At 51.8% G+C, this 139,029-nt stretch overlaps 3 protein-coding genes across 6 annotated transcripts in view; 2 read left to right on the top strand and 1 right to left on the bottom strand.

The window, feature by feature from the left end:
- The window catches only part of BRD3 (bromodomain containing 3), a 28,208-nt gene extending 1,319 nt beyond the window's left edge, over positions 1 to 26,889 (top strand). Inside the window, exons 2-12 of one of the 2 annotated variants that reach the window (XM_034067384.1) lie at positions 7,883 to 8,199; positions 9,453 to 9,590; positions 10,545 to 10,692; positions 12,688 to 12,902; positions 14,538 to 14,906; positions 17,047 to 17,175; positions 17,565 to 17,756; positions 18,545 to 18,780; positions 19,283 to 19,575; positions 21,372 to 21,500; positions 21,864 to 26,889. In XM_034067384.1, the coding sequence (XP_033923275.1) occupies positions 7,999 to 8,199; positions 9,453 to 9,590; positions 10,545 to 10,692; positions 12,688 to 12,902; positions 14,538 to 14,906; positions 17,047 to 17,175; positions 17,565 to 17,756; positions 18,545 to 18,780; positions 19,283 to 19,575; positions 21,372 to 21,500; positions 21,864 to 21,979 (2,166 nt within the window). In that variant the 5' untranslated portion in view covers positions 7,883 to 7,998 and the 3' untranslated portion in view covers positions 21,980 to 26,889. Of the gene's footprint in view, positions 1 to 7,882; positions 8,200 to 9,452; positions 9,591 to 10,544; positions 10,693 to 12,687; positions 12,903 to 14,534; positions 14,907 to 17,046; positions 17,176 to 17,564; positions 17,757 to 18,544; positions 18,781 to 19,282; positions 19,576 to 21,371; positions 21,501 to 21,863 lie in introns of both variants that reach the window. The other variant, XM_034067383.1, reaches the window with a different exon arrangement.
- Positions 26,890 to 30,086: 3,197 nt separating this feature from the next.
- Positions 30,087 to 30,888, bottom strand: BRD3OS (BRD3 opposite strand). The gene has a single exon (XM_031052574.2). It carries the CDS (start codon positions 30,593 to 30,595, stop codon positions 30,326 to 30,328), a length of 270 nt encoding a protein of 89 aa, XP_030908434.1. The 5' UTR covers positions 30,596 to 30,888; the 3' UTR covers positions 30,087 to 30,325.
- Positions 30,889 to 33,982: 3,094 nt separating this feature from the next.
- VAV2 (vav guanine nucleotide exchange factor 2) lies at positions 33,983 to 136,692 on the top strand. 3 transcript variants are annotated; one of them, XM_034067416.1, is made up of 28 exons: positions 33,983 to 34,144; positions 34,642 to 34,986; positions 59,174 to 59,290; positions 94,467 to 94,525; positions 104,767 to 104,835; positions 112,727 to 112,829; positions 113,655 to 113,753; positions 115,163 to 115,231; positions 115,788 to 115,888; positions 118,647 to 118,746; positions 119,966 to 120,061; positions 120,610 to 120,678; positions 123,142 to 123,228; positions 124,486 to 124,571; positions 124,818 to 124,950; positions 126,082 to 126,191; positions 126,712 to 126,813; positions 126,917 to 127,005; positions 127,429 to 127,445; positions 127,651 to 127,672; positions 128,806 to 128,933; positions 129,121 to 129,195; positions 129,718 to 129,770; positions 130,561 to 130,677; positions 130,779 to 130,866; positions 130,957 to 131,080; positions 133,932 to 134,086; positions 134,681 to 136,692. In XM_034067416.1, the coding sequence occupies exons 2-28, from the start codon at positions 34,783 to 34,785 to the stop codon at positions 134,726 to 134,728; spliced, it is 2,520 nt and encodes an 839-aa protein (XP_033923307.1). In that variant the 5' UTR covers positions 33,983 to 34,144; positions 34,642 to 34,782; the 3' UTR covers positions 134,729 to 136,692. The 3 variants fall into 3 exon arrangements, with proteins under 3 accessions (XP_033923307.1, XP_030899047.2, XP_033923308.1); XM_034067417.1 differs by lacking the exon at positions 33,983 to 34,144 and adding an exon at positions 131,830 to 131,916; XM_031043187.2 differs by lacking the exon at positions 33,983 to 34,144 and having other exon boundaries at positions 34,551 to 34,986.
- Positions 136,693 to 139,029: the final 2,337 nt, after the last annotated feature.

The following is a 139,029-nucleotide window of genomic DNA, read 5'->3' as shown; positions in this document are numbered from 1 at the left end:
CGGAGCTGAGCGGGGTCAGTGCGCGGGGCGCTGCTGCGGGAGGTGCGTCCTACAGAACCGGCTTTGACAGCGTGGAGTGGTGTTCTGTGCGGGTCGGGCTCGGTGACAGCTCTGCCGTGTGGATGTACCTCTGTGCTGATGCCGTCGGCAGTCAAACGTTACTAAAATAAACTTCTTTGGATAAACAAAGACAATGGCTTCACTAATACTTGGAACTTGTATGTATGTGTTTACATCTCTAAACTCCCGATGTTGGTAAATCTGAGCAGAGCACACCTGCTGTCCCTTGGTGGGGGAAAAGTGTTTATCTAAATATGCTGGTCAGTGTTTCCAACGTGTTCGGTGTATGTGAGAGTGCTCAGGAGTTGTCTCTAAATTAAACTGGAAGTTTAGCCTTAAAGCTGATGCTCTTGAACTGACAGAGTGATAACTCTGATAGTGGAGAGGGGTTGGTGACTGGAGGGGTGAGGAGTGCAGAACAGATACACATCAGTCAACGCAAACAGAAGCCCCCAACACTGCCTTTAAGCACACCCTGATGTGTGCTGTGCCCGGGTGCTGTCACTGGGGTCTGGGCTGCTGCTGTTAGCACAGGAGTTTGGGGAGCTTTTAATGATACCCTGGGAGGCTCCTGCCGAAACAGGAACTCCTGACCTCAAATTCTTCCTTTCTGGAAAGAATAAATGCTAAAATTGTGTGTTCCTTAGGCCCCCACTGGTTAAAAATACTCATGCCTGGATTTGGTGTTTCAAGTCAATACTTAATGAAAGGCTGGGCAGAGGCTAAGAGTCTTATTCAACATTCAGCATTAGCTTGTTTGCAGTTTTGTCTTTCTCTGCCCATGCAGTGCTCTGCACTCAGATGGTACCAGCTGCAGTGAAGGTGTTTCAGTGACCTGTGCATGCAGGGCTTAAATGAAGAAGGAATACATGTGTGGTGTGAAGTGTCTGAGGTGTGTTCTCAGAACTGACTTCGGAGTGTTAGTTCTATTGTCTTCAAATACAAACTAGGCTCCATTGCTTCTGGAATGAAACCTGTCATTTTAAGCACAGAGGGGCACTCAACAACTCTTAGTTCTTGTCACTTTAAAAGTACTCTGGAGAACAGCATAATGTGGAGTCTGATGCTGCAGGTCAGTAAGCGGCTCCTTGCTGCTTCCAGAGAGGCTCCTTCTGTCACTGTTGTGTAGCTGGTTGTTTCTCTGCACTGCTGTAACTGCTCTGGGTGCAACGACTTAAATCACAGTCCTTAATAATCTTGCTAAATAACTCTTTCCTGAGTTAAGAACCGTGTGTTGAGAACTGTATCCTTCAGTCATCTCCTGACCCGGTGGGTTGTCAGACAGCGGTTCTGGGTGCCCACAAACCGTGTCTGCAGGCTGGGACCTGGCAGCCCGGAGGGTGTCCCTGCCTGGGCTGAGGCAGTCGCACAGGTAGAGCAGCCTGTCCTGCTGCGGGGGGGGCACATCTCTAACTGGGGTAAGTTCTGTTGAGTGGTTACTGCTTCACCTGGGGCATGTGCAGTGAGCTGTGGGCATCACCAGATCCCTGCTGCACTCTGAGAGCCTCACTCCTCCTCCCTGGAGTAACTGAGGAGTGTGATCACTGTTGTCGGCAGCTCAGAGCCCGGTCCCTGGGCAGCAGGCAGTGCTCTGGTGAGCTCTCACCTTTCAAAGCCTTCATTACTTTTACCAAATATATTACTCTGTCTGCTTTGAGCTGTTGGTGCTCTCGGCCAGAGCTGCACCTTGCTACATAAATGAACAAGGAGCCTTTTGCATCTCGGTGTTGGTGATTGTTTCGCTTTAATCCTGGTTGCTCCTTGTTTGCTAATTTGTAGAACTCAATAATCTGCAGTGGGTCTCCCATGACGTGTTTGGAGGGTTTTCATTCTGGATGTTGGTTTTGTTTTGTTTGAAGTTGCCACATTGTTCTGCAGTAACAGCCCAGAACATCACTGTAAGGGGTAGAGCTGTGGGAACTGGGAAGGAGCCCTTGTGCGCTGTGCTGCTCAGTGAGCTGTTGGGATGCTCAGGATGTATGTGTGCATCCCAAGCCTTTCACTGCAGTGTCTTACTGTGACATTGCTGTGGTTTTGTCAATCACTGGTGCTTGGTGGAGGTGAACAACTTTTTGGAGCACACTCTTTAACCCACTTGTTGCTGAAGCCAACATTGGGAGGGTTTAAATTCTGGAGCCTTTGCATGGGCAAGTTGTGGTGCTGTAGCTGTGAACCTGGGGCATGGTGTAAACCAGCGTCAGCTCATCTGCTCCTCCTGCACTTGTAATGCTTTCTGTCCTAAACCCAAGCTGTTCTTTTTCAGAATAGTAACTTTATTCATTTAAATACACAAAAATAAAATAGAAGGTGTTGCAGCACAAGTGTGCAAGGGGGGTACTGATGGAGGACAGCGGTTTCTGTGGTGATCACTCGTGGCTCTGCTCTGGAGGGTGGGATGCTGTTTTAACGTATGGGTCTGTGTCTGTCTTCTCTGTCCATGTGTTTGAGTTGCTGCACCTGAAGTAACATCTGTAGCACTTGTAAATGGTATCAGTAATGCTGATACATGCCTGTGCAGGGCAGGTGATGTGAGGGGGTTTGCAGTGCAGGTTATTAGGTCACAGAGCAGAAGACAGTCCTTTAAGTAGGTAATACATAGGGATTGGATGCTGTTTGCGGGGCTGTGCTTTATGCTTTCATACCTGTTTTCATTGTTGCACATAGCCTTTTAGATTCAGTTGGAAGTGGAATTGGGCTGTACTGAAGCTCCCTCCCTACCAGGTGTCATGAAAGACCTTGGGGTGCTGTGGTCTGGGCAGAGGGGTAAAGCAGGATTAGCTTTGCTGTTTCTTCAGATGGCAAATAGCATTGTACCTGGTACAGACCAGGTGAGGTTGTTCAGAAACCCAGGTTATGGTATTCGGCCACCTTGTCAGTTCTGCTACTCTGTAGCTGCCCTCTTGGGTAATTCTTTGCAGGTAGAGCAGGAGCTTGGCTGTGCTCTGCCAGCAGGGAAGTACTTGAGCTCATGTGCTTCTGCTTTTGGTTTTTCTTCAGTGTTTTCTGTCCAGTAATCTCTTTTGGAAATCAGAGTGCAGAAAAAGAATAATGGCAAAGTCCGTTGTGGAAAGACTGTGTCATTTATTCACTATATACATGCAGAACCAGACTGAATGAGTTTGAGTGTTTTTCTTGCACTGTAAAAGTGCACAGAGCACCATATGCTGATTAAAAAGGGGAAAGGCAGACTCTTTTCCAGAACACAAATGTTTGACTGTGCAGATCACATCCTTTAGAAAGCAGAAAAAGGGCCCTGCAAGGGTGTAGATGTACAATGATCCCATCGGGAGCGCTGGAGCGGGTGTTGCCATACTCTGCTCAATGGGTGTACCTGGCTGCTGCTCATGTGCACGTATCCTCTGAAACCTGGGTCTGAGCCAGGGAATGGGGGTTGGTTTGGGATTGGTTCTGGTTTGCTGTAAATAATTGAACTGACACAAGGTTTGCTGACCTGAAACCAGCAGCAGCCATTCCTGGAGTCCCGGCATGGAGCAGCAACAGCGTCATCTGCTCTGCAAGCCGTGCCTTGGAGATGGTGGGCTGGGAAGTAGTAGACAGAGGAACTGGGGGACAGAGCCTGGAGGGAGGTGGGTTCCAGTACTGACCCAAGCTGTGGTTTTCAGCTTTTCTCTTTATGACCATTCCATCTTGCCAGCTTGGCCCTCTTTCCTGGCCTGGCATGGAGGATGCTAATAAAGTGTGACTGTGGTTCAAGCCTAACTGAGCAAATGGATCTGTAGTTCTGATTGGTCTTGGAGCACAGATTTGAATGCACAAGCAAGGATGAGCAGAAGTGGAACAGCAGATCCTGTCCGCTGGGGAAGTTTAAAGTGATAATCATGCCAGAAACATTGGGAGGTGGAATAACCAAGGCAGTGTCCAGCAGACAGCACTTCTGCCAGGGCTGGGTGCAAAACTGGCTGGTCTGAAGAAGTTGTGACTGAGTCTGTGGTCTCTTCCTTTGCCTATCACCAAGGTTTGAATTTGGGATCACCAAATTTTCCCCCCTCCTTGGCCAACTCCCATATAAACATGGAGATCCCTCTCCTTGACTAGGCTGTGATTTCTTTCTGTGGTGGTTTAGGAATGTGATGGAAGAGCTCAGGATCTCCACGCTCTTGCACATCCTGTGCTTGTACAATGGAACTTCTCAAGCTAGGACCACGTTCTGCAGCAGTCCTGCAGTGAGGGATGTCCCTTCAGAGCTGGGCAGCATCGACTAGATCAGCATCATAGCCATTGTCACTGCAGCAGTGGGATCGTTCTGAACACTCTCCAGCCTCAGATGTCCAACACTTGATCTCATTTTGTCTCTTCCATACAGACAGCCAGAGAAAGGGTTGACCCAGGTAAAGGGACCAGAAAGTGTGAAGAGCTTAAGTTTTTTCTGGCTTTTCCTAAACCTGCCTTAGAAAGAGGTTTATCTGCATTGATCAACTGGTGGTATCTTATAGGTGATGGTCTGCGGATCCCTGTGAGCTGAGGTGCTGAGCCACAGACTGTGCAGCTCATCAAGAGGGGAAGGTTGCTCAGCACTCTGCAGGATGGGGTTTGAAGTGGTTACTGAATCACAGAAGACTGAGCTGTGTCTGTGTCGTGGTTTATACCATACTTCCCATGTGCCTTCAGCCACGTTCCTGCCTCCCCTAGCTCCCCATCCTGCTCCTGACAGTCTGGGACCTTTTATGTATGGTGTGTGGCCATGTGCCAGCACCTTCCCAGTGCTTCCTTCTTGCCTGAAGCCCAAGGCTGCAGGGCTTCTGCACATGGGTGCTTGGGCACTGCAGTAACCCCTGCAAGTGCTAGATATTGCCAAATAAACAAGCACTGAGCGTGTTGCAGTGCACTAGATAAGAGAGCGCATGCTCTGAGGCAGGTTCACCCTCTGCCATCCTCTGCCTGCTGTCTGCCTTCTCTCTGGCTTCCCCTGATGGTGAGGTGCTGTGGGCTCAGCCGTGTGGGTCACTGGGGTAACTTCAGTGCATTCCACCTTTCCCCTCTAGGAAGAAATGGCACGAGCAGCCTCTGCCCAGGAGTGTGCTTATCCCAAACACCCTCCTTTCTGTGCCAAGAAGTGAAGGTTCAAACAGCCCAACACTTCTTTGCCTCCCCCATTGCCATAAAGTTGTGACTGGTGAGAGGCACATCCCAGTGTTTCCCTGGGAGCCCCTGCCTGTGCCCTCCATGTGGTTTGCCTGCCCCGGCTGTTGATGTCCAAGTCACCAGCTGCTCAGTACGCTCTGAACCCTGCTCGTAGGTGTTTACTTCCAGGGCTGCAGCTGAGTGTGTGCTCACTACAGTCACCCCGTTAATCCCCTGGTACTCCTGGAGCCTTTCTGCAGTGCTCAATTCTCAGTCCAGTCCTTGCTGCAGTCAGGTCTCAAAGCTGAGACTGCTCCAGTCAGGACCCCAGCACAGCGTAAAGCTCTTTCACCACTCACACTTCCCTTTTCCTGCAGCCGTGTTAACAAAACTGCAATGTAACGGCTGTTACAGTCAGGATGAAGTGACTTTTGAGTACCCCTGAGCTTGAAGGCACAATGTGAGACGTCTTAAAGCAGCACAATTCACAGGGAGCCCTGAGCGTGTGTCAGAACTGGAGGCTCTTGAAATTACCAGTTCGTGCTGGCTGCTTGTGCTGTTTAGGAACCTACAGCTCCTTCCTGAGGAAGCACCTCCTGTAAGAGCCAAGGAGAGATGGAGAGTGGGAAGCCCATCTGCATAATCTGATGAGCATTAAACTAACCAAGGCAAAAGCCAAGGAACTGACTTAATCTTCTGTGATCTTTTCCCCTCCCTCATGCAGAGGTAAGTTAAGGACACCTCTCCCAGGCTCAGGATGTTACTGGGGCTGTGCTCACAATAACGTGTGCAGAGCAGATCTGTGTGAAATCAACAGTCTGGGAGGCAGCAAGGGCAGAGCTGCAGTGTGCCACATGGGCACTCACCAGCCAAGTTCCCACTTGCTGCAGTGAAGCCAAGTGCAAGTGCTTCTCCCCCAAGGCTTGAGGTGGTGACAGTGCCTACAGTGTGTGCATGCAGGGCAGTACTGGCTGACAGAGCAACTCATCTGTCCTCAAGTCGTGGTCTCAAATCACAGATCCGTGAGTCTGAGGAGCTGGCATGGAACTGGTAGGCAGGGAGAGCTGCCCGGGGTCTGTCCCTGTCTGGGGCTGTGGAGGGAGGGAAGGCAGAGCAGGAGGAGCTCCTCCTGCGAGGAGCCTGTGCAGGGATGCAGCAGTGGGAAGGTGCCTGCTCCATCCCTGCTGGCTCCCTGTGTGCTGCATGGCTGCTGGCTCCATCCTGCTGCCACCAAGTGGGGCTCAGGGCTCACCACCGTGGGGTGAAGTGTGGGTTATGAGCACCAGCTCTGTGAGGTAGGAACAGGATCTTGCTTTGTGTCTGTAGTGCCAAGTACCGAGGGGCTGTGGTCTCTGCACAGCCCCCATGCGCTACTGTAACGTAAATAATAATGTGCAGATAAAGCTGAGGTCAAGGAACATCTCTTAAACTCAATAATTTTCCCTGATGGGAAGATTTATGTCGCTGTTTCTGGGCTGGAGTTGTGCCAGGCTTTGGTCAGTGTCCAAGTAACTGCACAGCAATACCATAGCAATGGGAACAGAGTAGCTGGGCTCATGTGCTAACTTGATGCTTGCTAGCATCAGGAGCCCAGCCTGCCCCGCAGGAGCAGCCCCAGGCAGGAGCTGCTGTTCAGTGCCATAGGGAGCAGCCCGTTGGTGAGCAGCGGATCCCTGGCACAGCACATGGCTCCCGGTGCTCCGGAGCTGCCGGGTCCCTCCTGCACATGGAGTTATCCGTGCGCTCGGCCCGCACCAAGTGTCTGCCCTCCCTGATCCTCGTCGAGGCCGTGACAGACCCCACAGCTCTGCTGGGCTCCATGCTGAGGGTGCAGCTCAGCGCAGAAGGGCAGACTGAGGCTCTGGAGAAGCAAGGTTTATGTGGGAGTTTGGGCTTTGCTTTTAATTGTCCTCCCAGACTGGGGTGAGTCAGAACTGCACAGTGTGGAAGCAGTGTACACTCCTCATGTGGGACAGGAAGAGGCTGTACTTGAAACTGTGTTATCAGAAGTGCACATGTGCAAGTGATGTGTGTACCAGGGCTGGCTTTGGCAGCCTTTGCTTCAGGCTTGTTCAGTACCTGTTCAGTGATGTCCTGGATCACAGCTGGGCTCCATTATAGTTCAGATGATTACGGATACCAGTGCTATTCCTGTAGATGAAGTGCTTAGCCTACAACTGTGTGTTTGGATTCTACCTGTAGTTACAGGCAGTCTGTATAAGCTGCCTGGGTTTGCCTGTGAGTCCACTCAAGTGCCATGTTGGATGTGATGGGCAGTCAGGATGTCTGATGGTTGTGCCTCTTGCTTTCCTCATGTCATACATCAGGGCTCACAACTCGGGCAGAGACAATGCAGTGAGGTTTACATGGAGCTGCAAGCTGTGGGTTTGCTAGCTTGGATCAGCCTGTTCATGGGTGTCCCCATTACATCCTAACTGTATTCCTTAACTGTATTTTTCTGCTACCTCATGTGTTTTCTTTGCACAAAAATGCTCTTTGAGCCAAATAACTGATCCTGTGAAGCTTACTAGTTCTGTGCAGGCTTTGAATTTGGAAATTGCTGTTCCACTGTGTCTTGGGTCTTGAACTGTGTCCATCGTCAGTATGGTGTGTTACAGGGAACAAAGCAGATGGAGTAAAGAGCCTGAGTTCAAATACTGTCAACAGCACAAGTGTCTTAACATGCCTGTTTCAAGTGAGTATCTGTACTTACACATTGTCCTCTTCTCGTTTGATCTAGGCTGTATGGTTGGACCCTGGCAATGGGATGTCAGTCCCATGCAGGGAGCATAAAGGAAGAAGGAAGGTTTCCCGGTTGCTGCGGCTGTGACAGCGCGTGAGGACCAGCGCAGGAAGATGTCTGTGGTGACGGCAGCGGTCCCGGCTCCGCAGGGCCCTGTCAACCCACCGCCTCCCGAGGTCACTAACCCCAACAAGCCCGGCAGGAAGACCAACCAGCTGCAATATATGCAAAATGTGGTGGTGAAGACCTTGTGGAAGCATCAGTTTGCTTGGCCTTTCTACCAACCTGTTGATGCAATTAAACTGAATTTGCCGGTACGTGTCTGTCATCTCCTGCTTGGCATCCTGCTCTTGGGCAGCTTTCTGCTGGAGGGAGCAGTCTTCTGGTTAGGCTGGATTTGAGCATCCCTCAGATGTTCTGAGATTCACTGAGTTAGAAGCTCTTTCAGAGCTGGAGAGGTGCAGGTCTCTGAAAGAGAAAACTGCTTCACTTAAACACAGGCAGCAGCACCCCTATACACCCTCCTGTCAGCTGAGCCCAGCAGCCCACTGCACACTCACTCTGGCTGCTTTGAGTGAAAGGGTTTTGTGGGATCTGGGGAGCATGTTCTGGGATGTAAGGTCAGGAGAGCTTCAGTTACAAGTTATAATCCAAACGTGTGGACTGGACCAGGAGTCTTGACCTGTGTGATGCTGTTGCTGGGTGCTATTTAAAGTGCTAACAGAAAGAGTAAAACACTTCACGCTTGTAGAGCACCTCTTTAAGTCTGTGCTCATTTGTGTCTTCTCTTTCTGGAGTCAGTTTCTCAGTGAGGCATTTTGAAGGTGTTTTAGGGAAGGTTACCAGTCAGTTGGAAGAACAGTTTTCCATGTGTGACCTGAGTGTGCACCAGCCCAGCAGCCGGCAGGATCACCTCTCCTGCCCTGACATGCCTTGCCTGGAAATACCAGTGCCTCAAATCCTGCTCAAGGGCAGGGCTCAGTGGACGGTGGCTGTACGTGTGCTGCCTTTCTCTAGCATGAGAAGATGACAGAGCCCAGCCTGGATCACCTCAGGCCAATCACAGCATCTGTGTGTGCTTGAGACCAGCCCAGAGAGAAACTGGGTTAACACATGGAAGCCTTTTAAGTGCTAAAATGCCCTTAAAAGAGAGACTGAAACTTAGCACAGTCTGAAGCGACATCATCCACCTCCTAAGGGCGGTCACAGCACTAACAGCTTCCAGGCAGAGCTGCTCAGGACATGTGTTTTCCTCACACGTTACTCCTAGTGCCTCCTCAGTCCAGCTGTCCTCACTAAAAGCAGGTAACAACCAGGTAGCCATTTGTATGTGCTTGAGCATGTACTAGGGGAGACTGGTGCTTCATAGTCAAATTCATAATAATGACAGCTTAAAAAGCTACAAATTAGGAAATGGAAGCAGAGGTGATATTTTCAGCGTGCACTAAACCTTGGGGATGTGTTTTTGGGGAGGAGGGATGAGGAGAAACCTGGGGCTGTAGAGGGAGGTGTGAGCAACACTCTGTATCAGGAGCTATAAATAGCATCCTTCCTGCTTCTCCAACAGGATTATCACAAGATCATAAAAAACCCCATGGACATGGGGACGATCAAGAAGCGCCTGGAACACAACTACTACTGGAGTGCCAGTGAATGTATGCAGGATTTCAACACCATGTTTACAAACTGTTACATTTACAACAAGGTAAAGAGCCCAGACAAGCCTTTAACTGGGGCACTGCCTAGAAAAGACCCACCTACGACTGTTGGAGTGTGGGTTTTGAGCAGGGCTGGCTCCACTGTGCATTTGCAAGGGTTTGAAATGCCACTAATTGCAAGCACATTACTTGAATGCACAAAGCTGTCTTTGTGCTGTGTCTTTCTTCCCCCAGACCAGTTAAAAGGGCAAACGTGCCTTTCAGTTCTAGGTAGGCTTCTGTTCTGGGGTTATGTAGCAAGTGCTTACTGATTTTAGTTTCAGTTAGGAGCTCTTCAAGATGAGCTATGGTTTATGCAGTGCTTTGCAGATGCTTTGCCATGTCAGTGCTATGTGTTACACTGGCTGTCTACCAATAACTAGTATCTTAGCAGCAGTTCAGGAAGTGTAACTCTCTTCTCTGCCTGTGTCTTGTCTGTACTTGTGCCCCTTCAGACGGGTTGCTGTTTGGGGTTTGGCTTGCTTGCTGTTTTGTTAGGCTGTTAAAAGCCACTGCTCTTTGTGTTTGTATTTTCTGCAGTGGTTTGTCATTGCTGACCTATGCTGAGAACAAACTGAAATAAACAAATTCATTAGCTTGAGCCACAGTGTGAGTGTTCACACTCCTGTCCTGACCTTGCTGGCAGCAGGGGGACAGCTCATCAGTTCCAGTTTGCAGCTCCTTGCTGTGGCAGAGGATGCTGGTTAACTGGCTCCTGCAAGTCCTGATAACTCTCTGGATGCAGTGTTCTTAGAGGCTGTAATTACTGCATGCTAGGCCAGAATAGAAGAGCAGGAGGGCAGCATGCAAGGAGGGAGAGGAGCTGGTCTCTTTATTGTCATAGCTGGGATAACATGATTTATTTGGAGGGCAGTTCCTTGGGGATTTCAAAGCCTGATCTTGAACCTCAGTACTTCTCGTAAGTGGATGATACAACATGGGCTGTGTTCTTCTTTCTGCAGCCCACAGATGACATCGTCCTCATGGCCCAAGCCCTGGAGAAGATCTTCCTGCAGAAAGTTGCTCAGATGCCTCAGGAGGAGGTTGAGTTGTTACCCCCAGTCCCTAAAGGCAAAGGTCGCAAGCCATCAGCGGGCACACAGGGTGCAGGTACTGACCCAGTGCAGTGACATTGACCCTTACGAACCTGAGCCACCTTCCAGCTGCCTGGTTTGCAGGTGGGGAAGGGGCATGGAAGGAGCCCGTGATCTGATGGTTAAAGTAGTGGTTTACCCAGTCTTCCAGGGCTTGATGTCTTAAAGCCACTCTGCATTTGTCATACAAACACCTTCCCGTCCGTCACCTGCCCATCTACACAGAGCTTGTATGCAAAGAATAAACCGAGGCAAGAAGAGGCAAGGTAGTTAAACATGCTGGTCTGCCATAAGTGACAGACTGTGATGTAGAATGCCTGTATAGACCTGGGTTTATACAGCACACCCCAGGTCCTGGGAGAAGCCTGACACAGCAGAAACTCGTACTCCAATCTTGCTCATCCCTGAACCTCGTGTGATGCATTTCTTTTGTGCACATGGTTGCAACATAGAATCAAGTTTGATCAGCAGAAGGGAGGGATTTATTAATCCACTGCAAAAGACTGTAGACCATTGCATATCAGTAGGAACTAAGTTTAGTTCAGCTTACCTGGAGTTGTTTTTAAATGGATTTGGGACTAAACTGTCTGTAAGCACAATAAAACCATTCATACAGGAGTTTAAGTGGGCTGGATTAAACTGTTGTAACTTCTTTTCTGTAAACAAGGTCTGATTGTTGCTCTGGGAAAGTTGAATGTTCGTCTTTACTTTCCCAAATCTCAGGTGCCAAATGGAGCTACAACTTCATCCAAGCTCAGAGAAATCTGTCTTTTCAGCATCCTTTGTTAAAAGCTGCTATAAAACCATAGAGGAGTATTGTTACTTTGGTTATTAGTTATTACATTTGTCCCCCTTAACTTTACACTAAAGGCAGTTCTTAAACAGTGCAAGTGTGTCCTGGGTTCAGCAGCAGCAGTTGTTTTTCAGTAGCTGGTGCAGTGCTGTGTTTTTGACTTTCAGCCTGAGAACAGTACTGATAACACTGATGTTTTCAGTTCTTGCTCAGTGATGTTTACTCTGACCAAGGCCTTTCTGAGGCTCATGCGCTGCCAGGGAGGAGGGGAAGTCTGGAGGAAGCAGAGACAGGACACCTGACCTGAACTAGCCAAAGGGGTATCCCATCCCACAGCATGTCATGCCCAGTATATAAACTGGGGGGCAGTTACCTGGAAGGCCCAGATTGCTGCTTGGGGCGGGCTGGGTATCAGTCAGTGTGTGGTGAGCAGTTGTATTCTCTTCCCTTGTTATTTCCCTTATCATTACTATTGGTGGTAGCAGCAGTGGTTTTGTGTTATAGCTTAGTTCTTATCTCAACCCTTGGGAGTTGTGTTCTTTTGATTCTCTTCCCCATCCCTCTGGGAGCGGGGGGGAGGAAAAAGGGGGGAGTGAGCGAGCGGCTGCATGGTTCTGAGTTACCGGCTGGACTTAAACCACAACAAAGTCTAAGGTAAGAGACTGGCCTCGCTATCGGAAGGCTTAAGCTCTACTCTCAGCTCTGTTCCTTTTGTTGTGTAACTTGTGGCAAATCTGAAGTGGTTTGGCCTCTTGGGTATTTAGGTGGTAACAGGGGAGTGGCTGTTGCCATTTGTCATGCACAGATTGAGGCCTGTATGGGACAGCAGCTGTCCAAAACAGCCATCTCCCTATGGAATGGAGCTCTCCTTGAGCTCCTGCTGTTCTGCTGAGAGCCGTGAGAGGGATGAAGATTGTCCCAGGGCAACACACACCCCATGTGCAAAGCTTGAAGTATTTTGCTTGCATGTGGCTGGCCTAAGGCTCATGGTATGAGCACCTGGGTCAGTGATTTCATATGTTCTTGTTGACCCCTGGGTAACAGCATCAAGCAAATTGCACAGTGTCCTTTGTGCTCTCCTGATGACCCTGGCCTGGGAGCTTTTTGCCAAGCCTGTGACTGAACAGTCCGGTGGGACCAGGTTCACTCTGTCCCCATGTCTTGCCGGCACCTGTGCCCATCAGTGCATTGCAGTGTGTTTTCCTTTGTTGTTGAAAGGAGCTCCGCAAGCCGTGGCCATGTCCTCCGTGTCCCCGCCGGCCCCGTTCCAGAACGTTCCTCCAGCTGCATCTCAGATGCCCGTCATTGCTGCCACCCCCGTGCCAACCATCACCGCTAACGTCCCGCCTGTCACTGCCCCTCCTGCCGCTGCCCCCCCTCCGCCTGCTGCTCCGATAATGCCCGTGGTGCCCCCGACGCCACCGGTGGTCAAGGTAAATGCAGAACTCGACCCCTGTCCCTTCCGAAGGCAATGGCTGCTGAAGCAGGGCTTTGTCTCCATCCCCTCACTGCTGGTACGTGTGATCCTCCACGCTTCACTCCTTGCCTCCCCAGCCATCATTGTCCCTTTGGGGTGTGCTCACACAAGTGCTGCCTCTCGAGTTTGAGAGAGGTTTGCCCAGTTCTGCCTCACCCGGCTGGGGTTATGTCAAGCGTAGCTGCTCCAGATGGGTTACAATCTCTCATCTGACCATAGCCTCGGCCAGTGCTGATGCTCCGTGAACCAGAGGCTCTTGGGGGCTCCCCTCTTCGGCACCATATAGCCCAAAGCATCTCTTCCCAATGTAACTGAGGCCCTGATTTTGCCAGGACTATTCCTTTAAGGTTTGCAGCTCCAGCACTAGGACTGTTCCTCTCTGCCATCAACCAGTTCAAGATGAGCCTGTCACTCCAGTTGGAGGAGACTGATGTTGCCTGCAGGTTTTGGGTGCATTAGTTCTGTCTTCCTTACTGAGTAATCTAGGAGTTGTCATTGGTGGTTTGCTATTTACTGTGTTAATTTATGGGTAAAGGAGAATGTTGCTCTGAATGGAATTTTCCTTGCAAGCTGTGTATTCCTTTAAAAAGACGAAAGCATAGCTCAGGATAGCTGGGGTTTTCTAACCTGGGGGATTAACTGCACCACTACTGGTGTTCTCTACTGTGGGGTTGTGTGGACCAGGAGACCACAGAATTGTTTTGCTCATTTAACCTCTTTGTTTAGGCATTACTGGAGAAATTTAAGTCAGATCTTGCAGCTGAGCTGTGCTTCCTGAAGCTTGTCTCATGCTTCAGTTTCTGTCCAAATAACTTGCTTCTGAGAATCGGTTTAATTTTAAAACTCAAGCATGAACCCAGGAGTTCACCAGAGACACAAAACTAATCCTGCTGGGATTTACTTCGGGTTTCCCTCAAGAACTTTTCCTCCCTTTCTGTCTCCAGAGAAATAAATCCTTCCTAGGAGCACAAGGGGGAGCTGACTGCACAGTCACGGCTTGAATGCCTGTGAATTTGCTTCTTCTCTTGCCCATAACAAGCAGTGTACCTTAGCACAGCTCCTACATGCCAGGGAGTGAGGGCTCATGGGTCTTTGGTGATTAATATGCCTTGGTTCAGAACGTAGAGCCTGATCCTGCCACTGGGGACTTAGACATGTGCTTAAGTTTCTGACACTTACTAAGTCCCAGTGTATCAGCTGAGCTGCAGTAATCAACTGGGCACATGCCTTTCTATTGGCAAACAGGAGGTAAGAGTCCTGGGTTTGTATCTCAGCAACCCATAGAGCTAACACGTTTTGCATCGTGTTTGGGGTTGGGTTAGAGAGGTGCAAATGGCTGGTTATTGTGGCTCAGGTGGTGTGTGTCAGTCACTGATGTGTATTGAAGGCCCTGCTCCCATCTGTCCCAGCGCAATCATGGTACCCTGTTGCAGGGCAGGCAGGTCCCGGATGCAGATGAGCTGGCGCAGCCGCAGAGCTGGGCCCTGTTCATGCCATGTGCCCTGTTCATGCCGTGTGCCCTGTTCATGCCGTGTGCCCTGTTCATGCCATGTGCCCTGTTCATGCCATGTGTCTGTGTCTGTTTCAGAAGAAGGGCGTGAAGCGGAAAGCAGACACCACCACCCCCACCACCTCGGCCATCACTGCCAGCCGCAGCGAGTCACCCACAGCCCTTGCTGACCCCAAGCAGGCCAAGATCATCGCGCGCCGGGAGAGCGGCGGCCGCCCCATCAAGCCACCAAAGAAGGACCTTGAGGATGGGGAAGTGCCCCAGCACGCTGGGAAGAAGGGCAAACTCTCTGAGCACCTCAAGTACTGTGACAGCATCCTCAAGGAGATGCTCTCAAAGAAGCACGCAGCCTACGCATGGCCCTTTTACAAGCCTGTCGATGCGGAGGCCTTGGAGTTACATGACTATCATGATATTATCAAACACCCCATGGATCTCAGTACTGTTAAAGTACGTCCACATTTACCACCTCTTTTGCAGGGTGTTACAGCCCTCTGGTTGCAGAGGACTGGCTGCTTCTGGGGGAGGGGGAAGGGACACCTTTTCTTCTGCCCTGCAAAGCAGACCATACGATGGCATCTCCTCTTTGTGGATAGCCCAGCTGCTTAAACATGTGTCCTTGGGATTGTGTTGCACCCTGAGAAGAAGAGGTGCAGTGTTTCATAGGATTCAATTGATAGTATCCCGTTTCCAGAAGCTGCTGCTGCCTACTTGTTTGGCATGTGTGGTCCAGATAGGCTTACACTGAGCAATTCCAACCACAATGTGATGATCACCTGGTACTTGGGGAGGGGAGGAGATAATGTGATGCTTGTGTGGTTCACGCTTGGCTCTTCAAGAGCCTAGCTTAGTGTGGCCCAGTACTCAGGGTGGTTTTCCCAGTAGATTGGGAGGTTTTCTGAATCCCTTCTAAATACCCATGGAGCAAAGCCTTGTTTTTGTAGTTCCCATCTTCTGTTTGTGGGCCATTGGAATTGGTGTTGGCGGAGGTGAGACTCTTCCACATGCAGGAGGCGAAGGTGTTACTGCTGGCTTTGGCCAGCGTGCCAGGAGTGTTCTGCTGCCAGTGGAGCCAATGCCCAGGTGACAAAAGGGCAGCTGTGTTTGTGATTCCTTTCATGTTCCTTGACAAATCCTCCATGGAACCTGGAGTGTGTCAGGTGCTGATGTACCGTTGCCATTCAGCCATGATGCTGTGCGCATTCTTACCACAACTGTGATCATTTTAAGAGTGTTTTAGTTGCATTACTTAGTGGTGAGAGACTAGCTGTCATAGTCTTTGCATTGAGGATTAGGCCAGGAGTTACCAGGGTCTGAGTTCTAATTCCTGTTCTCATGCTGTGGTCCTGGGCAAGTTTCCCCACAGTTCTGTGCTGTAGTTTTCCCAGTCATAAAATGGAGATGATACTTAACCTACCTCACAGGGCTGTTGTGAGGACAGATATCTGGAGGGCACGAAGTACTACTTATTGATGGGGTTTGTACAGAAAAGACAACTTCTGAGCTGGCAAAAGCATTGTAAGCAAGCTCTGGTGGAGCTGAGGCCATTTTCCTCCTGAGCTCCTGGTGCAGAATGTGCAGAATCCTTGACTTGCAATGTAGCTTTGTTAAAAGCCTGCAGCAGTTTCCTGGCAGGAGAAGAGGGCAAGACAAAGGGTGAGTTTTGCTGCAGGCAAGAAGAGGGAGCCTCAAACACAGTGCTAAAAGCAGGAGAAAGGGCTAGGCTGAACATGGTAGTCTGCGAAGCTGGAGCACTGGTCCCTGGCTCTAATGTTCTGCTGATAGAGGAAGGTTCCAGTGTTTGCTTGGGTAAGTTTTTCTATTTTCTCTTGCTCTTGAGCGTGGATGAGGAAGGGAGAAGCTCCCCTCAGTTCTGGTTCTGTGGTGTGCTCACCATCCTGCTCGTTCTGCCTGTGCAGTACTGAAGGCCTGTTAATCCTTGTACATTGCTTTAATTGATGCTGTCAAGGTCTCGCTTTACTCTGTGTTGGTGTTACTGCTCTTCACCAGTTCAGAGGTCCATCCACATGGCTTGGATCACAGGCTGATGGGTAACTTCAGCTGGTCAGGAAGTCCCCTTCCTGCTCAGAGCAGGAGCACTTACCCTGATCTGCTCCCTTTCAGGGCTCGACACCTTCTCAGCTTCCTTTCCATAGCAGTAATTGGTGCTAAGGTTCTACACCTGATAGTAATAGAGGCATAAAATCACTGAAGGAATGCTCTCTAAACCCCACTCATTCAGTCCCAAACTGCAAGAGGAATGGGCAAAAGTGAGAGCTGGAAAATATGAGAAAGGAAGAAGGTGCACATCCCTGTCTGCTGATGTTTATCCCCGCTACACTGGGAAGTAGCATTATGAATGGGCTCCTAAAGGGTGAAGTCTGTATCCATTCTTTATCAGCTGGACTTTAAAATCAAGAGTAGCTCTTGCAGTTCAACTGTAAATGTCAACTGCTGTTCTCTTAGACAAAAGTGATTTCTGAGGGTGTTCTGAGCTGTCTCCAAGGTGCACATGTCCTCCATGTGGCTGTTACAAATCCTTTTGCTTATAGCTTTTTCTCCCCTTTCCCTTTGGCTTGTTTGTTTGCAGAAAAAGATGGACAGTCGGGAATACCAGGATGCACAAGGGTTTGCAGCAGACATTCGGTTAATGTTCTCTAATTGTTACAAGTACAACCCTCCAGACCACGAGGTGGTAGCGATGGCCAGGAAGCTCCAGGTAAAGGTGTTGGTAAATGCATCCTCCAGAGTATGTTTAGTTCAGCTGCAAGGTATGGATTCAGAGATCCAAGCGTGGATCTGCCCTTAGTACCATAAAGGGTTGGTGATTCCTCCAGCCCTTGGAAAGAGCCATGTTCTCTGCTGCAGAATTGTTGTGCTCTTCACATGACATTGCCCAACACCATGTTCTGCTCCTAAATTGCTGCTGTATAAAGTAATGAGGGAATTTTCCTGGGCTTACAGGAGCCATCAGTACATTACTGTTGTACAGCAGCTTGTATGGGGCAGTAAGACCCTGACCCATGGTGGGTGCTGGTGTGTTTAAGAGGCCAGAGGGGAAGTCTGTGGCTGAGGCTCCTTTGATCACCAGTCTCCCCCTTTTTGTAGGACGTCTTTGAGATGCGGTTCGCAAAGATGCCCGATGAGCCTGCGGAGGCTCCCCCCCCACCTCCCCCAGCAGCACCAGTGGTGAGCAAGAGCACAGAGAGCAGCCACAGCAGCGAGGAGAGCTCTTCGGACTCGGACAGCTCAGACTCGGAGGAGGAGCGAGCGACGCGGCTGGCGGAGCTGCAGGAGCAGGTACTGCTGTGGCTGTGATGGTGCCTGTGCAGCACCGAGGCCATAGCAGGGGAAGGGGCAGACTGTGCTGCAGCAGAGCAATCTCCCCTTCTGGCAGCCAAAGGGGAAAGGCTCAGCAGTGAAGTGCATGGCTGATGTGGTGCTCCTGGTCTGTGAGAGCCATTCTCAGCACTGACGGTCTGTGTTTCCTTCTGGGATCCTGGAGTGTGAATGAAGGAGTGCACAATACTTGGGACTTAGGAAAAACAGAGAAACCCATTTTGTATGAGAGCTCAGGCATAAGGAAATCCAATCACAAGCTTCCTGTAGGTATTGTCCCCTGTACCTGGGCTGTAGAAGTGAGCTGTTCTGGCTGTTGTAGTTGCAAATACTTAAGCCACGGCCTTTCTTATTATGCAGATACACAGTCCCAGATGCTGCAGCGCTCATGTGTGCTCCCATAATACAACAGAACATTAGTAAAGTAGCTTATCTGGTGTCTCAAAGCAAGCTAGTAGGAGTGCCAGGAAGTGAAGCAGGATTCCAGAGGCCAAGTTGTCAGCACTCTCAGTGGAGCTATTAAGCTTAATTTTCATTTGCCCCTATGCACCAAGAATGACGTATTCATTTGAGTCAGCTTTGTGCACTTGCACTGCGTTTCTAAGAGACTTTCAAATAGAGCAAAGCTCCTGAGTTCAGTCACTAGACTGCTCCATCACTGACTTTGTGCTATACTTACATGTAGGGATGTGGAGGCATTGGTTACCTTGCTGTGAAGTCTGATTGCCTTTGTCCCTGCTCTCCTCCAGCTGAAGGCCGTCCATGAGCAGCTGGCTGCATTGTCACAGGCACCAGTGAACAAACCAAAGAAAAAGAAAGAGAAGAAGGAGAAAGAGAAGAAAAAGAAAGATAAAGAGAAGGAAAAAGAAAAGCACAAAGTGAAAGCTGAGGAGGAGAAGAAACCCAAGGTGGCTCAGCCACCAAAGCAAGCCCCACAGAAGAAGGCCCCAGCTAAGAAAGCAAACAGCACAACCATGGCTGGCAGGTGAGTGCCTTCCTGTCCTGAGGGGAATGCCAGGAGCCTCCAGCCCAGTTCCCCCACCGAGCTCCTGGAGAAGCTCACTTGTCATTGCAGTTAATTTGCTGTTGAATAGTGTCCCCATTCTGAGACAACCCCAGGGAGTCTTCAGGTTAGAGCTGGCAGTGGAACCGTCATACCTGCACTGTCCTGCTCTCAGTCCCCTCTGATCACTCTGGGATAAGGTTTTGCTTTTTGCCTTTTGCACACCCAACAAGAACATGTCACTTCATGGCTGCCCTGCTGCCACATGGGCTTGTTGTGCATCACAGGGCTCAAGTATAATGGGGTAGGTAGAACAGCTGATCCCAGATTTGTGACTTCTTCAGAAGTTGTGCTGCTGCTCAAGGCATCTGCTTGGCAGCTCCAAACCAAGAGCACTGGGGTGTTTGTCACTAGGAGGGCAGAGAAAAATGAGTTTATTGTTTCTGTATACCCATGAATGTTTCCATGCTTGCCACCCCCTCAGGCAGCCCAAGAAAGGAGGCAAACAGGCATCTGCAACCTACGATTCAGATGAGGAGGAGGAAGGTCTGCCCATGACCTATGATGAGAAACGACAGCTCAGCCTGGACATCAACCGTCTGCCTGGAGAGAAGCTGGGCAGAGTGGTGCACATCATCCAGTCCCGGGAGCCTTCCCTCAGAGACTCCAATCCTGATGAGATAGAAATAGATTTTGAGACATTGAAGCCCACGACTCTCCGGGAGCTGGAGCGATATGTGAAGTCTTGTTTACAGAAAAAACAGAGGAAACCATTTTGTAAGTTATCTCCTGGGCACTTGTCCTCCATCAGCCCTGGAGACAGGGCATGTGTGTTGGGATGCTGTTATCCAGCTGCGGGGTATGAGCTGACAGGGGTTTTGAGATCTTTTCTCCCAAGAGAAGTGCAGAAACTTTCTATTCCTTCTGTTCTTTCTTCCCATGGAGTCACACTGGGGAGACCCGGAGGACTCTTGTGTTCCTCTACAAGACCTGTGATGGGTTTATTACTTACCTAGAATCTAGAAGGTGCTCTACAGATTTCAGTCTCATTCTGTTAGGTATAATGTGCACACATCTGTGAGGATCAGTTTCTCATCCTGAATAGTTTAGCATCTAATTAGGAAGGAAACAAAAAGCATGGTTGGGATCCAAAACAGAAGGGAAAAAATGACTTGCACATTGTTATGTGGGAAACCTATGGATTCTGGGTTTGAGTTGTGTGTTCACCCCAAAACTGCTCTTCCTACATGGCCTGATCACAGTATTACCCTCAGTCTCTATCAGATCAAGATTAATGTCAGTGTGCTGCCGAGTGTCTGGTTTGGTGTGGGACAGACCTTTCTCTGTGCCTCATTCACAGAGTGAATTGTGGAGGCCCCCTGGGAGTTTAGCTCCAGCTGAATAGCAATAGGATCACTTACCTGAAGTGGTTCTGGCCCTGTCCATCTGCTTGTTGGTTAAGAAGGAGTTGTCCTGTTAAGAGTATAACCCTATAGCTCCTCACAGCTCTTGCAGAGCACCTCCATTTCTTCATCGCAGGATTTTCAGGTAGGCTTCAGCAAAGCTCAGGCTTTGACCCTTCTTTTTGCTTTTCAATACACCGCTTTGAGTTTTATTTTTCACCTGAGTTGGACTAGCTCAAGAAGAGAGCTTCCAGAGGGGATAGGAACAAGAAGCATCCTTTTGTTTTGGAACCAAAGCATAGAGTGATGCAGACAACTGAGACGTCTGCTCCTCTGCACATGCTGGGCTGGTGTTCCTGGCCCCAGCGGGCTCCTATGCTGTCTGTCACCACGGTTGGAGTCTGGGGATGCACCCTCTTAGGACTTTGCTTTCCAGGTTTCTTGTTTTATCATTGCTTTAAACCAGCACACAGAAATGTAGGTGCTTCCTTGCTGCATCAGGCAAGTTATCTGGCCCCTGTCTTGTGCTTCTGACGCTGCCCAAAGCCTGTGTTCAGTTACTCCTTCTTTAGAGGAATGTTTGTTCTGCTCAGAAGTTTGAGTATTGCTGGTACTTCTCACCATTGCCATCCCGACTGGTGCAGCTGCATTCCTGTTCTCTGCCAGCCTTTGCCTCTGTTGGGTTTTCTTTTGTCCTTTCTGTTTTATATCTAAAGTAACAAAAATCACGGTAGATTCTTGCATGAAGTATCAAGTTATAATGAGAAGTGCTTAACTTCTGATAACCTTTAATGGGACACTTTATTTTACAGGGCAGAAACCCCATGTAACAATTCTGTAATTACAAATGTGTAACTATTGACCATTTAACTGGCTGGTAAGTAACCTGGAACTTCAGGGTTATTACATGGGTATTTCTATCTTCTAAAACACTTTTTGGAAGATCCCTCTGAGAAAACGCATGTTATAGGATGATGGTGATTGGATGATCTAGACAACCTCACAAGTTGTCCTCTATCTGGGATGTGTAGCTGCTGTGTGGTCCCCTGATCTTTACCAGTGTCACTGCAAAGTGGCTGCACAGATTTACATGCCCTGTAAAATAGTGATGTCCAATCTCTTTCACCTGCAGTTGTGCAATTTCAGAGCTTGTGCATCCTTCCTCCCCAGCTGCAGGTGGCAAAAAGCAAGCAGCAAAGTCAAAGGAAGAGTTAGCTCAGGAAAAGAAGAAAGAACTAGAAAAACGGTTACAGGATGTCAGTGGGCAGCTAAACAACAACAAGAAGCCTGCAAAGAAAGGTAAAGGCTTCAGCTTTACTATGCTACCGATGCCTCAACACTTGTGTATGTAATAGACTTCTTCACTGAGGCAGAACTGCTGCTGCCTTGCAGCCTGGGGCCTCTTTCTGTGGCAGTTACTCAGCTGGTCAGTGAGTAACTGCTGAGCACTCGGCTGTTGTGTGGGGGCTGCTTTGGTCCCTGTCCAGGAGGTGGCTCCCTGGTGGTCAATGTAAGGCCTCTTGGAGGCAGATTCACCCTTCAGAGGGACAAGGCTGTGGGCACAGATCCCCAGGCACAGTGAAGCTGTGAACAAAGCCATGGAGGGCCAGGGCTCTGTTCCAGCTCCTTGCAGGTAACCTCATCTCTGCCTTCCCCCCACAGAGAAATCCGGCTCAGCTCCCTTGGGGGGCCCTTCCCGGCTCAGCAGCAGCAGCTCCTCCGAGTCTGGGAGCAGCAGCTCCAGCGGCTCCAGCTCAGACAGCAGCGATTCGGAATGAGTCATGGACACTTACCACCCAGCACCCGAACCGGACATCCCCTTCACCGATGCTCTGCAGTGCTCTTCCCCTGATGCACTGCTCTTGCTCCACGGTGTCAGGTTTTTTTTGTCCCCTGTCATTCTCTGACTTTATTTTTTAATTCAGTGTTATAAAAGGAATCTTCCATTTTTTGGGGGCACTCTTAATAGGTCAAAGATCCTTGTGTGTGTGTGTGTGTGTGTGTGTGTGTGACCAGACTTCATGACAAATAGTTCCCTTTGCATAAAGTCTATGATGCGTTTTAACTGAGGAAGGTTGGTTGAAGTGAACCCTGAACTTTCAGCAGGAGAAGACTAGGAAGTTGTGTGAGGCTTGCAGCCCCCTCCTGCCCCTGCCTTCTCCCTACAATGTTCTCTCTTCAGGAGCTGCTGGGCTCATACAAGGGAAAAACAGAAGCTCTTTTCCTAAAGAGATCTCTGTACAATGGTACTGTATCTGGGAGACGTTAGCTTTTCAGCTAGGTGATGTATTTGTTACTTAGCACTAGTATTCTTAATCTCGCAGTCTCCAGTGTGATGAGAATGTCAGATTCTATCATCTTTTTACATAAAAAGAAACAAAAAAGTCATGTACTCTGGGTTGCTGACATGCGTTTGGGGTTTCTTAATCATGGTAGAGGCATAGGCACCTCTTCAGGAAGGTATTTAAGCATGAACTGTAAGCACATGAGCAATACAAGTAGCTGCATTTTTTTTGTTCTTCCACTTGAGGTTTCCTTTCCTCGGGGGTGTGTTGGGAAGGTGGGAGCAAGGGATGCTCCGGGTTCTTGGAAGTGTTATTTTCCACATGCAATAGATGATTTCCAGGGAACGGGCACCCTCGAGGAAAGGTTTCAGTTAATTGAAACCAGCTTCTGGCTGGAAGTGTTCAGCTGGACCTCGGGTGATTCCTGCAGTGAGCACAGAGTCATGTGCTTGTTACCAGACACAGGCTCAAGGGTTTTCTCCATGACGGGCACCTCAGTCTGTGCTTAAAATAAAGGAGCACTTGAGCCCCAGCTGAGGCTGAGCTGGCAGGGAACTGGAGAAGGACACTGCGTGTGCTGGGGCTTGGGGGCTTTGCTCCTCTCCTTGGTTCAGCAGTGAGCTCCGGGGAGGGAGTGCTGTGTGTGTTGTGCAGGGCGCAGGGGTCGGGCACTGGAATGCTTACCTCAAGAATAGAGGGGAGGAAGGAAAGAAGAAGAGATACCAACAACGTTTTGAGTCTGGCCGGGTGTTCTGGCCCGCACTGCTGCAGCACAGCCCCTTTCCACTGCCCCTCATTTCATGTATATACAAGTCTTTTATTTATTAAACCTCTGGTTGTTTAAAAGGAAATAAATAACAAACACAAAGCTGCATCCTGTAAGCAGCAGAAGGGCAAATATCGGAAGTGATTGGAACCAGGTTTAAAACCAAGCAACCAGCAATAAAGCACAGAAACATCTGAGGCTTCATGTAAATACATGGCACTTGATACTCACAGGTGCTGTGGGCCAGCCTGTGTCTGGTGCTGTCATGTTTGTGTTTGGGTTTTGATTTGTTCAATCTCTTCTTTCTCTTTTTACCCCTTTTTTGCTGTTTTGTACAGATTTTGGAGCCATACAGGTAGATGCAGTTTGTTGATAGAGTGCTGTTGTTTTCTCATTAATGTTCCAGGAATCTTTTCCTTGCTCTTGTTTTAATTTCTGTTTGTAGACCATGGGTTTTTTCTCCTGTAGTCCAGCCTTAGGAAAGCACCACTCCTATAACTGTAATAATTTGTAATCTGAGGGGCAGGAACTTCCTACAAATTCTGGACCTTTTATTGTAAAGAGAAGTGTACAGAGTTTAACAGCATTATGCCTTTTCCCAGCCCCAGCCCCAGCGCTGCCTCTCTGCTGTTGGGGTCACAGCCTGTGGCTTGCCAGAGGCCCTGGGGTGCAGATTGCATCAGCTTGTATTTTTCACATCGGCGAGTGGCCCTGGAAGCCCCCCAACCCCAGCCCAGGCTCCCCAGTGCACCCACAACCCAGAGATGCTGTGCTGGGATGTGTGGTGTCCGGGCCATGGCCCTTTGCTGGGAAGCGCAGGACCAGACTGTTACTAACCCTGCATGGTTTGCACTTCTAACAGCATCTGTATCAGCTGCCGGTCACTTACTGCCCATCAGCTGAGGTTTCATCAGCTGGACACTGCAGTGTCTTTACCAGTGTCTGTCAGGTCAGTGTTCCAGGGTGCTCAGTGTGTGTCTGGCACAGCTGATGTGCCTCTGTCTGTGTCTGATCCATGTCCTGGCAATAACACGTTTGCTGTAGAAAGAGTCCCTGTGTTTTGGCTGGGGCTGAGCAAGAAGCTGTGTTGCTGTGAGGTACTGAGCTCCTCCTGGGAGTCTCTGGGCACCTTTGGCTTGTTTTGCAGTGTCCAGGGTGCTTGGCTTGGTAGCAGGAGGCTCTCGAGTCTTTGCAGATGATTTCCCATAGCATTTGGATTTGGATGAAGTGGGGAATTCTGATTCTTACTGAAATGAATGTTTTTTCTTTGCTATAACAATGGAGTTATTTAGTTCCTGTATTTTAAATTCTGCCCTCAAAAAATCTTCCCCTCACCAGATCCTTAGTAATACATTTTCAGGATTTCCTCCGAGGAAATGTGCTATCCACCTAATGAAGAGCTTGGGGGGTTAATGGGTTGGCTTTCATCTGTCTTTCTCCTATTGTCTGAGACTTGCATTAGCAAAACCAACTAGTGTTTTAATTAAGGTAATTGCAGCCACTTCAGTACCTTGGCAATTGGATACACAAGCTCTCAGCTTTCCCTGCTTGAAACCTGTCCTTGAGCACAGTGCCTGGAGCCATGCTGCTGCTGTGCTGTGGTGGTCACTGCTGTGGGGAGAACAAAGCCCAGGCAGTGCCGTAGGCAGCACCAGCTGCCATCACCAGCATCACCACCACCATGCAAAGCCCAGGGAGTGGCTCTGCAGAGTGCCACCATCGCTGCTCCAGACTGACTGCACCAGGGACACAACTTCCTCTGTCCCACTGCAATCCATGGGAAGGTTGGAGCCGAAGGGTTGGGAACCAAGCACAAAGTGATGGCAAGGGCCCCGCAGCGCTGCAGGAGGATCCCATTGCACTTGGCAAACCTGTCCTAGCTTGGAGCTTTGCACAGAGAACAAGCAATGAGAGCCACTGAGGAGGGTGAAGAACAACCTGCGCATCTCATAGACCCGCTGCAGCTTGAGCTTCCAGTTAGTGGGAAACTGCGTGTTTTCATGGCAAGTAAGGTGTTCCCTACGGAACAGCAATTCACAGGAGGAATCCCTGTTGCCATGACCTTCATTTCAGGAAAGAAGTTGGTGACTCCCCATTTCCAGATGTTGTTCTTACACTCTTTATTTTCGTGTTGTTTGTAGTGCTGGTTCTCTCCTGCCATGTCAGTAGTGGTGCCCCTTGTACCTGCAGAGCAGAGTGTCTCCAGGAAAGAAGAGCTGTTTTCAGTCCATAGTAAGTAGCAGCTGCCCTTAATGAGTTGGAAATGAAACCATAGAGCATTTCTTTAACTGAGTTTGTGTTGCATGACCTGGCAGTGCAGGTGTCATGAGGACTTTAAACGATCAAACATGAAATGTTTGAAAATAACAGGGTTTTTTTTAAACTTAATAAAGAAAATTGAATTTTTTATGGCAGAATTTTGCTTGAAGGAGCAAAGTTTCACTTTGTTTTCCAGGGGAAGCTCCACTGAAATCAGTCTGATTTCAGGTATATGCATACACACAAGTAGTTCTATTGAAACTGCTTTATCTGAGAAACTCCTGTTCTGACCAGACCTGTTAGGAACCAGCATCCCTGCACCTTGAAGGCTCTGTAGACTCCATCTGATCATAAGCTCAGCCTGTTTCTCGCTGCTCAGCTGTGGGCTACAGAGGGCAGTGGGAGCTACTCAAGGGATCTGTTGGGTACAGCAGCTTCCTGCGAACCAGATGTCTACAAAAGCATTTCCTTTTGTATCAATGTGATTTTAAACTTTCCTACCGACAGGGTTTGTAACTGTGGAGCCGACACTTGAGGACTGTGTAACCTGTGTGTGTGATAGTGCACGCATACCCGAGCGAGTCTGCGTGTACGTGTGCACATTAGTTCCCCTGTGAGGTCTCTTTCCATGTTCTCCATGTGGTAGAAGCAGACTGCAGCCACCTAACCTAGCTCTTTCTGTTTTGGGGACTTTCGGACCAGTTTTTAGGTTTTTCCTTGTTTTGAAAGGAATGATGTTTTTTACAGTTGGGGTTGGAGCCGGGGAAGGGATCGGGCATGACACAAACCCCACAACTTCTGTTGTAATCCTGGGTTTTAAAGAGACCTGCTCTGACACGGAGCGGTTCCCTGGGCTGACTGGGCAGGCTCTGTGCTGCTGGGGGTGGATTCATCCCATTGCAGCATCCTCTTGCTTGTGAGCAACCAGATGCTTTTTTAACAACTGGTATTTGCAGCTCTTTGTAACTCGTTTTTAGAACTAACCAAACCACCAGCACAGGATTTGGCACAGCCACTGGGAACTGCCCTGATCCTGACAGAACCAACGCGGACACATCTGTTGGTGTATTTTTGGGGTTTTGTTTTTTTAATATTTAAAAGAATGTTACTTTTCTGTATGATGTGCATGCGAGTTTACCGTAACTCTTTTTCTTAAGCCTTTTTAGTGCCATTTCTAGTATATTCCTGTAAATGTCAGTTACTGAGGAGAAATGAGTCAATGTAAGTAGTTTTAGCTTGTTCATTGCAAATTGCTGGCCTCAAACACGACAGAACTTAAAAGGAAGAGTTAGAAAGTAATCTGTGATGTTCCTGGTGATCACGGACCCTGGTCCTGGGCATTCCGTTTCTTTTCATAATAAAAAGAGAAATTGTTTTGTGTGTGCAGTTTGATCCTGCGTTTTCCCCTCTCCCTTTCCCTTTCCTTATCTCCTTGTGCTTGCTTCAGCTGCAAACCTGTAGGGCTTTGCTGGAGCAATCAGTGACATTGCTAGAAGACAGACAGGAGTATAGGAAGAGTCCCAGTGCTGTGAGCCTTAAACTAATGTGGAGTTGTCAGGTCCAGCTGTAGGTGCAGTGGCACACAGATGCTCTAAATCCACCCTTGTGCTGGTGAGGGACGCACTCTGCTGCTTTAATGAACCAGCAGAGCCAAGGAAGGACTTTTACTCTTCCTACAGATTGTGTGGAATTGCATTTGAGTGATGGAAGTTCAGCTGAGGAGATGGAAATCCTAACTCAGGTTTATGTCCCAGCACTGGCAACAGCACCAGCTCCTCCAGCCGGGGCTGGGCAGTGGGTGATGAGGATGGGGAGGGCATCACTGGGACAGGGGCACCCAGAGGTGCTGCCCACAGGCATGGCCCAGTATTAACAGTGCTGCATGGTGGCCAAGTTTTGTTTTGGTCACCTGGGAGGATTCAGGTTGGGTTTGCTGTTGGGTTTCTTTGCATGCCTAATGGTTTATTTATAAGGTAAGGGTTACAACAGCCAAGTTTACCCAGGGTTAATCTTTCTCTAACATTGTTGCTGCTCACTGCACTTAAAAGTCACAAGCTAAGGTTTTGGCAAACCTGTTTTGCTTTGCTGTTGGTGTAGCTGTGTTGTGTGGTGGTGTATTAATGATACCCCACAGGCCATCCCCCTGTTGCCCCACAGGAGGAGGTTTTCTTTGGTATTTACTAGCACATTAGTGCTAGGTGCATCAGTGTCTCTTCCTGCAGCCTTGGAGGAGGTTGAGGACAAGCACACTGATAGCAATATAGATCATTCATTGTGCATATGATGCTCAGATGTGTCTTTGTCTGGGTCAAGTACAATGCACTGTTGAGGCCTGACCCCAGGCTCTTGGGCTTGGGAACCTGGAGCAGGCTTCTCTGCATGGGCTTCACTTCATGGGTGACTGGAGTGGGAGGGGACCCCCAGCCCCACCAGTAACTGGGGCAGCTGGGAGCTGGGAGCTGCTGCTCTGCTGCCTTTCCCTCTGTGGGCTGAAGGGTGCTCGTGGCTGTGACCCTCAGTGTGCCCATGTGCTGAACACCCAGGAGAGAACTGGCTACTCATGATGCTGCATTCAAATCACTTTAATGCTCTTTACCAAAGAGGCTACAACAGCGTTTCAACAAGTGCATCAACACAACAGCACTGCTTACAGCAGCCACTGCACAACCTGCTGTGACTAACGCCATGGATGTGGAGATGAAACACAGTCACGTTCACAGCGGGAGGAAGAGCAAGTCCTACTTCCTGCACTGTCCCATCCAGCCCCAGTCCTGAAGAAATGTATGCACATACCTAGGATTTTCTTGAGTATTCCAGTTAACACTCTTCAAGTAACTGAGTCTTGGGTTACCAGCCACGTTAACAAAAAGAGCCAGATTTGACCCAAAGTAATCAACTCTTACTGAAATGAAACAGCAAAACAAGTTGTGGGCTTTTTCCTATGAGAGAAGTGAAGGAAATGACTTTGGACCGTGCTGCTCCTGAGGTTCCAGGGCTCTCCCGCACTGCTGAACCCCCCTCTCCTGTGCTCTGGGTCCCTTCACCTCCCCAGGGCTCAGTCCAGCCCATGGGTGTCAGTGGCACCAGGCACTGGGTGGCTGCAGAGCCCAGGCATTGCTCTGCTCCACAGAACACCCAGCACCAGCCCCTGCAGCTCTCCCCATCCTGCTGCTTCCATCAGCCCCATTGAATGGGGTTTTCCCAGTTGAAAAGTTCACCAAAGCACTTCCCAGCCAGAGCCGGTGCTGGTGGGATCATGGGCGTGATGGGAGCACAGGGAGGTCTGGTTTTATGAGCACACGTGTAAGGTACCAACACATGCATAAACAGTGCTAAGAACCCTAAAAGAGCTGCCTCTGGTTTGCAGTGCATCCACGTGCTGTGGCTTAGGGCCGGGTACCCCAGACCTCCACCACCTCATGTTAGAGCAGGTAAGTTCTGTGCAGCCCTGTGTGTGCACTGTAGAGATCCTTCTTCCCCTTATATTAAATAAATAAATAAATAAAGTGCTCAAACAAAATGCAGAAGAGGTTTTAGGTCAATAGAACAATGCCTGTGCCTGATCGTGGGCAGGAAATAACCCGGACTGAAGCCAACATCAAATGCTGATTGCCCGAAGTGAAGCCTGTGCCCAGCTGCTGCTGGGCTGGGCCACAGGGCTGTGGGAGGGTGTGAAGGGAGGATGGGGTTAGCCCAGTGTTACCCTTCAGTGCTGAACCCCGGTGTCATCAGCACCCAGGAAGTGGCATTGCTCTGGTCTCAATGAGATGGAGGTGCTGGGGTGGGTTCCTCAGTGTGATCTTGCCTTGAGCAAGCTGGGGATTGGGCTCTAACAGAGGCAGCCTGGGAGCAGCCTCTCCTCCTGCTGACACGGTTTAAACTCCAGTCCCAGTCCGAACCGATCTCTCTGGAGCTGCTGCGTGCACCAATGCTGCGTGCACCAATGCTCTGTGCACCAATGCTCCGTGCACCAATGCTCCCTGCAGCTCCTGCAGCTGTGCCCAGGGCAGGAGCACTGCAGGAGGTTCCATGTGTCCCTTGCAGCACATGGGTGGGTTTACAATGGCTTTCTCCCTGCTGCTTCCTGTGCCCATCCCTCCCTTTCAGGTGCCCGCTCAGTGGCTGGTGCCCAAGCAGGGGCTGGGGGGGCTGTGGGAAGGAGCAGTCCCAAAGTCCCATCTGATCCCCAACCGTGGTTCCAGGGAGGCCCTTTTGGATGAAACTCCAGTGCAGCTTCTCCTGATGGGGCTCTGGAGGCGCAGATGGAACCCTCAGCACATCGTTTCCCTCCTCCCCTCAATAAATCACCTCGTTCCTGGGTGCACGAGACCACTTCAGGCTGTAACTCCAGGGAGGCAGCGCACACTGAACAAGTGATGGCCACGTAGGTGTGCGAATCCACCTCCCTATAATCCTGGCATTGATGGAAGTGGATCCTTGCCTGCCTCTCCCGCCAGCCCCTGCAGAGCTCTGGCAATCCATATGGACTAGCGATGGAAGTGCTGGCTGGGGATGGCTCCCAGATGACCGCAGGTGCTCCTCACTGTACCCAAGCCACTTACACACAGACCACGGTCCAACACGAACCATGCCACGATGCCAGGGCGCAGACATGGGCTCGTGAGCTCCGGTTGAGGCTGGGGTTGTTACACACACTTCACAACGTGCAGAATGATGCTACAACAGCGACAACAAACACAAACCTCAGACAGTTCCTGGCCTGGGCGCTGTGTCTGCCCTGCATGGGTCTGCCCTGTGGGTGCTGCAGCCCCATCCCTCCAGCCCCAGGCCAGCCTGGCAGCTCTCCAGAGCCATCACATGATAGCACAGAACTTGGACTGCCCCGTGTCCCGGGGCACATCCAGCTTGTTCTTGTCCCGCACCAGGATGGCTTCGTTGCCGTACTGGGAGTACCACATGCTCCGGCTCCGGCTCAGGTACGTGTTGGGGGGTGCTGACTCCAGCTTCTGCTGCTGCTGCTGCCAGATGAGCATGGAGGTGTCCCGGTACCGCAGCCGGGCATAGCCCTCGGACAAGGCTTTCTCCGGCAGCGGCACCCTCCCGTTCATCACCGCCTCAGTCATTGCTCAGGAATGGCTCCGGAGGGCGCAGCTCCCGCCCGGCAGCTCCAGAATACACCTGCTGGGTCAGTCCAGGTCAACTGCTGCTGCTTGGGGCTCAAGGGGGAACATCCCCAGGACCCAGGAGCTGCCGGTTGGTGCTGGCACCGCTCAGGACATAGAGCAGGAATACACGAGGGGCAGCTTGGCCCTGCTTAAGGAATGGGCCAGAACTTCAGAAAGCTGCTCCACTGCTGATGCTGCTCCGTGGTTCACTTGGCGAAGGGACCACACGCACACAAGCTGCTTGTTAGTCCATGAAGCAGCTAGATGGGCTCAGCAGTGGCTCTGCAGCGGTGGGCACAGTGATGGGGACGGTGATGGGCACAGTGATGGGCTCGCTCCGCAGCCGGCAGGACAGGCCCCGCAGCTCTGGCTCAGGTTCGCTTCGCTGCAGAGCGGATCCCGAAGCCGCAGGACGGACCTGGGAGGTCAGAGCGCAGAGGTCACCATCGCCCGGCCCCGGCTGAGCCCCGGACCCGGCTGAGCCCCGGACCGACGGCCGCTGCCCCCCCCCCCCCCCGCTCCGGTACCGGCGCGGCCGCCTCCGGACGGCTCCGCTGCAGGGGGGGGTGCGCGCCGGGGTCACCCCAGGCCTGGCAGCGCCTCCCCCCCCCCCCCCCCAGCCCCTCCCGGCACCGCCGCCCCCCCCCCCCGCCCTGCGCGCTCCCGGCGGCCCTGCGCCCCCCCCCCCGCGCGCCCCCGGCCCCCGCTCACCGCGTGCGCGCGGCCCCGGCCCCGGTGCCCGGAGCAGCCGCGGAGCCGCCTCCCGAGCGCGTCACGGAGGGAGGAGCATGAGGGGCAGGGACAGCCGAGCGGAGGGGGGGGCACGGGAGGGAGCACCCCGAGGGGGGGTACCATGGGTGCCTCCGCTGCCCATCCCTGCCCCATCCCTGCCCCATCCCTGCCCCGTCCTTGCCCCGTCCTTGCCCCATCCCTGCCCCATCCCTGCCCCATCCCTGCTCCATCCCTGCCCCATCCCTGCCCCATCCCTGCCCCATCCCTGCTCCATCCCTGTCCCATCCCTGCCCCATCCCTGCTCCATTCCTGCTCCATCCCTGCCCCATCCCTGCTCCATCCCTGCTCCATCACTGCCTGGTCTCCTGGAGGGTCACTGGATCAGCAGCTGCTTGTGCTGCAGGGTGCACAGTTCCTTTGGACCCCTTCACTTACGTGACCCTGTGACTACCCCTGCACAGGGTGATGGGGGTAGGAACACCCTGATGTGTGCTGACACCTGCACACGACCATCCTGCATGGAGAGGAGCGGGATGGAGCAGCATGTCCGGTAACCCAAACACCACTGCTCTGGTGCGTGTCCTGAGCCCAACTGCCATAGAATCATACAATGGTTTGGGCTGGAAAGGACCTTAAGATCATGGAGTTCCAACCCCTGCCACAGGCTGGGACACCTTCCGCTAGAGCAGGCTGTTCAAGGCCATGGTACAGAGCATTCATAACTCCCTTGGACAGCCTGCCCCTTCCAGGCACAGTGAGAAACAGGTTTGGAGACACCTGTGGGGCTTATTCTTTTTCAGATGGTGCTAAATTTAAGCCCTCAATCTTCTTATCTCCTGTTAGCACAGCACCATCTGATCTGTGAAGGGGCTGATGCACCCATTGTGTCAGAGCTGCTTGAGGTGCTGGTGCTGTCCCACTTGGCCTTCATGGACACAACCACGATGCAGGGATCCTCTTCCATTGGATAGAAGGCAAACTGCGATTCCCTGTCCCAGGAGACCAAACCAAACACAAAGAAGAGGGAAGAAAGGAAAAGAAATTAAACCTGAACCCGCTATTGTAGCATCGACTCTCAGAAGAGCCCCGACTCTGGCACAACAGCAGCAGCCAGCATGTGGGGATGCTGCCAAGAGAATGGCAAACCTCTGACAGCCAAGGGCCACCTCTGAGCATCCATTGAGCCCTTGGCTGTGGGTCCCAGTGACATCTGCAGCAGGACCCTTCTCTGTGAGAGATCAGCGCCCGAGGGTGATGGAGATGCATGGAACTGCTGTTGGTGACACGGGCTGGGGCAGGATCTGCTCTGGGTCCTGGCTGGGCTGAGCAGGGGCTGGGGCATGCTTGGTCTAACCCAGGAGGTGGCAATGGCAACCCACAGACCCCGGCATCGGGACACAGGGGTTCTGAGCTCCGGCCCTTGTATATGAGGGGTGTTTTCACACAGCTGCTCCCTGGAGTGATGCCAACACAACAGAAATACTGTGAAGCTGCCCATGTGCTGTGCCTGGTTTGTGAGGTACAATCACCTGGCACATATTTGTGCATGGAAGTTTTCCTTCTTCCCCTTCCTTCCCTTCTTTACTTCATTTCCTTCCTCGTTTTCCCTATTTTACATTGGACTGCGAAGGAGAAGCTCTGCTCTGGGTCTCCAGCAGAGGGTACTGCAGCCTCTGCCTGTGGGGCAGCAGCCTCAGCCCCGGCTGTCGGTTATTCCCCGTCTTTCCCTGCCTGTCCGTCATTCCCTGCGTGTCATTCCCAGCAGTGCCACGAGGCAGCAGAGCGGGGGCCGGCTCTAGGACGTGTGTGTGATGGGTGACTCGCAGGGCACAGGCTCCTCTCTTGTCTCACTGCTGCTTTTCGGTTGTTTGCCCCTTTCCTGCCGTCATCCCCCTTCGTGGTTGCTGCAGGGGAGGTGAGATCCCGACTCCTTCAACACCTCCCGCAGCAGCCGCACCAGGAAAGGGGCCAAGGGCTGCTCACGGGGCAGCAGACAGGCCAGGCTGCAGCCTGCAGCTCAACTACACACATTCAATCATCTCATCTTGTCCCTACCTGTGGGCCTGACCCCTCAGAGCACATTAGTGCAGGGCCAACCAGCTCCCCCCAGTGATTCCTGCCCTGTGGGGGCTGCTGGAGACCTGAGAGAAAAGATTTGTGAAGAGCTCAAAGACTGAGAAACTGATTCTGAGAAGTCGAATCACATCCATGGGATACCAGGAACTGGGGCCTGAAATCACCCCAGAGTGCACCCGGGACAGGGGATTCTGGTTGTGAGACTGGGGTGTATGGACCTGCCCCTTCCCACCCCTTGGCATCACATGAACCTGAATGAGGCAGGTTGAGCACATCAGCCTAAAAGGGTCTTATTCAGACTAAGCAGCCTGGAATGTTGAATTGTTTCTTGTTCTTTGGAGGGATCCTCCTCCCTATGCTGAAACAGAAGGCTCGTGCCAGCAGAGTCGCTCTTTCTCCTTCATCTCCTCTTGGCTCCATTTGGAAGAGATTAGCTTGGCGTTTGCTTGACATCCAGGTTAAGGGCTTCCCTTCGTCCCAGCCTCAGCTTCCGGTTGTGCTGATCCGGGAACACGGGCTGGAAATTCATTGGCGAACTCTGGGGAGAGGATCTGGGAAGCAAACTCGGAGCAGATTTGCGAAGGGGCTGCTCTGAGAGCACTGATTTGGATGGAAATCAGCAGTGAAAACCTGGGATTCCTCAGGAGTTTGCTGCCCAGGAGTTAACGGCCGAGAGTTGAGGGTGTTAATAAATACCCGGTAACTGACCACGGGAGTTGTCTTTAGGCTTAAAACTCGAGGAATCCGCCCTCGTTCCGGGTCCCATCTCTCCCTGCAGTGTTTGCAGCCCCAGCACGGGACAAAGCGCGTCCGGTGCGTGCGGGCAGTGGGGTCCCGAAGGGAACGGGGAGCCCCGACAGCGGCACCGCGGCTGCCGTGAGCGGGCGGCGATGGGAGGGAGGGAGGGAGGGAGGGGGGACATTCCCAGTGGAAGAGGAGCCCCCCCCGGGCTCGGGCTCCGCAGACAAAGGGGCGGTGGGGCCGGAGGCTCCTCCCGTCTGCCCGGGGCGGGGGCAGCTCCAGCGGGGCCGGGGGGCAGCGCAGCCGTGCCCGCAGACCCCGCTTTGTTCGGGGGGATGCGGAGCGCATAGCGCCGGGGGGCGGAGGGGCCGCGGCGGGGGCAGGGGCTGCCCTCGGCCGGAAAGCTCCGCGCCGCCCCTCTTCCCCCTCCTCCTTCTCTTCCTCCTCCTCCGCAGAGCCCCGGCGCGGAGCGGCGATGGAGCGGGGCTGGAGCGCGGTGCCGTGGAGCGGAGCAGCCGCTCGCTGCCCCTGAGCGGCGGCCGGAGCAGCAGGAGGAGGAGGAGGAGGAAGGCCGGAGCCCGAGCACGGCGGCGGCCATGGAGGAGTGGCGGCAGTGCGGCCGCTGGCTCATCGACTGCAAAGTTTTGCCCCCCAACCACCGGGTGGTGTGGCCATCGGCCGTGGTCTTCGACCTGGCGCAGGCGCTGCGGGACGGGGTCCTGCTCTGCCAACTGCTGCACAACCTCTCCCCCGGCTCCATCGACCTCAAGGACATCAACTTCAGGCCCCAGATGTCCCAGGTAGGAGGGTGCCCAGCGCGAGGTGTTGCTGAACTTAGACGGGGAATGGGAGCGGGTTTTGGGGTGCATGGGACACCGGATGCTCCGGGCCCCACTGCACCCCGGCTGGTGCCGGAGCTGGGGCGCAGCGCGGTGGGAACCGGAGAGGAGGAACCCCCCCGCCCGCCGGGACAGAGGGAACATCCCCGTTCTGTGCGCAGTCATCGCGGAACAAAAGCAGATAATAGGGCGAAGAGAGGAAGATGATGGGGATGGCTCCGGGCGGGTTAGCGAGGCAGCGGTTGTGCTTCGGGGCGCTGGGGGTGCGCGGTGGTGCCTCCAGGACAGGACTTTGTCCGGGAAGATTGAAAGCAAAATAAGCAAATAAAAGATCTACACCACGACCGAGAAAGAAAATAAAGCCAAGACCACCCCAGACCTCACTAACGGGGGTGTCCTGCAGCCCTGTCCACAGCCCGGCCACGCGGTGCCGGTCTCGGTCCCGTCCTGCCCCCCCGGGCCGGGGCTCCGGTGCCACATCTACCGTGGGGTAACCGGTAACCCCAGCCCCGGTTCAGCGGCTCGGGCCCCACTCCCTGCACCGCACACGGCTTCCAGCCCATGGAAGCGTCGGGGCTCGCACCCTGGAGGTGTTCCCAGGTCCTGTTGTTTCGGTGGGAGCAGGCCTGAACAGACGGGAGAAAACTGAAATGAAGCCAATTTCGGGTCGTTCGGGGTTTAAGTGCTTGACTCTTGCTTTTTCAAGACGAGCGGCGCGGCATTTGCATGGGAATGGGGAAGTGAAATCAGTCAGAAACAACTGCAGTGGGGTTCCGTGTCCCCCTGCCCGCGGCCCCCATGTGATGAGTGGATGTCAGCTGCTTGCCTTTGGTTTTGAACAGCCACAGGCGTTCCTGGTAAAAGCGAAGGGAAATTTCCTGGTAGCCAAGGCGTGAGACTGCCTTTAACTTTATTAAAGCACTGGGAGATGAATAATGTATAATGTGAACAGGAGCTCGGGAGCTGCGCTGTGCCAGCCCCTGCCTCCCTGGCCAGCGCCTTTCCCTTCTGGAGTTGTGTTCCAGGTGATGGTGTTGTGCAGGTTGGGCCTCCTTGTGCAGCCAGATGTGACCCTGGGTGCTGGGAGCTGCTGCAGGCTAGGGCACCCAGTCCTGGGGGCTGGGACGTGGGGCTGTGCTTTGGGGTTCTGAATGGGGGATGCTGCTGCTCATGAGCCAAAGACCCCGATCCCACGTGGCACCAGGGTTGAGGCCTTAGCCCCGTGGTGAGGCCAGCCCATGAGAGCTGCTGGTGCAGTGTAAATAACAACACAGCCCCAGAGGCTCTTCCCTGGGTGGAACAATGCCCTGAGATTTCCTCTTGGCTTTCCAGGCTATAAACTGATCAAGCTGTCTTCCGTACAGAGTGATGCTTCCAAATATAAACTGTTGTGCTGGAGCTGGAGGTGTGCGGGGACTGGGGCATTCCTAGAATGTGCTGGGAATGGCACTGCTGCTTTTTTTAGTTGTAAGGAAATGCTGTGATCCTACAAACCTAATTTTGGTTCAGTGTTTCCCTGTGGGGAACGCAAGAAAGGGTTGAAACGTGGTGCCTGTGATGTAGGGAAGATCCCAGTGGTGGTTTGGAGCAGAGGCTTCTGCTGCCCTTGCCCAGGCAGGTGATGCTCGTAGGAGCTGAGTTTGCAGCCCAGCTGCCCTTAATGAAATCACTTTATGCTCACCCTGCCTGGGTGCTCCCAACTTTAGGAGCATTCAGGGGTCGACCGTCAGGACCTGGTGGTCAGAACACAGCAGCATAACCTGCAGGAAGCTGAGCTCCAGGGATGTGCAGAGCCATTGTCTTGTATGTTACGGATGCTTGTCCTCAGCCGGGATGGGACCCAAGTCAGTCTAGATTTGAGTCGTTCTTGCTCTTACGTGTTTGGTTTTTCTCTGGCTATTCCTGGATGCGGGAATCTGGCTTCTCCCCTGTGGTAGATAAAGACAGGAGCCAGCACCTTGGTGCCTCTGCTGCACTGGCAGCTGTGGGGAAGGGGCTGTGAATGGTTTGGTCTCTCCAGGCCAAATTCCAGCAGAGGAGTGTAGGAACCCATCTTTGTCACACAGCTGTGATGTGTTCAGAAGGGATGTGCAAGACAGAATGTGCCTGGAAACTTCTGAGGTTGTGTTTGATGATAAAGGCACATTCTGCCTGGCTGGGCTGCTCACAGCTCTGCCTTCCTGCAGAGATTACTGGGGTTTAGTAATCAGTCATAATGCCAGGGGGCAAGACACTTGTGCTCGACTTGCAACACCCAAGCAATATTCTGTCATCCACCTTCCTCAGTGAATTAAATGGGGTTGTGCAGGTGTGTAATGAGAAACAGATTTTTGCCTGAGGTGAGCATCATTTCAGAGGCCAGCGGTGAAATCAGATCTCTGCAAAGAAACACTGTAAGACCCAGACACTGAGGTGTGTGTCTGTGTGGTTTTAATCCCCTTCCATGCTGCTTTGTTCTTGCAGGGGGGAAGGTGTGAGGAAGGGGGAAGGTGTGAGGGAGGTGAGCGAAAAGAGCTGTGTGGAGAGCTGGAGCATTGGGTCCTGCTCCTGCCATGGGGGAGGCTGCAGGGACGTGTGCTGTGCAGAGCTGAACCCATGTCCCATCCTCCCAAAGCCTTCCTGGGCCCGCTCAGCAGGAGCCCAGGCTGGTGAGAGGGCCAGGCTGGTGGAGCAGGGACCCAGGCTGGTGAAAGGGCCAGGCTGGTGGAGCAGGGACCCAGGCTGGTGGAAGGGCCAGGCTGGTGGAGCAGGGAGCCCAGGCTGGTGAGAGGGCCAGGCTGGTGGAGCAGGGACCCAGGCTGGTGGAAGGGCCAGGCTGGCCACACAGCAGTGGTTTATTTATTTATGCTTAAACAAATAAACAAAGCAGTAAAATCACCTCCGTGTGTTGCAGTTTCAGGTTTGCTTTGCTTTCCTGCTCAGTTTCAAAGCGCAGAGTCTGCTGCTTGGTGGAGCCAGGCAGGATGAGGATGGGGGGACCCAGAGCTGCTGAACCCCAACAGATGCTAACAAAGTAACCAGGAAAGAAGTCCTAGAGCTTGGTTCTCTTGTGGCCTCACGAGCCCTGTGATGAGCCTGGAGAAGAGCTCCATACCTGCTGATTGCTTTGGCTGTAGGGGCTGTTTCTGGAGGGGTGAGGTGGGTGCATTTGCCCTCAGTACTGGTTGATCCTTGTGTCTGCTCCTGTGGTCAGAGCTCGGGGGTGCAGTTCAAGCTGTGTCCCCTGTGCACAACTCTGTGGAGCTGCCTCCAGAGTCCCACTTCCCTCCCTGTTCCCCAGTATCTAGCTCTGACTCCCAGCGCTGCCTGCAGCTGCTCTCGCATCCCAAGCTCCATTTATAGGATGGAAGTCTCCCAGCTTTGGATTTTCATCGATAATGAGGCTTCAGTTGTAATTTTGTTAACTCTCTGGTCCAATACAAATCAAGTGACTCCTCGCTGGTGTTTCAGCATGATGAGGCATGAGAAGTGCAGCAGAGCCCTGTGGGTGTGGGTGAGGTTGATGCTTGGTGGGTGAGTTTTGCTCTGGGGATTGTTGTTAGTTTTCAACTTCTTTTGCATTTGCCTTGGATAAAGTGAATCCTTCCTGATGCTGACGTGTGCAGGGAAGTGCAGCCCTGAGATGGGGGCTCCCTGCTTGCACAGACACCTTGTGGGTGCTGGACACCTCTGCAGGTGGGGTTCACCTCTGAAGAGGAATTACCTGTGAAGATGGGAGCCTCTGTGCCCTGTTTTCCCATAGCCCTTGTCCTGGCTGCCTGGGCACGCTGGTGTGGTGTTATCTGCCATGACATCCACATTCCTCCTTACACAGAAGCTGTTCCCTGTGAGGGTGCTGAGGCGCTGGCACAGGGTGCCCAGAGCAGCTGTGGCTGCCCCATCCCTGGCAGTGCTCAAGGCCAGGTTGGACACAGGGGCTTGGAGCAGCTGCTCCAGTGGAAGGGGTCCCTGCCCTGGCAGGGGCTGGAGCTGGAGGAGCTTTAAGGTCCCTTCTAACCCAAATCAATCTGATTCTGTAATTCTATAATGGGACAAGTGGAAATCGTTATCTATAGCGAAGCAGCTGCACCTTTCTAGGGCTTGATCACAAGATTTAATATGAAGACTGCTGTTGGTACCACATCATTCACCCTTCTTTTAAGGTTAACCTGGACACTGCTAAATATCTTCTTTCTTTTTCTTTCCTGCTTCAGAATCTTCTGGATGCTTGAAATGAAGCAGCCGTGTATGTAATGTGTGTGTCTGTGTGTGCAGACTGAGTTAGCAGTAATGGGCAGCTCATTAAGGATTCTTATTTTGAAGCATATTGACATCTCCCTAGAGATAATCCATCTCGGTCTGCAGCACCTGGAGGTTTTACTGGGGCTCTGGAGACGGCTGAGGCACAGCAGATGTAATTGGTGTGATGACTTGGCTGCCCACTGCTCTGTTCTGCTCTTATTAAGGAGCCATGCAGAAACTGATGCCTGGGATTGATGGGTGTCCCACCTGCACCAGGCTGAGCTCTGCAGGGAGCCTGGAGAAGGGTCTGGAGGATGGCGATAATCTGATGCCAAAGTCCTGTTTATCAGTGATGAAGGTGCTTATCTTCATGCTCCATCCCTGGCAGTGCTCAAGGCCAGGCTGGACAGGGCTTGGAGCAGCTGCTCCAGTGGAAGGTGTCCCTGCCCTTGGCAGGGGTTGGAACTGGGTGAGGTTTAAGGTCCCTTCCAACCCAAACCAGTCTGGAATTCCAGGATTCATTTGCTGTCACAACAGGGTGGTTTGTGGCAACTTCTTCCCTCAGCTGTGGGGGAGATGAAGGCACATTGGCCTGTTTGGTATCGGTAATTGTTCACAAGGCTTTGGGATTTTTGACATGCCACTTAAAGGCTTTTATAGCTACAATTCTTGTAATGGCTTCCATATGTCATGATAGCAGCTAAATACGGTTCTGTCTTCTCGGGGTAGTGGGTTGTTTGAGCAGGGTCTGTGTAGCTACTCTCTGATTTACCCTGCTCAGGTTCTCTGGCTTTTTATTTGCTCTCTGCTTCTTGAAATCAGGTTCTGTTCCAACACAGGCTATAAAAAATGGCCTCATTACATATCCCTGTTTACTGTGTCTCAGTGACTTCCCGTTTGGATGTGCTGAGCTTTACAAAGGGAAAAAAGGTGCTCTGTCTTGTGAGCCCCTTGCAAATAGGAGCTGGTTTCAGGCTTTCTTCCCAGCCCCCTTCCTGCCTCCTGCATGTCAAAGAGCACCCTAAAACCTGGGGGGAGCTGGAGACAGTGCCCTCTTTAGCTGTTTGGTGAAGCTGCAAGTTATAACTGAACCTGCAGCTCCTCCGTGTCCTGTTGGGCAGGAGAAGGCAGAAGGAGTCGAATGGATCCTGCTGGCTCTGCCAAGAAGCATGAAAAGCAGTGAAAACTTTTTCTCCCTGGAATGATTGATGGACATTAAATACCTGCATTAAAAACCTACCAGGAACACTCTTGGATGAATAGGTGCCTTTAAAACACAAAGCCAAAAACCAGGCAATTTGGTTGCTTTTCAAGCTGGGACCAGTCTTGGAAGCTGCCTTCTATCTCAGCAGCATGCTGATGAGCTGTAAGCAATGCTCGGCTGTCCCTCCGTGGTGGCCATCCCTGTGCTGGGTGAGGAAGTGGGGCTGCAGAAATGGAGGCTGGATGAAGCAGGATGTGAGCTGGGGCTGTGGTTACATCATGGGGGGGGATGAATATCCCCACCTCGCGCTGCCCATCACTCTGAGTCCTGGCTCCTGGGTGTGGGAGCCCCCAGCCAGGCCCATGGGCTGCTCTCTCCAGCTCATGTGGAGCCAGAAGGGACCTGGGATTGGCTCCAACCCCAATGTTGCTCCACACTGACCTGAGGGCAGATTCTTTGGGAAGCTTCTTTGTCCCCTCTTAAAGAGACAAACCTGTTCCTGCAGCTTTGTGCCTCCTCCCTGTGACTCCCCCCAACCCTAACCCGTTTAGTGGTCCCTCCTCACACATGTCCCAGCAGCCCAGGCTGGGCTGGCAGCATCAGGGTCCCATTGATGCAGGTGGGGTTCAGTGAGCTTGGCAGCACCTCTGGATGTGAAGGTTCTCTGATTTTCAAAGCATGGATCCCCTTCCCCAGCAGCTTTTTGTTCTTCTGTCCCTTTCTCCCCTTCCTCACACTGCCCTTGACATCAGCTGGATCCTCTGAGATCCTACCAGGGTCCTGTGGCTGCTCTCCCAGCAGCCAGTGCAGCTTTTTGAGTCTCCCATCCCATCCCATCCCATCCCATTGCTGGTGCCCCATCAGGGCTAACTGCTCTTGTGGTAGTGCAGTGTCCATCTGCCTGCCCTGCTGCCCCAGCATCCCAGGAGCTGGGGGCTCACAGAGCTGCTTCCATGAGCACTGGCCCCAGGCAAGGCCTTGTCCTGTCCCTGCACTGAGTCACCCCCAGCTCTGCTGTCGGTGTTAGACCCGGGGCTCTGCTCTGGCTCATCCTGAGTGACTCATGCATCACCACTCAGCAGCCTCCGGGGTTCCACCCCATCATGTGTCCTGCTTGTTTGAAGCTGTGCTCTCCTGTGCCCCTTTTGGAGGGGAAGAACCTTCTTCAGGGGAGCTGTTCATTACAGTCTGTGCTTGACAGCCCCAGGCTCGGTGTCAGTGATACAGCTTCTCCCGAGTCGTATCTCCCGTCATGAAGGAGCCAGGAAAAAGCTCTGTTTCTAATAAAACAGAGTTTTTCCCCACCCCTTCTGTTTGTTTTGGTTGCAGCTCAGGGCTGGGCTCCATCCATGGTACAACTCAATGAGCCACCCCTCGCCCTCCATGCTCGTGCTGGTGGGGCAGGGCTGGGGTCTCCTGCCTGGTGCTGTCTGGTGCAGGGTATGGCAGAACTGTGCTGCTCGAGCTCCTCTCCCCGGGTCTCCTGCACCTTGAGTTTATCAGTGACCTTGCGCCTGCTCCCAGGTCATGGTTGTTCTGTAGTGCTGCTGCTGGGGGGATTGACCTGCATCCTGCTCTGGAGTAGCTCAGCCCTGTTGAGTCCAGTCCGTGTTAATGCTAAGGCTCAGCTAAGGTGCCCTGACCTGAAGGGTTTCCACAGGGACACATCTATCACAGGTAATTGGATCATCTGAGTGCTCTGCTGGTGTCAGAGGGTGTTCTTGCTCTAGCAACAGCCAGAAGGACTCCACTGTAGGAGACTGGAGAACACACGGGTGCAGGTGGGTCAGGCTGCTGAGCTGTGTGGAGGCTCAAAGCCTTCTTGCTCTGTACAAGCCCTGTTTTCCTCAGCAGAAGTCCCTGAAGAGCAGCAGTTTGTTGGCCATCAGACTCTCAGCCTGCCTGGCAGCTCCTGCACAACGTGCTTTGGAGCAGCTCCCCTTTAGGAGCCCTTTCCTCCTCAAGTCCCCGAAGCGGCTGTCGTCACCCAGCTGTAACCTGGGGTGTGGGGGCTGCAGCCCTTCCCGTCCTGCACACAGGACAGAGGATGCTGCTGCCCATTGTCTCGCTTCCGCCCTCACCGGTGCTGGGGGAGCCTGAGGCGATGTGAAATGTGTTCTTGTTTCATAACCCAAGGGCCTGCCCCGTCTGGACAGCAGGGATGGAGCCGGAAGGTCCTCCTTTGCCTCCTTGGAAAGACACCAGCCTGAGTCATATCCTGACTTGCTCTGCTCTTTGGCTCCTCGCTGGTGTGATCCAGTGAACTCCCTGTCGCAGACTCTGCAGCGTTGCCCGTGGTAGAGACCCAGGTCTGAATCAGTTTTATTTGCCATGATGCTGCTTGACATCTCAGGCTTGGATTTGCCAGGCTTGCTGGACCTGGGGAGCATTCCCATCTTGTGGGGTGCGCTGTGCACCCTGGTCAGGAGCAGCCTCAGCTCCATGCTCTGCTCCAGGCCGTGCTGATGGGGTGAGCCTGGTTTGGTGCAGGGAGATGCTGCCCTTGGATCTGATGAGAGTAGGGTTGAACATGGGAGGGGTTTACCCTCTGGGGTGTGCATCCCCTGCTTGCAGTGAGCTCCGGGCCCTGCCCAGCTCCACCTGGGGCAGCTGCTGGCTCCTGCTCACACTGGAGCCACAGCTCTGCCCGCAGGGGTTGGGTTTGACAGATGGGGAGGTTGGAAGGTGCCCATAAAGGAAACTTGCTCTTTCTCTTCAAGCATACACTTTAGAACTGGTGGAGGGGAGGAGTAAATTGGCTCTTTTGCAGCATTCGTATCTTTTGTTGTGTTTTATAGTGGTTTAGAGCTAAATGGAACATCTGGTATTTGAAAGGGGGTGAGGAGGAACAGAGGAGGGTTGTGGATCAAGAAGGGGAGGAGTGATTTGTGTTCAGTGCTGCACACAGAGCTGTCTGTGAGAGCCGCTGAACTCGGGGCCATGACGGAAGTGTTGGGCTGTGTGGAAAACCCATGTCTGTCTCCGGGAGCATCCCGGGAGCATCCCGGGAGTGCAGCATCCAACGGAGCCGGTGCAGCCCCAGAGCTGTGGATGGGATGAGCACCATTCCCGTGGGAAAGCCCTGTGGTAGCACCTGGCATGGGACCCATCAGTGTGTCCTTGCTGAGGATGTGTCCCCCGAGCTGCTGTGAGGGAGGTGTCTGTGTGAGCTGATTTTGCTTTCTAGGAGAGGCTGTTTGGCTCCTTTGGGTTTTTCAGGCATTTGGAATGTTCACAGCCGAGCTGGGAGCATCCAGGTTCCTGCAGGGATACAGGTTTTCCCTAGAGCAGAGCCCTGCCACTGAGAGGTTGGGCTGTTGTCTGTTGCAGAGCAAGAGTGGGAGGTACAGATGTATGTGTGCAATGGGAGATATGTATAAATACAATACGCTTTGAAGAGCTGGAGGGAGTTAAAGACTGGAAATCCCAGGCTGAATGGCCTGTCCCCAGGACAGGAAACGTGTGCAGCACCAGTGTGAGTGCATTGAGAGCCTTTGTGTTTATGGGAAGCACTTTCTCAGGTGAGGGATCTTCCAGGGAAGTCCCAGAGGAGATGATGCAGCTCTTGGGCTCCCCTGCATGGATGGGCTTTCCTGTGTGAAGCTGCAGGAGGAGCAGTGCGGGTGTTGCACTGGGGTTTGCTGATGTTCCCACCGAGGTGCACCCGCATCCCTGTCCCTGTCACCCAGCACCTCACCACGGGGGTCATCTTCTGCTGTGGAACCAGCTGAGATGCAGGGAACGCGTTATTTGAGTGCAGAGTTTTATGTGAAACCAGATTTGTTCATGGGTCTTCTAAAATACCTTAAAGATAAATAGGTCTGGGGCCTGGCCAGATGGGATCCTGCCCTCTGCACGTTCATGTCACAGTGGGGAGGGTGGCTGCTGGGTTTGGTCTCTAAGTGCTGGCAGTTCTCTAACATGGCAGTTTATTCTCTAGCATTAACCTGTTGTCATGCATCAGTTCAGTTTTGCTTTCTGCGGTGGCAGGGGTGGGATGTTTGTGCTGGTGGAGCAAGGACTGGGGCTGAGATACAGCAAACTTGGTCAAATATCCTGAGCTATTACAGCAAAACCTGTTCCTTGCACCGTGAGCCGTGGCTGGGAGGTGAGGAGCAGCGATGCAGACCCGATGCAGCACCCATGGCCATGCAGAGGTTTTGCTCATCCCTTGCTCAAAGGTGTTACAGCCTTTGGTGCGTTGGGGTTGTACCTCCCCAGGCTTTACCCATGTGGAGGGATGCCTGCACACTTGTTTTCCTTAGGAGTGACAAAGGTTAAACTTCCCTTGTATTGATGGCTCGGTTATCTCAGGAGGGATAATGAAAAAGCTTTAATGAAACTCCAGTATCTGCTTGAGAGTGGGTTTAGCCAGGTTGTCACAAAAAGCTCTTTCTAATTAGAGAGAGATTTAATTCCAGATTTTTGTCACCCTCCTTCCCTCTTAATTATATTTGCCAACGTGTTGAGCAGTTTTCCTGTCAGAAAAGAGCAATTTATGCAAAGGTCATAAATAGATTCTGGCATTAATTACTCCAGGAGCCACACTGGCTGCACTGGAGAAACCCACTCCACAGGGAATGCCAAACCTCTCGCAGTTGGGTTTATCTTGTGTGTGTTTGTACACGCACCCCAGCAGAGACAGAACCCCCCAAAAATGGGGAAGAAGGTTATTGCATCCACGTTTGTGCCTGAGGTTTTGAAAGCAGCCGATATCCATGAGCTTTTGGAGCAAGCCTGTAAATCACATCCCACCCTTGGACTCTCCATCTTCGTCCTGCGGTGTCTGGGGGTACTTTTGTCTATTACCAGTGGGTCAGTTCCCCATGTCCCATCCCCAGCTGCTGTTGGTGCTGTGCTGGAGGAGCAGCTTCCCCGGCTGCAGGAGGGCAGAGCCGGTGCCTCACGGTGCTGAGCGCCTCCCGCACCAGGTTAATGGGGTTTGTAACCTCTGGGCTTTGGAGCGGCTCGAACATCTGTTCCGAGTGATAATAAAGCGGAGCTGAGGAATTAGCATACAGCTGCTGGGGTGGAGACCGGCTCTATAGAAGAGTAAATGAGTTAACTGATGGAGGATGGAGCCTCATTGCATTTTCATAGTTCCTGGTGATTTTGGCAGTGTGGGCAAAATCTGTTCCTTTGCAGCAGGGAAGGATGGTGCTGGGATACAGGAATCTGATGGACATTTAAGACTTGAGCGTCCTTTGTTTTACTGTTTCAGCCGAAGCCAAGAGTCCCTCTGCCTGCTTTGGGTTCTCTTTGGGTGTTTCTCTGGCAGGGTTCACCCTGCCAGATGAGTCCTATTGCCTGGGTGGAGCTGGGCTTGCTGTGGGGCTGATTATTTACTATCTGCTGGAAATAGCTCTGCTTTCCTGAATGGGGGATGCTCCAAGTGCAGGACCCAGAGCCAGGCCAGCTCCTCATGGTGGGCTCTTATGTGTTGGCTTGGCCATGGGTTTTCAGGCTGCCATTATGTGCAGGCTGTGATTTGGCTTTTATCTCAGGCTGAAGTGGGGAGGGCAAGAACCTCCATCAAGGGGTCCCTGTGAGCCCAATGGCAAAGTGGTACCCAGCCTGTCTGTGATGCCTCAGTCAGTCTGCCATCTCAGCCAGATGCTTACAGCACGCCTGGGTGTTTCATGAAGGTGTTTGTGTTGTAACCCAGCTCTGGCTGTGTTCATCAGGGGCTGCAGCTTTGTGCTGGGGTGCATCTGCCCGCACTGGTTCCCTTCCATCCCTCGTCAGTCCTGGGATCAGGATCCCGCTGTGCCCCAGGTGGGCGCCTCGCCTGTAGCTTGGAGCCAGCAGCAGGGATCAGCAGTGCTGGATGTGTTTCTGTGCCTCTTTGGTGTTTTTCTGGAGGACCCAGCTCCTGGCATCCTGTGATGTGAGAATCTGGTTTTCCTTGAGGGAAGTGGAGGAGCAGGCATGGAAGCTGTTGCTTTCAGTCCTGTGGGGAGATGCATAAACCCATGATTGAAGTGCTCTCTGATGCCTCATAGACTTGAAAGCGAATTTAAAATACCCACGTTTTAACATGTATAAAGCAGGAGGATTCCTGAGGAGCAGGTGGTGATATCCTGAGTCTGCCTCCTTGTACAGTCATAAAGCAAAACTAAACCCAACCCACATTCAGCGTTGGCCTCCACCAGCAAAGGCTGACTCAGTCAATAGTATTATCTTTTAATGCAGGCAGGAAGATGGTGTTGAGCAGTGTTAAACATCTGTTTCAACTGGGTGTAAATAAAAGGAGTGAGAGGAAAACTTCAGGAGGTGTAAAGCAGCCTCTTAATTCCATGGGGAAAGGAGGAGCTGGCTGAGGAGGAGGTTGTGTTCATGGGCTAGACCTGAGCTGGAGCAGAGGGAAGGACTTATCTCTCCCCTGTAGCCACCAGGTTGTGCCTGCTCTGATCCTGGGGAGGCGAATCCAAGTCCTTTTTCACTGAGCACTGCTCCTGTGCACATGTGGAAGAAGGAACTGCTCAAATCCCCTTTCTGAGTGTTTCTTTTCCTATGGTTTGGAGTTTTTTTGGGAGACTATAATAACAGTGCCATGGTGTGAATATCCTGTGTGATAAAGACAAGGCATCAGGTAGTGTTATCACTCCATAGGAACCCGTTATTCCACCCAGCAGGACTGCCAGGAGCTGTGTGGAACAGGAGCAGCTCCTCCTGACAGAGCTCAGGAGGAAACCGGAGACAAAAAGGGGTATTTAACTTGTCTCTGTGCTCAGGGTAACTTAATAACTGCTTGGTTGTGTCTCTGTCACGTTAGCAGCCAGGCTTTGTCATGTGTGTGAGTGCTGAAGAATAACTGTGGAGCTTCTCCTCCCTCCACCCACTTGGTGCTTTACTCAAATGGAACAAACGCCGTTTGGCACATTCGGCCATCCCACCCGCGGCCCCTGCAGGCAGCCAAGCGCCTTCTGCCTCCTTCTTTGGGATTTAACGTTTCCAGTGTCCATGAGGCTGAAGATCCATCTCCATTTCCTATTGGCCCTCCTGGGCTCTTGGACATCCTCACTCTGGGACAATGCAGGGTGATGAGGGCTGATGGAGCTGATGTGCCGCTGGGTCCATGTCCCTGCCATGGCTCCGAGCTCCCTGCTGGTGTTTTGGCATCACCGTTTCTGCTGTTCTGTGGAAGAAAACTTTGCAGAACTTTTCTATGGGTGTCTTAAAAAGGATAATGAGAATCTCGCACGTGGGACTGAGGTGTTGCCAACACAGCCCTGGGGTTAAGGCAACCATTAAACAAAGGGACAGCTCTGTTACTGCTGTGGGTCTCTGTGCTGTGGGCTGCTTCCAGACCTGGTTCTGTAGGGATCTCCTTTAGCAGTGGACAGGAGTGTGTGTGTGTGTGTGTACATCCCTGGGTGCCCAGGGCCAGGCACCCTAAGCTGTCAGCTCGGTGTGGGGTCTGGGTCTGCCCTCCTGAGCTGGTAGCACATGGGCTGTTTTAAGCAGTGGTTTGGGGTCTGCGCGTGTGAATGTGTGGGGGGAGCTGCCTGGGCTGATGTGGGGTGGTCTGCACGTGGGTTTGAGTCAGGTTACAAAGCCCAAGGTGAACGGGCTTTGTTACTCATCGACAGGAAGGGAGCTGCGCACTGCCTTGGCTTTCTCATCCCGCTGGGATGCGAGCCCCTTGCCAGATGTCTGTCAGATGGATGCTGGTCCCTCCTCGAGTCCTGGCCAGGGAGCGCTCTCTGTGGTGGGGCATGGTCCAGAAAACCTCTCAGTCTGTTTCTTGAACGCAACCAGAAGCAATGTCGTGATGACTTTACATGCAATGTTATTTATGCTCCCTCCCCAAGAGGCACCCGCAGCTGGAAGCCTTTCCTCTGTGGAGCCTGAGGAAGCACTGTGGTGAATAAGAGCTTTTTGCATTGAAAGCTACACCTTAGAGAGAGATGTTTTATTTCCCTTGGTGTTTATGGCCCTGTAAAATACTGTGTAGCCTTTTCTCTTCCTTTTTTGTACGGTCTTGATTGCATTATGCAGAGGAGCAATTTGTTCCTAACAGCTCAGCCTGATATGTGCCACAGCCACTTTCACAGGAGCCAGACCTGTCTTTATATTTGCTGTATGACGTTTAGAAAGTATCACGCTGGCTTCTAAACAAATGTTTTTAATAACTTCTGCTTTGGGCTGCACGGAGCTGAGTGTGCATCGGTCTGAGGAGAACCTCTGGGCTCGTTCTTGCGCCTTAATTCTGTGCTGAAATAGTCTCCATCCGTCTCACCCTGAGTGTGTGTTGTTGAAGGCGGTTGCTGAGAGAAGGATTAATTCAAAGCAGAAGAAAGATCATTAAGTAAAAATTGCTTTCAATTGGGTGGCACTTAGGACAAGGTTGTTGCCAAAACGGGGAAATGAAGAGCCTGTGTTTAGCTGCGTGTTGACACTGCCTTAACCATGTCAGTAAAGTAACGTCAGTGAATGCTTTTAGGGCTGCTGCCTGTTTGCATGTATTGATCCTCTGTGTTTGACGCTCCAAGTGTTGTCCTTTCATGTCCAGATCATTTTCAGCCCACTAAAGTGGAGCAGGCAGCTTTGGGAGGGGAGGAGCAGCTGAGCCCAGGAAGGACTCGAATGCAGCATCCTGGCCCCTCCAAACCCCTCCTGCTAAAGCACAGCATTAGTGGTCCAGCCCAGCCCTAAGGTCCTTGGGGCCTTATCTCCATGCTCAACTTGTACCAGATTAATTAGACCAGCACAGCAAAAGCAACACAACCTTCCCTAAAGCTCCCTGCTCTGCAAAGGCAATTACACAGAGTTTATTTTAGATACTCCAATTAGGAGAGTAAGCTTTGCTCATACACACTGGCTGGTGGAACTGTTCCCGTCTGGCTTGTAAATGCATCACCATGTTCTTTTGCAAGGGAGATGCAAGTCCAAGGAAGATACCAGTGTTTGACCAGAACCATGTTAGTGCAGGGACGAAGAGAGGCAGTCACCTCCTGGAGACAATAGGCTTTTCTTTTTGTCTACAGTGAGAAATTCCTGATTGACTTTCTCTCTTGAGTGTAAACAGGGATAATCTGTGGAATCACAGGATGGAGAAAAATGCTTCATTGATATCATAAAGATAAAATATAGGCTTTGCTATTAAAAAACCCCAACTAACAGAACAACATCACAGTAATGCCAATGCCCTCCCCATCCTTCCCCTGATCGAAGCTCATTCTGACTTTTATCTCTCGCATACGTTAAATGAGATGGGTAACCTTGAGGTTTCTTGTCTTGGCCTCCCAAGCTTTGTGACACTTACAGTTACTGTTCAGTTAATTAATTTCCTTTCAGTGTGGAGAGGCAGAGGAACCGATACCCTGAATGCAAATCACAGGAGGCAGCGCAAGTGCTTTAGGTAGTAAGAAAAATGTGTGTTCAAGTCTGTGTTCATGTCTGTGCTCCTGGTACACAGAAAGGGACTCAGAGCTGCTATGAGAACACCAAGTGGGATTTTGGGACCAACTTTGAAGCCTGTGGAGGACTCAGGGGGGGCTTCTGATGCCTGGGAAGTTCTGAGCACACAGTTGTGAGACCATCACTTGTAACTCTCGTTTGAGCAGTTTCCTGTGCATTGCACACGTGTTGCATTCCCTCGTGGTAGGCTGTCACCCTGCAGACAGTGCTACTCCTGCCCCTGTGTTCCAGCTTCATTTTGTGCAGAAGAAATGTGGAGCTGGGAATCTTGATGAGCATCAACTGAACGACGACAGAAAACAAAAGCCCTCCCTGTTCTGCAGCTCACAGTGTCTGTTCACAGCCTTGGTTCTTCCCAGCACTGAAATGCAACAAACCAATCCTTATTTAAAACCGAGGAGGGGAAGAAGCCCCGAGTGACTCAGGGTCTGTTCTCTGTCCCCCACACAAGGAGCCTTCATATGCTGGCTGGCAGGTCCTGTGATCCATGAGTTTTCCTTTGCATAAAGGGGTTTGTGGTGCAGGTCTGTCTTTCACACCTCTTTCCACCCTCCTGCTCTTTCCATGGTGGGAGCTTGTGCATGGAGGAGCAATGCAGGGATGGCCCAGAAGCATCCCATGACCCTGCTGCAATTGGAGGTGAAAAAGGCTCTGAGCTGCCCCAAGACCGCCCCATCCATGCAGTGAGGAGCTGGTGTCTGCACAGAGCCCCAGTGTGCTGGCATGAGGCTGAGGAGCATCCAGACACCCCTTAAAAGCACTTTTTGGGCTTAATGTTGCAAAGTGCAGCTTGTGCTTGTGTACAGTCTGCATTGGTTATCTGTGATGTGGAAAGTAGTGCTCTGGTTTTAATTAGCTCTTCAGGAAGAAGCTGGGGGGAATCTTTCAGCACCATTACCTGGTGCCATTAAGCAGTTTTTGGAGTGTTTGTTCCCTGCTCCTCACAATGCGGCCCCAGCCCCTGCAGTGACATTTGGGAACTGTTTTTCACTGTACCTGTTGTCAGGCACTGGCCTGATTTCAGCAAAGCTCTGTGAGTAGATGGCACCTTGGGCAGCAGCCCGAGAGGCTGTGATGGTGTCTGTGTGTCAGCAACCATGAGCAGACCACCTCTGTCTTCTGATGCCAGCGCCAGCTACAGCTTCGGGTCCTTCAGCACTGATCCCAGGTTGAACTGTCATCTCCAGGTGTGTCTGGGGCACAAGTTTGTGAATCTCAGAACAAGAGGCTTGTGCAGTTATTCTAGGCCATTATCTCTCCCATGGGCAGTTTAAAGGGTGACAGCCACAGCAAATGCAGAGTTAGAAGGTTTTCCATGGCTGGGTTTTTGCTTTGCAGTGTTGCTTTCCCTTGGTGCTGCTTCTGTGCAGTGGGATGAATATGTCAGGAGGTTCCTTGGTTCAGCAATTCTGATTCCTGGCAGGTGACCTGGCGCTTCCTGAAGTGAGGAAAATAGCACATTTTCCAACAATAGCTGTAATTTCTGAGGCTTTCTGGAAGTGAACTGAGTCTAATTGGAAGCCGGTCACCCAAAATCATGGCTATGTAGAAGAATTGCTGGATGAATAATGCAGGAGCATCTACAGAAGCTTTTGCCAGAGAAGTCTTTGGGATGCTGGGAGATGACATGCGGTTGATGTGATGGCAAAGCTGTTGGAATAAGATTTCTTGGGATGTTTTAAAACAGCAGAACGCATGGTGCCTGCAGTGAGACTGGTGCATGCTCTGGAATGAGGATGTGCCTTCAACAGCGGCCGCCTGCGGCACAATCATCTCGGGGATGGTCTGGAGACATCAGTGGGTATTTAAAGCTGGGCTCATATGGGACTGCTATAAAACTGATATAGAGGAATTGAACTTGCATGTTCAGTCCTCTGGGCAGCTTTGCACAAGCGATATTGGATTCTATTGCAGGCACCTCCCGAAGATCTCACCCCGTAGTTCCCTGTGAGTTTCTGGAGCTAGCCTGGGCCTGCAGGCCTGGAGCTCCCCTGGCTCTGGCCCAGTACTGGACATGACAAGGCTCGATTCCCGACCTGCTTTCCCTGCATCCCACAGACACACCGTGGCTGTTTCATCACTGTCCGGTCAGATGTTCATCACAGTCCCATTGCCTGCGCCAGCCGGAGGAGCAGGAGAACAATGAGAGCTTGGACAGCCCCTGTGAGCGTGTCATTGCAGTGTAACACTGGATACGGTTACACAATAACTCATTTTTGTTAACAGCAGCTGAATTCTGTGTTACAATTTGATTGTCATGGTTCACATCAAGTCCTGTCCTAATGCTTTGGCTTGCCCCAAATGTTTTGCATGCTCTTTGCTGGGAACTCAGTGTGTGGGAAGGTGTCTCGTTTCTTGATCAGCTGTAATCATAATTCCTATCTCACATACCCCATCTTTCACCTGTGGCTGTGTTTCATGAGTGAAGTGTGAGCCCTGGTGAGCAAACAGGAGTTCAGGACTTCCCATCCATAATAAAAGCCAAGACATGGCTTTTTTCTTCTCTTTTTCCTCCCCCCTTCCCTTTCTTAACCGAGCCTGGAGCTGCTGGTCTTCCAGGGAGAGGAGGAAAAGTCTGGATTTAATGAATGTGGAAGGGGACTCTCCATTCATGGTGCCAAACGTGGGCAGATTGAGCAGTTCCCATGGTTTGTGTAGTCTCTATGTGGTTACCAAAGCCAAGCCTGGATTTGGTCCGTGTGCCGCAGCCCAGATCAGATGCAGGACTCAGAGGCTCTAACCCTGACTCTGTGGGAGAGTCGCAGAGAAACCCCTTTGCTGTGTTTGCCTGTGGTGCTGAGGACCCTCCCAAGGTCCAGCTCTATTACTCCTCCAAAGCTCCATGGTGATAACTGGTGGTTTTCCCCATTGCTTAGGCTGCAAACAGCCTCTGTTCCTGCCCTGCTCTCCCTGTCCTGGCAGCCCCGTGGTGCTGGTGCAGGCCAGGACCTGCAGAGACAACTGCTGCTCTGTGTTTGCTTTGGTCAGTGCTGATGCTCACGGTGTCCAGAGGAGCAGGCGCTTTTGTTATTCCTGGGAATGGCTCTGCAGGTATCTTTGTCTGAGCCATCCTAAGCGATAAATCCCTGAAGCCGGGTCTGAAGCCTGATGCGATGCAGGGAACTTGAGGAGGGTTTCCTAAAGCCTCAGTGGTGAGGATTTTGGTGACACAAACCTCAGACCTGCGGTTGGGCTTGGGACCGGTGCTGAACCTGTTGGACCTGCTGGATTCTGGGCTGCCCAGACCTTTGGTGTGGGAACGGAGACTTTCAGACCCCATCTGAGACTCTCTGATAAAGCTCTCCAAGGCAGTCAGAGCACTTCCCTTGCTGCCTCACAGAGCCCTGCAGACATGGGAGGGCTCCACAAAGGAGGGAAGTGCTGCCCTGGGCTGCAGCTCTGCATTCACTTTGGGAAACTGCAGCTTCCTTCCGCTCATTTAAAGCCCCCCCCGTGGCATGGGGTGACCCTTGGATGGACGGACAGATGGACCTTAACAAGCCTTAATGGACCTCCCGTGCTGTGCTGCCTGGTAGGGCTTGGCAGGGGGTTTAAGCTTTGGGAATGTCACCACTGCTGTTGGGAGTTAGCCTCAGAGGATGTGAGCATCTGGGCTCTGCTGTTGCTTTTCTCTCCTCCCTCTTTTGCCAAAGGAGTGTATGGAATGGAGGAAACGAGCCTGGCTGTACCCAGGGGAAGCTGTGGGGTCAGCAAAGCTTCCCTAAGATAGAACAGGACATGTTCCTGCAGTGCTGGGCTTGGGCTGTGCATTACTGCAGCAGCCCTGGGGATGCTGCTGCTGCCCCAGCGCAGGGTCCTGCGAGCAGAGACAGCACAGGGAGCAGTTGTGTCCTGTGCAGCTTCAGGATGTGCTCCCCTGTGTCACTGAACTGCTTCTGTGCCTGTGACTGACTGGATGTAATCATCTGAGCCTGTGCCCTGTCTCTTGCTCTTCCCACGTCCTCCTCCTGTCTGACACCTCGGAGGTGTTCACCTCTGGTCCTCGCCTTGTTCCAACGCTTCCTGTCTTGTGTGAAGTGCTGGAGCTCTGGTTAATGTTTGTGCCCACTCTGACTCGAGCCCTGCCCAGAGCTGTTCTGGGGCTGAGCCTTCTTACATCAGAGTAACCTGTTAAAATCAAACTCCCTCGGGTTTGAATTGTGTTTATAATTCTGTGTATGTTCTGGCTTCCGGTTTGTGAGCTTAATATTGTTATCTGAGAGACCTCTTTGCTTTGAGAGAAGGAAGAGAAGTTCCTCTGAGGTACCTGGAGTTCTGTGTGTGCTTGAGCCTTGTGAGAGTGCTGATGGGGATCAGGGATGCTGCCTGGCTCAGTGGTGTGCCTCTGTTGAACAGGGTAGAAGCTCCTGGTGAGCTTGTGTGGGGGCTTTGCAGCTCCTCTGAGCTCTGCTGATGCTTCTTGCGGGGCAGTACCTTTGCTCACTGCAGGTTTGCTTTGCCTCAGTCCTTCCAGTGAGGAGCTATGGGCATTTGCTAAAATGAATGGTTATTCTCCCTCAGGTTCTCTCCAAAGGCTAATCCTTGCTCGTGGGCAGGTATGAGGAGATGGACAAGCTGTGGGGAGGTCAGTGCTCATCAGCATTTCAGACTCATTAATCCATCTCACCAAGTGGAATTCACCCAGCTCGTGAGCTCTCTGTGGTGGGAATGTCTTTGAAATGGGGGAAATAATAGCACTAAATTGTTTGAGAAATCATTTCAGTCTCTGCTTCTCTATAGATAAATGTGCTGTCCAAACCCCTGACATTTAATCTGTCCATCTAAAGTAACTGAGCTGCGACTTGAACCCAAATGTGAAGGGGAAGGCAGAGTTTCTGTGCAGATGTTCTGTATCATGTCTGCGGCTGCTCCTCTGCACGGGGACAATGGGGCCAACCATGAGGAGGAACAAAGCCCCGCAAGATGTGGGGCTGCTGGTGGAGGGGGCTAAAAACTCCACTTGTGCTTTTGACTCTTATCACTGCTCCCCAAACTCTCTGGTAATACCCTGATGTGGAGGCGAGTGAGAGTGGGCAGAGCCATTGGCGAGGTTGGATAAAGGTCGTGATCTGCATGGTTTTAACTGCAGCTATGTTGGCTGTGGTTCCTGCTGCATATTTGGATGCTCTTGGACTTTCTATCTGCTCTTGACTCTGGGGCAAAGAAAGGGAGTTTCAGTGCCCCTTTGCAGTGTCAGGGTAGCTCAGGGGAGCTTGATGTGACCTGGGGAAGCACCCTTTGGCTTTGTGAGAGGTTTGCACCGTTTCCCATTGACTGCTGCAGATGATGTTTTCTCAATGAGACCCTCCCTTCCCTGCTGCAGGAGCTGTGATCAGCAGATGTTCACAGCTCCTGGCTGGGACTTACTTTGTGCCTGGTGCTTTCGGGCCGCGCCGGCAGCGAGATAAGAGGAAATCTGACATCACGGTCAGGAAGCACTAAAGAAAGTCCCTTTCGTCATTGGCAGTGGCTGTTGGGGCGGGCAGGGCTGCAGCATTCCTCACATGCTGCAGGACCCATTCCAAGCCCATGCTTTGGCCGCGGCTCAGCACGTGGCTCAGTGCTGCCCAGGGCTGTTGTGTGCAGTCCCTCTCAGCTCAGGCCAACGCTGCCTCCCCAAAGAGCCCTTTCTGGAAAGCCGTGAGCCGCTGGGTGATCCAGGATCCTCTGCCTGCCCCATCCCTGGCAGTGCTCAAGGCCAGGCTGGACACAGGGGCTTGGAGCAGCTGCTCCAGGGGAAGGGGTCCTGCCTGTTGGACAGGGGTACAAGGGTTGGAGCTGGAGGAGCTTTAAGGTCCCTTCAGCCCAAACCAGGCTGAGGTTCTGTGTTTTGATGATTTCTTTCTTTTTGCTACGTTTTCTCACATTCTTAAATGTCTCTTGGAGACTCCCAAACCTCACACCTCTTTCCCTTGTGCCATCCCAATTGCAGGGACCAGGGACTGCTCCGATGCTCACACGAGCATCCTCCAGATCCTGCCTTGGGCAGTTTGGTTGCTGAGCAAATGCTGCTGCGTTTACCGGCTTCTTGTCCACCTCTTTGTCATCTCACGAAGACAAAGCTCTGCAGGGGAAGGGCTCTGCCTGCCCAGCTGGTTCATTCACCTGATGGTGTTACATGGTGTTAAAAGTAAGCAAAGCTGTTCTGAAGCTCTTCAGTGCAGGTGCCGGGGCCCATCTGCCAGCAGCAGGCATGGGGCTGCGACCGCTGCCTCTGTAGTGTTGGCTTCTAATGACTGTCAGGGGCTCAGGGCAGAGCTGACCACAGGCTCCTCATTTGTCAGCATGATTCAAGGTGTTTTGTTTTAGTGGATGTGTTTCTTGCTGCCTGTGCTACAGTCCCATCCCTGCCCCCAGCTCCTCTTTGCTCTGGCTTTAGGAATTCCCTCTCCAATGCACCTTGGATGCACTTTGCAGTGCCCAGGGAGCTCTCCCTGTGCCAAGGACTTGTGGCATGGCTGCTTTCAGAGCCTGCCCAGTGGTACAGTGGGGGATGCTGGTGTCTGTGGAAGATGCTGTGGTCTCTGGGGTCTGTATCCATCCTGGCTAGTGGTGGTGTCTGTCCCTAGAAGTGATGCCTGGTTGGTACTGGGGTTGTTTTGGGTGCAAGGAGGGCGATGGTGGAACTCAGGGTGTGCAGTGCTTGAGCTCCCACTGGCTCTTGCACCAAAGGAGACTGTAGGACTCGGGTCTCGCTTGGAGCATATAAATGACACTATTGATTTTGGGGCTGGCAGGTGGTGAATGAGGCCCATGGAGAACATTGATTTCTCTCTCTCCCTTTCTCCTGTGGAGTGTTTGCTTGTCCAGAGGTGTGATCGACTGGTAAATGAAATGGCCTCAGCACAGCTTATTTTCAATTCTAGCTAATTTTAGCATGGAGCCATTGAGTATCACAGTGAAGCCAACAATTCATGACCTTCCATCACCAGCAAACCAACCTCAAAACACCTGCGAGCAAAAGCACATGGAGCTATTTGCAGATGGGCAAGAAAGAGATAGCCCAGGAGCAAACTGTGCCACAGAGGCACACGTGGGACGTACCCACCCCGACTTCTTGTGCATGAGGAGTGGAGCTAAACCCCAGCCTGCGGTTATCATCATGTGGTGGTTTTCCTGTGGGCAATGTGGTGGCCTGGCTCTGCTGACAGCCCCTTGCTGGTAGAGCAGGACCGTGGTGCTGCTGCCTGGGTTTATTGGGGTTTACATTAGGCCTTTTCAGCAACTCTGTAAATAGATCAGCAGCTTCTGCACTGGTGCTTGTCCCCTGCCTGCGCTTGGCCATGCTGAAGCTGGGGCTCCCTTTGCAAACAAGATGTGGGATCCCTTTGCTTACTTGGATGTGGGATCTCTGCCGTCATTTAGGACCGAGGCAGGGTGAGCTCTGAGCTGTGCAGCATCTGATCCACAAATGCACAGTGTGGAGGGTTCAGGCTTCCACACCAGTGGGTGCCTTTCTCTTGGCTGAATGTGAGCACTGTGATGTCCTTCCTCCTGAGCCTGTCAGTCCTCATGGGGTGAGGGAGGTGGGCAGGGAACGCTGCAGGGACTGGGCAGCGCTGCAAAGGGTGCAGCATCTTGCTGTGTGTAATTGTGGCTGTAACCTGTGTCATTAACTTCTGAAACTAGAGGCTTAAAAGGATTTAAAATAAACATGAGCTCGAAATGGGAATCAATGAGACTGCGGTGCTGCAGAAACCGCCCCTGCTGCAAGCCCAGGGTGTGAATTCGTGCAGAGACCCAAAGATGAAGCTATGAAATAACCCGTATCAGTGCGAGGCTGTAAAGCGATTCCAAAGTAACCGCTCAGTCTCGACAGATGATGTTTACTGCAGTGTTTATTTGAGGAGGAGGAATGCCCTAGAAAACCAGAACTGGTTTCAATTTCTGTTTCTGGCACTTGCTTGTCTAAAGAGAAGGCTCTTGCTGTGATGGGAGCATCCTGTGCAAGCCCTCCTGTGCTGTCACTCCACAGCTCTGTGAAGAGGGAGCTGGCATGGGTGAGAAGAGTGAAAGATTCTTTGTGTAGGTGGATGAGCCTGTTGTTAATGAGGGGGTTTTGCTAATCCATCGCTACAAACCTCACATATAATCCCAAAGACAATAAGGATGAACTGCGTCGCTGTCACGTCTGTGGAGATACGGTGGTCCCAAAGACTCTGCTTTGATTCTCTTAATTAAAAGAAAATTAAGCTATTTTATGTTAATAAGTTAATAACAATTAAGTCTGGTTAAGTTATTTGGCGTTTGCAAGCTGTGCTTTTGCGTGGTGCTGGTTTGATGACAACTTGGGGAGCAGAGACAGCACCATGTGATCCATGAAACGGCATGGATCAAACCCACCCAGTGGCAGCTTGAATCTTGTGCCTGTTCATCACGGGGATGAATTCACCCCTTGCATGGGCTGATTTACTTGCAACTCTAACGTGTTTATTATGTATTTGTGAGGAATTTGCTGAAAAAAATGAGTCATTTAAAAGCGCAGCAATGAATTGAAGGGGATTTGTGGAATAGCACGAGGATGCAGAAAGAAGTGCATTAAATTGGCTTGCTCAGCAGAGTCAGTCCCTCCTGAGGAAGGTGATGCAGCTGCAGAAATGAAGCAGGTTTTTATTCTCAGCCCCTTGCAGGCGTCACCACTGGAGTGAGACCATCTGCAGTGCCCAGACCTCAAAATCCTCACAAACAAATGGCCAATTATGGCATTAGTCAATGACAGGATTTTCTTGACAGAGAAACATGATGTTGCTCTGCCCATTGACCCAGCAGAACAGCTGAGGGTGGTCCCTGAGGGGGGAGGTTTCTGCCTCTTCAAATGGGTGAAGATTAGAGATGAACAAAGCGTTGTGGAAACAGTCCTGGGGATTGCGCTGGTGCTGGGAATGAGATCTGAGTTGGGGCAGGAGATGGAATGTGTCCCTTCTATTGGGAAGCAAATGGGATCATGCTGGAGGTGGTTGGAAGTTCAGCACTGAGTTTCTGTACAACATCAGCTGTAATTTATATTTGGCTCTGACCTTGACAGGGAAACTCCTGGCTTGAGTTTTGCAGCCCTTCTGCAGGGTTACCTTCTGTGAGACTCACTTTCCAAGAGGAGGTTTGGTTGGTGCCCAGCTGAGGACATGGGAGAGCTCACAGGCACCATGAGCCTGACGGCTCCAGGGACACAAAGGAGCTAGTGCCAGGCTTCAGTGTGGGTTTCTGAGCCACTGGTAGCTTGTTTCGTGTGTGAATTTAGCACAGTAAATCTCAGTTGTGTGCCTGCCTTGCTCACCTTTCCCCATCTCTTGTTTCCTGCAGTTTCTCTGCTTGAAGAATATCCGAACCTTCCTCAAAGTGTGTCATGACAAATTCGGGTTAAGGAACAGTGACCTGTTTGATCCCTTCGACCTCTTCGATGTACGGGACTTCGGAAAGGTAAGGGTGACTCCTGGGGGGTAATGGTTCTGGTACCGGGGGTTCTTGGGGCTAATGCTGCAGGCTTTGGATGGATATATGAATAGTTTGTGGGTTTCTGAGCAGTTTCTGTGACCGTAACCCATTCACTGGGCACCTGTCTCCCTGTGCTTGGGGTATTTGCTTATGTAGGGGGTGGTGCTGCTGCATTCTTGGTTAGTGAAGGGAGATGAAGCCCTCAAGCTTTCTGCTGTAGGTTGCAAAGCAATCTGAAAACCTCTGAAGTATGTGAAGAAATGTCTTTTCTTGAGGGAATCAGAATATCTGTGTCTGTTCCTTCATAAGAGCTGCTGGAGGAGGTGGTAGCCCTGGGGCGGCTGCTGCTCTGGGGCTGGAACACCAGGTCCTCTCCCCAGCTCCAGTTGCCTTGCTGGGTGACTGGGGCAGAGCCACACCACCTCCTTGCCTGAAAGCTCCCCATGGGATCCCGCTGTCAAACCAGTGTTAAGCATCCTCCCAGATCACGTCTGTGCCGTGTGTCACCTGCATGGGAGAGGAGGGAGCAGGGTTTGTGTTTGCTGTAAGGGCACCAAGAGCTGAACCAGACCCAGCTGAGAGGGAGGAAAATCCTTCCTGGTTTTGACAAGTGGCTGCTTGTCTGTACCCCAGCTTTGGACACCAGCAGCGTCGGAGCTGTGCTGTTCCTCTGATGGGCACTGCGCTCAGGGAAGCTATTACACAGGGCAATCGCTATATTCTTCAGTGGAAAAAGTGTTAAAAGATTTATTAAAGCTCTCGATTGTTTTACCTATTCCCAGCTACCAGGCATAAACTGCTGGAAGGCATCTTCTCTTCTGATTATCCAGAGAGCAGAATTGCACTGCTGATGGGGATATATTGTTTGATATTTATTGCCTAATTTATTTCTGGACCATTATCTGGAATGTGCAATTGCAGGGGCTTGTTTTATGAGTTTTTGTGATTTATGAAATACAAGGAGGCTTTTGTTGTTGTGGGAATGTGAATGCACAGAAGGAACCTTTTGGGCTGCGGAAAAAACTGCTGCTAATTAAAATGCTGCTTTATTGTCACATTGTTTCTTGCTTTGTGCTGTTTCAAATTGCCTAAGATGCCTGTTAATAGAGTTAAACACTGCTGGAATGTGTCAGCTGAACACTTTGGCTTCCTCTTTGGTCTGGTTAGGGAACAGCTATTCTCTCCTCCTTATGGTTACTTTTTGGGGGAGCGTTCAGGTTTGTGGCTTGGGGAGGGATTTGCCAATTCCTCTTTCCTTGTGCAGTTTAGGTTTTTAGGAGACTTTGGGGAGAAACTTGTCATAAACGTCCAAGAAATCCAAATGTCCTTTATTGCCTGGATCTTTCTCATGCATTGTCATCCTCAAGCAGTTCTAAGCTGTGGGAGGTGCAGATTCTGTACACAAAATCCTCGCTGATCCTTTTGCAGTGCAGCTTTTTATCAGCTCACTGGAGGTATCAGCTGTTCCAGGCTGCACCACCCTAAATCCCTCTGGAAGCCTGTCAAAACATCCCATTGTCTTTGCCACCTTTCATTCCCACGTTGTCCTCAGATCTGTGGTCAGCAGTGGCAAAGCAAATAAACAGGGAAAAATCTGCTGCCGACCAAAGCACCTCCTTTTTGAGTCCAGTGAGAGCAAAAGGAGTCTCTAATCCCCATTCCCAGTGGACAAGCACAGACCTTCCACACACAAAGTTCTTCCTGGAGCCGCTCACCCCTTGGATCCACAGGGCTTTTGGGTTACACTGTGCTTAGGCTGTGTAGGATACTTTTTAAACACAGCATAGTAACAGTTGACCATTTAATTACATAGAAACCTTGGTGGGGTTGTGTTGGGTGTTTCCTTTCAGGATGCCGCTGCAGTGGTTACTGTTCTTGTCCAAACCAGAAGGCCCATGAGGCAGCCACTGCCTCGGTGGCATTCGGGCTTGCTGCAGTGGGATTACCCAGTAGAAGGGCAGGGGCTTCCATTTCTGTGGTGCCAACCTGTATGGACAGGGCTTGTGCTCTGGAGTCTGCAGGGTCCTTCGGGGTTTCTTAGTGTAAGAAAAGTGTTGGTGCTTTAAAAGGGGAAGAAAAGTCAGATCTGAGTCTCACCATGTTCGGCTGCTATTCCAGGAGGGTTTTCCACAGCTCCCTTTGGCCTCTGAGCCAGTGCTTCAGCAAGGAGCTGCTGTGGGACCTGTGGAGCCTCCTCTGGAGGAGCAGATGTGGCTGGGGCTGCTCGAGTCCAGGAACATGAGGATTTTTGTCCTTGGGTTTGCCAGTTCCTTGAGTTTTAAGCTTGGGAAGTGACTTCTTCCTTCCTGTCACCAGCGTCACAGCTGGTGAAAGGGGATCATGAGCCATCTGGGCTTCTCTGTCCGAAATCCCTGTGGAGCTGGAAAGCTCCATCTCTGCCTTTGTGGGATGCGGGTAATTGGCAAGTGCAGGCTTCTCCCAGATAGATGCGTCATGTTTCTGTGATCCTGGTGGTGTTTCCCAGTCCCGTGAGGGAGCCAAGAGGCCACTTCAGGTTGCTTACAGCCACTTTTCTCCCCAGCGTCCCATCGTTTAGCAATCCCACTGTGACTAGAGACATGCTGTGTTTCGTGGCAGAGGCTTCCGAAAGTGACCTGAGATGCTGACCATCCCTATCTCTGGTTGTGCCCCTTTGACACCTCAAAAGACTGCATTGTTATATTGATTAGTGCAAGCTGGTTCTGTATTGTTATTTTTGTATCTTGTCCCTTCAGAGTGGCTCAGAAGGCACCGTCTGTAACTGCAGCATCTGCACGAGTGCTCCTCTGTGGCCATGTCTCGCTGCAGGATGCAGGAGCAGCTCAGTGTCCGTGCTGCACAGAAAACCTCTGTTGCCATCACCTTGTCCCTCATTAGGCTCTGGTCTGGCAGAGGGAGCGCTGGGTGCTGGGCTCGGCTTCGCTGGTACAGCCTGGCTCAGGAGTTGATGCTCGTGCCCCATGTGCTGTTTTACTTCATGCACATTTAATATCTGTCCTGGTGTAAAATGTAACTCCTATTGGACTTGCTAATTTATTGGCACCAACCATAATGAGATAAAATGTACATAAATATGGATTAAACTCTTTATCACTCTGGTAGCCAGCATGGTGGTGCAGGGTTCATTGAAGGCAGTTACTCATTTTCAATAACTTGCAGGAATGTACTTTTTGGAGAAATATAGTTCAAATAGTCATAAAGCGATGGAGCCATGTGTCAGCTCCCACTGCTCCCTGCACATGTGTCAGCTCCCACTGCTCCCTGCACATGTGTCAGCTCCCACTGCTCCCTGCACATGTGTCAGCTCCCACTGCTCCCTGCACATGTGTCAGCTCCCACTGCTCCCTGGCATGTGTCAGCTCCTGGTGCTCCTGACGTCCGTTTCATTGTCCTGAACTTCTTCTGAAGTTCCTGTGCTATTTGGAAAAGCTTTTTTGTGAGATTGGGGCCTTTCCTACCCTGACCCATGATACCAAGTGATGCTGTGGTTGCAGCAACAGCTGCTGTGATGGTGGGAAAGGATGGGGATGTGCTGGTACCATTGGAGTTGAAGCACTGAGTCACTCTGTGAGGTATTTGTGTCTTCAGAATGGTCTTTGGTGTAACAGCATCCCTGTCCACCTGGGGGTGGGAGGGTGTTGGGGGAGCATGAAGGGACTCAGCTGCATCATCCCCTGACCCCCTCCCAATGCACACACAGCACCCAGAGAGCCAGAACATTGGTTTGAGCTCAGTTTGGGGCAGGAGGGTGGGGAGTGGTGTCAGAATTACTCACGGGATTAATAACTGAGAGGTGATGGTTTGTGTTTCTGTTTCTCTGCTGAGAATTCCCCTCCCTCCTCATCTCTGACCTCATGTACAAGTCAACATCCTTGCAGCAGTGTTTTAAAGGGTGCTTTATTAACAGAGTCTGGGCATGTAAATCTCTCCATTTCTCCATTTATATGGACTAGTGCAGGTAGCTGAAAATTGCAAGGCTTTCAGGTCAGCTGCCTTTTGGTGCTGCACCAAAGCAAGCCCAGTGCCTGCCCTCTCACGGGTGCTGGCACCAGCCCTCCTCCTCCTCCTCCCATTCCTGACTTTTGGTGGTTTTCCTGATGTCTTGTAGCCAACAGCAAGCTAAAGGCAGAGATTTTCCTGAGTGCATGAAGTGATGGGTCTGGAGTGGAGAGCTGCACTGGGCAGTGCTGCACTGCTCTGCAGTGCTGGGATGGGGCTCTGGCTCTGCCTTTGCCTCCTGCTTGTTCACAGATCCAGGGGACCGGGCAGTCAGATGGACCCCCCCGGTTGCATCCCTCCGTGCCAGTGACTCAGATGCTGCTGTGTGGTGGTTGGATGTGTGTCAGGACAATGCTATCACAGAGGGAAGTCTCTAACTGCTGTGTAGCTGCACCGCGCGTGCTGCAGGTGGGGAGGAGAATTCTCCAAAAGGGTGTGTTTTGGTTTATTCTTTCCTTTAACTCCATAGAGAGCAGAGCAGTAACTGCAGAGAGGATCCTGGGTGTGACTGTGGAGAGACCAGGGACGTGCTCACCACCTGCCCTGGCCACCTCTGGCTGCCCCATTCTTAGCAGTGCTCAAGGCCAGGTTGGACACAGGGGCTTGGAGCGGCTGCTCCAGTGGAAGGGGTCCCTGCCCTGGCAGGGGTTGGAGCTGGAGGAGCTTTAAGGTCCCTTCAACCCAAACCCATCTGATTCTGTGCTTGTTCTTCCAAGAAGCTGAAAGTTCAGGTGCAGCTTTCCTGCTGCCCACAGGGTTCTGCCCCGAGCCCTGGGTGCTGTGGTCCCTGCCTGAGGGAGCAGCCCCAGCTCCAGGAACTGTATGGGAGCGTGGGAAGCAGCCGTGGGTGCTGTGCAGGGACTCACCCTGCCAGCTGATGGTTAACTCCCCAGTTGCCCGCAGGAGCTGGGGGTGGTGTTTGGTCCTTCCGTGCTGGCTGCTCCTTGCTTGGCAGGCGTTAGGTCAGCCGGTGCTTGTCCACCCATGTTATAAATGGCTTTGCTGGAATTTTACTGGAGACTTGGATGTTGGAATTGACGCTTCAAATGGCAAAAGCAAATGGGAACAACATGGATTGGGTTTATCCCCCTGCCTTGTTATCCTGAGGGATCATTTGGGCTTGGGGGCTGCTTGTCTCACACTCCATGTGTTCTGAACTCTTGTATTGCCTGTGACACACCAGTGGTGCAGGTTCACCTTTGCTGATGCTGTCAGGCATGGGGTGATGCAGGGATCCCATCCTCCTGCTCCTGGCACCATGAGCCCATCAACTGGGGTTTGTGCAGTGTGCCCAGCAGATGCTTTCAGTCGGGATGCTAAAAGCATCTACAGGAAACCCTGACTCTGAACTTCCCCAAAACACAAAGCACATGTATTAGAGTTCTGTGGCAAGTGAAGCGAGGACCAGACAGAGCTTTCTGCTGTGTGGGACTGTTACCGGGGTGGTGTTTGCCATGAGGATGTCGTAGGTGCTGCCACACCTCTAGTAATGTGTGGTTTTAGGCTCCATATCCTGGAAATTTCTCTCTGCTACCATCTGAATATTGCCCTGAAAGGATCTGGTGGGCTGTGAGTGTCCCCAGCTGCCTATCACAGTTAATGTCAACAGGGGCACACCAATATGTTCTGTGGTGTTCAGGGGGCTGGTAACAGCACCACAGCCTTAACCCATGCATAGGCAACAAGCTGCTGCTGATTGCAGCTGGGCTTTCAGTGCGTCCTAAAGCAAACCCCTCTGAGGAACACTGGGTTCTTGAGCATTGGTGGGTGGCTGGGAGCTGTGTGTCACCTCCTGCCGCAGTGAGGGGTTCCCATTGGGCTCCCACCCCACTGTGGGAGCAGAGGCTTCTGCTTGTGCTGGGGCTGGTGAGGACCTGCATGGCTGAAAGCAGACACCGGTGGGTGACTGAGGTCTGTGCTTACCGGGGCTGGGTTCTGTGCCAGGAAGTGCCCGCTGGCACCAGACCTGCTCCTGTGGTTCCCTTGGGGCTTTGTCAGGGGCTGCTCCAGCTCCTGCCCCAGGCTCTGTGCCCCTCCGAGGGCTCTGTGCCCCGGCCGGTGAGGACCTGCATGGGTGATGCTGCACTGGGAGCTGTGCTGCCCGGGCCAGTGAGGACCAGCATGAGTGATGCTGCACTGGGGGCTGTGCTGATGCAGAGCAGGGGTTGGTGCTGCAGGGTTCTTGGCACATGCACGTGGGGCTGTGAGGCTGGGACCTGGTGTCCAGCAGAGCTGATGGGAGCCGTGTCCCAGCACGTGGCTCCTGGGCTGGAGCAGGAGCCGGGCACCGGCGCTGGTGGCTCTCTGGTGCTCACTGCAGCACCAGTTTTAGCTGTGCTGTGGCAAATCCTCCCTGGTTTTCCCCTTCCTCTCTCCCTGTTTCCCTCTGGTCTGTTTACAGCTGAGCAGCTTCTCGGTGGAGCTGCAAGAGGCAAGAGTGTTCCTTCTGGGAAGCTTGGCATTTTGTTTCCTCCTTGGCTGCTTTCCCCAGTGTTTTTCCAAGGGGTCACGTTAAGGGATTTTATGTTTCAGATCAAACAAGCATGGGCAGGATCTTTCATAACTTCCATCATCTGGATGGGAGAATTCTGCAGTTGAGCCTTAAACAGTGATGGAAGTGTTGTAATGGGTGAGGAATCTGAGATATTGATCAGGATGGGATAAATGGTACCCTTAATGTGCATGAAATTGATCTCTCTGTACCTTCCTGATTTGTCTGAGCTCTTCTTCCAGTAATTTTAGACAAGATCTGGCAGAAAAGGATTGTTTTTTCCCTTGGAAAGCTAAACCCCTTGCTGGTCTGTGTCTGCAGAAAGGAGGGGGGCAGAAGCCAGCCAGGCTGCTCGGGGTGACCCACAGCTTTTGGCTGTCTTTGGAAAAAGCATGGTTTCCTTTGCTGTGTTGTTGGGCATCTGAGGCTTGGTGATGCACTGAGCATCCTCATGACTGGAAGATGTCAATCTCTGCATGTTGTGGTGCCCAGTTAGTGCGCCTGCCATCGCATGAGCTTAATCATTCATGGTGCATGTGCCTTGGGAAGGGAAGGAAGAACCTCCCAGGTAGTATTGCTTAAGGGAGTTTTGGAATAAAAAGGATCTCTTATTTCATGGTGAATTCTTCTATTTCTTTGTTAAAACCTTCAGATTTCTCAGCTTCCTGGAGCTGCAGCATCTGCCGATGAGACCATCCCGAGGCCAAACGCTTTGGTTACAAGTGATAATTAACATTTCTTGAAGCAGATTAGCACAGGGATGTAACCACAGTTCAGCAGAGCAGGCAAAAGTGAAGCTGTTGGTCTGAAGGTGCTGGCACAGCTGAGCTGCGCCCGCCCCAGTACTCGGGGTCATACTTGAAGCATTTCTATTCCTTTCTTCCAGCTCTTGCTCCTCTCCTGGCCCCAGGCCTGGCCGGGGTAGGAGATGGGGTGGCTGTGGTGCAGCAGTGGGACAGCAGCTCTTGCCCTCTGTGCTGTGCTGCCGCAGGTCTGAAGCCTCAGGGATGATGCTGCAGCTGGTTTGTTGGGTTCGTTTGCACTCAGCATTAATGGTGTGTGTGGAAGTGAGACGTTCTCCTCCTCAACATCGCTCTCTTCCCACTAATTGCATATTAAAGCATAATCATGGTAGCAAGAAAGCAGCCTTAATGCATCCTGGGTAAAGCTGATGATGTGGACACGCTGAGCTCTGTGGTGTTTGTCAGGGTTTCCTATTCCCAGCCTCTTGCTTGTGATTTTAGGAACTTCTGAGCGAACGTGTTTGCTGTCGTCCTAACGATGAGTGAGTGAGGCTTGTGTGGGAGAGGAGGGTGGGCTGCGGTGGAGGCTTCTCCCTGCCGAACAGATGGTGGGGATTTCACAGCCTGGGACTTTAGCTTTGAAAACGGCGGTCAGTACTTGAGGGCAAATAGGAAGATTCTTCCCCATGCACAGACCTTTGGTGTCTGTGCTCTGACTGTGCACTGAGATAGATCAGAGCTGGGATCCCAGGAGGATGTGGGGGATGACCGAGGGTGTGTCCATGGGGCCCTATCCTCTGGGCATGTACAAGTGACAAAGCAACTGGAGGCTGTGCTGTGGTTTAAAAGTGCCTGGAGAGCAGGGGGAGCAGCGGCTCTGGAGCATCACTGCTTCCCAGCGATGTGCCTGAACCCCTTGGGCTGCATCAGCTTCCTGATGGGAAACAGAAACTTGGCTTTCAGAGCCAGAGAACTGCGAAGGTTATTAAATAAATGGTGCTTCAGTCCCTGTTTGCAGCCGCTCATCAAGAGGACCTCTGTGCTCCGGGATCGGAGCTGAGATCACAGCTCACTGCAGATGTGAATTGCAGCGGCTGAGTCCCACTTCCAGCAGATACGAATAACCATTGTAGAGCATCAGTCTGTGTTGAACCCGCACACCCATCCCGCTCCCAGCCTGCCCTTGAAGGAGCTGCTTTTGCACATCAATTTACTTTAGCAATGGAAGTTGTGGCTCCTGGAAGTAGCACAGTGAAGCTGCCTGTGAGGGCTCTGCCTGTGGGCACACCAGTGTGGGGACAGCTCATAGCCCACCAGGTCCCAGAGGGGCTGCTCCAGGGAGGTGTTAGGGACGGATCCCCCAGCATGTGGGTTGGTTTGGTTTTGGTTTTCAGTGGGATGTTTCATCCCCTGTAGTGGTGCTGGACAGGAAGCTGATTTTGAGCATCTTCATGTAATGCAGCAATTTGGGGTGTTCTGATTTCTGTAGGCTTAGGTGACAGCTCCTCTGTGGGAATCCAATTTTGGGGTCTGAGTGCTCAGTGGGATTGACTTTTATGATGTCTCAGATCATGCACAGGGATTTATCAGTCACTGGCAGATTCTGGAGCAGACCTTGAATTGGATGTATTGCCCCAGAAGCAAAAACACCTCTCTTGACCTTGCTGGTGTTTTTGAGGTAAGGAAGGAAGTTGGGTCAGGGTCATTGGTCTGTGTTTAATCTAAATATGAAATTGAATCTCACGTGTGCATAGAAACATCCACAGTTGGGAAGTGGATAAACCTTTGGGTTGACTCCAGCCTGCAGGGAGCCGTTGAGGGGCTCTTGCCTTGAGGCCTCACTTGACTCTGGTGTTTGCTCAGCCCGTTCCCTGCGCAGCCATGAGCTGTGCCCGCCCTCACCTCGTCCGCTCCCATAATATTGTTCTAATTACTGGAGTGTGAAGAATTGACTCTGAAAATGCCTCCTGGCAAATTCCATTTGTGCATTGATGGAATCTCTCCTCGCTGCCATTAGCGTCCAGCTGTCCTTGGATCAGAGCTTCACCACCCTTCCTGGGCACACTGGGACACACTGGTTCTGTTGGCTGGAGATGGAAGGGGGAGCGCAATGAGGGCTGTGAGGGGTGACCCTGCTCCTCTGGGTCCCACTGGTCTGTTTGCACAGAGCTGCTGCTCCTGATGGAGTTCCAGAGTGGATTTCTGGGGGTACACTGGGACATTGGGGGCTGGCTGCAGTGCGGGGCTGGAGGAGCAGGAGTTCTGCTGGTGTCAGGGAAGGGCTTGTGGGATTGAGGCTTGTGGGGAGGCCGAGCTCTGAACCCCCTTGGAGCAGGGATGTTTGTGGTGCTCTTTGCCTGCTGTGGTCACTCCTTTGTGTCCCCCAATGTCTGTCCCTTGAGGAAGGAGTTGTCTGCTCTGCCCAGACCTTCTCCTCCCTGGGTGCAGGGACTTGCAGCAGCTCTTGTGCCTGTGCAGTCATCTGTTGATGCTGTGGAGGATCCAGGGGTATGGCTTACACGCTCCCAAAGTGGGTTTGTTTTGCTTAAAAACAACAGTACTGCAGGAGTGTTCCCAGAGGCTTCTCTTCAAGTGAGCAGGGGGCACTTCAGTGATGCTCTGGGGTTTTCTGCATCTGTGAGGGGCTAAAGCCTTGAAAACTAAACCTGACATCCCAGTTAACAACTGCAGGGTTCTGGGCCGGAAGCTTTAGGAAAATGCCAGGGAGGAAGTTTTCTTTGTAACATGAGGCACTGGCAGCTTTTGACCATCTCTTGATCCCAGAGCACTTGCAGTGGGTCCCAAACACAAGGGAAGGTCCAGAAGATGTGTCCTGGACCAGGGTAAGGAGGCTGCTCAGGGACACAGTGGGATGGGGCAGTGCTGGGAGCCCTGGCAGCGGATGGAAGGAGCTGCATCCCAGGGCTGGTGGGTGCTGTTGCTGGGCAGTGTTCTGACAGGGGGATTTTGCTGTGCCAGTCCCGGGAGCTGTTGTGTTCTGTGAGGTCACACCATGAGCTGCAACAGGCGCTTCTGTTTGCACCGTGTGTTACAGGAGGGAGTAACAGCAAACATTGAACTTCAGGCACTCTGCTCTTCCCAGATGCTTCTCCAGCTCTGTGTTGCCACAGAAAGGCTTGTAAAGAGGCAGCAATCGATGGGGATCAGTAAGTTCCTGTCTGTGTAAGCGGTCTGAAGGACGAGCAGATCTGTGGAGTTTTGTGGTTTGGCTTCATCCTATTTCTAGCTCCATTAGTTCCATTTCTACTCTATTCTCTTCTGAAACATAAATGAGTAAATGCCATAACTAGGGCACACTTAAGGAAAAATGAAGCATGACTATAAATATGAGTGCCCCAACTAAAAGAAAGGTCAGATAAGAGACATTACCCAGTGCAGTTTGTTAAGGGTATCAGGGTGTAACTTGGTGTACTGGTTTACCCACGTGTTCAGCAAAGAGGACCCATGGAGAGAGATAAGAGTGCAAGATATAGAGAGGGGAACTTTCCTGTCGCGAGTGTTCACATTCTGGGCAGTACAGGACGTGAAGTGGAAGAGGGATCTGATACCAGTGATTACGTGTGGCGTGCTTGGAATTCCGGAAAGGAAACGTTCCCTGTGCTGGGGCTAAGGAAGCAGCTGCTCTCTGTGGCACAGCCCTTTGGACAGGGCAGAGCTGTTTGCTGTGCTGCTCCTTGGCATGTGCTGAGCACACCGGCACCGCAGTGTGCACAGAACTGCTCCATGCAGTGTGGAGCTGACCTGGAAACCGGAGCTCAGGGGCTGGGGCAGGAACCTGCTGCCCATCACCCGGTGCTGGTGGGTCCTGCCTGGGGCGCGTGTGTGGAGAAGGAAAATACCCAGTTCCTTAAGCAGCTCATGGGCAGGTCCTGCTGCTGGGGTGGGGAGAGGCTTCCCACAGGGATGTGGGATGTGATGGTGTTTTCCAGGCTCTGCTATGCGTTGCCACCAGCCCTGCCGTGTTTCTGCCTGTCTCTGCCTCTGCTCCCACCCGTTTCCCGGCCTAAAGCTCTCCGGGTATTCAGGTACAGAAACACATCCTAATTCTGTCAGGGAGAAATGCAGCACAGAGGAATTCCTCTGCAGGGCAGGAAACAAGTGCATGGGGATTTACCTTGGAGGTTAACAGGCCTCTCCTCATTCTGCTCGTCCTGCCATGCAATGCAGCTCCCTGAGCCTGAGCTGTTGCTCTGCAGTTCTGCACCGTGTGGGTGAGGTGCAGGAATGAACCTGTTCAAGTTCTCCTTTGTGTTTTGGGGGGACAGGGATAACTCCCCCGGTGCTGAGGCTGATTTTGTTCCCCTAATGCTGGTGTTTGAACAGTTTCCTTTCTTCCTTCCCTTGCTCAGGGTGAGGTTTCAGAGCTCTCTTCTCCAGGAGATTTAACCATGTGAAGCCAACAGGGGCTGAACTTCAAAGTGAAGCATGTGAATAAATATTATCCTGACTTGAGGCTACTATTTACTCTTTGTCTTCTGAAACAAAACAAACTTGTTCATGCCTTCTCCAGACCTGGAATCGATTGTTCTCTTCTTTAACCTTTGTGGCAATGGCAGCACTGTATTTGCACTGCTTTGCTCAGATGATGGCTTTCTCTGCCTCTCAAGAGTATGGGTATGTTTGAATATTGGGGGAAAATGCAGTAGCCCAGACCCAAGTGCTCTGTTTGTGCTTGCCTGGCACCCATGGGTCATGAAGGGACCAGTCCCTGCTGTGGTGGGAGCCCAGACCTTATCCTTGGAGGATAAGGAGGGTGTTTGCTTCAGTGGCTGTGACCTGAACATGGGTTGTGCCAGGACCGAGTATTTTGCTGTGGGATTTGCTCCATGTAAGTGCTTACAATCAGCAAGTCCTTGTGTCCCAGGTGCCCCAAAGAAGGCTTTGGTTTGGGTCCACACAGCCCATTTTTGTAGGGCGTGACTTGCAGAAGGTGTTGAATGCTTTCCCACTGCAGACCCATGCAGGCGAGCACCAGGTGCTGCTGTGGTGTCCCTGTCCCGTTTGTGTCCTGCTGTCTGGTTCGCCTCTGCTGCACAGCTCCACATGGGGAAAGGCTTCATGCGTAGGGAGTAATACAATGAAACGATGCCATCAGATGTTTTATGTATGAGGAGACATGGGCTGTCAATAATCCTCTATGTTTTTAATGCGAGCTCTCTCTGTGTTCCTGCTGGTGGCTGATGACACCAATTAATTTTATTGTTTGGAAATAATCATCTGTGGTGTGTGATTTGCACGGCCTGTGCCTTATGCTCTCTAATGATTTCTCTATTAATTTCACTGCTGCCAATAAGCTGGAGATGCCTTTCAAGTGGAAAGGGAAACATGACCTAGTACCATGGATAAAATATTAGTAAGAGCAAATTAAATCCCGTTAGCAGTGTTGGGACCCCGGCTGCTAAAGACACACGAGCTGCTGAAGCCCAGCAGTGAGCAGAGTGCTGCACATGATGTGTGTGGATGCACAAGAGTGTGGAGCTGGAACTTTATGAACAGCTTTAAAATTGACATAGAATCGGCATTTTCGTCCCCTCCTGCTCCAGCTGATTGTTCCCTGGTCAAAACAGAGTTGATCCCAATAAATTAGATTCCTGTCCCTCCCTGTGTGCTGGGAATGCTGCATCCAGGCTGGCCTCGCTATAGCAGTGCTCGTGCTTTGCTTCCATCCCTACTTCTTGATCTGAAGATGGACCTGGTGACTGCTCCTCTGCAATGCTGGTTTGCTACCCTGACATCCACCTTTGTCACCCTGTGTGAGGAGCTCATTCTGTGCCCTGGGCCAGGGGTGATGCACAGGTGGGTGCTGCCATTTACTGTCATGATTTTCAGCATCACCAGCCTTGTGGGTGTCCTCAAGCCTTGTCCATACAGTCTGCACCCACCCAGCAGGAGCCCCACAGGCCAGGTATGTATGCAAGATTTCCAGTGTAAACTCATTAATGACTTGGGTACTTGTCACTGCAATTCCATCACAACTCCTGAGAGCTAGCAAAGGTGCTTTGTGGGGCTGGGGAGGAGCTGTGGTGTATGGGAGTCACCACCCAGGCAGGGGGAAGAATAGAGCCTTTTAGTAGTGGCATTGTAGAGATGTTCAGATAAATCCCAGTCAGTGGCTGCTGCTGCACACACACAAACCCATGAGGACCCTCATGGAGAGCAGCTTCACCCCCAGCAGCTTCCCCGGCTGCTCTCAGCCTGTCCCTACATCAGGGGATGAAATAAGGTTAAAGTTGTGATGAGCTCACTTGAAATTGCCCTTCCTCAGCCTTTGGGAGGATTCGACTCTCGTGGTGTGGCTGTCGGCACGCTCATGGCTGGGCTGACTCCTCATCCGCTTCCTCTGAGAGGGAAAACTGTTCCTGTAGGGCAAGAAAATATCCCCACATCAATAGTGTGGAAGTGAGGCAAGAAGGGAGGGGAAAAGAAAACAAATCAATGCAGGTTGTGACCAAAATATTTATGTGAAGATTTATATAAACATGCAAATATTTATTGCTTTAATGTTTTAGTTGCTGTGCTGTGAAGCTTTGTGGTTCCTGCATAGAGATCTGGGGCTGAAGAGCTGGTAATGGAGGATATGGACTTCTGTGGCTGAAAGTTGTCAGAGATGGGTGTGTGCAGGGAGGGAAGTGCCCCAAAACCCACCCAAAATACCCCACATTACCCCCACAATACCCACAAATACCCAGTGCCCACCTCTGCACTTGCATCTCCACTGCCAGAGTGAGCTGGGGTATCTCCCCTTCCATTGCTGTGCTGTGAAGGGAGCGTGCCAGCTCTGGTTGATAACTCATAGTTTTCCAGCCTGATGCTGCCGGGAGAACAAGGGGCACATTGAGAGCAGCGGCTGCAGAGGAAGCTGAGCCCTGTCCCTGCTCCCGCCCAGGCAGCCCCTTAAGGAAAACTGCTTTCATACACGGGATTGGGGTAAATGCTGTTCTAGCGCCAGGGTGACATTTTCCCCCATGATGCTTTCTTTTCTTTTCTCTCCCTTATGGACTCTAATCTTGCAGTGTTGTAAGAAGTGAGGGTAATGGAGCTGTTGGCATTTTTAAATATGTATGAACTCAGGAAAGCCAGAGAAATGAGGGGCGAGACAGCAGAAAACAGATGCGAGCTGGTCTCACAGCCGTGGCATTTAACATGTGCAGGGTATTTTTCCTGGTGTCTTAAGTCATTATTTATAGGCAAGACATGATGTTTCTGTTCTTCTCACATAGAGATTACTATTATTCTTAAGAGGCGGCTGTATCTGGGCTGCAGCTGTGACTCTCCCACAGAAAGCTGATCGTGCACTTCTACCTCTGGCTTGCTGGGGTTTGCTGCTGGCAAAGAGAGATGTTTTCTCCTTCTTGTTGGGGTCAGTCTGGTTGGTGACTCAGTTGAATGGGCTCTGTGGGACACAGGGATGTTTGTGACAGACCTGCACAGATGTGTTTTCTGCACATATGTATTTGCTGTGATGGTCAGGTTTGGCTTCTGGGAGTTGAATGGGTCTGTCCCATCCCTTCATCACCTTTGCCTAGTGGTTCTTTTGCCAAGAAGCAGGGTAGATGCTCCTGATTGCTTCTATTTGCACTTTGATTTGCTAGTAAATGACTCTGGGTTGTTCCCAAATTCTGCCATAAGCAGCAGATGTGTGGGTTATCTGTGCCAGGGACCTGCTCCCTGCATGGACTGCCTCATGCACCCTCAAGAGAGCAAAGCTTCTTGCTCAGTGTCATACAGTGCCGGCAGCCAGCGGGTCACATCAGGGCAAAAAGGCACCGGCAGCTTGGGGCTGCTCATCTTATTAATTTATTGATCTATTTATTTATCTATTTCCCCCAACAAGCTGTTAACTGAAAACACTCCTAAATTCGGCTGAGTGCAGCCAATCATTTTGTCTGAAAAGTGCATTTTGGACAATGGATTTCCTTGTTTTTACAATTTCCTTTTCCGTCAGTGAAAATCATCTCTAACCTGTGGTTAGGGGTGTTCTGAGCTGGAGCTGCACAGAGGGGAGCAGTGAGAGCAAACCTGGCCGGGTCACCCTCTCCTTGCCTGATCTGCCTGTCCCATGGAGCATCCTGGCTGCTCCATAAGGGCTAAACCCTGTTCCTGCAAGATGCCTGTCAGCACAGCACATCTGACATGAGTTTGTCACCACTGTGCATTGAATTTATTTTTGCTGGGGAAGGGAAGCTAGTGAGGGCAGGAGCTTGGGAAGAGAGGAAAATGGGCAGGGATGTGATAGGGTTTGCTGTGAGGAAAGGCAGGGTTTGCTGTCAGGGAAGGCTTCCCTTACCCAGAATGTAATGATTTGATGTTCCAACAGCAATGTTGCTGCTGCCCATTTGCACAGCAACTGTGCCTATTGTGGGAGCAGGGCTGGCTCTCAAGCTTATATTGGATTTACTTGAGTTCTCTGCGCTGTGGCCCATAGCAGACATAGTGGTGATGCGCTCTCACGCCCCTGGCTGGGCAGGGATCGATACAGCTCAGTTCGGGGTTTCTCTGTGGTTTGTGCTTTTCCAGGAAGACCTGGGGGAGAAAAGATGCCATTTAAGGAAAATAACTGCATTGCCTATCAACTGAAAACAAAAACGTCTTTTGTCCTGTCAATCATCCGAAGGCTTTATCTTGCCAGTCGCAGGGAGACTGTCTCCTTTTCACTTGACTTTGCATAGACCTGGGCTTCTCCTTCGTTCAGACAAGCGAGTGTCAGCACAGTAGTGTTTGCATAAAAACATTATAGAAATAAATATTAATATTTGATCAGTATTTAAACCAGACAGAAAATCGTAATGCAAGTTAATGTGTGTCCTCCTGCCCCACGGCCGAACCTCGGTGATGTATCAGGCTATCAGAGAGAAGTGTCCTCCCTCCATACACACACAGGTGTGTTACACGAACCCCTCATGCCTGTGCTGGGATGTTATGTACATACTATAGAGCATCACTGTGTGTTCAGGGGTATCGTTCTGCTCGAGCTGGAGGCCTGGTTAAGCTCCATCAGTCTGGGTCGGTGCTGCTGGAGCCATCAACCCTCAGTGCTCCTCCAGAGCGATGCAGGGTGCCCTGGGTCGCACTGAGGCTCCTCTCCACTCGTGCCTGGCAGAGCAATGGGATTTGCTGCTCTAAAGGGCTGCATGGGGCTGGTGTTCCAGGTGCCACGTGGCTGGGTGCGTGTCAGGACTGTGGCCTTGGCTCCCTCATGGGCTCACTGGGCAAAGGCCTTTTCCTGCCAGCAGCTCTCCCAGGGCACGGCGCAGTGCCAGGAACTGCTGCCATTGTTCTCGGCAGCCGCACGTTTCCCTTTGCAGACGGCTAAATATGTAAAGCTGTTGGATATATAAAGCAGTCATATGGAGTTTCCATCTCTCTCTTTGAGCAGGACACCTAAATATTGCTTTTACTCAGTGCCAAGGCTTTTATGGTGAGGGTTCGTGACTTAGGTGCCTTTGGTTGATGGTTCTGTGCCAAGCCAAGGTGAAACACTTGGCAAACAGCTGTATTGTAGCTGGGAAGCACGAATCAACCCTGTTGAGCTTTTAGCTGCTACCTTTGTTCTGCAGCCCAGTTTGGTTTCTGCTGCCCCGACCTGGGCGCTGCGTTTCCCAAGCAGGAGGCTGAGCACAGGGAGCTCCATCCCCATTGCTTGTGGTAGGAGATGATGAACTTGTGTGTTGCAAGGGCTGCCTCTGGGCTGTGCAGTGTCTCTGAGCAGGGACCAGTGCTGGTGATAATTGGCCCCTGTCACGGTGTGTCTGTTTCAAGCAGCCTGTCTCATTGCCAGAGATTCTCCTCATTCTCTGCACATCAGTACTTTATGAATTGCGGGCACCCATCCCCAGGGGTGAGCTGGGCTGGGAAAGCCAAGGTGTGAGGACCCAGGGGGGCTCAGGGTGCCCTGGCTCCCCCATCGCCCCAGTCAGCATCCCCTTCCCTGCTGTGGACATGTGCATGGTGTGTCTGCTGCAGACAGGGACAGATGGGACCCGGCCTTGCCTTTTGTTTCGCTGAGTGCAGATCCATCTCAGCCAGGCTTTTCTTAATGGAAGACAAATACAAGTCACTCCAGTCCTTTCTCTGTTGGTCTTTTTTGTTTCTTTTCCTTCTGAACCATAACAAAAGCTATAGTGCACTGGGACTGGTAAGTAGCTTTGCTCTTATTTTCTGAGTAACTCACCTCTGAAGCACTTGTGTGCCAGGAGGCTCCTGGGCACATACAGGAGAACAGCCTCAGGGCTGAATTAGCATTTCTGCTACATAAATTCAGATTTCTTTTATACATCAAGTGATTTCAGTGGTCAGAGGACCGCTCTGTATCAAGGGTTGTTTGGGTGCTTGGCAGGGCCCAGGGAGATGCACCAGCTGCTGAACCTGCTGACGTCCCTCACCTTTCATCCTAGAGCATCCCAAAGCTTCATGTGAACAGTGGATCCCTGCCACGGGGATGCTCCTGCTCAGCTCAACTGATGCTCAAGGACCAGGAGAGATGCTCTGAGAAGCATGTGAACTCCCTCAGGTTTGATGAACAAAGTCTTGCCTCTCCCCGTGGAGCTGAGCCTTCAGAATCAGCAGAGCAGATGGCATGAAAGCATCTTGCTCCACGACAGCCAGGTCTGCAGCAGAGCTGACAGAACACAGGAGCTCACACGTGATGGGTGCACGCTCATCCTAGGTGATTTTCAGGTTTTTCCAAGACCTCCTCTCTTGCTCAGTACAAAATGGGTCGCACCCATCTCCTGCCTCTTCCCAAAGCGAAGGTGATGGTGAAGGGGGTCTTCAAACTCCAACTTGCACAACTGCAGCTGGAGGAGACAGTTATCCCCAGGAAATGACAGTTTGCTCCTTGACCCCGTTGTGGGCTAATGAGTGTTGTTATGGGTTTGTGTGGCTCTTTGCAGCTCTTCTGTCCTTGCACAGGGCTGGCAATTGTCCCCTCCTGCCTTACTGAGATCTCTTGGAGGTTCATTACCAGTACAGCGGCACAGCTCACCCTCCTCCAGCAGTGATTTATTATTATTATTATTGTTATTATTATTATTGTTATTATTATTATTGAGGAGCAGTCACTAATGAGAGGAGGACTCTGCATCCTCTCTGGCTTTGGAGGAGGGAGCTAAAGCAAACAAAAGGCACAAAATCAGCTCCTTGCTCAGCTCCTTGGCCTCCTCCACCTCTTCACTTGGACTTGGGTAATCATTTTAATCTGCAGTTGGGTTTCTTGGCAGCGTGAGGATTTTTCAGTGACTGTCATTTTCCGTGTTACTTTCAGGCTGGTTGTTTCAGAACTCATTACCCTTGGCATTTATTTACAGAGGCTGGAAGCAGCTTGCACCAGGGGCACACAATGGAAATTGATTTACAGCCATGGTGTGTGATCTAGAAAATGTCAATTTGTTTCTCTCGAGTCTATAAATTAGTTTTGGTTCCAATGAGGTTTTATACTGTACTTATAAATCAGTTCCCAAGGAGCTGCGTGAGTGTGGGAAATTAAAGTAGTCACACAGCAGCCCTGTACCGTGATGCTGCTGATGCAGCTTTATTGTGGTGCTGCTCTCCTGCCTATGGATGCAGGGCTGAGCGAGTGCTGATGCCAGGGACTTTGTGGGATGCACCTGGGGAAGGGGCTTTCAGCTGGGGAGGAGAACCAGCTGCTACAATGCAATTGTATCCTTAGTACAGGGATTAAAAGATGAACAGGTCGAAGCTTTGAGGAAGATAAGGGTCTGCAGTGGCTTGAGATTTAAGGAAACAAGCCCCACGCTGGTTTTGTTGGATATGAGTGGTGCTTCAGTGCTTCAGAGGTACAGTAGAACTCTGAGGATTTGCCTCAGGCTGTGAAACCACCGATGCTTTTGGAAATCTGGGGTTGTTTGGACTTGCAGCCTTAGCCCTGGGAGCGTTTGCATGGTGTGAGTGGCTAATGCTGTGAGTGCTGCTGGGCACTCTCTGGGACCACTGATGTGCAGAAGTGCTAGAGGAGGGTTTGGAAGTGAGGAAGTGCACCTTTCAGCTGGGGTTTCACATAGTTTGATTTGATGCTATGGAGATGGACACAGAAACCCCTATGGGCAAACCTTGTCGTAGCTCCTCACTGCGTGCTTGCTGGATGCTGTTGATTGCAAATGGAGAAGCGGCTGCCAGTGGGTGCAGAAACACTAGGAACTGGAAGGGAAACTTCCCCTTCATCTCCTGTGCTGGGAGCCAGGTTGTACCATTCTGGCCATCCTTTAGCTGTCTGGTTCCCCTGCCCAGATGCTGGGTTGGAGCTTAAGGAAGCGTAGACAGATGGGTGTGTGTTGTGTGGACGTGCAGGAGCTGTGCCAGGCTGTGGCTGGGACAGTCATTTTTCCCCATGGCCCATGTAAAGGAGCGATGGTTTGAGGTTGTAGCTGAAGCTCAGTGGCTGTTGCACTTGCCCTGTGCCATGGGGGGTGGCAGGACCCCGTGTCCCCTCGAAGGAAGGGCACGTTTCCAGCCCACCTCAGCTCCGGCCGGGGCTGGCGCAGCCTCGCACTGCTTGAGCAGCAGGAATTCGCTTTATCTCCTTGGCAGCGGATGAAAAGCCCCAGCCACAGGATGTGTTTGTGCACATTCTGCTGGGGAAGCAGGGGGAGGAGGGAGCCCCGCTATGCTCTGCATCCTCAACTGTATTTTCCATACTGTTTTTTCACTGCCAAAGAGTTAAATGGGGTTTGATTCCTCCTTTTCTTCCATGATGCTCTTGGAGATTTATTCTGCTGTCTCCAACAATAACACCTCCAGTATCCCATCCGCAGTGCAAGGCTCAAGTGGTTGGCACAGTGGTGGAGGTTACATTGCCAAAAGCAAGTGCTCTTCAGCCTCTGCTGCTCACTACCCACGGACCCAATGGTGCAGGGCATTAACTCGCTCATGTTTGCCTGGTGGGAATCTGGATGAGGGTGAATCCCTTTCCCAGGCTGTGTCTTGTCCTTGAGCTTCTCTTCCCTCTTTGCCTGGCCTGAGCTGACCGTACAGTGCAGCACGGCCATGGTTACACTCACGGCAGAGCCCATAGTGCCTCGCACCGTCCTGTGAGCGCTCGGTAGAATAAATACTCCTTCAACACAGGGCTCTGTGTAAGCCCCACTCCCCTTTGCACAGAGCTGCACTGTGGCTCTGTGCTTTTATACCTGCTGTTTGCTGTAAATACAGCTCAGTTTTTCTTGGCTGCCTGGGCTATGGCTCAGCTCCCTCCCTGCCGTGGGGCTCCAGGCACCATCCGCCCCTTCCTCCTCTTGGCCAAATTGATCAACGTCTTTGACCGTGAGTTTTTCCATCTGAAGAACGGCACTGACAGTTCACAGGGCTCTGTGGGCATTGCTTAATGGCTGTGACGTGTTTGGAGGTGAGAAGTGCCAGGAGCAGCAGTGCTGGCTGTGCCGGACTGGGCAGGGTTCATGTGGGACCTGTGCAGGATGCTCCCAGAGATGTGATTTCCTTGAGGCCCAAAGCAGAGCAGCTCACTCTGTGCTGGCAGGGGCTGATTGCTGCTCTTGTGAGGGATCCTCACAAAGGTGGGGTTGTTCCTATGGAGGAGCACAGGTGCTCCCCAGCTCTGTGCTGGGGCTCTTCAGCAGCTGTACACACCCCACTGTGTGCTGTGGGGCAGCAGAGCCCCACTGCTGCTGCTGCAGCCCTGGGGATGCTTGTACCTGTTTCCCATCGCCACGCTCTGCTCTGTCTGTGCTGTTTGCTTCCTGTGCTGCACCTTCCTGCTGCCAAGGCCTGAGCTGGGCCGGGAACCTCGCACTGAGCCCAGCTACTTCTGAGACAGGTAAAAACTCCTCATCTGCCTTCATTTAGATCTTATCATCTGTGTTAGGTGCAGATGGTCCAGCCCTGCAGCACTGCCTCCATCCTGCCATCATTTTGCTTAGGCCAGTATCCAGGAGGAGGCTATTTATTCCTCTGTTTAAATTTATGTACAGTATAAACCATTGTATCTCAAGCTGTTTATGAAGCAGAGAGCTACTTCCTCTTCTCGTTTCTCATTTTTAATCAATGGTTTCTGCTTATTCACTAAGAGCAAAGCCACAGAGGAATCATTTCTTTTCCTTTTGTCCCTTACTATATCCAACAGCCCGGGTACATGTATCAAAACCCACCTGGTTGCACATGAAAGCAGTGATTCCCCTGCAGCCTTTGAAGCCATCAGCTCATCGTTCGTGGGGCAGAGCACAGTGACCGGGCATCAGCAAGGTGTGTTGGTGTCTGTGGCTCTGGTGAGGCTGCGGTGCTGGCTGGGACCCAGCTGCAGCAGGGCTGGTACTCAGCAGCCTCAGGTTTGCTTTGGAGGTGAGCTTAGCCCAGTGCTGTGCTGGCAGCACAACAAGAGGACCTTAATGTGTAAGAGCCCTTTCTACATCCCGCAGGTGCCATTAAGGGTCCAGTGTCCTTTGACAGGGGGTGATGCTCACAGATTGAGGACCTTGTGTAAGCATTGCTCTTATTGCACTGTGCCAGAGAGCAGTCCAAGCAGTGGGAGTGGGGCTGTCAGGAGGAGACACAGGGTCAGAGGAGGGTGGCAGTGGCTTTTTGAGCCTGGCAGGTAACTCCTGTTGCTGTGCAGTAAAGGTTCTGCTGTCAGTGCTTCACCTTTGTGTCCAAGAGCTTTTTGTGTGCTGAGCCTGAAAGTGCAGCTTGCTCTGACCTTGGTGGGTGCTGGTTCCCTGGGGGGAATTAAGGTCATTTTCAGTGTACCTAACTGATGTTGGGAGGCATCAATCCCTTGCAGTCCCGCAGGGATGGGGAGATGCCTGCTGGGCAGTGCTCCTGCCTGGAATCATGGTGCTTCCGAGCTTATCCTGCAGCACTTACTGTGCAATGGGTAAATGCAGACTGGAGTGGATCCACTGATAATGCCAGGCAGAGAGCAAAGCACCCCAAACCCAGGGCTGCAGCCCCTGTGCTGCCCTGCTGGGTGTGGGAAGCCTGGCTTCAGGGAGGTGGTGTCCGATGTTCCAGCCTCTGGTCCAGGTTGCTGGTGGTGGAAACCTGGTGTTTCCTCAAGCCAGCCCTGCTCCTCACTGTGTGTCCTCTTTCGGGGCAGGATGACCCTTGTGAGCCATCGCTCCTCTGTCTGCCCGGTGTCCAGCACAGTTCCCTGTGACACAGCACGCTTTTGCTTATGGCTTTGAGCCTTCACATCTAGTGCAAAACCCTCACTTTGGCATCAGTCATTTGGGGTCACTGCTTTCATAGGGAGGATGTTGGTGGGAAGGATGCAATTCTGCTGCGTTTGCTGGCAAAGTTTCCTGTTGAGTGGAGTTTTTCTTCCTTTCCTCCTACCATGAGCATCCAGGGGCTCAGCCTGTTTCCTGCTCCGCAGTTCAGGAGGACCTGGTGCCGCATGGGTGTCCCCAGCTCCCCGTGAGCAGTGAAACCGGCTCCACCAGTCAGGATGAATGTTTGACTTAGTCTGGTCTTATTTGGGTTTAATTCATAAACTCTTGAGGGATGATGAAATCAGTGTATGATTTTCTGCTGTGGCAGTTGTGAATAAGAACAATTCCCATCTCTTCACTCCCTGCAAAAGGAAGAGAAAGTGTCTAATAATAGCTGCGTGAGGAAAGCTGTGCACAATAAAGACGTTATGAAAAATATTACACTCATCCATATTGATTTTTGCTTTGTTTGCTGGCTCCTTCCTTTATTACCCTGGCAGAGCCACAGGCAATGTCATCGCAGGCTCCGCTAATGAGCAGCCATCGGATGCTGTCAGCCTGGCTTCAGAATTCCCTTCCACAGCCATCTGAAAAGGAACTTTGGGATGTCTGTCCAGAGCTGGGATGGTTCCTGGGGATTCTGGTCCAGCGCAGAGGGACATGGCCTGAGGAGGAGCTGGTCTGGATTCCTGGGTGAGACGTGGCACTGTGGGGACAAGGCTGTTCTGGGGCAGCCCGCACTGTCCTCCACACTCAGAGCGTGGTTGAGCCCTGTTAAAGGGGATTGAACAGGATCCTTCCCCCGTTGTTTAGGTCCTCTTTATCCAGTGATCTGAATTGCTTCCCCCCATCCCCAGGTAAGGAAATGTTTGCAAGCACTTCAGTTATTTTAAATCCACCCCAGTTTCCAGTAGCAAGGGCTGGTGTTGGCCCCAGGGTCTCTGGGGGGAAGAGATTTGGGCTGTCATGGGGAGTGATGTGCACAGGGTTTGAATACCATTAATTAGAGTTTTGCAGCCCCTTTTCTGTGCCAGGGCAGCAACTCCCTTTGTTAGCAAGAAGATGAACGCTACCTCCAGACAGCACAGTGCATCCCCGGAGCCTCCCTGCTCCTTGCTGGTGAGCACGTTCTCAGCTGGGACTGGATTTACATCAGCATCATGTATTATTCATCCAAAATAATACATATTCCAGCTCTGCAATTGTACAGGGCAAGGCACATTTTAAGGGTACCTCCAACCTGTAAATCTTACGGCTCAGAGCATTAACAGATTGTGTGTGCTTGTGTTTGGGTGGACACAAGTAACTGTTCCTCTTAGCAGAGAACATGGGATGCACCCAAAATTAAATGTTCTGCAAACAACCCAGCTTTTCACTGCAGTGAAACTGCTCCGGTGATCAGTGCCTGTCTCTACTTATAACAGGAGAGAGAAGTGATTTGTACACGTTGCACCAGTTCTGCTCTAAATATATCTGCTGAAGAACTGAGAGCCAAACAAGTGAGAGCTTACAGTCAGAGGGTATCTGGTTAGACTTGAGGTCAGGCCACTTGCCTGAAGTGCTGGCTGTGCCCAAGTTACAGTCATTAACCAACTGCAAATTCCCTCATTTGTTAACGGGATGATTTCTGACGGGGTGAGCAGAGGAAGAGGAAAGGAATCAATCTGCCAAACCCCACTGGAATTCAGTAAAACTGAAATTCAAGTATTTATGAGGAGAGCCAGGGGGTAGGGACCTTCTCAAGAGGACAAGGGTCAGTTTGTTATTGTAATAATTGGTATTAAATTGTTTGTTTAAAAGCCATGGTTTTTGCCACCATGAAACCTTTGTATTCCCGGTAATGTTGCACTTACCCCTAGGTCTAAATCACAGCCTGGAAAGCCCTGTTCTTTCACTGAGTAAATAAGATTTAGCTCTTCCGTGCTATGTACCTGTTTCTATGGAAACCAGATTTTAGTGCCAAGCGAGCGGCTTGGGTTTCTGCTGCTTGGATCCGGCACCGGCTGCACATGGGCCTGAATGAGAGCAGCAGCAAAACCCACCCCAGTGCTGGGGGCTCTGGCAGGCCAGCCCCGGTGCCTGGAGAAGCCCAGTTAAGGTGTTACAGCTCATTGGTGTGATGCTGAGCTTGTCAGATCTCCTAAAGGCTGATGATAATGTTATTTCTTGGCTGAAATGAGCATCTCCCCAGAGGGAGATGCTTTGGGCACCTGCACAAGGATGCACAGAGCTGGTGCTCTGTTAAACAACATGTGTGGGATGTGGAAGGGGCAAGCTGGGGGAGGCTGCTCCAGGGGATGGCTGGGATCCCGGGGGCATGGACAGGCAAGCGGTGCTCACCTCGGGATTCCTGTTCAAGTGCAGCTGTAGGAGTGCAGAGTGAGCCAAGACTTCCCTTTTGTATTGCAGAAATTATTAAAGCATAATTATGTTCTTAGACTTGGATAAGGAAACATCTTCCTCTGTGGGCCTTAGGGCCGGAGAGCTGCATTGTAAATGTTATTATTAACAGTACAGTTTTTTACATGTCACAACTCCTGTTCTCTTCCTATTCAATGTGGAAAAAGCTGAAGTGTGATGTGATTGTCACTATTAAAACCTCCATCCTGTTTCTGCCAACTTTGGGATTAGATAATGCAACATGTCTAAGGGTCTGCCCTGGGGACAGGGCTTTGGGTAGAAACCACCAGCTGTTTAAGCCCAGAATGTCTCTGGCTGTAGCAAAGACCATGTCACGTCATTGTTTAATGTTTTAGTTGAAACTTAGGGTGGGGGTTGATGTTGTCTTACTTGGTAGGTGGACAGCCCGTGGTGCTGGTGCTGGTGCTGGTTGTGGTCTTCTGAAGCCCATTAGGTTCTTTCTATAATCCTTCCCATTTCATTCTCACTGCTTTCCAGGCATTTGTCCTCTCTCTTCTTTGCTGTGTGGGGATTTGTGATGGTTGGAGCAGCTCCTCTGCTTGTGCCGTGTTTGAGAAATCAGTTATCTGTTGTGGAAAGGGGACGTGGTAGCGCAGAGTGAGCTCGGTGGATATACAAACACCAGATCAATGTACAGCACCTCGGTCTGTGCTTGCACACCAAGATCCTGAGGGTGAGCATCAGCCACGGCGTGGGAGCCTCACCCTGGTGCTCACAGGGAGGATGCTGCTGCCTTGCTGTGTGGTGGGACAGGGCAGTTCCTGCCCTCAGCTGGGACAGGAGCTGATCAGAAGATGTGAACAATCTTTCTGCAGGGCAGTGCAGGTGGAAGCTTCTTCTGAGCTGCCACATTCCTGTTTGGGGGTTTCTGTGATAAAAGGCATCTTCCCATTACCCCATGTGCCAGCCAGCCCCATTAGAGGTGCACATGGAGCAGAGGTGTTGCTGTGCTGGCTGTGGAGTCCCACTTTTCATCCCCTTCCCTTTAGGCTTTTTCATTTGCATCATCCATGTGCCTACCCCTTGTCTCTCTGAATGAGCCACCCTGGAGTGCAGTGATGCTCCAAGTGAAAGAGCTCTCAGCCTGTGAGCAGTCAGACCTTGGTGCTCACTATGTGAGTTAATGACCAAGGCCTGGACTGGCAGGTTGTCTTCCATTTCTGTCTCAGGCCCTTCTGTAATCTTAGTGGGAAAAAAATCTTCCCTCTCTATCCACCTCTTCCTTATTGGAACTGCTAAAGAGTCATCTTCAGTGACTCTCTAATGAAAGGATGTCTGATAAACTGAGCCCCAGAGAGCTGAGCTGCTTTACAGGGAGATGTTTGGACTTGTTTCTGTGCCAGCTTTTTAGTGCAGTTTAATATAGCTCTGATCCCTTCTTCTGCATAGTTTTCCCCATCAGGGTGTATCGTTTCCACTCTGATGTCTTACCATCCTGCTTCTTTACGTTGGGTTTGAGGAGAATGGCATGTGGAGCAGCAGAGCTCAGTGTTCATGTCCCAAGTGCAAGTTCAGGTGATGAGCAGGCAGAACCCCGCAGCTGCTGCTCACAGCTTGTGCTTCTCATTGATTTATTTGTGATGTTGCTTATTCCACCGTGTGCTGGGGTGAGGTGTCTGTCCCAGCCCACCCGCACTGCTGGGAGGAGCTCACGCTGGGGTTCTTGAACAGGTGAGTCCCCTGGCACTCACTGACACTTCCCTTGCTTTTCCTCACTGCTGACCACTCGTGCTGCTGAAATCCCATTGACAGCCAGCGAGGGACAGTTCACTTCAGCATTTGTTTTGCGTACCTTCAGAGCAGGGAACACGCATAAATAGACACCTATTGTCTAACGGTCTCTTCACTCCCTCAGACACGGGAGTCTGCTCCTGTGAAGCCACACGTGTGGATGTTAGATTGTTGGATAACTCAAGCACAATTATCCAGGTACCTGGCACAATGTGTGTTAGAAGTGCGGGATGTGGAATCCAACACAGTGTGTGTGGATAAGCGCTTTTGTGGAGATTGTACTCCTAAGGGCAATGCCATTTTGACAAGAACATATTTTCCCTCTTTCCTCTTGCAGCCTGTCTTGTTCTGTCTGATGCTTCAGTGGAAGCCTCATCCAAGTACGGTTCATTTTGATGTGGAATTATTCAAACCTTTCAGCTCCATCCCTGTGGACCAGTTTGCTCTGCGGGCTGATGAAGTGATACTGGTGCGGCTCAGTGCAGAGGACCTGATGTGAAATGAAAGGTTTTCTTTAGCAAGGGTTAGTCTGAGCCGGTTGTCTTTTGCTGGTGCTATCAAATGCTCTTTTCTGCAGTCCAGGCACATCATCTACATCTGGGCAAAACATGTCACGGAAAAGAAACGCATTGAACAAAGAACGTCCTTTAAAGCAGATGGGGAAAAGTCATTAAAACTCAATTTTCAGGGGCATTTTGGGGTGTTTTTGTCCAAAAATGGAAAACGTTTTGTTTGAATGTTTGTGGATTCAAATGCAAAACTGCCTTTTTAATTTTTTCATTGGATAAACCCAGCATTCCTGTTGGGATCCATCCCAGCACAAAGCTGGCTCTTATCGCTGTCCCACTCCCAGGTTTTCTGCAGCCTGGGTTTTCCTGGTGATGGGCTTCTGGCCATGACTGAGCCCTGCATGAGGTACCCGAGCAGGGTCTCACTCTGACCTGGGTGCTGTATACGATGCCGTGTGCAGTGCAACCTCAGCTGCTTTGCTTGTTAACTGTGGTGAAGTCAATGAGACTTCAACCTCCAGGTTAAATGTGCTCTGGGTGCCCCTCCTGCCATAAGGAAATGTCAAGAGGGCTGACTAAGAACAAGTATTAGTTTCCTGTTCCATTCCTTACTACAAGTAAATACTTGTCAGGCATTTCCAGGAGCTTCACTGGGCAGAAACCAGCCCATTTTCTTGCAGTCTGTCTGTTCTGGACAGCAGCTCCAGGGAGGAGTTTCCTGTGAAGCTCTGCTCCTTGCCTGCTTGCACCGAACAAGAGCAGTTATTTCTGTAATGGTTGCTCTGAGCTCATTGTCAGATTTGCATGAATGGCCTTTGGGATGCAGTTCTAGGTGTTTATTTATGATGCTGTCCAGAGCTCTGTGGCCCTGCCTTTCAGGGGCAGTCATTCCTGTTCCTTTTCTGCTGGTTTTCCCCCTATTTTAGCCCACTGTGGGGCTGGGGCCTCACCATTCTCTCATTGTCAAGGGCTCACATCCATCTTGCCGCAGAATGGATGACCTCGGTCAGCGAAGCACGTTCATAACCTGAGCCCTTAGCACAGGCTATGGGCTGTGCTGAAGGGAGCCTCTATGAACGCAGAGATTGAGCCCTTTATTCTTCCCTCCCCGTGTTACCCCCGGTGACCACAGTGCCCCTGGCTGCTCTTGTCCCTGATGTCTGACTAAAGGGCTGGAGTGCAGAGTGGCCAGAGCTGCGTCTCCCTTCCTGTGGATGGATGTGTGCTCATGGCTGTGTGTTTTTGGCACCTCTTTCCTGTGCTGGGGATGGCACTTGCTCTTTCCAGCCAGCGTGATTTTAGTGTTGCATGTTGAAGTTCCTCGAAGCTCCCGGTTCCTGAGTGTTCCACTCCTGCTCAATCTGTTCCTATTAATTTTTAAACACATTTTAGTAGCACATAAACAGCTGGTGACGCTTTCGGTGTCACACGGTATCATTGAGGAGCTGATGTAACTCCCATCGCTGCACACTGAATGGAGTTGTGCTGGGGCATCAGGACCGTGTTCCCCTGGGTTGTGAATGCTCTGCACGGTGCTTCCCACCTGCTCCAGCGGAGCCAGGGCTCACCTTTGCTTTTCCTGCTGTTTTAAACCATCCTGATATGTGCTGCAGGTCCTAGGAGTGAAGCTGAGCTCATGGTGGAGCATCCAGCTGGGAAATCTAATCTGCCTGAGCACCTTTGACAAAGCAATTTGTGTTCCTTAAATCATTGACTGAAAACCTCATGCCTGACTCTTATCTTTTTTTCTTGTTGGCAGCCAAGACCTGGCCTATGACATTGTTTTGTAGTGTATTTTTTTACAGCTGTATGGACTTGTTAGGCCTGGAGGGACCCTTAGGTCATCTTTTCTCACCCTCCGTACAGCAATGACCCTGGAAATCCATCCAGTTTCCCTTCTGCCCTGTAATCTGTGACCTTGCACACCCACGAAGGGGGCCGGTGTTTGGGTATCTTTCACTGCAGTTCCCTCATGCACTGGGTTGCAGTGTGCTGTGAGTGATGCGTGTTTCAGTCACCCACACAGCAGTAAATGTGCTGTCTGCAGAGGCTAAATTTAACACAGTCAAATCAAAGCACTTTGTGGGTATGTTTATCCACCATTACTGTGTGTGAGGAGGGGAGGTAGTTTCTGGCTGTCAGAGTCTCTGGAAGCTGCTTTGTGGATTGCTTCTCCATCAGCACCAGGCTCCTTTCTGCAGGTGTAAATAGATTAATTGGCATAATGGAATTAAGCCTTGGAAAAACGTGGCTGTGAGCGTCAGAGATCGTGATCCGATGGCACAGCCGGTACCATCCCCTGGCAGTACAGGAACCGGTCGGGGAGAGGGCTCTGGATGCCAAGTCTTGCTTGAAGGTCTCTGCTGAGGCTTCAAGTTAATCACGGGGTGGGGAAGTCGGTTCCTGCTATTTCGAGAGCCATCATTGAGTAAGGAAGCGTCAGGAACTGAGGGTGTTCCTGCAGTCAAAACGTTAGTGGAAAACCCTTTTTTGCCTCTGAAAGGTAACGTAGCTGCTTTCTGTGTCTGCAGAGGGACCCAGAGGTGACTGAGACCCGTGAGGGGCTCATGCCAATCACAGGGTCAGGCAGCAGAGGGCTTGGGCACGTCCCTCCCATTGAGGTGTGCGAGACAGGGAGATCGAGGGCAGAAACAGGCACATGGGTGTGTGAGGGGGTTCTCCTTATCACTGCCTGTGGAGCATTTAAAGCTTCAACAAGAGCAACCTGCACTTGCAAAATGTCCCTAAGCCTCTTTGTGGTCTCCATATGTTCTTCTCTGACCGCCCAGCTCCGTTCCAGGGGAGAGTGGAAATGGGGACTTAAAGGTGTGGCAAAACCTGGAATATTTTTTGCTTACATGCAAGGCCTTGATCAAAAAGGATTAAATTAATACTGACTTGAGCCAGTTTCTGGAAGCAGGTCTGGAGAGCCGTGCTTGCAGCCGGCGAGCTGCTTGTTCCATCTGGTTCAACAAACCCAATCAATACCAGGGGAAGGGGGATCCTCTCCTGCAGCATCCTGCACTTGTGCAATCCCCGTGGCTGCAATCCCCATGGCTCCCGGAGGCAGAGGTTGCCTGGCTTGCCTGGCTTGCAGCTTTGGACTGCAAGTCCGATCCAAAGAACAGCTCAGGTGTGAGGAGTCCTCATGGGGACACCAGGAGCTGTTGGTGTGCTGAGGGCAGAGCCTCCTGCCTGCCCCATCTGCAGCCACAAATCCATGTGCTGCCCCTTCCGGAGGCCTGGGGGTTCCTTTTGCTCTTCATGGCTTTAGGGGCAAACCAGGACATTGCTCCGTGTAGTTTCAGGCTCTGTAACCACCTTCGCCTTCCACCCCCTGAAGTGTGTGTGCAGAGATGGCAGCTCGAGGCCTCTGCCCAGTGTTATTCCTGCTGTGCAGAGCTCCTGATTAGAAGCAGGTATTTGGGTTTGGGTCACTTGTTTCTTCAGGCAAGGAGTGAGTTTGAGAGTTTTGCAGATGCAGGCAGATGCCATCAGCAATAAACAGAGCTGGAGGAAATAGGAGAGCAGGAACCTTCATCGTTTGCTTTTTGTTTCATAGTTTATTTTCCAACATGTAATTCCCAAAGGAAAGTGTTCCTGCTAAGGGGAAGGAAAGTGTTGGATTTCTGGAGGTGCTGGTGTGGGGGATATTGTTGTTTGGTTTATCCATCTCTTCCCTCAGCCAGGATTCGTGCAGGGACCGGGAACGTGAGGAGAACCAGGCCCAGACGTGACTCTCTCCCCTTTTCTTTCTTTTTCCCATGTGGAACAGAACTTGGTGCCTTTTGAAATTGGGGTCTCCACGAGACCTCTGCAGCTCAGCCCCTAACATCAGAGGCAAGGTCCTCGTGCTCCATGTCTAGTGCTGTTGGTTCCCAGCACGGATCACGTCTCATGCCTGTGGTGATCAGGCAGCGATCAGCTCATGCCTGGAGTTAGCTCATGTCTGAACATACAAGGCAAGCTGGAAGGCTGGGAATGCGAAGGGCATCCCTCACCTTTCACAGGGAAACCACTCCAAATTTCCCACTAATCCCTTGCAGGTCGGCTATAGAGCAAATCTGGCTGCGCATCGTCTGCACTGCTGCCTTTATAGCTCTGTTTGTGGCATCTTACTGTCAGCAGGATGTTATTTATAGCTTTCAGGGTAATGTTTTCAAGCTGAATGCAGTTTTCTTGGAGGAAATTGCATTGAGAAATGGGCGAAGAAGTAATAACTGCAATAATCTGCATTAAGCCCCTGGTGTTTAAGCCCACAGCCCTCCTCTCAGTAGACAAATGCCCAGGTAAAGGCAGTTTTCCCAAGCACCACGTTCCAGTGTCTTTGCCAACCCTCTTGCCTGCCAGTGCTGAGTGGGTGCTCCCCAGGACATTGCTGCATCAGGATGGGGCCGGCAGAGCTGCAGGTGCTCCCCCAGGACATTGCTGCATCAGGATGGGGCCGGCAGAGCTGCAGGTGCTCCCCACTCACTGACCTGGTGCTCAACCATGAGGTGTTTCAGTCCTTGAAGCCTTTACGAGTGTTGGCTCAAGGGACTGGTGTATCTGGAAGCTCTTACTCCCGGTGTGCTCCAGGAGCACTTCCAGGATGCAGCAGCCTCGGTTCTGCTGGATTCCCAGGGAGCTTTGAGATGCGAAGCCCAAAGACCTGAACTGATGAAATAATAAGCACAGACCTGAAGAGAATTGATGCCCCACAGCAAGAAATCCTTTTTCTTTAGTCATAGCATCTGCCTTGGGAATCGAGGACTCTGTGTTTCCAGGCAGCCCTAGGAGAAAGGAGAGGAGTAAATAACCGGTGAGCTGTAACTCCACTTAGTGTCCTGCCTGTGTTCATGGTATGAACGTGTCCTTGTACTGCAGCAGGAACGAAGAGCCTCAGATGAGATCAGGGACCCCGGGTGCCAGCGGCCGCAGGCGGGTGCGAAGGGATGCAGGGAGCCGGGAGGGGCAGGAAATGTGATTGGGTTTCTGTGCAAATAAGAGGCTGCTTTGCAGGGAAAATGAGACACAGTTTAGCAAACACACAAGGATTGACTTACTTTCAAGAATGTTGGTTTATCCTGTTGAAATTGAGAGGATTACTTATCCTTGAATGCATGCTTAAGAACTTCCCTGGCTGGGGCCCGAGCGCAGGAGCTGTAAGAGGAGCTGGGCTTGCACTTGGCTTTTCTTGCTCTTGGCTACTGCCTTAGTGGGAGAAGCTGTTGGAAAACCACTCCCTGATGCCGGGACAGTTGCTGCCCAGCCATGCCTTCGGAGATGCCAAGCTCAGGGAGGCTCTTTGTATCCGAGCCTCAAAATGGGTCCCTTTGCTCTTGTACCTGAGCACTGCTCTGGGAGCTGGAGCGTAGGGAAGCTCATCGGTGTGCGCTGCCTCGTCACTGGGACCAGGGCCCAGGCTTTGATGTGCTGGGGTGTTCAGTGCTTGGGGCTTCTCACGCAAGAACAAAGCGGCAGCAGTTGGCATGGGGAGCAGTGTGCTTTTCCCTGGAAGTCAGAACCTGCGGTATAACCGTCTGATTCATGAACTGAGGTCTAATAATAGACCACAGAAGAGCCTCATTCAGTCAGCCCAGGACTTCCCTCTGTGGGAGCAGGAGCAGGGGTGCCAGCAGCTCTCCAGCCTCTGTGCCCTGTTTGGGCTCAGCCTGTGCAGGTCCTGCTCGCGGGCAGCAGTGCTCCGTGCCATGGCTCTGCCCTGACAAGCCCTGGAGCCTTTATTGGGTGCTTATGAACTGAGTCCCAGCTCCTCTCCCTAACTGGGGAGAATTTCAGTGGTGGGAGACTGCAGCACAGATTTAATACCGTGCCTGGAGCGGTGTTTAAAGTTGCTGACACTCTGAGGAGTGAGACCTGATTTCTTTGCCTCCTGGCTCTGTTTTAACTTGCTTTTTCCTGTTGCTGTTCATGTAATTTCCAAAGGCAAAGCCAGCCTTGTTTAAAAACGCAGACTGAAACAGCAGCGTGCCCCTCAGCACCGGGAGGGATGTGGTTTGCAGGTAGGGCTTCCTCAGCCCCTTTGGGTCTTGCTCTTTGGAACATGACATTAGCAGAAGCCACATCTTTGCTTGATGCTCTTCAAAGCCAGGGCACACGAGAGACAGTCTCACATAAGAGATGGGGTGTGAAAAGGACTCAGAGAGCCAGGTTTGCTTAACACCTCCCTTGGAGGTGGCAATGTCACTGGGAGCTTTGTGCCAGGAGAGCTGCACTTTGTTAGATTGCAGTAGAATGAGGCACTCCACTGCATGTACATTCGTGGTGCTGAGTTTCTGCTTGGGAAGGTTTCCTGTTCCTCCTCTAGCTGCACAGTAATTGTGGTCTGTGATCAGCGGCTCCAGGGCATCCCTGTCAGACCAGGCGTGCCAGCTGATGGTCTGGTAGCTCTCCAGATGGGCTCTTGAGAATGAGGAATTGGCCAAAATATGCTCATGACAGCAGTAGCAAAAGGAGTGCTTTGTCTAATTACAGAAATCCTTCATCCCCATCCTCTGCTAAGCAGGAAGTGTCAGAGACAACATCTCAAAGATGGGGAAGAATGCCTTGTGAAGCCCTCTTGCAAGAAGCATTGCACAGGGGCAATAGAGCATCCCAGGTGCAAGGAGAATTCCCTCATGCTCTGAAGCTCTTTGTGTGCTGAACTCCCCATAGTGACATCTTATACCAGGGGGAAACTTGGCCAAGTTTTGCATTCAGTCTCGTGTGCCTTGTTGAATAATTCAGCATCTCTGTTCTCCGTGTGAAAGTCAACCCCAAATACCAAACTGTGGCAGTTCCTTTGTTGCTGCCCCAGCTCTGGGACCACGCGTGGGGCAGCAGCAGCTGAAGCTCACGGTAAAGGAGCAGGAACATTAGAGTGAGGACAGTCACAAGAGGGGGAGAAAACAAGGTTTGCAGAGGAGCTGCTCAGTCCCGAGGAGCTGTGTGTGTCCATCCCCCAACCGAGCCTGTGCTTGTGTGGCTCTGGCAGTGGGAAGGATTTGCATGAGCATCCTCGGTGCAGCTCTGATGCTCTGGGGTAGTAATGTGGGATGGAGGAAAGCTTCAAGTTCCAGTGGCAGCTCCAGGGATGAAGTTGGGCACTGGGGGCTCCTGCTCCCCTGGGTGCTGCATGCATAGGTGCTTTAGCATCCCCCAGCACAGGTCCCTAAAGAAGGCAGCACTGATGGGTGCTTCTGGGCTGGGTGCAGGGCAGCCCCAGGCAGCAGCACCTCCCATGGTGCTCAGGTGCCTGGAGGACGGCTCAGGAAGCCCTTTATCCATGTCCTGGATCCAGACATCTCTATCTGTGCCAGTGGGTGGGAAGCCAGTCCAAAAGTCATAGGTTTGTTTTTTCAATGTAGCTTTGCAATGATGAACTTGGGCAAGAGTAAAACAGGTTTGTGAGGCACTGAACCCGTTCCTTGTGGCTCAGAACCGAAACGTTATCATTGAAAATCCTGTGTAGCACTTAAAGCTTCCACCAGGGATTGGAGCTTTCAGGGATAGGTGGTGTCAATGCTGTTCCTGCTTGAGATGCTGATGGAAATACTTGGTTGTTGAATCACTTCTGGCTGCTCTGTGCAAGGGAAGGGCGACGGTCCGTGCTCACCTCTGACAAACTGATGATGTATCTGTACTGAAACACAAGAAGTCAAAACCCTTCAGTCTTGGCATGTGGCCTCAATAAGATCATTTTGTGTGGGAGAGACGAAAAGAGCTATAAACCTTTTGTAATAGAACACGGAGATAAGAGGGGTTTTCAGTGGTTCTCAGTGTCACAAAACCTGCTGGAGCAGCTCTGGAAGTGTTATGTGAGTGGTGGGATGAAGTTTCCTCGGGTAATGCTGTCAAATGGGTAGTTTTATAAAACAAGGGTAAAGTGTTTTTTAAGCTCATTAATAAAACCAAAAGCAGTGTTTGCACTTGGTATCCCCCAAACCCTGGTGGCATTGTCCTGTGGCACAGATGGGGCACTGGAGCTCACCCATTTCAGTGGGTGTTCAGGCTGTGGTACCTCGAGTTCCCAGCAAACCTTCCTCTGTCATTAGTAAGCACATCAGCATCTCTTTTTCTCTCCAGGTGATCTCTGCAGTATCCAGACTCTCCTTCCACAGTATTGCTCAAACCAAAGGAATTAGGTAAGATCCTTTTCAACCTGATGCTTTAAATGATGTTTTAATCTCTCCCTATCCATATTTCTAGTATTTAATCTCAACAGCCTCTTTAGAAGCTACATGTATTAGGGTTAAACAGATACCAAGGATGCCTTTGAGGTGTAACTGGGTACATTCAAAAGCACCTTGTAGGCTGCTCAGAAATAGCTTACAAAGAAAGTTAAGTGTCATGACCTGTGTGTGTGATGTGCCTGCTGGGTGGGCAGCGGGTGGGTTTAGTAGGATCCCAGGAAAGGCAGCATCACTCTTTGCCCTGCCCATGGAGCTGTGGTGTCACCCCACTGTCCCCACTTCATTCAGGTGGCTTTTTGTCACTGGCCACTGGGAAATGTCTTCCTGGCCTTGACAATGGCACATCAGTGCTATGGGGGCAGAGGGGGGTAAGGAATGACCCAGCCCCGGTGCCCAGCTGTGGGGCTGCTCCTGCTCTGGTGGTGGAAGGAGCAATGGGGAAGGAATTGAAACCAGCAGACAGCCCTGTTAAGCAGAGCTGTTATCGTGGTCTTTGTTCAATTCCCTGCAAGATTGGTTTGTGATTGGCTTTCTTGTTACTGTGTGTTTTCACTGTTAATCTGGCACCATCTCATTAAGACCACAGACACAACTGGGACAAGTTCTCAGCCTCGAGTACCTTTCCTCCTTTTCTGGGGCCGTTGTTTCTTTTCCTCAGCGGTAGAACACATTTGCTTTGCCCTGCAGAATGTGTCTGGCTCTTGTGGCAGGGTGTATCATGGCACTGGTCTCTGGCTGTGTCCCAGGGTCAGCGCAGCCGCAGCCACACTGTGGGGATGCTGTGGATGGGGCCCCCTCACATCTCACCCTGCTGCCCATGCCCACCGCCCCATGCCTCCATTTCCACTGTCTGAACTTATTTTCACTACCTTAACTGCACTGATATTGCCAGAGGGAAACAGCTTTTCGCGTGTAAAACAAACTCGGAGCCTTCCCATCTGTTAAACACAAACCTGACAGATCCCACCAGGACCTGGGGGAGATCCGGGGGTTAAGGTTTGAGGAATAAAGATGTGCTGTAAGTTAAGGACTGTTTATTATTAAGGGTAGCCCTGAGCGATGCAGTGATTGTTATTTTAAGAGAAAGGAACATCCAAGGCCCTGGGAGGCGGGGGGGGGGGCAAGGGGGAACCCACACACAGGCTGCAGTGCCTTTGCCAGGGCTGGGTTTAAGCCTTGGGGCATCACTGGGAGAGGCTCTGCTGTGTCAGCCTTGGCAAAGCCCTTCCAGACAGGGGTGTCCTGCAGAGGGTGAAGGAGCAGGCTGTGCCCTAGGAAGGCTCTGGCTGAATCCCTGTTGCTTCTGCTGAGGTCTCCTGCTGGCAATAGCTGGGATGCAGGGCAGGGAGGCTTTGCTGTTCCTGTGGTTATGTGGCTTTTGGTTCTGCATTTTACAATCAGCATTTACAGTTCCCACTAAAATCCCTTATCTTGGAAGCCTTTGGCACCATAATTACACAAGAATAGCACAGAGCTTAGTGGGTCTTTTCTTCTAACCCTGTTTTCCTGCTCATTAAGCCAGCTCCTCCCCACTGCCAGCACTGCAAGAACAGGAAATGCTGTTGCTCCTTTAGCTGGAAAATCCCCTCCCAGGATGCCTGCTCCCATCACTGCTGCCCCTGAGCACACAGAGCCCTCCCCTTGTCCATCCCTGCCTGTTCTTCCCTTCTGATTAGGTGATTTCTTGCCACACCGCCAGAAAAGCCTCAATGACAGAAACTGATGTCAGAGGAGTTAATTTAATCAGTGGGAACCAGCAGCAGCTCTGGCTTCCCAAAGGGGCTGCTCACACTGGCCACCAGCTCACTGAGGTCCCCACTGATGCTGGGGGTCCCTGACCTTCCCTCCCACTATGAGGATGCTGCCATTGAAATAAATGGAAATGTCTCATTAGCTTAGGCATGGTGCTCAGGACAGTGGCAAATAGAGTACAGTGAGGATGGTGCATGAACATGGCTCTGCTCCATCCTCTATTTTGAGATCTAAGAATCAGGATCACACAAATTGAGAACGAAATAAATCCCTGAGCCTATTACTTGCCCTTAAATAAATTTCATGGCAGGTAGGGTGGAAAACCAGGAATCAATCTTGTATGGTATTCAGTGACAGAAAAAATATCCCTGCTGTCTTAATGGTTCTGGATACATGAACCTTGTCAGAGAAGCCGTTTCACAGAGCAGATCAGATAGCTATCGGGATAGTGTGTTGAGATGACGGAGTGTTCTTCCAAGAAACAAGGTACAAGCAGCAAAACATGGCAGAAAACGATCTCTGATGTGATGCTGTGTTCACAGCACGTGGCTGAGGCTGTGCTTGATCCAGTGCAGCTGTTGCAGCCCCTGTGTCCGTCCTCCCCTGCTCTGTTCTAGCCACGATGCAGGTTTCAGCAGTTGCAGGCATCAGTGTCCTGCTGCAGCACAGCTCATCGCTGGCGTCCTTCGAGCAGGGGATGGTCCCTTATGGTAGCAAAACACGTTTCTCTCTTGCACAAGGCTGTGTGAAGAGCACAGTCAGTGTTTCCTGCTAACTGAAGCAGTGTGTAGTTGCCAGGACCACAGTGGGTTATTTTTGGGTAGTGCCCCATGCAACAAACCCCTTGATGTTATGGGGCTGATTGATGCCTCCTAGAAAAAGACACATTTTTGTCTCTTCAAGGCATTTGGAAGAAAGATGGTTCTGTGCATACAGAGGCGCAGAAGGGAAGGAGATGCATGAAAGGGAAGATGTGTGGAAGGGAGAGCAGGATCTTTGTTCTGCCTCAGGTGCCGTGCACAGCCCTGGGCAAATCCCTTAGATTTGTGCACGTGTCTCAGAAATGGGGAGGGGAGAAAAGCTTTTGTTCACCTGGCTTGTGGGCCTGGAGAGCTGATGCTCCGTGAGCACAGGCAGCCTTGGCAGCACTGCCCTTGATCTGGTCTGGGAGCATGGATCCTGCAGGAATGCACTAACTCTCTTTTCCTGGAGTTTTCATTGTTGTCTCACAGGGCTGTTGTATGTGGGGGCACAGAAAAGATCCTCATTGTGTAGCATTGCCTGTTGCTTCAGGAGAGGGGAAGATGTTTGCTGCTGTTTCTCATCCTTTGCTGCTCTGTCTGGAGGACCATCAGTGTTTAAGGGAGGAGTTACCACCGTGTTCCTTGCCCATCGTGGCTGCCGCTGAATGAGAGCCTTTATTTAACAGCCAGGACACAGGGAGCTCCCACCACAGACCCCTCCTGTCCTGCTGAATCCTTACCCTGCTCTCATGGGCACTGAATGCTCCACGTTGGTAGGAGGGTTTTGTAGCAGGCAGGAGCAGTGTGGTCTCACTGGGGCATTGTGCAAAGGCTTCCCCGTGCTCTAGAGCACGAGTTCTTACTCCCTCCCAGTTCTCTCCAGTGGACTCTGCTCTCTGGAGGACAATGGGGCTTCTTGTTGCAGGGCACAGTAAACCCGCATTTATTTTTCCTTTAAGCTTTTTTTCCCCTTCCCACTTCCCTGGGGCAGCCCTGCCTGTTCCTGCTGCCCATGGCACGTCCTGGTGTCTGCTGGGCTCCGGCTGTTGTCCACCATGTGCTTGTGAGCTGTGTGCTCAATGTGAGCTGTGAGTGGGGGGACACGTGTGTTTTCATCTCCCCAAGATATCTGTTTTTCCTGGAAGCCAAGTTTTCCAAGAGAAGCAGGAAGTTAAGGAATATTGGCTCGTGCTGTCTGCATGCATTTTTAATGTGTGCACAGTGAAACCATCTGAAAACGGGAAGGAGCTGGAGTGTTCAAAGGCCTTTCGTTGAGGCCCTTAATCTAAGTAAATCCTTTCTATATGAAGTGAACCTCTCAGTGAGTTCAGAAGGCCCCGCAGTTAATGAAAGAGATGTAAAAACATTTGCAAATGGAGAGTTGGGGTGAGCCCTGTTTGTTACATCTGTGGGAGCAGTGGCCATGCTTTGGTCGGGTGGTGAAGGGACAGAGAAGGTGCTGGTTGTGTTTTCTGCATCCTGGGAGCCAAGGCAGGACCCCCTTTGGGTCTGTGGCTGGCTGAGCTTGTTGGCAGAACAAGCCACATTAGTTTCCCATCAGGGCAGATGTAGTGAGCGTAGCACACTGCCCTGGGCAGGGGTTTACCTGGCCTTTAAACAGGTACAGAAGTAGAAGCCAAGATACTGGTTCTTGGGCGCTATGGGAGTTATGGAACCTCTTCTCCTGTCAGACTGGTTGTACCAGGACTGTTTTACCCATTGCCGGTGTGCTCTCTGTAATTGTCCTCTGCCCCTTAGTTTTTTACTGCCACGGTGTATTCATCGTGTGTGCTTTAAGCATGGCTCTAAAATGGGTGGAGAAGGCTGTGGAAGGAATCTGTGCCTGGAAACCCCTATGGTTGCTGTGCAGAGCTCCCCTGTGCTCCAGGGAGTCGGGAACTGGGACCAGTCCTGGGACTGACCAGCACAGATCCATGGTGGTCCAGCCACAGACCTTGTGAGCCAGGGGCTGAGTGGAGATGGTTCCTAGCGACATGGATAAACCTTCTGCAGCAGTGACCATAGGGCTTCCTCTCTTGTCAGTGAGCAGGATCCTTGGCTAAAACCAGTTCCTTTTCAGCTAAAACCGTTTTTAACACATTTATTTTGGCAAGTATGTATCCTCACAGGCTTGCTCCTCAGAGAGCCTGAAAAATATCATTGACATGTTTTCCTGCGCGGCTGCTTTGTAGGCTTGGGAGATGCTGAGGTCACCCCGTAGGCATCTGCTAATAAAAGCAAAGGCAGTTTCTCTCGCCCCCTCCTCACCAGCCCCTTTGCATAATGAAGATACAGTTCCAATGTGTTCAGCTTTGCTTAACAGTCACACGTGGGGCTCACTGGGTTTTGGGGTGTGCCTGCCTCGTGGCTGCTCATCCACTTCCTCTTCCGAGCAGGGGCAGTGCATGGGCTGACATCAGGGGTGCTGGAAAGGTCTCTCTGAAATGCAGCCCCTGTCCCAAGTGTGGGTAAAGGGCTTGAGGCTCAGCTGGTTGCAAACTGGGGTCTCCAGCACAGGGGACAGGGGATATATGGGCTGTGCCTGGCGAGAGGCACACTCGGATGCTCTGGAACAAACCATGTCCCTTTGCAACACCCCGGAGAGCAGGAAGTGCAAGTCTTTTATTCCTTATGGACCACAGAAGGTGCTGCTCAGCAGAAGTGTTCAGATCTGATTTAAGCTGCACAGTAGGACCCCACTTGGCCAGGACACACTGGTGCTGGTTTGGTGCAGAGCAGTGTGGGTGCTGCTCTGGAAGCCACAGGGATGGACGTTTAGGTAGTTACTTGTTTTTATTGGCCTGTTTCTTTGGACTGCAGGGGTTCGGGTATGGCACAGAAACTGCTCCTTGACCTGCTAAAAGATTTCCTTGTGCTGCTCTGCCACAAGTTAAAAATGGGGTTTCAAGGCCTTTGTTTTAGCAGCATTTTGCAGTGAGGCAGTTGCAGAGCCCTGTGGGGACGTTGCTGAAGTTCATGGGGTACATCCCAGGTCTGTCCATCCCAGCTGTGAGTTATCCCTGTGCTCCCCAGCGAGTGCTGCCGCCTGCCAGAGTCTTCTTTAACCTGGGTCAAGTCGTGTCCTTGTGACCGGTTGTGCTGATACCCCAGAGGGTTTGGGGTTGGGAGTTTTCCTGCTTTCCTCTTGAGAAAGTTGTTTCTGGATTCCCCTTTTGGTTTTATCCATCTGTTATCATCAATGTGGGGCTGAAGTGTGGAGAAAATCATTCAGCTTTCTTGAGCAAAGCGCAGGGACATGAGGATTCTTTAAAGATGCGATAATGTGGTGAAACATAAATTTATATGAGCTGTTATTTTCTTGCCTCGTAGTCTCCAGAAATGCTCTGTTCAGATTTGAGCTAAAGATAAAGCGGGGCACGCTGCTAACCCTTGGGCACTGCAGTGCGCTGTGCTGAACGCTGTGAGTCCTCCCCTGCAGAACCATCATCTCTGCTGTCTGATGATGCAGCCTCCTGCTTCCCCACTGAATTTCCATCAGAATTAATCTTGTGAGAATTTCTGCAAGTTCCAGACCACAAATAAAAGCAAATCATCATTTTTCAGAGGACATGTCTGAAATTTGGCACAGCATGAGGCGCTTCTTTCCAGAGATGAGTAATGTAACACAATAGTATGATTTTAATTAAATTCAGCAGCTTTTGGTGTGCTCCAATGTGTCTTGTTCTGCAGGGAAAGAATTGATTCCAATCTGCTTTATAAAAATGGCTCTTGGGCATTAATCTCCTGGTTTTCATCCATCTTGCAGCACTTGAACCAAAATTGTTCCCTGACTCCGTTCCCATTTCACAGATGGGAATCAACATTCTGAGGTTGAGAGTGGGCCTGGAGAAGCAGCTCCAGGTCACCTCTTTGCTTGTCCCTGGTCAGCTCTATCAGTAGCAGTCCCCTCCTGCTACATCAGTAAATTAAAGGCTGCTTTAATCTGCCTGATCCCACCTAAGCTGCTGCTGAACGAATGCGCTTTCAGCCGAGTGGAAGCATCTGGCAGAACCCCCATGGTTTTCTTTGGACAGCTCCTGAGGGCACAACAGTGTTCCCTAGTAATTACAGCCTGTAGATGCCATGCTATGGGAACACTTATCTGCCAGATCCTGAGCCAGGAGGACTCTGCTCAGCCCTGTCCATCCCAGCAGAGCTGCGGAAGCTCCTTTGCACCAGCCTGAGGCTCTGGTCCTTTCCATTGCTGAAGGAATCCCTCGCAGAAGGGGCAGCAGATGGGAGCAGCTCATGTTTCCTGGGTCTCATGGTCTCTGCCTGCTTTTTAAAGCACTCAGATGTGATTGTTGGGCTTAGGACAATAGCAGGAGAGGATTCTGCTGGTGTCAGAGGCTAGAGTCCTGCTCTCGGTATGGGTTGAACCAAGTCCTTCACCCTTCTGTGGTGTTTGCCCAAGTCTTGAACACCTGCTCACAGATCTGCCTGACGGAGCATCTCCACTGCCAGCAGCCCCTGGTAGCAACAGCTCCATGGGACGGGGCAGCAAGTGGGACATTCCCACCCCACCTGCTTCTCGCCAGTCTTTTTGTTCCCAAGGCTGGTGTTTGACCCCAGGAAATCAGAATGAAGACAGGGAAAAGAGAAAACAAATGATGCCAGATCCTCCCTGCTCGGTCACATATTGGATTTGAGGCTAAGATGCTGCTGTACGCACTTATCAGACTAAAGCTGACTGATCCCTGACCCTCTGTATTCTCTATGATGGTACTGCAGAGGTGAGGAGCTGGCTTCAGTTGCTAGGACAAGGCACCAGATGCTGAAATATGTTCATAAATAAGTAAGTCTTCCTGCTGTTGCTGTTGGAAGCGCAGCCTACCTGGCTCTTGCCATTAAATAATTCAGAGGAGAGTGCATCCAGGCTGTACATCACACAGTGCCGTCACCCGCTCGGAGGGTCATGGGGTTGGCTGATGAGGATACGGTGTGGGATGGATCATGGGCAACTCAAGTGACCAGGCAGGGGTTCTGCATTAGGTGCCAGTGGAATAGAGATTGATCATCCCTGTGTGCTGTACCGTGGCTGTGGAATGCTCTGCCTTTCCTTGTCAGAGTGTGTTGCATTGTGAGGCGCTGTGTGCTGTGTGTGTGCAAGTCTCCAGCACACAGAGCAGCCTAAGTGTTTTGTAAGATCAAGGGGTGCTGTGCATCGTGTGTCGAGCGCGATAATCTGCTCTAAGTCATGTCCTCAAGAGGAGAAGCTCGCTCTAAACTCCAGAACAAATTACTTGGTCTTTTTCTTCTAGGCTAACACAAACACATCAGATCGACCCCACTTTCGTTCTCCTCTTTGATCTCTGGGAGCGATGCTGCTGGATGCTGTGGGTTTGTCTGCTCTGGGAGGGTTGTTATCTCTGAGAGCCTCTTCTGGGGGCGTTTGATGTTTCTGGGGCTTTCTCTTCCCCCTGAGTGGGATCAGGCTCCTGCAGAGCCACTGGTGCTGCAAGCAGGAGGGGGAGGCACAAGCACAGCAAACCCCAGGCTTCCTCCAAACACCCATCCTTCAGCTCCAGGTTTTAGATGGTCCATTTGGTAACCCTCTCCTTGCGTGACTTCCCATCTAATTGCATTCTGTGCATCCTTATTTAGCCATTAGCTGCTATTGAAGAGATACAGGTTATTAATTCCTCCCCTGCCCTGACTTTCACTCCGGTGCTTTACTGATGGTCAAGGTGAAGCCAGGGGCTGATGGAGCTGCTGTCCCCATGAAACTCTCATTAGAAAGTATTTTTCTCTCTTTGCTGTCTCCTTGTCTGACTTGGGAAGGTTTATCACAGGAACTGATTACACCTCAAGCTCAGATTTATGGTTGGAAATATGCGCTTGTGATTTTAATATTCTTTGTGGCTCTTTTACTTTCTTTCTGGCACAGTGAGCAAAGAGAAGGAAATAGAGATTAAGAGCAGGAGATGCACGTAAAAGAAAGGAGGTTGTGCCTGGTGTTGGGTTGTATCTTTTATCCTTTTAACAAGTGCTGCTCAAGCAGAGGTCACCTCCGATTCCTCCTCTCACTGCAGAAATGCCGCTCGCCCTCCCCAGCTGGGGCTGAGCTCCAAGACAGGTTCCTATGATGGGAGCTGGTGGCGTTTTTGTCTGTGCCTCACATGGCTCCTGTATTTGTCACTGGTCCCCAGGGGACAGAAGGGGAGGGGAAACACAGGTTTGGTAACAGTCCTGAATGTCTCCAGCCTCTCATTGCACCTTTGTGCTTTGCAGCTTCTCTCCAGAGTGGGCATTCCCCCAGCCAGAAATGCATGGGCAGCTTCGTGCCAGGTTTGGGATGTTGGGACAATTGCCCAATGGCACTGGCCTTGCCATGAGACTGTGACAGCCAACACAGCCCCGTCTGCTCTTCCCCCCCTGCTTTGGTGCTTTGCACGTGGGCATGGTTCAGGGCTCTATGAGCCCCATGGGTCTGCATCTTGCACAGGGCTCAGCAGCTGGGGTAGCGGCTGGAGCATGAAATTGCCTTGCCCTGGGGCTGGTGTCACTTTTCCCTCCTGGGCTCACCACCTGGTGTGGTTTTAACTGAACTCATTGCAGGTTTGGGCTCTATTTCAAACACTTGGTCTGAAGCTGCTCCTTAAAGGAAGGGTGAAGTAAAGCTGAGGGGGGCAGGAGGATTTGTACTGGAGACAGGATCCAAAATTAGCACATTCGGGGGTAGCCAGGCTGTGGTTGAACCCTTCAGGAGAGGCAGTGTGTTGTGACACAGGCTGGGTGGAGGCAAGACGAGGAAGTTGCTCTTTAGGCAGTTCAAAGCTCAGTGTCCAGGTTTGCTCCCCATGGCATCAGCATCCCACAGACACCTCTGCCTCCATCGCAGAGCCTCAGGGCTGGGCTGCAGCCACATTCCCTGGCTCCAGCTGGAGTGGGGCTCACTGACCACAGGAGCCCGGCACAGCCGCAAGGTGCATCCAGCCCTGCAGAGCCGCAGCCCGAGTGGCTCCGCGCCAGCAATAACAGTTTGGGTTTAATTAAAGCAGTATTTTTCATCTCCTTCATACATTATTTGGTTATTACTTCGGAACGAGCCAAGGAATTCTTGCATTCCCCTCACTCCCTCCCTTTCTCTTTTAATGTGCTTTCTCCCCCCCCTTCTTTTGCCCTTTTGGTCTCTTTTCCCTCATCCCCCAGGTTTTAACTTTTTTCAGCTATCGTTAAGCTGTCAGGAGAAGGGAGCCCAGAGTTTGTTAAGGACTCATTCATCCTGGTGGGATTGGCTGCTGGAGGGGTGGGAGCCCCTGGTGGGATGCAGCTCAGAGTGCCCTGGCTGGGCAGGCAGGAGCTCGCAGGTACAGAGGCTCCATCACAGGGGACAGGAGGTGCTCCTCTTGCTCAGCGAGTCCAGCACAGACTTGGATGGGATTTGCACCAAGTCCTTTGTGCAGCACCAGCACAACGGGAGCGGCAGCTCAGACCTGGCTCTCTGAGGTGCTGTTAAATGGTGCAGTGCTCAGCCAGTGCCCTGCACTGAACCAGCCTCTCCTGCCATGCCAGTGCTGCCCACGGAGAGCAGCGGGGATGGGATTGTTCTGGCTAATGTCTCCATAAGAAAAAATGTATTTGCACCAAATGTTTTGTTCCAGAACGCCCTCTGCCCAGTGGGGTCCTTGGGCTGGGGCTGCAGGACCGGCTGCAGGGGGGCACACCAATAACGCTGCCCTTTCTCTTCTTCCCCAGACCCTTCCCATCAGAGGAGACCACAGAAAACGATGACGATGTGTATCGGAGCTTGGAGGAGCTGGCAGAGTAAGTGACCTCACCTTGTCATGGGGGGACATGGAAAGGGAAGAGTTTCATTGTGGATTCAGCAGAGTGGGATGAAAGGTGACAGCGGGGCTGGGAGAGCCATGTCAGCTGCTTTGATCATCATACCAGCTGATCCTTGTGCTCTCACAGTAGTTTGTCTATTCCCACATAGAGCTCTGGGAGACATGACTTGTAATAGGGTTGAGTGTATGGAGGGCTTATTAGGGGACTTGGGGGGCTGAGGCCATGGGGAGCTCCTCTGCCTGCTAAACCCATTGTTAGCTGCAAGACCCAGGGCTGGGATCCATCCTCTGGGCTGGCTGAAGCCAAGCTGCTGGCTGGCTCCAGGAGGGTACCCATTGCTAACTCAGTGCTGGACCACCCCATGGCATTCTGGGGCTACGCGGGTGCTGCACACGGGTCTGCATCCCCTGTGTGTGATTTCAGACCACACCAGCTGCTATCACAGGGGATGCAGAGTAGTGACTGTCACTTGTCCCTGGTGCTTGGTGGGCTATGGGGCGATGCTGCTGTGGTTTCTGTGTCTGTGTTTGTCTGGGTCTCTGGTGTTTTGCTGCCCATGGTGATGATAAAACAGGCTTTAAAAAGCAACCTTGAACTACAGCAATACACGGTGAAACATGGGCACTGTCGGCATTCGATGGCAGCATTCCCACCAGCCAGGGTTTTCCTTATGAAGTGCAGTCTGTTTCATCTGGAGGGAAAGTCTGCATGGGTGGATATGTGGCTTTATACAGTTAAATATTATTGTTCCACAACATAAATAATAAGGCTCCTTAATCCAATGAGTTCCTTATGGCTTCAGTTATTACAAAAGTAAATCATAAATCACTAGCCGAGGGAAGGGAGTCCCCTGGAAGCCCCCACTCTGTCTGCTCCAGCAGCTACACTTTAATAACATTTTAACTTATAAAGGGATCCTTTCAAGAACATTTTTCTCTCCCTCTCGTAAAGTTCTCAAAATCCCTTTAATACTGGGTTTAAATTCCTGATTCTCACACGTAGATGTGCTTTTCATTGGAGAAGGGTTTGTGTGTGAGCTCGCACCCAGTGTGGTGGCTCCTGCAGGGGGGCAGGTGAAGCTTCCCAAACTGGTCCTTGGACCTTTGCTCATGGCTGCGAGTTGGCTCCTCTGTGAGAGGGTCTGGGATGCCCAAGGCCTGCACTTGGATGGCTTCAAGGTTTATTCCTTATCGTTCGCTCTGCTTTGTCCCACATTGTCTCCAATTTCTATCTTCCTCTTTCCTCCCATTCTCTGAAAAACCTTCTTTACATCTTCTGTAAGGACCCGTGGGGAAGGCTCCTGTAAATCATGGGGGTGTTGCAGTAATTCCTTCATCCGAGTCTGTGCTCCTGCTGTAGCCTCGTTGTGCATGGAAATGCAAGCCATGGAACAGGGACATGGTTCACCCTTAAGTGTAGAAACCCCACGAGCCCCTTAGCACCAGTGCTGCCATCACACTGCCTGCAGACCCCTCAGCAAGAGTCCCCCTCTCTCCTTTGACAAGGAGCATCTCTCCGTGCTTGACAACGACAGTTTCACTGGAAGCTTGCTGATCACAATGGTGCTCGCTGGGCACCGCTGCTGGGCGCTGGCAGACATGGGACCACATCAGAAAAGCTCTTTCTTCGCTGCTGCCAATCCCCAAACAGCTGAACAAAGGCATCATTCACGAGCTGGGCATGATTCAGTCCATCCAGCATCTTTGCATTTAATATTGCTGATGATCCAGCAGCCTTGGGAAGATCCAAGTGCACCCGAAATGCTTCATTGGAGGCAAGGAAGTGATTTTCACAGCAAGCAGTGAAGCTACACAGTGCATGAAAGGAACTGTGACTGAGCTGGACGCAGCAACCCTCCGTTTTGGGGGAGAGACCCCTCCACCTTCGGGTGTTTTGTCCATGCTAACTGGTGTGTCAGTGCAGCTGAGTGGTTGGTTTTGTCCTCTGGATCATTTTGTTAGGACGAATGGTTCTGTCCCTAAAACCACTGTAAGAAGTGCTGCTGCGAGTGCCCAGCCTCTTGTCCCTTATGGGCCGAGGAGGGATGTTCCCGGTGGACTCGGCACCACTGGGAGAGATGAATGTCTTGAAGGGAGCTCTCTGTGGGCATTGTGCTGCTGGGATAAGCTCAGGTTAACTATTGAGCTGGTTCTAACAAGGCATTTTGGGGGCTGGTAAAAGTGGTGTTTTGGAGAGCATCAAAACTCCTTATTTCACCTCCAAAAGGAGCGGTTTGGTGTCACCTGCAGTATCATGGGGTTACACTGGGCTGTGTGCAGCTCCCAGTGCTGGGTCAGCCTCCAGCAGGGCAAGCAGAGAACTGCCTGGGAACAGCTGTTCATTTAAAACCCCACCAAACCCCAGCGCAGGAGCCAGGAGAGCAGCTGGTGCTGGGGAGGGAGCACACAGGGTGCCAGGGGAGCTCTGGAGTTCTCTGTTTCCCTGTCCCCCCCTGTTTGCTGTGCAGATGGCAGGGGCGGCCTCTGCGAGCGGAGCCTCCTCCGTGCTGGGGGAACAGGAAAGGGCCATGTCCCCTCTGCTGCCTGCTCTGTCCCCATGAGCCCTGACCCCAGCACAGCAGCAGGGCCGGGGGAGCTGCCCCTGGGATCAGTGACCCTGGTGCTCGTGCTGAGGATGCTCCCGCAGGTCTGCAGTGATGGGAGCTGCTGAGCATCCTCCCCACCCACTGCTTCCATCTCTGGTGGCGGTTTCAGCTGCCCCAAACCACTCTGGTGCTTCTGAAGTTACACCTCACATTTAAGTTAGATTTGCTTAAGCTGATGAGAGTCTTTGATTCTGGTCCTCTTCACAGCACTGGAATGTTTTCTGTCATGAACCTTCTGCACTTCATGGCACTTCCCTCTGTGCTGGCACAAAGGCCAGCAGGTTCGGTGGGTTACACCCACCATGTAGGGTGGGTTTTGGGTTGTTTGGTAGTTGTTTGAGGAATTCAGGCAGGTAGAATTGCTATGAATAGTTTGACATGAAACATTTAATTTGCGTGATTTCTGCCTTTTTTTATCCCTTTTGAAGGGAATTGGTTTGAGGGAGGAGTTGTGGTGTTGTAAAAAGGGCAAAGACAGTGTTTTGAACAGAAGCTCCCCACCAAACCCTGCACTGGAGCCAGGAGCTTCATCCCACAGGTTGGTGTTCCCAAGTCTTGTTCTGGGCTGCATCTCACTGGAGGTTTGTCCCCAGTGGAAGCCCTGGGGGTAGTGAGGTGCTTCCACACCTTCCACTGTAGAGAAGGGGAGTTGCAGACCTGCCCGGCCTCAGTTCCTCAGCAATGCAGCTCAGTGGGGCACAGACTCTGCCAACCTGCCACAAGCTTCCTGCTCAAGGTTCTCTGTCACTGCTGTCACCAGCGCTGCCTCCTTGCATCTTCCAAGGCAGTGATGTGCTCAGCAGAACTCCTCTAGCGTGTTAAAGCAGTACTGAGATAAGTCAGCTGCTACTTTTCTCCTGGTTTTTAGTGTTGGAAAAGCCACACTCGCCAGCCTGTTAAATGAATGGCTCTGTGGGACACAGCACTCGAGCCTTTGCACTTGTAAATGTGTCTTTTCTTCTTTGTCACCAGTAAAGGTTTTTATATGTGCTGCTACTGCCATTGCTGGGATCATGCTAGCTGCTGTAACTGGGTGAGGCTCATTCTTGGGATTATAATGCTCCACTTTGAATGGAGAACATAAGACCTGAGTAGAATCAAAAGGCTTCTCCTGCTATTTCCAGGCACATGTCTCCATCCAAGTACAATCTGGCTAATTAAAACCCTGCAAGATCTCGAGTCCAAGGGCTGCAAACCTTGCACTCCTGCGCCCTGAAGCACAGGCCTGCCAGATGTGCTGCAGATACAGGACTCTGCTTGTCCCTGTCTGACAGGGACCCCGAATGAGGGGTTGGTCGGATGAACCCTCTATTTATAGCTGTAAGTGCAGAGTAAGAATGAGAGAGTGGAGGATTCCTGGGGTGAACTGGAGCCTGGCAGCTCTCCTGGGGATCCTGCTCATTGCTTCCCAGCCTGGACCTGGCAGGGCTCGGAGGTCTTCTGGCTCTGAACCTCAGCCACAGGGCTGCAAATCTGGAGTTGTGTTTTGGTTGTCTTACTTTAGCTCCAATCCCTCCTCCTCCTCTGACTTGTGCTCTCGGTGGCTCTGGTGGTTCAGAGCCAGAGCAGTGCTGTGGTGGGTTTGCCCTGAGGCCTTGGGCTCGTCCTTGAATTCTGCTATAAACTCATCGGGTTCCCAGAACAGCTTTAATGGATTAAGAGGCTCTTCAGTGGCCTCAGGGGTTCCCTGCTCACCTCCTCATCCATGCAGGTTCCCAGCAGTGGGAGCAGTGGGACCGGTGCCTTCACCCAGGGCAGTGAGGCTCTTCCTCTAACACTCAATTTTGTCTTCCTATCCGGGGGAATGGCACTGGGAGGTACTGGGATCATGGAGGGACCCTGCCCTTCCCCAGCTCCCTCCTTCTGTAGCCCTGTTTGTCCCTCACTCCGGGGCAGCAGCTTGGCACCAGCCCCACTGCTAAGGGAGCTGCTCCTTGGCATGGCTGCTGCCTGCTTGGGCACGTACTGAGCAGGCATGGGCAGGGAGGAGGAGCTCAGCCAAAAGCATTGGTTTTGCCTGGAATTGTCTTAGGTATGAGAAGTTTTCCTGCAAGGCAAGATGCTGCCAGCCCAAAGCTGTTACATCCATCCCAACAGCAGTAATTGCAAATGCTGGCATGAATTCTGAAGGGTGGATAAAATCCCTTCCTAAAGCCAGAGCTGTCAATGTATCTCCTAATCCAGGCAGCAGATTGTAGGCTCTGATACCCATGGGTAACTCGCAGGCTCTGCTGCTTTTATTGGAGGAGTAAATTGCTTTTCTTTGTGAAGAACAAGGTGAAGATATGGCTTTCCTTGCTCAAGTTGTTCGGTCTAGGTGTGACATGCTTGGGATGCTGAATTTATTGCCTCCCACAGCAGGGGTCTGTGCTGAACACGGAAAGTACCTGCCTTGCTCTCCTTTCCCTTACAGCATTTAACACCACTGTGTTCTTAGGTTGCCACTGGCTAAAATCATCCCAATGCCTGTTCTCTCTTCCTGATGGGGAGGGCTGTGTGTATTTTCAACTCTGGCAGACAAAGTGCAGAGACTGATGCAGATCAACATGAGCAAAGCAGCAGCATCAGCCGCTGTGCACGCACCAGGAGAGGCTCATCTGCACATTGTACTGCTCCCCATGAAAGCAGCACCTCTGGTGTTCCTTAGAGGTGTACTGGGGATGGGTTTCATAAATGCTGGACAAAGGTGGTGTTCTAATACCACCATGGCTATCGGGTTTGAGCATTTCTGGTGCCTCTCCCCTAAGCTCTGAAGTGGAGGTGTCTTTCTAGATGGACCCAGGACAAGGGGGTTGTTCCTAATTTTCGCCTGATGCCAGAAGCTGGAGATGGGAAGTGTTTGTACTGGTGTGGATGGGCAGGAGCAAGTGAAACAGTGGGGCTGAGCCCCTTCAGTACAACAGTGAGAGTGGTGAAGTGCTGTCAGGATGTGGCTCCACATGGTGGGTGCAGTATCTGTCATACGGCTCTTGGCAGCTCTGTGGGCAAATCTGCTGTGTTGTCTCTGGGTGGGCATTCCTGCCCCTTTCCTGGTGGCCCAGAGGAGCTCTGGGTAGGGCCAGGCTGGGGGAGGTCCATGGGACCCCCATCCTGCTCCAGGCAGCCTGAGATTTAGCAAAACCCCATCAGCATCTCCTGCTACCTGTTGGGTTCCTCACAGTGATGTCCTGGTGTGTGCCCAGCCAAGGACCAGAGCTGGTGGCTCCTTGGTGATGGAGGAGAGGAGGCCCCTCTGTAGCACCAGGCTGGAGTCTGAGGATTGGATGTGGCACCTGGTTGTGCTTGCATGGGGAGAGGATGCTCAGGATGGGGCTCCAGGGTCATCTCAGGATGCTCTCTTCTTTGCACATGGCCCATACCGGTCATTGAGCGGCATCAGGGCTCAGCTCCAGCAGCAGCATCCCACAGCTCTCCTGCAGTCGTGTCACACCAGCTGGTCTGCTGCTCACGACATTAACCCGACTATACATTCCCTAATGGCCCCGGAGCCTGGGGAGTGATGTATGGATAGACAGGCAGCAATCCGAGAGGTGCAGGTGGGAACATTCATCAGGATCTGGGAGTTACTCGGTCTGGATAAGGAGTGAGAGAATATAAATATTGGTACAGATAATGCTGGTGACGGCGACACTTGGGAAGGGGAAGATGGATCACCAGCTATTAGTAGGCATTATTGCAGCAGCTGCAATGCATCATGCAGGGAGAATGGGATGGATACATCATGCCAGTGTATTTATTTTAAACCCCCAATTTTTATTAAATAAATCTGTTTATAAAATAGAAAGAACTGCATTTAGAAAAGAAATAGAGCCCAGTTTTGCAAGCAGATGTACTCTGCTGCTCTGTGCTGTGTAGTATAGAGATGTCGAGTGTTACAGTTTGAGTGCAGTTCTACACCTAAATATATTTGTCTGTAATTAATACCCATGTTGAATGAGGCAGCTCATAAAACACCGAGCTCTGTTTGATATTCCAGTGTTTCATGCTGTGCTGATCCCATGGGGCTGACTTCAGTGGGAGCCGTTAGCAATCAACACCTGTGGATCTGAGAGCTAAAATTACTGCTCTTAATTGGTATTTACTATGGGTTGAATTTTCAGAAGTGTTCTAAGACTTGGGAGTCCCTGGCAGGGCTGCAAAGCTCAGATGGCAGCTCAGTACCTCACAGCATCAGCTTTAATTCAAACTGAGCTCTAATGGTGCCTTTTAAGCAGGTGCTTGCAGGGGCATCTCCAAAGTGATGTGGTTGATTTTGAGAGCGTGACTTTTGCTGCTTAATTTATCTTTGTTGTAAACATTATCACTGGCCTCTGCTCAGAACTGGGGCTGAGCATCCCCAGGCTGAGCATCAGCTGGGCTCACCTTATGGTGACCAGGAGAGTGCTCCTCTCCTGGGTAACATCATTGCAGGGATTGTGCTTTATGGGACTCGGTGTATCCCCAGAGAAGCTGGATCTGGAGCTTTTAAACCTGAACGGGAGGGAAGTGGGGCTGTGGCTGGTCCGGGTGTCACTGTGGGTCCTGCACAGCCTTGTCACACTCCCGCTCAGTGAGGCAGGGCTGGGATGCTTCTGCCTGTGCATGGAGTGATCGGGTGATTATTTAGTGATTACTGCTTTGAATGGACACGGGCTCCTTCACCAGTTTGCAGCCCCCACTGAGGGAAGGGAATGAAGTTTTGTGCCTGAAGGAGGTCTTTTTTGTTAGAAAATAGCATGATCAGGCCAAGAGTGAGGCAGTGCTTTAACCTGCCAACATCAACCCATTGAAGTGTATTCTCTGAGTGTAATGTAGGTAAAGCCACTGGCACAGGAGCTGCTCCCTGTCCTGAAGAGGAGGCAGGAGATGAGCAGGAGGCTGTGGGCAGCTCCAGAGGCAGGTGGAGCTGGCCCTGATGGCTGCAGCAGCTTGATGGTCCCACTGGGTGCTCTATGGGACGAGCACAAACTGTGCAGGAGCAGAGCTAGCAGATGATGCTGGAGCAGCATGGCCACACGCTGAGCACAGGGCTCAGAGCAGTGTCCTGGCTGCCATCCCTCCCCATGTATTTCTCCTTTCCCATCCTCTGGTGAGCAGGAAGAGGATACAGTGGGTACTGAGCTGAGAAGATGGAGTCTCCTGATGCAGATTGTGGGCTGAGCACATCAGCACTGAGAGCTGTTTTGTATTGTCATGGTTGTCCTCCTTGTGCCAGGGCAGTCACTGTTTGACCTGGGGCAGTGACCATGGCAGTACAGGCAAATCCCTCCCTTCTCGTTCCAGTGAACATGACCTGGGGGAGGATATTTACGACTGCGTCCCCTGCGAGGATGAAGGCGATGATATCTATGAAGATATCATCAGAGTGGAAGTTCAGCAGCCCATGGTAACAATTTATCTGCATTTTTAAAGCTGCACCTTGATGGGAGGGGAAGTGGGAGGGTTCAGTTAAATAAATAACCATCCACCCATGACAAGTGATGCTGCAGGGGAGTGAATGCTTTGAATCCTGAAACTGAGCTCCCTCACAAGCAGTAAAAGTGAGCTCAGGTGGAATGGGACCAGCCCAGAATGGCTTCTCTGAGGGGCACCAGGGGCCAGCCGGGCAGTGCAGGGTTCGGGTCACTGATTGGCAGTTTACCACTGTCCCCTCCTCAGTGTTGTCCGGTTTCCTGCACAGCGATGGAGCCCATGGCTCTGACACCCTTCCTCCCCTTCCCTGAGCAAGAAAGTCTGTTTTAAATAGAAGCACCCCCATGTCTGGTCAGGTGTTGGGGCTATAAAGGTTTGTTGTAGTTACATGTGTCATGCTAATTCAGTTCTTGTATTTCTGCATGCTTCAGATCAGATACATGCAGGTAAGATGCATTGATTGAAATACTGGTTTCCATCCAGCACATAGGTCTGGACTAGGGGTGTAAGGGGGTGTACAGAGGGTCCCCATTGCTGCGCAAGAGCATTGAAACCCCACTGCTGAATCATGTTGAATGTGTTGAAACTTATTGGATAGGACAGACAGGATTCGTCCTAATTTTTCTGGATAAACATAGTTTTCTTTAACGTAAAGCAGTATCACAGCTCTTCTGACTTCCCAGGCTTGAGCTGGTGCTGAGTTTGCTCTCACTGAAGGCTGAACTGGAGCTCTGTGCTGCATGCGCAGGTGGCTGGACCACTCTTGAGATTATTATGTGTTGGTTTTCCTTTTTTGTAGAAAATGGGAATGACAGAAGATGACAAAAGGAATTGCTGTTTGCTAGAAATCCAAGAAACTGAGGCCAAATACTACAAAACACTTGAAGATATAGAAAAGGTAACAACTGAGGCATCTCCTCTGTACCATCACCTTCCCATCATCGCTGGGTCTCACATTCATCTTGCTGGACTGGTTGTCTCAGTGAGAGCTGGCAGATGTCGAGGCAGGATCAATGTGTTCACATGTAAAACTGGAGAGGAGGGAGATCCAGAAAACCCATCCTGACGGGCACAAGTGTGCAGCCCATAACTGCAGGAGCCAACCAGCACATCTTTGTCTGCTCACTGCCTATTGGAAAGAGGCTGATCCCATCCCACTGTGTCCCCTGCCAGGGCTGGAGGCTCAGCCACTGTGCACGCCCATAGGAGCTGAGTCTGCAGATCTCATCGCTGGGATTGCTATGGGATCATTTCTTCATTTGGGATCTTTTTCAGAAGTGCTGATTTCTCATTGGAACTAATTGGATTTCAAGTAGCATTTTGCTGCTTAAATTCACAGGGTTTTATGGGTTTTCATAAATTACCATTGTGTCTTTCAAATCAAAATAAGAACGAGCATCTCAGCATGGCAGCAGAGGGGTGGGCATGGCTGGAGCCTGGCGTGGGGTTTGCTCTGAGGAAAGCAGCAGGAATGAAGAACAATAGTGAAAATCCAGCTGCCATTTCCAGTCACCCCAAAATGCTTTTGATTCCTCCCCTTTTGCAATGATTTGCCTCTGTCTGCTGCAAGTTCCTGTGAAGAATCATAGAATGTGAGGGAAGCCGGCACGATGCAATAATGTTTCCCATTTTCTATGAGAATGTCCCAGTGTCCATGTCATTCACATAAGGAACCCTTGTTCCTTGGAAACAGCCACAGCCCTCCTGGTTCACTCCAAAGGAAGAGTTAAATTACAGCTTTCGTATCCATTAAAGAAGTTTGTAAAGGCCTAGTGGGTTCTGATGGTGGGTTATGGGTAGAGGGTCCTGTCTCTGGTTCCTTGCGTGAGGGATGGTTTTGCAGTTACAAGTCACGGGGACATTTCTATTAATACGTATTTGTTCAGAAGGGCATTTCCAAAGTAATCACATTATTGGTGCCTTCCCAAGGGCAGAATTCTGGTGAGATACTCAAAGAGCCATATTCCTGCCTGCAGTGAGGGCAGCATCTGTGTGTGTGCGATCCCCTCCCGGCTCAGTGGGACAGGGGCTGTGACCACCCATGGGTGGGGGTCCTGCACCTCCCCATGCATGGAAGTGCCATGGGGAGCTCAGGGGGCTCCTGGCCCTGCTGGGGTCCCTGGCATAGCCTGGATTGGACAAACACGTGGTTGTTCATCTGCCTTTGCAAGTGCTTAAATTGTTTAAAACCTGCTTCTCCCTGCCAGGTAACTGCAGCTGGTGAAGCAGGACCCCCTCCCCTTGCACAGACTCCCCTTGTCCTCACCTCTCCAGTATTTCAATCCCTTTTCCATTTACCTCTTGCAGAACTATATGAACCCACTGCGGCTGGTACTGACTCCCCAGGACATGGAAGCTATCTTTATCAATTTGGAGGTAATGGCACAGGCATTGTGGCTTAAATCTGTGTTCCTTTCACAGCAGCTCAGACCTCTTTCTGCTTAAGAGGAGGTGGACAGATTTCATATGAGATTTGTGCATTCACCTGTAGAGGTTCAATCCTCCATGTGCTGCGGAGCTTGCACGGGTTTAGGAGATATTCTTTAACACTCAATTTTAGAGTCAGGGATTATATGAACTCCAGGTAAGAAAACAGTTTTCTATGGAGAATGTTCCAGGGCTGGGGCTGTGTATTTCAGCTGTTCTTAGTGGTGGTTGGGGCACACTGGGATGAAGGGATTTATTTCCATGCTGGGGTCTTGGTCAGAGCCTGCCCATCTCCTCTGCTGCCTCCAGGCCTGCAAAAGGGACTTTAATACACATGGAAATCCGGGGGCATTTATCACTGAATAACCTCCTGGTGGAATTACACACCTGTACTCCTGGCCATCGAGGGCTGCATCTCACTAGGCAGTGAACGTGTGCTTCTTCAGGCTGGTTGTGCCCACTCGCTTTGGATGTGATTAAAGTATTGATTGTTTCTTCATTTTAGGACCTAATTAAAGTACACTTCAGTTTCCTGAGAGCCATCGACGTCTCGATGATGTCTGGAGGAAGCAGCCTGGCAAAAGTGTTTCTGGAATTCAAAGAGAGGTAAAGGAGCCCTGGTCTCCAGGCAGCTCCAGTTCTAACAGAGCTGGGATGATAACTGCAGGGTGCATCTCTGAGCTTTGGGCACAGCAGACCAGGTTTGTGTCCTCCACAGCTGAATGCTCTCAAGTGGCTGGAGCATCACTCGGTGCTGACACTTCAGCAGCCAAATCCAGCCACAAACACTTCAGGTTGAGACATCTCTGACCACCCTGGCTGATACATGGGGCTCCTGTGGGTGCTTGTTCCTGCACGCCTGTGTACCTGCTTGAACATTGCTGGTCTCAAAGCATCCCACATGAGACTGGCTGGTTGCAGGCTGAGCATAGGATGTGTTTATAGGGATGTAATGATGGGAACATCACGGATATGGTGAGCTGGAATGGAGTAAAACCTCACTTGTCTCCATGGGTTTAGCATAGTCTCCTCCTGCAAGCAGCAGTGGAGCTTTGAGGGGCTGTGGTGTGGTGGGATGAGTCCTCGCACTGATGAGATCAGAGCGATGGCTCATGCTCAAACACCGTGGGTTTGGCACCGCTCTTGTCATGCACCTATAGCATGATGTGTAAATGTGGAAGTTGCTTTCGCAAACATAATAGATTCTGTGTTTTGGCAGCTGAAGGCAGGAGTACCCCAGAATGCAAAGATAAGGTTAATAAATCCTTTAATATCCTTAATACTAATCAAAGGCCTGAATCATCATGGATTCTTGCCAGGGTGTTATTTCACTGTGATTAAACCAGTGTCTAGACACAGAAATGCCATTCAGAAGTCAATAACTGCAGAAATACCATCTGCATTAATAACACACCGTAAGGTCAGATGTTCCATCACTCCCAGAGACAGCCCCTTGTTAAAAAGGAAATGTCCTCTGAGTTAAATTAGAAGGAAAAAAAAAACTCCACAGAAGAATGCAAATAATTTAAAAAGTTGGGGTCAAAGCCACCAAAATCAGGCTCTTGGGGATGAAGAGTTTAGAGCAACCTGATCTAAATAGGCAAGGTCTTCTCCTATGTCAGGAAAGGCCATGATCCCACATTAGAGCAAGGAAATGGGTGTGCAGGGGAAGGAGGTGAGCTCACCTGGGGAGACAGCATTGCCCCACTGAGAAGGGAACGTGGACCTCCAGAGCACCCACAGGACCTTCTCCCATCAAATGTATCTGTGACAAACAGCTCTCGCTTCCCTACACCCCTCAGAGGCATCCTGGCACTATGATGTATTGCTCCTCTCTGCAGGTTGGGCTTCGGTGAGGGTTTTTGCAGGAAATAGTTAGTAAATCTCTTTCTCTGAAAGGCAGAGGTTTGAATTTATGCTCCTGAAGCCTCTTTGAAATTCTCTAAGTGCTGGCAAGGTAGATACTATTGTGCATGTTCAGGAGTTGTCAGGGGGAAAGGCAGAAGAGTAATCTGTACTGGTGCTGCTTCGCTGGGGACTGCGGCTCCCATAAATCTCCCTATTCAGTTCCCTGCCAGGGTTTGAGAGTCCCTTGTTTATGGAGTGACACTGGGTCAGGTGCTCCCAAATTGTCTCCATCGAGAGACGAGGCCCCAGAATAATGGATGAGTTGCAGCATGTAATGGAATATGTGTCTTATCAGCAGCAATGCAGTTAACGGCAAGGAAGGGGGGAAAACCCAAACCTGTCATGCAGATTAATGAGTGAAGTGGAGGAAAATGGGGGAACCCACAGTAAAACTGCTCTGTTTCTGTCAGTCTTTAGATTTATAGCTCTGGGTGTCCATACAGAGCCTCACCATGTTTCCAAAGGCTGTGACAATCTTCTCCCGTATTACCCAGTCACTTTATCTCTAGGTCCCTGTAGCCCATCCTGCAAAGGATGTGCCCATGGGTTTTAAGGGGATCTAAAGCCTCTCATTCTCTGAAGAGGTGCCAGTCATCATCACCCTTGTCCATCTGGGGCATGTCTCATGCATCGGGAGTTTCTTGCTGCCTTCTTCCCTACTTGGTGAAATACCCAGAACCCCTTGGGGAGAGGGACACTCATGAGCTGCGGTGGTGGTGATCGCTTCCTGGGCCATGAGCAGCTGTGACTCAGGAAATGAAGGCTCTTGGGGAGATGAATACAGGGGCTTGAGTGAGATCATTCGGAAATGCCCTTGGGAAATGGATTTTTGTCATTGTTCAGTGTTGCAGCATGTCCAGCTCTGCCTTCCTGAGTCCTGGTGCTGATACGGCACAGCCGGAACACCGGAGCAGGGATTGTGGTGATGGGGGGGTCGTGAGAACAAGCTCACTACAGGGTTCAGCACCCACCCCCTCCTGCTCTGGACCCTCGCTGGGGTGGGAGTGGTGAGCGCTGGTGGTGATGCAGCTTGGGCATGGATCTGCCCCGGATCTTTGCTGTTGTACCTGGGCTGTGGATACCGCTTTGTAACTGCTTTAGGGAAGGTATTTCGCTGTGGAGCTGGGGTTCCATTGGTTGTCATGGAGCTCTGAGAAGAAGTGATTAAATACATCCCACTGGGGAGTGGAGGGATGAGGCATTGAACCTCCACAAACGGGCTCCTCTGGCCACTCGTGTGAGCTGAATCACCCCATGGGCTGCAGCCCTGGAAACTTCAAACGATTTAGATGTTAAAAAGCCATGCAGTAAAAAAGTGTTAATACTTTGCTAAGCAGTTATATGGGAATAGTTGTTTGCCTTGTCCTTTTGCTGTATATAAGCATATATATCTTTTATAACAGGTTATAACTGCCAGCAAGTGTTTCCGATTAACTCGGTGATTTCCCCTCTCCAGGCTGCTGATTTACGGCAGGTACTGCAGCCACATGGAGTACGCCCAGAACACACTCAACCACCTCCTGGCCAACAGGGAGGACGTCAGGCAGAAGGTGGAGGTGAGTGGGCAGTGGGTGAGGGCTGCGCACCCTGGGGACTGGCTGCAGAGCAGTGCATTGGGAATGATGTAGCCAGAGAGGGGAGGGATGTGGGATGAGCCTGTGCTGCCCAGAGAGTGAGCAGAGCTGGGGGTTGTCTTGTCCTGATCCCTGCTTGCCCCTCCTCTCCCCACCAGACAGGCTCCCTGTCCTTATCCCCGAGTTTATCCAGGTTAAACCAGTTCAGGTGACTGCTGGAGAGGGACTGGCTGTGGACAGTTCCTCTTTTGAGTCATGCAGGGAGACCCAAAGGTACTGAGTGTCCCCAGCCAGGAGCTGTGTGGCTTCCCAGGGTCACACACGGTGTCAGGGACAGTGTCCATGACCCCAGGCTAATGCCCAGGGTGCTTCATGTCCTCCTACCCAATGTAAAGGCTTCGTGTAAATAGGGTCTGATCCAGATATTCAGTAAATCAAAGGAGCCCCAGAAGGGATGCTTTGTTTGAGCTGCTGTTTTTACCCAGCTTTAATTCCTGCTTTGGTCTTGATGCTAATCTGAGCTTGCTGGGCTGTCTGTACATGTTATGTCGCTTTCTGCAAACGCTCTTTGATTTTGCCGTGCAGAAGCAGCATCCCAGCTCAGGGCTAAAACTGAGTTTAATCATTTCTTAAAGCCTGTTCTCTGGATCTCGCATCAAGCCAGTGGTCGTAGCACCCACTTGTTCCTGTGCTTCTCCTTCCTCTCCCTCATCTTCTGGGGGTCACACAGGGGTTCTCAGCCATTGCAGCCAAGTCATGTACCTAGATGGGTCTGGGTGAAGGGACCAGTCACAAAACTTCCTGCGATCACATTTGCTCTTCTCAATGACTTGATGCTTATCAGCAAAGCCACAGTGACTGTCTGTGCTGGCTGCCAGTGCCTTGCAAAAGAAACGCATTAGCTCAGCCCATCCAAGAGGTGAGTTCAGCTAATGCACCTCCTCTCCAAGGTGTCTGAGAGCATCCATGGGCTCCCCTAATGAGCAGTAGCTCATTAAGCTGGAGTAGCTCTGTTCAATGGGAACGTCTGCATTTTAGAGTCCATCCCCTGTGTTCTAGTCCCTGATAACCCCTCCGGGTGCACACAGGGACCACGAGCCATGGGCTGGGTTACAGAAGCAAAACATACCAGCCACAGGACATGGGGGGTTCCATGTTTCCCCCAGCTGCCTCACTGCTGATGTATTGATTTCTTTCATAGGAATGCACACTAAAGGTCCAGGATGGGAAATTTAAATTGCAAGATCTGCTGGTGGTTCCAATGCAAAGAGTTCTGAAATACCATCTCCTGTTGAAAGTAAGTGTTTCAGCATCAGTGCTGCTCTCCAGCTGCCGTCCTCTGCTGTAGCATCGTTCAGCTTTTACAGTGGAGAGTGAATCATTGCCAAATGCAGAGTGGGTTGTTGGGTTTTTTCCCCCTTCAAATGAAATAATTACTAGAGCTACTTAACATGACATAATATTTGTGCTGCCTCCTAAAGTACAGTGACCTAGGCTAATTCTGCACTTGTTAGCTACGAGAGGCAGTTAATGAATATAAAATAAGCTTGCATATAATCTGATTACGTGTGAAATTCCTCCCGTCAGCTCCGTGTAACTGCTCGTCTGAGCACCAGCCGCTTGGCATGTTCCCTGTGCTCTGGCCATAGCTGTCTGCCCAGCATCCCACTGCCACCCCTCACATCCCACTGCCACCCCTCACATCCCACTGCCACCGCTCACATCTCACTGCCACCCCAGCATCCCTGCCACCGCCTGGCTGCTCACGGGCACAGGCAGCATGTGGCAGCTTCCAGCACTCCAAAACTCTTTGTATCTATGTTTATATCCACTTTATTTCTGCAGGAGCTGCTCAGTCATTCATCAGACCGGCCGGAGAAGCAGCAGCTGAAGGAGGCTCTGGAGGCAATGCAGGTATGGGAGGCTGAGAGCCAAGAGTGGGGGTCTCTAGGTACAACAGAGCATGGGACCCCCCTGCCTCTGTACAACTAAGCCTGAGATGGAAAGCCCAGGCAGCAGCCTGGGGGAAGGCAGCATCTCCTCCTCCTTCACATGATTGCCATTTGATGCGATTGTTTGCAGCAGATCTGTAGTCAGCTCTGTTATCTTCCTCCTTCAGCAGCTGGGGACACTGGTATTTGTTGACAAGTTAAGACTTTTCACTAATTGCTATTGTGTGCAAAGGGGCTGTGCCAGATCCTTGTTTTTGCTGGGAGGGATCTGGAGGAGGTCCAGATGTATCAGCAAGTCAGAAGGATTGCAGCGATGGAGCCTGTGCCTGTGTGGAGCATGGGCTGTGCGCTGTCAGCCAGCACTGCTGCAGAATCCTTTCATCCACGTTTAGTCTTATTTTGTTTAAAGGAAGTTGCTCTTTCCACGGATGAAAACTGTGCCAAATTCCGCTTTGTTCGAGGGTTTGTTTTCTTGGGCTTTTTATCCAGAACCCCCAAGGCTGCAGGGAAACCACCAGCAGCAACAGGGAAAATCATCCAAGTGTTCTGTGACTCGGGTGCATTCCCCACCTCCTGAGGCTGATCCTTTGCCCCACGTTCTCTCTCTGGCGCATCGCAGGGTCCATCCCTGGCTCGCTCTGTGCTCCCGGGTCACTGTTCTCAGGTTGTGTAAGGACACCACATCTCCTCACACTTACATAAGCTGGGTGACCTTTGCAGCCGTCCCCCCCCGCGCCGGGAGCCCACAGCCCATATGTAGGTCACTGTACAGTTCAGGTCGTTGGAAGGACACTGCGTTCGCAGCCGCCCCACATCACCGTGGACTCGGACATGCAGCCTGGGGGCAGTTGTCAAACCCACTGCTGGCTCATGGTGCAGCACCCACCGATGTGCTGCTGGTCCATAACCTGGGATCCCCACCGGCTGCGCTGCAGACAGCAGGCTCCTCAGGAGCCAGCCTGGAGCCTGCAGTGAGGTTTCTCTTTCCTCACCCCATGGCAGAGCTGGTGCCATTTGGGCTGCTCTGGGCTCGGTGGGCATAGGGAGCTGGGCAGTTTGGTTTGAATTGATCAGGCTTAGCTTACAAGTAATGTTGTTGATGAGGAACCCAGAACTTCTGTCTGCCATGCTGCAGGTGCTGCTGCATCTGGGTGAGAGCTGAGCAGGGGGTGATTGGAATGACATTTCCCAAAGGGATTCACGTGGCTTTTGCTTTGCCTCGGTAGTTGTTTGCCCAAGGCAGGGGCATGACTTGCACCAAAAACCTGCATGTGGGGATGTCTGGTGCACGTACCAGCCCTCCACATGAGTACACAGAACCGAGCCCACGTACTGGTCAGGGCACTGTGGGTTTCTGGCTTGATCCCATAGTCCAGGCTTGCATGTTGCTGTTTGAAATCGTGGTTGATCCTGGGGTTGATTCCCCTTGGTGTAGGAGATGGCCTGTTCAGCAGGAGGCAGCGGAGCTCACTGCTCCAGAGGGATGGAGGATGCTGCTTCATAAACCTTTGGTTTTGACATGCTTCATAACCATCCCTGCCGCTCGCAGTGGGGTATGCTGTGATGTTATAGGTATTGTCACGTAGATTTGAGATTATCACCTGTGATTAACCCTTCTTATGCTGGGAAGCCGAGGAAGGTCTGACCCAGAGGGGATGTCTTAAAAAGTCCTGTGCTCAGATGTAATCCAAGTTAACAAGAGCTATTGTTGAGGACAAGGGGGCAGGGGGTGGATAAGAAGCAAACAGCCACAGAAAATATCCTCTGAAGGGGTAAGAAATTGTCGCTTTGGACGAGATGAGTTTCCTGCTCTTTGAGGGGTTAACATTTGGGTAAGCAGAGATTTTCTCAGGGCAGAACAGGCTCCATGAACTATCTCCTGTTTTCCAACACCGCCTTTGTGTGGTGGGAGGTGTTGGAGGTCTGGAGGTGCTGAAGCTGGGGATGCTCCCGCAGGGTATCCCAGTGCGAGCTGGGGCAGCACCAGGTCCAGTGCTGTTCACAGCTAACGTGCAGTCAGGTGTCCAGAGCAGTTATTTCATAGACACGGGTGTTTTGGCAGCAGAGATGCTCCCAGCTTTTGTAGCCAGGGGAATGATGGGGATGACAGTGATGGGAGCTGGGAGGGAAGGGTGCTGTGGGGCACAGGCTAGTGTAGGGATGCTCGGCCTGTCCCTCACCCACTACAAGCCGTGGGTCGGGTTTGCTGCGCTGGGTTTGGGCATTGCCCTCTTCTGGGAAAGGATCAAAACTGCAGCTCCTGCCCGAGCAGCACGGGCACAACCAGCCTGTACCCAGCGTGTCCCGTTTGCAGCTGGAATCCTGCTCCTGCAGCCTAGCTCTGGGAGCTGGATCCTACGTGTTGCACTTTGGTGAGGTGCTCTCCATCGGGAAGATTAAAACCAATATCCACTTTGCTTTTAAGGACTTGGCCATGTACATAAATGAAGTAAAGAGAGACAAAGAGACACTAAAGAAAATAAGTGAATTTCAGAGCTCTATAGAAAATCTGGTAAGTTGGAAAACCCTCTTGAACCCAACTGTAATTTGATTACTATTAGCATGCCTTTGCTATGCACTTACTGCTGAATCTGATGAGCTACCCAAGTACCAGGGATTTTAAGGAGAATCTCATTCTCCAAACTCCAGAGGTGTCAAGCACTTGGTCCCATTACTGTGCATCATCTGACCCTATGCAACCCATCACTCGCTTCAGCCTTGAGTAAGCCCATTAATGTAACACCCAATGCAGAGCTCCAAACTTCCGAGCTTGCTCCCACACCGGGGAGGTGGGACCTGCTCAGCCAGGCTCTGGGCTTTGACTTCAGTTGGAAACAGGGAACTTTGGTGGTTATTCAACAGAGAGGCAAAATCCTTAATTTTCAAGAGGAACTTGCAGAAGTTCTCCAGTGGGATAAAGCTGCTGCGGCTCATAGGCTGTGCTTGGAGCAGTCATGGTAACCCTCATCTGTGCGAACTATCAGACATCATGCTCCATACAACAGGAATGCACTGGGGACATGAAGCAGCCCCTTCTGCTCCTTGCAGCCGCCCCTGGGCAGGTTTGACATCAGGAGATGGGATGTCAGCAAAACCCCCACACATGCTGCTCCCTGTTTCCTTGTGCTGCAGCAGGCAGGACGCTGTAGGGCGGTTGGTGTTATGTACACAGACCCCCACAGCAGGGCAGTGTGATAGCCGTGCAGTACACACACAGCTGTGGGAAGAAGCTGTTTTCCTGGGCAGTGTGATGCTTCACAGTGTTTATTTGTTCCTGTAAGAGCTGTGCAGGGGGACCGAGTCCTGTGGCTCCATGGCCAGGCTGCACCAAGAAGTGAGAAAGGGCTTTTGAGCCAATAGACAAACTGACCAAACCCTTGGGTTGGGTTCCAGCCTCCCCAGCATCTCCAGACTCTGTTCGGCTTGGGAATCAAAGCTACAAGTACCTGGTTCTGTAGAAACCCCTGGGAAATAGCTTTGTTTGGGGAGGGGGTTGCTTTCTGGACCCCAGACCTTGCAAAAGAGCTTTGACTGCTGAGCCTTGCCCTGGGATGCTGGTGCTGGAGCTCCAGGTACCTCCTATGGTCCTGTTCCCATGCACAGGCTGCCCTTGATGAGGGTGGTGCTGTTCCCAGGAGCTTCAGCAGCACGAGGCAGGGCTGGTGGGGGTGCCCCAGCACCCCATGCCCTTGGGCAGGTTTGGGTTTCCACCATCGCAAGGCATCGTCTCGGCTGGCTGTGGGTCTCAGCTCTGCTTTGCTTTCTGCAGCAAGTGAAGCTGGAGGAGTTCGGGAGGCCGAAGATCGATGGTGAGCTGAAGGTCCGCTCCATAGTCAACCACACCAAGCAGGACAGGTGAGTGACAACAGTGCCCGGTTCTCCCAGCCTCAATGTGCCTTCATCTGCCCATTCCCCTGTGCTCGTGTATTCAGTGATTGCCTGGAGCTGCACTGACAGAAACCACCATCAGGTTGAAACCACAGCAGGTTGAGCACTGAGCTGCGCCAGCTGGAGCTCTGCAGAGCTTCCCAAACCCCTCTCCTTGAATGAGAACTTGAGGGAGGTGTTTGAGTTGCTGCTTTGTTTGCTTGCTTTGGGCAGGTATTTATTTCTATTTGATAAAGTGGTGATCGTCTGCAAAAGGAAAGGATACAACTATGAACTGAAAGAAATTATTGAGCTGCTCTTCCACAAAATGACTGATGACCCTATGAATAACAAGGACATTAAGAAGGTAGGTGGACCAGGAATTAGCTCTGCTGGCAAACATTCTGGAGCTGTTTCAGCCATCCTTGGGTAGTACATTTCCCATTTGCCTTTTAAAATGGAAACTGAGCTTGCAAAAAAGCTGGAAAATAAATGCTCAGCTTTCAGGGCAACCTTACAGAGCATTGGGAAATGTCTATAATGTGGGGCTGGGCTTGATCCTTGACCTTCATCCTTGCGAAACAGCCCCGAAGAGGCTGGGATGGTTGAGTCCCACAGGAGGCTGCTCCCTGCTTCCTATCCTTCCAGCAGCGATGGTCCAGCAAGGAGCAACCCGCAGATGGGATGGAGAGGAGGCAGGGCAGGGAGGGAAGGTCCATCCTGTCTGGATGTTCTCTCTCCCATGGATCGTGGGGTTGGGCCTGGAAAGGCAGCGTGAGCATTGCCAACCAGTCTGCCAAAATCAGCACTGGGAGCGTGGTTGCCACTGGAGGAGCATCATTTTGCCAGTGGTTTGAGGCTTACTCTGCAGCCATGAAGAAAAGCCTCCCAGCTGTTGGCTTAGCAGTGCCCCATTAGCTTAATCCACTTACATGCGATGGGAAGAGGTATGGTACAGATGGGATAAGTAACATTTGGACAAGAACAGCCAATTTTGCTACTTGGATGCTGAAGAAATGCTGCTAGCTTTGTTTTAATGACATGTATTTCCACTTTGCTTTCCTATGCTTTCTAGTCTCATGGAAAAATGGTAAGCACAGCACACAACCTTCTCTTGTGTTTTCCTTCGCAATGTTGTAAGTAGACAGGCAGAGCATATGTGCAGTGGGCAGGTCAGATCTGCCTCCTGGGCTGTCGGTTGCTGTCAGGGACAGAGATGATGGCTGGGGAGGATCCACTGGAGCAGAAAATTCTGGGTTTGCTCATCTGCCACCATAAAATCCAATTTGGCCACACAGTGCCAAAGCATCATTAGTTGTGATGTGTTAGGGAAACACAGAGCGTTTCTTCTCCCTTCCTCACTGTTACCTGTGCAAAGGTTCAGCAGCCCATCAGAAGCAGGGACAGGCACTAGGAACAGTTGTTTAATGCATGAATAGAAGTGTGGTGCATTTTGCTGCTCAGGTGTGGGAGCACAGTGGTCTGTTTTCTCTTGCAGTGGTCATACGGCTTCTACCTAATCCACCTTCAGGGGAAGCAGGGCTTCCAGTTCTTCTGCAAGACGGAGGAAATGAAGAGGAAATGGATGGAGCAGTTTGAAATGGCAATGTGAGCATGAGTGGCTCTAGCTAAGCATGGGAGAACAGTGTCTTGGACAGGCAGGTCACTGGAGATGCAGCTCCAACAGCAAAGCTGGTGATGGGAAAGCTCATGTGAGCTCCCTGGATGGGTCCCTGTCGAAAGAGAGCTCAGGTCCAACATGAAATCATCTACCCTGAGGGTCTGCACCAACGCATGTGGGGGCACCTCTGAAATGAGCCCTTGCCATAGTGTGAGGCCACGTGAGAAGCTGGGGCTGGAGGAAGGCAGGAGGAGGAGGAGCAGGGGGAGGCTGCTACTGGGGGAACTGGTCCTGAGCAGGGCAGGGGCTGGGTCATGGCAAATCCATGAATGCTGTCCCAGGGAAGGCTGATGGACACAATCCTTTCCCTGCATGGTCAAGCCTGAGTCTCCTTTCACACTTGATTTCATCTCTGCCCCTGTGGTTTCCAACCAGAGCTGCTGTGGCAGGTCTCGGGTGCAGCATTGCTTGAGCGAGAGGTCAGTAACCCCCAGTCCTTTCGCTTAGGTCCAACATAAAGCCAGAGAAAGCCAATGCAAACCACCATAACTTCCAAATGTACACATTTGAGAAGACCACCAACTGCAAAGCCTGCAGGATGTTCCTGAGGTGAGCAGCATCCTGCAGCTTGTCTGCATCTGCATTCAAACACTGACAGAAAATCCCAAAGCCGAGGCTGAATTAGGACTTTCTGACTTCTTGTGTTGCACAGAGGAACCTTCTACCAGGGCTACCTTTGCCCCAGGTGTGGAGCTGGTGCTCATAAGGAGTGCTTGGAGATCATTCCTCCCTGCAAAGTCGGTGAGTTATTTCCCATCACAAGCAACTTGTGCCATGGAGGTGGGTGCTGCATGTGGGTGCTCTGAAAGATTTGCTCTCTAAAGCACTGATACTTGTTAGTGCATGATAGAATCTCAGTACGCTGCCACCCCAGATCCCAGACACCCCATAATGTGGCAAAAGTCTGTGTGCTTGGTCTAAACTGGGCAAATCTGTGGCTTTCCCTCTGCTCTCCTGGTCAGAGCCCTGGCTCTGTGGGTGCAGGGGCTGTCACGGGGTGGCTCTGGGGAGGTTTTGGGTGCAGGGCGATGGCTCTGCTTTGTGCTTCCTCCATCGTGTTCAAGCACTGACACTGGTTTGTTGATACCCACAGTATCAAGAGAAATAGATAATGGGGTTTGTTGCCTATTACATTCACCACTTATTTCCCCATTTCTCTTGCAGGTTCTTCAGCAGACCAGGTACGTTGCTGATTGCCCTTTTCCCCCTTCCCCTCTGCGCTGGGCACAGCCTGTATCCCTGCCCAGTCCCAGTGCAGGCAGCTTTTGGGAGGTACCAGGGAGGTTTTGGGAGAGGGTTTCTCATCCCAGGGGCTTTGGGTGGGTGCTGATGGAGAGAGCTGAGGCGGCTGTGTCCTCATGGAGACCTTTTCCTCTCTCTTTGCAGGATTCACTGAGTGCTGGACCTGGTAAGGGCTTTACTGTACTGCAGGAGGGCAGTAGGGACAGGGGTGGACCATGGCCGCAGGGGTCCCTAACATGGGGCACGTGGGAGGGGGAAGCCTCTTCCCAAACCAGAAAGGAGCTTGAGCTGCTGCAGGAGGGATCTGCGGAAAGATGCGGCTCCTCCAGTGCTCAGCCCCAGGTGTTCCTTCCTGGGAGCATTTGTGCCCGTGGCCCTGCCCTGCTCTGCCCTGCGAGCAAAGCCTCTGCTCATCCCACAGTAGCCAAGGAGAGCTGGTGCAATGCCCTTTGTCAGATCTTCCTCCAAAGCAGACTGGACCCGTCCTGGCAGGGGACATGTTGATGGTGGGGAGCATCTTCCTGCCGGTGCGTCCCGTGTGCTGCAGGGATGCACAGCTCCAGGCACTGCCCTCAATGGGGCTGTTAGTCCTGAGGGTTACTACAATATTCTTTGATTCTCCTTTGCCTGAAGCTCCCCTGGCAGTGCTGGGCCTGCCCTGCCCATGTCCTGGCTCGGAGGACAGGGAACAGTCTGTTTCTGTGCTTTCTCGGAGGAGAGGAAAGCCAAGCCTGGCTGAGAGGAACCTGAATCAAATGGGGGGTAAAACAAAAGGAAGCAGAGGGAGCAGGGCAGGGAGAGGCCGCGGTGGGGAAGTGTTCTGCAGATAAACACTTTGAGTGCAGCTGGGAAGCTCACTCTGTGTGCGGTTGCTCCCAGGACAATGGACTTTGGCTGTGAGCTGCAGGGGCGGCTGCGTCCGGGTCCAGCCGCTCAGTGGGAGCCGAGTGTTGGCTGCTCCTGTCTGCAGGCACTGAACCCACGGGCTCGGTGCCAGCCGGCATTGCCCAACGAGAGCTGCTCCTCCACGGAGGGTTCAGTCCTGGGTCTGGTTCTGTCCTTCGTGGGTTTACTTTAGCTGGGGGAGCTCAGTCTGAACTCAATGTAACTGCAGGAGCAAAGACCTCTCAAGCTGGGCATTGTTCCTCTCTGCTTTCACTCTCTGCCCCAAGTCCTGCCCCCTGGTGCTGGCAGAGTTGTGCTTCACAGGGTAAGGGACAGCACCTTCAGGAGCGGTGGGTTTGGGTTGTTTCTCATTAACAAGGCCTCGGTGATGAGACTGTTCTGCTTCTCTTCCAGGTCCTAAAATAGTGGCGGTTCAGAACTACCACGGGACCCCCGCGCCCCCCGGGAAACCCGTGCTGACGTTTCAGATTGGGGACGTGATCGAGCTGCTGAGGGGGGACCCTGACTCACCCTGGTGGGAGGTGAGAGCCATTCCCCTTGTGAATTCCCAGGAAGTTTGGAACCAGTGACTGGTGCATTGTCCCAGAGCGCAGGGATGTGCCGGGTGTTCAGAGCCAGGCACGCTGCAAGGCACTGTCCCCATCACCTCATGGCAACGCCATTGCTCCTGCCTGCGCACCCCAGTCTGACACCTACTTGGCTTTGCAGGGGCGGCTGCTGCAGACGAAGAAGTCGGGTTATTTCCCCAGCTCATCGGTAAAGCCGTGCCCTGTTGATGCCCGGGTGAGTGCTGAGAGGGAACCAGGGACTGTCATGGGGGGTGCTGCTCTGGTGGTGCCCATCGCCCCTCTCAGCCTTCTTCTTGAGACCTTGGTCCTTCCATTGGCCTTTTACCGGGGCCAAATTAGCAAGGGATGGATCCATCATCTCATGGTTGCTAATGCCTGGTTAGGTTGGTCTCAGCCTCATTCCCACGGTTGGGGTTAGAGTGACCAGATCCAGGCTCCATTCCTCCTCTTTGGGACTGTCTCAGAGAGTACTCGAGGTCAGTCACAGTACAGGAGCACTGCACTGTTTCCATCACTGTGCTCCGTGTTGTTGTCAGCATTCCCCAGTTAAGAAATGCTCATGTAAATGACAAATGCAGCACACTCACCACAGCTCAGCTGCAGCACTGCCCTCCGCTGCTGAAGCCAGCAGTGCAGCAGCCTGGCAGAGGAGATCCTCCATGGCGAGGAGCATCTCACACATGAGCCATGGCCTGGTGAGGCTCCGGCTCATCCGTCATCAGTGTTCTCTTTGCAGCCTCCCAGCAGCCGGCCGCCCTCACGTGAGATCGACTACACAGCGTACCCATGGTGAGTGGTCCAGCCTGCGCTGGGCAGCGTGCGGACACCACCTCCTCTGCCCATAAACATGCATTGACCTCCATTGTGGGAATCCCCTCTGACAAGGAGTCAGGAATGCAGGCTGGAGTCAGGAATGCAGGCTGGAGTTAGGGATGCAGGCTGGAGTTAGGGATGCAGGCTGGAGTTAGGAACGCAGGCTGGCCGTGCTGCGCATTGCACACAGGGCAGCTGCTGCAGGGCCATTTGGGTGTTGAAACCTGGCGCGGCCTCGTGCCATCAGTGGGGATTTGTCCCCGATGGAGCCGGGCAGAGGCAGACGGAGAGGTGCTGGGTTCTCTTCCCTCTTTCGGTGTTTTCTGTGCCCGGAAAAACATGTGGGGAGGAAAGCAGCAATTCCTGCCTTGGTGGGAGAGACTGCACTTTGCTTCCCTGCTGTCCTCCAGCTCCAGCCAGGTTTGCAGTTTCAGGAGTCTGAGTTATCCCCATTCTCCAGCTCTTGTTAAGGCTTCATTTACCTGGGGACTGATTCCCGATTAGTGGGGTTTTCTTGGTGTAAGGTCCAGGGGAAGAGGTTGCACTCTGCATCACTCACCTTCCCTGTTCAGTGCCTGAGCAGCTCATTGTGTATCTCGGGGCACTTTCTTCTCCTGAAGTTTTGGGTGAGACCTGTTTCTCTCTTTGCCTTCTCAGCCTTCCTGGCCTTAAAAAACCATGCATCTTTCTCTCTCAAACATACCTCTTTTAAAGAGATGTGTTAGTTTTTAGTTCCTTAAATGCATTAGTTACCCTCTGGGCTCAGGTTTGCAGGGAACATGGAGCGGCAGCAGACGGACAACCTGCTCAAGTCCCACGTCAGCGGCACCTACCTGATCCGGGAGAGGCCGGCTGAGGCTGAGCGCTTTGCCATCAGCATTAAGTGAGGAATACTTCATTGAGTTACTCAGTGTTGCTCGTGGAGGGTGAGATGGGGCTGGGGCATGCACTGTGTTTTCCTGAATGCCTTTGCTGCCATTCCAGGTTCAACGAGGAGGTGAAGCACATCAAGGTGGTGGAGAAGGACAACTGGATTCACATCACGGAAGCTAAGAAGTTTGAAAGCTTGCTGGTAGGCTTCTGTAGCCTCTTTAGCATGTGCACGGTCCCTGCAAGTCATTCAGAGGGCTGGCAAGCAGCATGTGCCTCTCCCCCTTCCCAGGAGCTGGTCGAGTACTACCAGAGCCATTCACTGAAGGAGAGCTTCAAGCAGCTGGACACGACGCTGAAATACCCCTATAAATCCCGGGAGCGCTCTACCTCCAGGACCTTCACCCGCTCTCCAGGTAAAACCCTCAGCAAGGAGGGAGCCCTGTCTCACAAAGGGGTTTGCAGCTTTGCTGTGGGGCTCGAGCCCCCCAGTTTGAAGTCAGGTCTCCTGCTCGGCTGGTGGCACTTCAAGGCCAGGTCTCGGGGCAGGTGGTGGGGCTGGGAGGGTCTGGCCGAGCTGGGGCTGCCTGGCTCTGCTGCTCCAAGCTGAGCAGGGATGCAATGCTCCGAGAGCAGCATGTGGAGCACCCTACCTGCCCACGGGAGCTTTTGTGCATGTGTTCCAGTGTGACTTGTGATGGTTTGAATCCCAGTAGGACTCCTTTAATGGAGATGATGGGAGAAACGGTAAGTCTGTGCCTGAAAAAAACAAAACCAGAAGGACTGGAAAGCAAAATGTGCATCATTGCAAAAGGTTCTGTTTGTCTGAAAGCCTGAGTGCAGGAATAGCTGCTCTGGGGGGAAATGCACTTAGAAAACCTTTCTCCCGGTTATTGTAAAAAGAAAACCAAGGGCAGATGGCTTTTAAAGTTGTTTAAATATCCATTCACATAAGTAGAACCCCAGGATGACTTTTGAGCCCCAAACTGGCCATGGGGCTGTGGCCGGACCAGCTGCTGCTGCCCCAGCTCCCCGCACAGGTCCTGCATGCTCTGCACCATGTTACTCCGTTGGCTTTTGAAGCATTGTGCACTATAATACCTTTTTACATTTCCTTTTTAATGCGTGTTCTGCCTCTTTCTGTTTCTCTTTGACCTCGTTGCAGCCTCCTGCGCTTCCTACAACTTTTCTTTTCTCAGTCCTCAGGGCCTCAACTTTTCTTCTCAGAGCTCCTCCAGTCCCTTCTGGTCAGGTACCAGTGCCTCTCCATGCCGGAGAGACCCTGCACCCTCCCCAGGCTGCAGCAGCCCCAGCTTGAAAACCATCGCCAGAGGGACCTGTGGGTCCCTGCTGTCTCTCCATCACCCACAGGCAGTTCAGGGGTCCCCAGTGCTGCCCTGGGGCACAGCCTGGAAATAAGTTGATTGATCATGACTTGGCTGGAAGCAAAATGCTGCCCCCGCTCTCCAGAATCCAGGCAGGGAGAAGATGGAGTTATTGCTGTTTGAGAAAGGGGCTAAATTAACAAAAAAATGAACCTAACACACTGGGATCTCATGATGTACTTCAAGCTTGACCTGCTTATCCCATGTGTTTCACCAAACAAGCATTGGCATCACAACATCTTCCAGACCATTTTCCTTGCTGTACAAGGAAAACATCCCAATGTCCAGCAGTTCTTGAGCTCTGGTGTCTGAGGCTGCTCAGGAGCCCCTTGCTGAGGACATGGTGGGGGGGAACCTGCACTGGGAATGTGCTCTGGGGCTCAGGGTCCCTGCAGAGAGCACAGTGGTGCTCCAGCCTTTGAACCCCATTGATTACATGTGTTGCAGACTGGTGACATCCTCCCTGTTTGGCAGGATCAGAGTGAAATTGTGCCAGTTCATTTCTTCCCATTTAAGCTTTTACCTTTCAGTTTTTTCTTAAGCCTGGACAGGGTAAACTGTTGGCAAAGCCACATGTGCTTCCTTTGGTGCAGTGCTGGGAAGAGCGCTGAGCTTTTCAAGGTGCTGGACCATAATTCTGGGGATCTGTGATCTTTCCACTGCATAGAAGGTGTTGCACAAAGTCCCTTCTGCAGCAGTGGCCTCTGAGCAAGCTCCTGATGAAAGAGTTCAAAGCTGCCGTGGTGCTTGCTCCGTTCTGCCTGGCGAGGACGGACGAGCCCTCCAGTGATTGCACGTGTGTCTGGACCATCTTCATCACCATCCTCATCCCCTTTCATCCCAAGAGCTGAAAACCTGGGCAAAGCTTTTCCTCAGACTTAGTTCAACCTTGGTTTGCAAACGTTCAAAGTAGAAATGAACTCGAATTCTCAAAGGCTCCCTGGCACAAAAGTGGGGGGGGGAGTTTGGGGGGTGACACCAAAGCACCGCGTCCGCTATGGGGGAGCTTTTGCAAACTTCAGAGATGCATTTTCCTCCTCCTCTGCCCATCCCATCTCTCCCAGCATCACTCTCCAGCCCTCCTTCCCCTGCCCCAACACTGGGGAGGGATGCTGACCATTGTCTCTGCCTTTCCCCTCTCGCTGCTGCATCTTGTGCCTTCCCCCAGTATTCCCTGCCCAAAGTGATGGAGATCTGTGCCAGGGCTGGCAGAGGCCGGGTTCTGTCATGGGGACACACTCCTCATCACAGTGTGCTCAGCATTAGGGTTTGCAGGGGCTTTTGTGCCTTTTGGTTTGAAATAGGACCAAGTTTCCAAGGGCCCTGGCAAGGACTGGGAGCAGGGAGGATGCCAGGTTAGCAGCTTGCTCCTTTTCATGGCAAAACGTACAGGTTTTGCTCAGCATCTCCTGGAGAATCCAATCCCAATTCAATTTTTTGACATAATTTAAAAGTTGGTTTGTGAAATCTTTGACAAGGTTGTCCCATCAGCTGCCTGTGGAATGGGATTTCCCTATGATTTCAGTGTTAATGATTGCACATTGCTATGGAATCTTTTCCCACTTTCTCAGAAAAGCACCCACAGCAACCCCCACCACAGCAACCCCCACCAAGCCCCTCATGGACTATCCTGATCAGCACAGAGGGGCTTTCCAAGCCCACAGAGCTGTTTAAAGCCCAGCAGGAATCCACTCTAACCCAGTCAGTGTGGGGCTGGGTAATTTGGATGATGCCAGCCCTCCCATCCGGGCTGCTCCAGGTCGTGGCATTGCAATGTGAACCATGGTGGAAAACCCAGGTTGAATCTCACGGAGCTTTCCCTAGGCTTTGGCTGGTCCCGTGCGTGGGGCAGCTCCCAGCTCCCTCTGTTTGCCCCCTGCAGTGTTCACCCCACGGGTCATAGGCACGGCAGTGGCACGGTACAACTTCGCAGCGCGGGACATGCGGGAGCTGTCGCTGCGGGAGGGTGACGTGGTGAAGATCTACAGCAGGATCGGCGGGGACCAGGGATGGTGGAAGGGGGAAACCAATGGAAGAGTGAGTGCATCCAGATCATGTCCTGTCCCCTTCCTGCATGGTCCTCCCTGTTCTCAACCTTCCCAGCCAGAGCGTAGGACACCAGAGGGCAGGGGACATGCCCCATTCCCTCTTGCTCTTTCCCAGCCCAGGTGACAGTGGGTTGTCATCTCAGGACAGCCACCACAGTCCTGCCCAGTGACACACATGGAGGTGGACAGGAGCAGGCGTGTACTTCCTTGAACCTTCATGCAGGGGACTGAAGCAGGAGTGGCTCTGCTGGTGAAGGGCTCAGCATCCTGGGGAAACAGCAGGAAATGGCTTGACCTGGTGTCCTTGGGGTTTGCAGCACTGGGGACAGATTCTTCATGCCCTGATCACTTAGATGTTGCAGACAAGCCCTGTGCCCAGGCAGTGTGTAGTTATTACCCCTGTTCCAGATTAGGGTAATGGCTGCACCGTCATCACCACCGTGCATGGGGGTGTGGGTGCATCCGGCACTGTGCTAACAGCTCTCTGGGAACAGCACATCCTGGTGGGGGAGTAGTTCCATCAGCAGGACAGGAGGTCCCTGGAGCTCCCCAGGCCCCTGCTCACCTCTGCGCTTCCCTGCAGGTTGGCTGGTTCCCATCCACGTATGTGGAAGAGGAGGGTGTGCAGTGACCGTGGGATGTCGGATGGATGTCACCAGCACCTGGAGTGAGCTGCTGCAGCCCATGCACACGTGTCCCAGTGCCGTGGCTCCCATGGGCACGGCTGGACGCCTCCTGGGACTGCTCCTGCAGACTTTAGCTGTTCCTCTGTACAGTGTGCGCGGCCACCGGCCTCGCTCCTCCTACGTGTATAGAAGATTGATGGTCTACATTGGAGTAGCAGCTGCTGAAGAGTACCGGGAAAGCCGTGCTCCCCTGCATGGACAGAGCTGAGAGACTCTGTGCAGTGCCCACCAGAGGATGGGGTCCAAACCCTTGTCAGCAAAGGTGTTTAAATGCCACCATGGTGATGGTGGTGGGAGGGTGAGGTTGGTTTGCGCCTGGGCTGGTGCCTGGGTGCGCCAAGGTGAGAATTTGGGGGTTTCTATGGGGAGGGAGCAACTCAGCCCCAAGGAGGCAATGTGGACCCACACATACTCTGCTTGTGGGTCCCCGGTTGTGGTTTCAGCAGCACCGTGTTGCTGCCGGGCGAGGGGCAGAGCAGGGAAGGGCTGTTGCTCGTCTCAGAAGGATGCCACCCATACAATCAGGAACGCGTTCTGACCGTCAGATGTAGGCTGCAAATGGATGTCGAGGTCAGACAGGAGGGAAAAGAGCCGCTTTGAATGAGCTCGTTTATGCTACAACTACCGTCAGTCCCACCAGCCTTGCTGCCGGCCAGGGGGATGGACTGTCCCACTGGTGAGCAGGAGGTCTCATGCATTGCAGGACTGAGTATCTGCTCTGCCACACAGGGTTCTGGGGACCACCAGGTACACACACAGGAGTGGATGGGAGTGTGCGTCCGTGGGTCTGTCCATCACTTGCTCCCAGCTTGGTTCTGCTGTAGGCAGGCCCCTCCGAGCCAGGCTGGTTCTTGGAGCTGTGACATGTCCCACCTTGCTGAGCTCAGACGGACAAACCCACTTGATAAGGGCTAAGGGATCAACTGATTGCTCTTGCAGAGTTGTGAATGCATCTCTTCTTCTCCAGCTGCGTGCAGGCCTGGGGGCTGTGAGCATTGCTTCTCCCTTCCACAGGCTGTTACTGCTGCTGCTGTCAAGTAAAGGTCCCTCTATCTTGGCATTGCTGCTCTGTCCTGAGCACTGTCACCCGAGTCTGTTCCTTCCAAAGTGCAGCTCCTGGCGCTGGTAGGCAGATCTGCCAAGTGAAATCCCAGCCATCCTCTTCTGTCAGGAACTGGTTTTGCTCTCCAGTTCCAGAACTTACATGCAAATATGGATAAATATGTGTGTAGGAGTGTGACAGGGAACAACTTTTTTCTATGCAGTATCTGAGCCCCAGGGATGTCTTCAGCCTCTCTGAGTGGCATTTTGAGCTGGTGGTTCCATGCCCTGGTGCTGTTCCCCTGTCACTAGTGATGGTCCTGCTGTAGGGCAGCTCTTGGCACCACACTGGTTCAGGTCTGGGAGATGCCAGCGTTGGGTGGGTGAGTGGTCCTGATGCCCTCAGTCCCTGGCATGGTGGGTACCACAGCTGCATCCAAAGCCTTGCCGCAAGTGGAGCAGCAAGGGATAACAAATGGAAGAGTCTGGGCCTCTTGAGGCAAGGGAAAGATAGTAACTTGGAAATTAAGTGTTGTTGCTCAGTGACAAGCCCAGAGCAGCCCCAGTTTGGTGCCCATTCACCCTGGAGCCCAGTGGGTGCCCCAGTTCTGGGTGCTGCAGGGCCTGGCTGGGGCAGATGCACACTAGGGTCTTGCTCTGCGAGGTGATGGGGATGCAGATGGGACTCAGGGCTTCCCCAGGCTACTGTTTGGTGTTAACCTCTCTCTGCTCAGCTTGGGGTGCACTCAGGAGGAGCAGCCAGGTGGGAGCTGGCGATGCCCTGCTCCTCCTGTGCAAAGCAAAGGGCCCTTCTGCATTCTTGTAGCTGTACTGAAGCCAAGGGTGTTAGTTGGATGGGATGCACACACACACAAGTGATGGCTTGTGTTATGCCTCAGATCTTAAAGCCTTACACAAGCCTCCTGTTCAACGTGGCCAGTTCTGTAAGGGCATCCCTCTGAACGAGCACATGCCCCATCACGGGGACCTTGGAGCCCCAGAGGGGTCCCCAACCTCAGCCACTGCCCATGCTCCCCTCCCAGCCCCTTCCCTATGGAGAGCTCCCTCCCGTGTTTACTGTTGTAAGAAACTTGTTCAAGAGATTGTTTTGTTTGTAAGTAATTATTCAGCCATTTGCCACAATATATATCTGTGAATAAGAAAGGGAAATGTTTTTTATGATGGTGAGAAAATTGTATATATTTTAGTTCATCGCAGGTCATTCAAAATTGCAATGGGATACGTTGGAAAATAATATGTAAATTCCTTGGGTCTTTGCACTGCACTAAATGGGGAAGGGTGGAGGGGATTTAAAGATTAAACTGTTTGTTTATGGACTAGTTTATAGCTGGAAATTTGGAAATCATTTGGAATGGTTTGTAATGCTGGAATAGACACTTCAGCTGCTACTTAGAAACCCTCCTGCATGTGGTTTTTCCAGACCTTTTTTAGTTCCCATACATCAAAGTAAATCCCACAACGAAAAAATAAAGTGTAATTTTGCTGAGAGGGCTTTTCCAGCCATGGTTTTTACCATGCTGGAGCCTCGGGCTTGGGGGGGGTTCTTGTCACTAAAGCCCCCATGGCCGTGCTGGAGCTGAAGGGATGGCATGGCCGGTCTATGGGGGATGTGTGCTCCTGGGGATGGATCCTTCCCGATTCCTGCTGCCAACTGTGTTTGTACCCTGGAGCCTGTCGGGTTCCCTTTGTCTGTGGGACAGCTGCCTGGTACAGCTGTCCCAGGCTCCTGCGGGCAGTGTTCCGGGGGCTCCTCTCCCTCCTGAGCTGCGGGGGGAGAGGAGGATTTTCCACAACTCTCAGTCACTCCCAAGCCTCATATCCCAGGATCTCCTCAGCCCTGCACAAAGCATCATCACTTCCAGAGCAAGGAAAGGAATTGCACTTATAAAATGGCTGAGTCTGTGCTGGAGGTTTGACCCCAGAGCAGCGCCCGAGGTGCTGCTGTGAGCTGTCAGATTGTTTCATTAACAGTGTTCATTTTCCTGCTCTTGGAGTCCCCAGAGCTTTGTCTGTCTTGGTTCAGCTTTCACAGGGTCATCCGGAAGGCTCTGTAGCAACGAGCTGAGGTGTTTTACTCAGAGAAGCAGGACATGACCTGGGCTCTAGCCCTTGGATGCTGATTTGGAAAGGTACCACTCAGCCGGTTAGCCTTGGTTGAGGTGATGACCCCTGCCCAGCTAAATGCTGTTCAGTCTGAGGGAAGCTCCCCAACATGCACCATGTGTGAAACACCAGGGTTTGGTACCTGGGTGCTCCCCTTGGGTGGTGATCATTGCACCCTGCGTGGGTCGGGATCACATCAGGTTCCCATGGCACCGCAGCTGCAGCACTGGAGCCTGGAACCGACTGATGGCTGCAGGAGCAGGTGAGTGCAGTGACTGCTTCCATGCAGGGTCCTGCTCTGGGGCATGCCTGCCCCCACAGGGCCTGGCTCCTGGCGGTGGGTGATGTGTAACCCTCAGGGGTGGTTGCAGCCTGGGCTGGTGGCTGCCTCAACAGCCGCTTTGCTGGCTCCGTGCCTGAACCTCCCCATGAGGGCTGCCCCAGTGCCAGGTCTGATGGATAAATGAGACATTTATTCATGGAGCACAGCCACCAGGTGCTGTAACCAGAGCAGGGGTGTTAACAGGAGGATGGCTCCCCAGCCCCGGGCAGCACAGCTGGCTCCAGCCGCACTGCCCCTGCCCCAAGAGGGGATGCACCAGGCATGGGTTTATTTCTTTACTCTTATCCCCAGCAATGGCAGCTGCTGCCATAACCTCCCCATCAGCTGGGCACGCTGGGCTCTGTCCCTGCTCTGAGCCAACTGGTAAAGCTTTCCCAAGCACAAATTCAGACTGTGGTGCAGGGCTTAGTGCAATAGGAACTGATGGCTCACACCTGAGGCTGATCCCATGGTGATGAGCATGCCTGGCTGGCGCGTTCCTGTGTTATGCATAACGTTTTCTGTGACCTGGAAAACTGCAGCTAGTGCATACAAACCACTGTGCTCCTTCACTTCAGAATTAATCTAAGAATTATAGTGTGAAGACTGAACTGGAGGAGGTTCCCTCCACATCTGTCTGACCATCAAGGCCAGTAACCACCTTGTTCCTGCTCTGGAGCTGCACCAGTGCCCCAGGGACTGCAGTGTCTGTCCTGATTTTGGGCTGCTGAATGCCTGCTCAGGCTTGTACTGTTTTAG

Source organism: Melopsittacus undulatus, chromosome 11 (genome assembly GCF_012275295.1).
Source record: "Melopsittacus undulatus isolate bMelUnd1 chromosome 11, bMelUnd1.mat.Z, whole genome shotgun sequence".
NCBI lineage: Eukaryota > Metazoa > Chordata > Aves > Psittaciformes > Psittaculidae > Melopsittacus > Melopsittacus undulatus.
Note: the sequence above shows the minus strand (reverse complement) of the source record. Positions and strands in the feature narration are given on the sequence as shown.

Coding starts and splice junctions, on each gene's coding strand:
- VAV2 (XM_034067417.1), top strand. CDS start 34,783: ATGGAGGAGTGGCGGCAGTGCGGCCGCTGGCTCATCGACTGCAAAGTT. Junction 115,232..115,787: donor CTATCTTTATCAATTTGGAG/GTAATGGCACAG, acceptor TCTTCATTTTAG/GACCTAATTAAAGTACACTT. Junction 120,679..123,141: donor AGGCTCTGGAGGCAATGCAG/GTATGGGAGGCT, acceptor TTTGCTTTTAAG/GACTTGGCCATGTACATAAA.
- BRD3OS (XM_031052574.2), bottom strand. CDS start 30,595: ATGACTGAGGCGGTGATGAACGGGAGGGTGCCGCTGCCGGAGAAAGCC.